Here is a 115,609-nt window from a genome sequence, read left to right on the forward strand (position 1 = left end):
GCTCTCCCAAGTCAAGGAAGCCGCAGGTCTACCTTCATGCAAATTGTCCTTTTGTGTTCATATGAACCAGGTCCACATTTCTACATAAAAATCCCTTACAAGGGTTCCTTGAAATGGGTCTGATGAAAGTCACAAAAGTTTTATTGGAAAAATCACTTAACTCCATGGGCAGTGGTGGCGCACTCCTTCAATCCCAGCACTCAGGGAGGCAGAGGCAGGTGGATCGCTATGAGTTCCAGGCCAGCCTGGTCTACAAGGGGAGTCCAGGACTGCCAAGGCTACACAGAGAAACTCTGTCTCGAAAAGAAAACAAACAAACAAACAACAACAACAACAACAACAAACCCGAAAACCCTCAAGCTTGGCAGTGGTATCACACACTTTCAATTCCAGCACTTGGGAGGCAGAGGCAGGCCTACCTCTGAGTTTGAGGGCAGCCTGGTCTACAGAGTTAGTTTCAGGACATCCAGGGCTACACAGTGCACAGGGAAACACTGTCTCAAGAAGAAGAAGAAGAAGAAGAAGAAGAAGAAGAAGAAGAAGAAGAAGAAGAAGAAGAAGAAGAAGAAGAAGAAGAAGAAGAAGAAGAAGAAGAAGAAGAAGAAGAAGAAGAAGAAGAAGACTTAACTCAAAGCAGGCATGGCAGCACACACCTGCGATCTCAGCATTCAGGTGCTGAGGCAGGGGAATCTCTACTTCATCCATCATGGATGACATAATGAGACTCTGTTTAAAGAAAGAGTAAAGCAGATTCACCAACCTCACATGCCAGAATGAGTCCTACTCAACCAACCAGTGTCCTATGAGCTCAGACTTCTGACAAAGGCTGGAGAACCTAGCCAGTCCTAAGCTTTCCTTTTCTGAATGACATGTGTCATCCTTACCCCATGCAATTGTGATATTTGCTTCCAATCAGAGCTCCACCCACCCCCATACACACATGGTTTCCCTCCCAGAGCCTAGCCACACTGCAGCTCTCCACCTCTCTCACCTGGCTGCATCAGTGCCTCAGTCTTCTTGAGGGCTGATCTTCGTTTTGAAGGACGAGTCTCCTCCTGTCTCCTCCTGTTTGGAGAATTAAAACCAGATCTGCTGTTATATAGAAATGAGAATTTTTGTCAAGGTACAGGGCACTTTGTTTAATACTGCATGGCTTTAAAGACTGGCATGGCGTGGACCTACCTGGAACAGCGTTCCATCAGTAGTAAGCAGTAGTAAAAGATATATCATGAATATTTCAGGGCAGTGGCGTATGCCTTTAATCCCAGCACTTGGCAGGCAGAGGCAGGTGGATCTCTGAATTCAAGGCCAGCCTGGTCTACACAGTGAGTTCCCGGACAGCCAGGGCCACACAGAGAATCCCTGTCTCAAAAAACAAAAATAAACAAACAGAAGATGCTGGAAGTTAAATAAATTTGAGAATACAACAGAAACCTTTTGTTTATGTACAGATATTTTCCTAGAAAATCACCAAGCCCCTTGGAAACTGCTCTAAGACTCTACCTGCATTAACTGGTAAGATGGCTCTGTGAATAAAGATGTTGGCCACCAAACCTGACAATCTGAGATCCATCCAGGGGACCCACCTAGTGGAAGGACAGGACCAGCTCTGAAAGTTGTCCTCTGACCTACACACATTGTGACACATGTGAGTGCACTCACATAGTACACCATTATGCACACACACACACGCATACACACACATACATACATACACACATACACATAAACACACATACACACATACACACACACACTAAATAAAGTTTAATTTGTCAAGTATTTGAAATGCTCACACACAGGACTGGGAAAGTAGTTCAGTCCACACAATGGCAGGGTTGAATGCGGGACTGAATCCCTGGATTGAATTCCCAACACCATGTAAGTCAGGCATGATAACACATACCTGTAATCCTACGGCGTGGCAGGTGGAGGATCACAAGTACAAGGTCATCCTTCAGTACACAGTGAGTTCGAGACCAGCCTGGAGTGCATTACCCTGTCTGAAAAACAAAAACAAAGACTACCTATAAGTGCACACCTCAGAAATGGCTTTCCAAATGTGACAAAGAAGCTCCCTTGGTGACCTAAAAAGCTTAATATAGTTTCAAAATACTCTCTGCTATATTTGCATCTCCTTTAATTAACGATTAACCATGTCAGAGTCTTTCTCATCTCGCTTCTGCTAAAAACCCTACTTAACTGATACTTAGCTGCTGGTTGGTTGGTTGGGGTTTTTTTTTTTCCCCCCCTCCAAATTTAAAAGAAGCAAGAAAGCCCTTCAGCTGATGGCACAACTTTAAAAGCATTTCGTTTTACACTGACCTGAAAAATGAAATTCTAATCACTGTCAAGCCTGAAGTGTGGGTTGAATTAATACAGCCTTTAGTGACGTTTCCTTCCCCCAACTCCACCCCACCACCATCTGCATTCACCCAGAAGTGCGTGGCTGAAATCAGACCGTCTGGGTGTCTTGGACACAAAAGACGCCTTTCTGAAAAGCCTGGTGTGAGCAGATGAGTGTCAGGAACCCCCAGAACAGGGCCAATCCAGACTGTGCCACAGTGTCTCCATTCAGAGGGTATCAATGTGGTTCTTCAATGCTTTTACAGAATCCCAGGAAATTGTGATTACATGGCATGAGCTTTTCATTTGTCAAAGAATGGACGAAAAGCCTGAAAGTCCGCTTCACAATGTGAAGAAAAGTATTTTTGGTTCTGGTCATCTTCTGCTGTTCTCTGGTTAAAAAAAAAAGAAAAAGAAAGAAAAAGAAAACTAGACGCTGCCCAATCATATATACAATCGTAGCTCAGTGGCTTGGCTGCTAGAGAGAGTACAGTCTCGGCCAGACCAAAAAGGACCCCCAAATGGCTTTTGTTCTCAGTCACTTAGTCGAGGGCGGAATTTGCAGCCGCGATATCTGGAATCTATTTTTCTTTCTTGGTGAGATGCTTCTCTGGAAGTTGAGTTAACTGATAGGAAAGCTATTTCTAAGTAAGTAAGTGTAGGTTTAGTTGAAAACACATTTCTGTTGCTTGCCTCTGTGCTTAAGAAGGAGAGCACTCAAAACTCACTGTGCCCTGACTGTGGGTATACCGTTAGCCTGATTATACTCTTTGTGTGTGGATATGAATAACGAGCATCTAGACCAAGATCAGCTTGCCAGTAGGTTGTAAGTGTGTTCACATGAACGCAAACACCCTTCATGATTTGCTGCTGCTGCTGCTGCTGCTGCTGTTGTTGTTGTTGTTGTTGTTGTTGTTGACAGGGTCTTATATATCCCAGGCTGGACTAGAACTCACTGAGTAGCTCAGGATGGCCTTGAACTTCTGATCTTCTTGTCTCTACCTCCTAAGTGCTGAGATGACAAGCATGCATGACCATATCAAATGTATGTAGTACTAAAGGTCAGACCCAGACTTTGTGCATGTCAGGCAAACATTCTACCAGCCAAGCTAGGTCCCTAGCCCTGCTCTACAAGATTTAAGTAAGAAAACAAAGTAGAAAGTATAGACCATTTTAGCCTAAGATCGGGTTTGGGACTATTGGCTCCTGACACCGTCATCAATGTGACGCACTGTGGCATCGGATGGTATGAAGTCTTTTGAGATGCCTCAAAATGCTCTGTCATGTGTCCCTTGTATTTAATGTGCATAAGAGTTGCTTGGGAGTTGCAGAGCTCCTGTCTGGCACGCTCAGGGCCCTGGATGATATTGCCAACACTGGACACAAGAGTTTCTTGGCTATAGAGGGCAGACATCTTCCTCTAAGGCTGTGAACATTGTCTGGTATTGTCCCAGGAAATGACACTGAGCACCTCCCCCCCCCCCACACACACATTTAATAATCCTCCTTCAGGAGTTGTGGTGGTTTGAATGAAAAGAGCCCCCTTGGGGTCATCAGAGAGCGGCACTGTTTGAAATGGATTAGGGGGTGTGGCCGTGGGAGGAAGTATGCCCCCAGAGGTGGGCTCTGAGAGCTCAAAAGCCCAAACCAATCCCAGAGTCTGTCTCTTTCTAATGCCCAGAGATTCAGATGTCGAACTCTCAGCTACTTCTGCCTGTGTGCCACCATGCTCCCTGGCATAGTCATGACGGACTAAACCTCCAAAACTTTAATGAGCCCCAATTAAATAGTTTCTTTTAGAAGAGTTGCCGTGACAATAGAAGAGTGACTAAGACAGGGTCTGTGGTCAATTTGTAGATGCACTGCTCTTTGTTTGGCTGTAATTCTCATGGTATCAGAACTCCCAGATTACCTTCACGCTAATGAATTGCGCTTCTCTCGTCCTGTTAAGCTTAATTCAGCTCAAGTTTGAATAAATCTCTCTCTCTCTCTCTCTCTCTCTCTCTCTCTCTCTCTCTCTCTCTCTCTCTCTCTCCTAAGCAGCCATTCCATCATCACCTGGATGGAAACGACAGGAGAGACTGCAGCAAAGTTGTAGTGCATGCAAACATGCTTTGACCCCAAGTATGGGGTGCGAAGCCGACTTGAGTGAGGATGCTTGATGTCTGTCAGCTAGAAGAGGAACTGCCTCATTGGGGGTGTGGTCTTTGCCAGTTGAGAAACATCCTGGTACTGACTCTCAGAGGAGGTAAGTGGGAGCCCCCAGAACAGAGGCTTGGCTTTGCTTCTCATGGCTTGACTTCTCATTGTTTCTGCTCTGAGAAGCTCCTGGGGAGGAACGCTCCAGAGATGCTTCGAGGTTTTGGCTGCTGCAGTTGCAGCCACTTTTGCTGAACTGCTGGTTTGCTGTCTGGACTCTCCCCCAAGGAACTGACCCTAAAGCGGTGTGCTTCCATCATCTCTCCTAACCTTCTTTATCTCCTGTCTAGGGTAGGTGGGTTGGAAGGAAGGTAGTGGGGGGGGGGTGGTTAGGGTGTGCCTTAAGTCCAATTGCTGTTTTTACTGTTTTTCTGCTCTAAAAACTGGGTGCATCTTATGGTCAGGTGCATCTTATAGTCCGAAAAGTACAGTAGGTTTTTAAAAGACCGTAGGCTCCACAAAGTTGCATTGCAGCCAGACACAGCGTAAGCAGATGTGGACGGCAGGCAGTACACTTCTCTGGCTATTCCTTTATATGTGTAAAACTAGCCTTTAAACTGTGCCTTGCCCTGAGTGACTCCATTTTGCAAGGAACACTTGGCCCCATTTTGACTGCAAATGTGGAGGCAGGATGACTGCATAGACTAAGGCAAAACCTGACAAGTAACTGACTCCTAAAACGAAGAGGGTGCTTTTAAAAAGGCATCATATACATGTCCATTAAAGTAGGTTGGTAACATACAAACCACAGCAAAAAGTCCATGCCCAAGAACTTAATGAAAACAACAGACCAAGGAGGAATATAACCTGGACCTCCCACACAGGACACACATACGATGTGGTGGCAACGCTCGTTCAATCCCATTACTGGGGAAGCAGAGGCAGGTGGGTCTCTGGGGATTCCAGGCTAGGCCAGTCTAGATAGGGCATTCCAGCCAGGACTAACTATGAAACCTTGCCTTAAAAAACAAGAAATGGAGGCCACTTGACTACTGTGTGTGTGTGTGTGTGTGTGTGTGTGTGTGTGTGTCTGTCTGTCTGTCTGTCTGTATGTATGTATGTATGTCTGTGTATTTGCCTGTTAGTATATCTGTGTGTGTGTGTGTGTGTCTATCTGTGTGTGTGTCTGTCTGTCTCTGTGTCTGTGTGTCTGCATACTGACAGGCACAGAGTTCCCAATACTCCCCAGGCCTTCAGCTCAGTGCCATTCCCAGAATTTGACATGACCTATTCAAACTGCTGTCCTTCCATCTGCCCATCCATTTGTCTGGTTCTGGTCTTTCCCCTCACCTCCGCAGCCTTGCCCTTTTAGTTTGACTGACTCCTGTGGCCTGCCTTTGAAACTCTAAGCCCAGCTTTTTGACTCCAGCACCTCTCTAACTGGGTTCATTAATGTCTTAGCCCAAGCACCACAGGGCTGTCTTTGCAATCTGTATCTTCCTCTGCTCCAGTAAAGAATCTTTTGATTTCATGGTTTCTTTAAGCCCGTTGTAACCATTCCCTAAGACACACACACACACACACACACACACACACACACACACACACACACTATGATGGTTAGTTTTGGGGGGTTGTTTTGTTTTGTTTGTCAACTAGACATAGTTAAGAGTCATCTGAGAAAAGGGAACCTCAACTAAGAAGATGCCTCCATAAGATTGGCACAGGAAAGTCTGTGGGGCATTTTCTTGATTAATGACTGAGGTGGGAGGGCCCAGCCCATTGTGGGTGGAGCCATCTTTGGGCAGTTAGGCCTGGAGTGTATAAGGAAGAAATCTGAGCAAACCATGAAAACCAAGCTAGCAAAGCAGCACTCCTCCACCACCTCTGCCTCAGTTCCTGCCTCCAGGTTCCTGTCCTCCAGGTTCCTGCCTCCAGGTTCCTGCCTCCAGGTTCCTGGCCTGACTTCATTCTGTCTGTGCTGTCCTCTAGCCTGTCTGTGCTCTCTCTCCCTTCATCTTCTGGGTCTTGCATCCTCACCCCCTTAAACTTGTGATCTTCCTGCCTTAGCCTCCGGAAATGCTGAGATAACAATTACGTGTCACTACATCTGGCTCAATAGTCTTTAAAAAAAAAATACTTTCTCAGCTTCTCTATCCAGAATCTTGGTGTTCTAGGTCAGATCAGACATCCTATCATTATGCCTGAAATAAATACCAGCCATCTTGATGAACAACAGGCTCAACTTCTAGCAGAGATGTGTGTTCTTATCGATGAGAATGACAGTAAAATTGGGGCTGACACCAAGAAACATCATCACCTGAATGAAAACATTGACAAAGGATTATGACATTGAGCTTTTAGTGTCTTCTTATTTAATACTGAGAATAAGCTCCTGTTACAGCAGAGATCAGATGCTAAAATTACCTTTCCAGATTGTTTCACCAATAGTTGCTATAGTCACCCATTAAGTAATCCAGGGAAACAATCCAAGAAAACATTGCCATTGGTGCAAAATGAGCAGCACAGAGGTGCTTACAAGCTGAACTGGGAAGACCTTTAGCAGAGGTTAACCCAAGCCGGTCTGTGGTGTCCCCACTATTTGCACCTCGTGCTGTAGACTGAGGAGCTAAGGCAAAGGTTCTGAACTCTCATCTTTTGGAAACCTGAGCCCAAACCAACTCTACTGCTTGCCATGATCATGGTATTCTATCACAGCAACAGGAAAGCCACCGATACACCTCCTCAGCCCTGTGTTGCTTTCGGTTTCTAGATGAATGAGGACTGACCTGTGAGCCTTGTCTCAGCAAGGCCATGCTGACTCTGTGCAGCCAGCCTGTGTCCCTCGAGGGCTTTCTGGTTACAGAAAGTTATTTATTGGCAAAGAAAAATGGGATGAGCATTCCTGAATTCCTGCGTATAAGTCAGTGGAGGGTATGACGGGATGTGGAGCAATATTTTAATCTTGAGAATGATTTCAGTAGTGTATAGGGCTTTTGAAATGTCTCAAGTACCATTCTCTGTATTTGAAGCAGTATTTCAAAGATACTGCTGAGGCCTTTCTGGGTAACTGGTTTCTATCTAAATTGTCAATTTATTTGTGAGTCTGCCATCTTGTACCTACTTTGCATAATTAATATTGTAAACAATATTAATGATGTTCTTTGATATTGGACTTGGGAAGGAAAATTTAATTTTAAATGTATTCTGCAAATAATTTGATAGTTGATTCTGTAAATGTCATTTTTAATGTACTTATAATTGTTTCCCAAACAACTCCTCTGGCAGTAAGCCACATTATATAGCAAATAATTTCTTTATCTTCTAGGATTAAATAAAACAGCATATTTATCTCTGTTTGGATTTTACTTGCTATAACATGCTTTGCCAGCAAAATGAATTTTAAAAATAAATAATGAATTCTGATGACCTCTTGTTTTCTCACCACATATGAAAGAGGAAGAAAAAGAATGAGTGCAAACTTAATATAAAATGCCTGAAAGTATCTTATTAAGTTCCAGAAGAAGATAGGCAACAGCGGTCATTTCTTAGGACTGCCGTCACAAGCACTGAAAACAGGTGGCTTAGCTCTGCAGACCTCTGCAAACTGTAAATATAAAATCAGGGTGCCGGTGCCTGCTGGCTACCCCGCTTATCCTTCTCCCTCTTCATCCCTCGCTCTCTATCTCTCTCTCTTCGCTCTCTCTCTCGCCCTTCTCTCTTGCTCCTCCTCTCTCCCCCCTCTCTCTCTTGCTCCCTCTTCTCGCTCCCCCCCCTCTCTCTCTCTCTCTCGCTCCCTCTCTCTCTCTCTCTCTCTCTCTCTCTCTCTCTCTCGCTCCCTCCCCCCCTCTCTCTCGCTCTCTCCCTCCCTCCTCTCTCTCTCTCTCTCTCTCTCCCTTTCTCCCTCCCTCTCTCTCTCTCTCTCTCTCTCTCCCTTTCTCCCTCCCCCCCTCTCTCTCTCCCCCCCCACCCCCTTTTTCCTCTCTCAGTCTCTGCATCCTATTTATACCCTCTCAGAGTTCACACAAGGATGTTTTTCAGCTGGTGAAGACCACAGCCCCCTTCATGAGTCAGCTTCCAGCTGTGCCCTCTCACCAGGCTGTTTCCAGCTGATGAAGATCATGAGTCCTCACCAGGCTGTTATCAGCTGTGGATAAACTAAAGATAGTTTCACATCACACACATGGGATCAAAACAAAAATATATTTACATAACGTAACCAAACTTCCACTAGGATGTAGTAACCAAAACTTCCACTACAATGCAGCAAATCTCTAGTGAGAGATTAATAACAAATTGCCCAACTGTATGATACATAAAATAAGTAATTTTTAAAAAGTCAGTTAAAAGAAGGTGAACTACAAACAAGTGTAGTAAGTTAGAAATGAAGTATTTATTTTGTTTTTTGGTTTTGTTTCTTTGCTTGCTTTCAAATACACAAATAGCATGCTTAGCTGGTAAAGTATCACACATCCAGTAAAGGTTTAACAATAACATAGGAATTTATTTATAAAAATAGAAAAAAGTGAATAGTTATTAAATTGTACGGAAAACAACAGAAACTTGGACATGTATAAAAGTAAACTGTTTTCTTTGGGTTGGATATACTATCAGTGACTGTTCATTTGTTTTAATGGTTTCTAAATTTTCTTTTTTCTTTTTTCTTTTTTCTTTTTTTTTTTTTTTTTTTTGTTTTTTGTTTTTTGTTGTTGTTGTTTTGTTTTTTGAGACTGGGTCTCTCTGTGTAGCCTTGACTGCCCTGGACTTGCTTTGTAGACCAGGCTGGCCTTGAACTCACAATGATCCGCCTGCCTCAGCCTCCCGAGGGCTGGGATTAAAGGCATGTGCCACCATATCTGGCCGGTTTCTAAAATTTCTACTGTATCATTTATTCTCACAATGAAAATAAGCGAAAACGTAATAAGCTATTTTAAAGTACTAATCATGTTCTTCACTATCCGAGAGAGTATTGTAGAGAAATACATATCAAAAACTTCCCTTGGATTTTTAGATCAAAATTATAACTATTTTTAAATACCATTTAATAAACTTAAAATGGACCTTTCAGGCTTCTAACAAGTATATAGATCCCATCTAGTTGTAACTTGTTATCTGCATTATTATTATTGTTTTTTGTTATTTGCATTATTATTATTGTTATTTTTAAAATTCATTTATTTCTGCTATATACCATGTTTTATTTTGCTTTCATTCATTGAGGCAGGATCAACATGTAGCTGACGCTGGTCTTGAACTCCTGATCCTCTCCCCTTCACCTCCTGAGTGCTGGTGCTGGGATCATGCCTGCCTGGGTTTGGGTTTGTTTGCTTGTTTCATGATCTTGGTCTGTAGAGTTGCTATCCAGTCCCCCATGATAAAATGACAAGAGTCTTTGGGAATAGTGATATGTGTTAAATAGCAATACGCTGGCTACATGCTTACTAGGGATTTTTATGTTTTAAGAGGTTGTATTTCAGTAGCTAGGGTAAAGTTCATGGCATTGTGTCAGGGTTGTTGAGGTGAAAGAGAACAGAACAGGGTAGCTGACACCCATCAGGAGAAGAATCTTTTTTTTTTTTTTTAAAGAAAGATTTATTTATTATTACATATACAGTGGTCTGCCTGCATGTACACCTGCATGCCAGAAGAGGACATCAGATCACATTACAGATGGTTGTGAGCTACCATGTGGTTGCTGGGAATTAAACTCAGGACCTTTGGAAGAGCAGCCAGTGCTCTTAACCTCTGAGCCATCTCTCCAGCCCCAGGGGGAAGAATCTTATAGATTAATTTTTTTTAATTTAATATTTGTGTGTCAGTGACTGGAAGTAGGGTGGTCGTCACTCACCAGCCTTCTGTATGGCTTTTATGGGTTCTAGGCAAAACAGTGGGCAGAAGGTTTGTTTTGTTTTGTTTTTTAATTCCCTTAAATTGTCTGTGCATTTATGCCAAGGATCAGGGAGCCGTAGCCCAACCTCTCACTTTCAGCCATCAGCCATTATGGTTTATTTTCTGCCAGGGCCACCCTCTCTACACAGGTTGACATTTACTCAAAGGTCGAAGAGATGAGGATGATTTTTAATTTTAGAAGCATTAGAATGTATCTATAGTGTGTGTGTGTGTGTGTGTGTGTGTGTGTGTGTGTGTGTGTGTGTGTGTGTGTTTGCGTGCGCACCCAGAGCAGGGATTTTATTTAGCTCAGTAATTAGTGAGAGAACTGGGGAAGCTACTAGAAAGAACTTATTGAAATGAGGTGTCTAAGGCTGAAAACTTGTGTGGAATAAAGTAATATTCCAGCAGGCGGTGGTGGGGCACACCTTTAATCCCAGCACTCAGGAGGCGGAGGGGCAGGTGTATCTCAGAGTTCGAGGCCAGCCTGGTCTAAAGAGCGGGTTCCAGGAGAGGCGGGGCTACACAGGGACACCCTGTCTTGAAAATCAGAAAAATGAATAAATAAATAAGTGTTCAAGTGAATTTACCAACTGTAACAAGCTGGATTTTTACACAAGAACAGGTAGGTAGAGAACGCAGTCGAGTCCTCAGTCAGGCAGCACTCAGTTGCACGCTTATCGCTGTAGTGAGCAGAGCGTGGTCATTCTCCCCCACCCGCATCCCGGCCCAGTGGGGCAGCTCAGTGTGAGCACAGGGGTGTCTAATGTGGAAGAGAGTCAGAGAGGGCTGTGACTGTGAAAGGCTTCAGAACAGGTAGGGCGGTGCTGGTTTTGAAGATGGAGAAACAGGTCTAAGAAGCAAGGGACAAAGTGGACAACAGTGACCACCAGAAAGGGGCAGGAAGTCAATTCTCTCCCCCTGGAGTACCCAGGAAGAGGCGGAGCTCTGCAGAAATCATGGCCTCAGGCCAGCAAGTGCTGTATAGGATTCGGACCTCCAACGTTGCATAGGTAATAGATACGTTGTTGGAAGCCACCGAGTTGGTGGCACATTTTTATAGCAGAAATGGAAGGCTAGCACAATAGAGAAGATTTAGTGACCTGCAGCAGCAGAAGAGGGCCCAGACGCGGAGGCGCATGCAGTCCCCAGAGCCTTAGCATCCCGCTGCCTTGTTTTAGTTTGGTTTTTTTCAAGACGGGGTTTCTCTGTGTAGCCCTGGCTGTTCTGGAACTCCCTCTGCAGACCAGGCTGGCCTTGAACTGAGAGATCCGCCTGCCTCTGCCTCCTGAGTGCTGGGATTAAAGGCGTGCGCCACCACCGCCGGCTGGTAGACGTCATTTATTAAGACCCCACTCCAAGCTGCCCCTGCAGACCCTGTGTAGCCTTCCTTTCTCCGGCTGCTAACAGGAAGGGGAGTGGGTTCCAGTGAGGTGAGTTACTCAGCGCTTAGCACGGATGCTCTGCCCAACACAGGATCAGTAATCACTGCTAGGAGTAAGAAAGAGAAGGAGCGAATTGATGGCTCGATGGTTCAGTAGCCACTACACACCCTGGAAAACCAGGGAGAGCCAAGTCATCAATAAGTCTGGAATCAATTCTTGCTCCCTCAGCCAGTTTCTAGGCAAATGGAGCAACGGCCTGTTGTGAAACAACTGTTTCAGTTGGTGAGGTGCGTTATCTCACTTTCGACTAGAGTAAGCTGGGTGACCCTTAGGAATTGACTCTGAGCCTGTGAAACTTAAAATGGGCAGACACTGAAAAATGAACAATAAAGAAGCATAAGTTAAAGTACAGAGAACGTATAGGCTCTGCCTCTTCTGGCACCAGCACCTCTTTTCCATGGGGACACCCTTGAGTTTTGCATGAGAATAACTCTACTCATTCCTCTTTGGTGGGCGAATGACCCAAACTTTGTTGACTATATTTTAGGACAAATGGCTGGTGTGAGGACCAAACATTGCCAAAAGGACATGGCTGGAGTCAAGCGGCCTCCACAGGCACGGGCCAATCCCAGTTAGCGTCACGTAGCTGCAGATGGATTCCTCTAGAAGCCTTTAAAGGAGCCTGTGAGCTCCTCCTTGGGGGTTGAGGCCATTTTGTATGAATGGTTGACAGCTACATGCAGACTGTTTGTGAAGAATAAACGCTCTTTATTTTTATGTACTATTTGAGTCTGGGGTCTTCCTTCAATGGTTTATGGACCCTTACAGCTGGCTTAGGAATTTTGTAGGAATATGTTGGATACCGTGAGAATGAAGCCTGGATGGTCATATAAAAGCACCGGGCAAGGGCACTTTGTGTGAGCCGGTGGAACACGGGCTAAACACCTGGGAGAAACCAGCTTGACAATGAAATCAATTTAGGGGAAAGCCGAGAGGAGAATGGGTTTCTTTGATGTTATTTGAACTCTTGAATCTAGCTGTGACTCAGGAAGGTCTCATCTGTCTCTGTTTTGTCTCACAGTTGCTCTGTTATGGAGCCTTTGATTTCTCATGTGTTGGTTTAGGCTTAATTTCTGTTACTGAAATCTTTGTTGCAGTAATTTTCCTCCTTACCCAAGGGGGGGGGGGCGCGACTCATTCCAAGATTCTCAGTAGGGGTGCAGGACTACAATTATTAGTAGTACTTTATTATGGAAGTTTCGGTTTCTTTGTAAACTCAGTTATGTTCTGTAAATATGTTTTTGCTTTAATCCCAAGTGTGGGATTTTACTTTGGGCTTTAGTTTGTCCACACCTGATAATTGCCTCCTGAGGGGGCGTGGTCTTTGCCAGCTGGTAACTTCCTGCCTCGCAGGGCATGGAAAGGGGCATGGCCTAGGGACTCTAAGGAAGATAAATATGAGAGCCAGGAGAGAGAAAGTGTGGCAAGTGGTGTTTTGGAGAGACCAGAGATGGACTGTGTGCTGGCTGGGAGATACACAAGAGAAATATTTCCACACAGCAGTTCAGAGCAGACTGCTGCTTTTACTGTTTACGGCGATTAGCATTGCCCCAAAAGAACCCGCTGACTCTAAACAGCCGGGAAAAATAAAGGGGTCTACACCCTCTCTCCCCTTCTTTCTCTTACCCAGGGTGAAGAGGTTGGTGGAAGGGAGGTACAGCACTCAATACACAAAATAAAATAGAGTTTTAAAACTAGCATCAACAGTACTTAATCCTACATAGGTTGTATTTCCTAACTTGTACATGCATACCTGTAATTGACTTTAATTTATAAAGCAGGCATAGCAAAATATTGAGAAAAATATCACAGTGATATACTTCATATGTTATATGTATGTATTCTCTCAAAATATCCTACTGTACCAATCTCTCATGTTGCATAGGATGATACAAAGCTAAGCCAGATGTGGTGGCCCACGCCTTTAATCCCAGCACTTGGGAAGCAAAGGTAGCTAGATGTTTTTGAGAGTTCCTGGTTAGCCAGGGCTACAGGGCTTGGGGAGAGAGGTTTGGGTTTTTTGCTTTGGTTTTTGTTTTTGGTGTGTGTGTGTGTGTGTGTGTGTGTGTGTGTGTGTGTGTGCTGACAATATGACAAGAGGACACTCTGCTTTGTTTGTTGTTGTTGTTGTTGTTTTTTATTTGCTTGTTCGTTTGGTTTTGTTTTTTGTGTTTTGGAAACAGGGGGTTTCTCTGTGTAGCCTTGGCTGTCCTGGACTCCCTTTGTAGACCAGGCTCTCCTAGAACTCACAGTGGTCGACCTACCTCTGCCTCCCTGTGTGCTGGGATTAAAAGCATATGCCACCACACCTGATTTCTGATTTATTTTAAAGTGAGGTGACATAAAGTTTGACTGTGACACTCAAAACAGCATACAATTTTTAATAATTTTACATTTTCCCCCTGTAGATTTTCTTTTCCTTTTTAAAAACAAAATCTCACATACCCAGGCTAATCTCCAACTCATTATGTAGCTGAAGGATGGCCTTATTAAATGCCTAATGCTCCTGCCCCATCTCTTGAGAACAAGGATTACAGATGTGCACTGCCACACCCAGATTCTTCTGGAGATTGTGCAAGAACAGCAAATTTTACCACATCAGTCGATTTAAGAATAATCTTCATCATCTGGGAAAAGGGGGATATGGGCTGGCAGGGTACAGCCTGCACAGGCTAAGGGTGTACATGACAGAGGCATTTTGGGGTGTGTGTGTATCAGGAGTTGGTGACCTCCTGCCATATGAATCCTGTATAATGTGACGTTTAACATCACATTTAAGGTTTTAATTACTATGCTTAAGATATTTGCAAGTTGTCCTCTGACCTCCATACATATACCATGGCATGCCTGCCCTAAGCCATGCCTGCCTAATCCATGCCTGCCCTAATCCATGAATAAAGTAATTTTTGAAGTTGGAGAGTGGTGAGGGAAAGAGTGGGAAAGAGACAGGGAAAGAGACACACAGAGAGACAGAGAGACAGAGAGAGAGAGAGACAGACAGACAGAGACAGACAGAGAGAGACAGACAGACAGAGAGACAGAGAGACAGACAGACAGAGAGAGACAGAGAGAGAGACAGAGAGAGAGACAGACAGACAGAGAGACAGACAGACAGACAGAGACAGAGAGAGAGATGGGGAAAAGATGAAAACACTGTTTTAGCGGAATCTCTGTTTCGGTGTCTTAGCAGAGCATCTCCAGCTGTGGATTTAGCGTATTTTCTACTGTCCCTAAGTGGCCTGCGACTATAGTGCAATAACATCAGCTGTTACAGTTTTGTTCAAAGCTTGAGAAAGGACTTAGAAATAGACACAATTTCCCTTTGGTTTCTATATATTCTAGAGACACAAGAACATAAATAGAGGCCGGGCGTGGCGGTGGCGCACCGGTAACCCCAGCCCTCAAGGAGGCAGACGCAGGAGGCCAGCCTGGTCTACAGAGTGAGTCCAGGACAGCCAAGGCTACACAGAGATACTGTCTGAAAAAGAGGGCTGGGGGTGGGGGTGGGGGAAATCAAGCTATTACTAAGAGTGGGGAGGCTGAAGGCATAACTTGAGTATAAATCAAATATATTGTTATACAGAAGAAGCAGAGGGAAACCAAATCAGCTACTAAGATTAATAAGATAATGGATTCAGTCAGCAACACTAAGTCCTAGAATGAAACCTATTTAGCTGATAAAATGATTTAGAATTTCCCGGCATTCAGAACTGTGAGGAAAAAGAAGTCATGTTGTCTAAAGTACAGTATTTGTTTTGACAGCCTGAGTGAACCAAAATACGTGTGTGTGTACGTGTATGTGTGTGTTTGTATAAAATATGCGACGAATGATACACAAGCAGTGCAGAGAAGGTAACATGTTAGCTGAGCTGGGAGGACGGGTGATCTCTGCTGGAGACCGTGGAGACCTGAATGTAAATGGTGGCCTTAGAAGAAAAGCTTACAACAGCTCAACAGGGCGCCCTTTGCCTCCTCACGGCAGCTGCCTGGCACAGGGGCCACGAGGAATCATCACGCGATAATCAGACTTCTGAGAGAGTAGGAGCAGAGCGACACACGGTTGCAAGGTCAGGGTGTGACCTGCTCTCTAGATCTTTAGTTAGCCCTCTCTCCACAGCCTTTCCCGGGCTTTATTTTCGATCTTTTGCTCTTCGATCTAACTTTTCTCTATGCCTCTTCCCTAGGTCTCATCTGATGTCCACCCTTCCCCTGCAGACCTTTATCCGGCCAGTCACAAAACCGTGGAAGCCACATTCAAGTCTTCTTTCCTTTTCTTCCACACCATCCCCACAACGCAGGATTTCATCTCCCTAGTTGTGTGCAATGGGTCTCCACCATTACCTTTCTAAACCTGATGATGTCACAGCTCTGCTTAAAGCTGTACTGTGGCTCTCTAGACTGCAGATACTTTGTTGTTTTAATTTTTTTTTTAATTAAAATATAATTTCATCATTTCTCCGCTTCCCTTTCCTTCCAAGTCAAACTCAGTCGGCTCACAGCGAACTGTCTTCTGACTGCTGTTACTTTATATGCTCTGTTCCCTTTTTCGGAACCTCCATCCCCTTTCATACAACTTCTCCCTTTCCTTCAAGATTCAGGGTCAGAGCTGCCTTTTCCAGGAAACCCTGACTAACTCAGCTGACGGCCATATTTTATTCAAGATTTTGCCGTGGTTTCCATTTACTCCACTGTCTCTCAGGAGGTGAGTGTTATGTTCCGCTTACTCTCCACGGCAGGCGTAATGTCTGTACGTCACGTAGCCTACATCATTAGTGCTTGAAATAAGAAACGAAGACAGTGGGTTTAGTGACTCCGTGTCTGGAGATATCACAGATATTTCTGTAGCTTCTGTATACGTAAGTAGACAGACTTTTGATGTTTGGGAGCCAGCAAGGAGAATTGCCTAGATAAAACGAAAATTGCTTCTCTGGTTTCACTTCTTACACGCCTTGGCCGGAACGGACCAGGGGTGGGGGGGGGAACCAAAACAAGAAGGAAAACTGCATTTCCCGTCATGCCTCTGGACAGACCCTCTCAACGTCCCCGCCTCACTCACACGGAAATGAAAGTACCACTTCCGGTTTTGCGTCCAGGGGAGCCGGAGGCGTTAATCGGCCCATTATAGCACCTTACTCGGGAACTCCGCCTTTCCCTGGGTCTTTCTGGAAAGGCAGTTTTGATCTGGACCGAGCGGGACAGGTATTACCCGGCCGCCTTGGCGGGGCGGGGGGATTTGTGTGGCCGTGTGCTGCACGGGGCCGGGAGAGCCCGTTCCTCTGGGGGTTTGGAGTTCCGCGGGAAGCAGGTCGGAGGGTCGTCGTCTTGCTCTGACGTTTTGCTTCTTCTTTTCTCTGCTGTCGCAGCGTCCCGGGCTCCTGCGTGTCTCCCCCGCGATGGCGGATACGACCCCGAACGGCCCCCAAGGGGCAGGTGCTGTGGTAAGTGAGCGGCCTGGGCTCCCGGCTCCATCAGCAAGAGTTGGCAAGGAGCAGGAAGTGTTTGCGAGGGCTGGAGCGTTATGGACGCCTGCCTGCCTGCCTGCCTGCCTCCCTGCCGGGGGTTAGAGTGCGGTGCGGGTGGAGAGGAGCTCCACGTTTGTTTCCGAAGCGGCCGCGGTCAGTCCTGGAGCAGGTGGCCGTCCCCTGCGTGCTGGGGATATCGGGCCTCCCCGCCCCTTCCCACTCCTCGGTCTCCAGCTGTCTTCAGCCCCAAGGTTGAAGATGCCATCGGAGGCAGAGGCTTCCACCCACGCGCCTCGTGGTGCTCGTAGTACTGCCCTTTGTACCCACTTTAAGCCTTTTAAGAAACTTCGCAAAGGAGAGAGCGGTGTTTTCTCAGTCGCTTACTAGGAGGAATACTACTCTTCTGTAAACTTTTAACGTGTTGGCGCCCGCCTTTAATCACAGCACTCGGGAGGCTGAAGCAGACGGGTCGCTGTGAGTTCGAGGCCAGCTGGTCTTGCAAAGCGCGTCCCTCCAGGACAGCCAGGGCTACACAGGGAAACCCTGTCTCGGGGGTGGGGGTGGGAGATGTTGTTCTACAACTCTGAGTCATTTTTGTTCTTTAGGCCTTTAGCTGAAATTTTCTTTCTTTCTTTCTTTTTTTTATTTTTAAAAACATTTTACAATAACTCTGTGCACACACTTACTCTGCTGGCCCTTCTGGAATTCTCTCTCATCCACAGTACTAAAAAGTATCATCCTCCACTACACTTGGGGAATTTAACATTGATATGTTAATAACCTAATGTGTAGTTCATGTTCAGATTCCCTTAGCTGTCCGTTGTCACTTCCCCTCCTTGGGAAGTCAGTGGAACGCCTCTGTTCTCTCTCTTTGGGCCCTGAAGACACGGCTAGCTTCAAAAGCCCAGGCCTGTTTTGCTGTCCCATCCCAAAACCGCAGTCACATGACCGATTGAGCCCTTCTCAAGACACCTTTTCTTTAACATGAACCGTTTCCTCATGATCCTCTCTTTGGGGGAATTCAGGTGTGATATCAACTGATTTACCACTGTAAAAATACGTTCCCCCTTTGTAATGAAGAAAGTTGTTTGGCCTAATACTCCAAAACTGTGTGAATAATTTGTCCTCAAGTGTTCAAACCAAAGATCCAATAAAATCCTTGGCGGGGAGGGTGTCTGGAACCGTGTATATCAGGCAGCTCATCCTTGACAACTTAAATGGACGTACACCTTTAAGCGACCCAGATGAGGGGCTGCATAGGTGGGCTCAGTGTTAGGGAGAAGTGAGTGCTGCTTTTGCCGAGGACCCTAGTTCAGCTCCCAGCCGCCGCTTTGGGGGGGCGGGGCTTACAGTCACCTCTATCTCCATGGCGATCCTCTGCTCTGTAGTCAACACTGTATTCAAAAAAAGATGTCTGAAATGGATAATTCAATTTGACTTACTGAATAATAAAAGCCCTACACAAATATTTATTTTATTAGGGGGTGTCATGTGTGGAGGTCAGAAAACAACCCATGAGAGCCAGGTCTCTGATTCCATGGTGGTCTCAGGGTTCAGAGCTCAGTCAGCCTTGACAGCTATTCCTGCTGGATTGCCTTGGCATCCAGGAAGTGGGTTTTAAAAAGAATGCTTTAACAAACTGAGCACAGTAACCGAGATTACCCTGCATTTGACTATTGCTAGAATCAATTAAATGCAGGGACGCACAGTGTAATAGCTGCATCTAGGTAGATAAGCTGGCAGCGTCTTTTATGTCGAATTTGCTAGCATGTAACTAAAAGGCATGTAATTTCCCTTTTTCATGAATGTGTTTTGATACATGAATGTGTCTGGGGGTTTCTTGGGGGGCGGTATTTTTGGTTTTTCAAGACCGGGTTTCTCTTTGTAGCCTTGGTTGTCCTGGCCTCACTCTGTAGACTAGTTTGGCCTCAAGCTCACAGAGATCCACCTGCCTCCGCCTCCCTGAATCCTGGCATTACAGACGTGCGCCACCATGCTGGCTTCGTTAATGTCTTAAAATCACTTATTGCAAGCACCAACTATAAACAAAATTCCATCACTTTTAATGAGGATATGTATTATAAGACTTCTATTTATGTACCCACTTTATATATACCCACATATGTTTACATCTTGGTATTAACATTTTTTAGCTTTAAAGTTAAAAATATGTAAGTCTCTTTAGAAATTAGCATGAGGCGCATGTTAGTGATAAGGCAGATTCAAGTTCTCGCTTTCAAGATAAGTTTGATCTGGGGCCACTGAAATCAGGGTAAAACTTGTCTGGAGCCTGCAGGGCAGTCAGAGTGTAACACAAGCTGAGAAGCAATCCCATTTCATACTTGACAGGCTTGTTCTGATGCCTCGGGGAGCTAGGCTCTTCTGCACGCACGTAGACACGTGGTCTACAGACTAGTGAGGCCAGCAGTATCCACTGCAGGGATGTTACTGTCCTCTTAATGGATTATTTAACCCAAGCCTAATATTTGATGCCTTACTGAGTTCTGAGGCCTATTTGGGTGTGAGATTTTTTTCCCTAAGAATAGACATTACAGTTGTCTTGAGAGCTGTTAGCTCTTACTTAACCTTTTAAGATAGATGGAGCCATTATTATAAATGTTGAAATAGCACAGAAAATTTTACTCTATAGTTTCTGAAAGTGTTTCTTATGCCTTCCATGGTGTATATGTGAAGACACAGGTAAGTACCATGAACTTCCACTTACAATCTGAAAACAAATGTTACAAGGTGTTGGTAAAATAGTATCCATACGAGCAAAAGTGCATAATTTATCCCTAACATAATTTTCAGGCTTAGTTTTCCATATTATCTTTTTTTTTTTTTTTTTTTTTAATCCAGCAATTCATGATGACCAATAAACTGGACACAGCAATGTGGCTCTCTCGTTTGTTCACAGTTTATTGCTCCGCTTTGTTTGTCCTGCCTCTTCTGGGGTATGTATTATATTTCTAATGCCGAGAATTCAGTCAGCATTTGCGAAATGCTTGTTAGCTTTAATAATTAAGACTAATTAACACAGCCCCATTTAAAATTAAGACTAATCTTTAATACCAATTTGGATGTCTTACTTCTTGTTGTCTGTGTGACTGCTCATTGTAGATCTGAGGAGTTCATGGTCTCCGCATTTCTCCTTAAACTGACAGAAGAGAGATGGAGTATGCTCAGCTGGGTGTGCTGATGCCTCCCAGAGCGCGGAGTACATTCGTGTGCTTTGTTTTCCATTGACAATTGAATGGTTCAGGGGTTGTGCAATGATGACGCAATTCACGGAGGAGGAAGAGGCGGTAGCTGTTGGTGTCTCGTGATAGCTTTTCCTCTGGTAATTTGCAGGTTGCATGAAGCAGCAAGCTTTTACCAGCGTGCTTTGCTGGCAAACGCTCTCACCAGTGCTCTGAGGCTGCACCAAAGACTGCCACACTTCCAGCTGAGCAGAGCGTTCCTGGCTCAGGCGTTGTTAGAGGACAGCTGCCACTACCTGCTGTATTCGCTCATTTTCGTCAACTCCTACCCTGTTACAAGTATCCTTTTTCTGTCTTTTGACAATGGAGTGCCCAGCTAAGCATGTGGCAGGTGTCTTTTCTGTCAGAAGGACACAGTAATGATATTTCATACAGCTCGTTGGTTTTGCTCTTATTTGTCATTTGTATGAAGATATATCAGTATAAACATTTCTGTCCCCAGAATTTGAAGACTCTATAGAGCTGTTTTGCGAATTTAAATATCATCTCTCGATGTTCTTGCCTCTTGTCAGCTTAGCGGATATTTAATAATTAACAGTTAAAGCACAGGTTAATATGTGAATTCAATATTTAACTTTGTATCTCATTGACTTTATATCTTGGTAGAAATATGTAAATTTTATTTACATGTATGAGTGTTTCCTCTGCATATATGTATGTGTATTGCATGTGTGCTTGGTGCCTGGGGGACCAGAAGAGGAAGTTAAAGCCTCTACAATTGAAGTGTCAGGCAGTTAGGAGCTACGGTGTGGGTGATGGAAAATTAACTCCGGTCCTTTGCAACAGCAGCCAGTATTCTTAACACCACTCCCCCAAGCTGTCTCTCCAGCCCTACCAATGTGTTACTTTAAAAAAAAAAAAACAGAACGCTTTGCTCCCCCAGTTTCCAGTGAGCTAGGAACAAAAGAAAATTAATCCTGAAATGACTCAGTCAAATAAAGTGAAAGTAATCTGCTATACGTAAAATTGAAAGTAAGGCTATGTGCCGAGTGCGGTGGTGAGTGCCTGTAACCCTACGCCGGAAAGCACAGGCAGTTGAAATCCAGCGTAATTTACATAGCTAGTTTTAGGCCAGCCAGGGTTTTACAATGAGACCTTGTCTCAAAACAACAACAACAAAACAAAACAAAATCAAGCTGGCAAGGTGGCTCAGTGGATTAATTCTTGGGAGTCGGGGAAGTGGTGGCAGGAACATAAACTAGTAAACGGTAAGCAATGCTGATCTAATGCACGAAGCCACCGGAGTCATGGTAGTATGCCAGGGTGGCCCAGAGCAGCACCACAGGTGTGCTCGGGCCTTGGGTCTTGAGGTAGCGTGTTGTCTGTGCTGTCGGTGCCTGGCACTTAGGAATAAAATGGTAGCCTTCTCACCCCTTATCTTTTCTAAATAATTTAAAAGTGGCATTGAACCAGGCGTGTAATCTCATGCCTGTAATCCCAGTGCTTGGAGAGTGAGCGTAGAACGTGAAGGTGAGCCTGGGCTTCCATGAGAGCCTGTCTCAAAACCAAAAGTTAGGGAAAAATGACATCAAAAGCTAAGATGAATCTCATAAAGATTTGTAAGCTGTAGACAGTTAGAGATAAAACCCTCATTACAGACCTCCTTGATCTCTGTGTGTGTGTTAGACAGTATGAGACTTGGCCTGAGAGCGTGAGGTTTGTGAAGGAGCCAGGCTGCAGCCCAATATCTTGACTCGCACTTGAAGGTTCTATTTTGGAATTGCCTCTATTACTGAAGTAGACTTCAAGGCTGGGCGTGTCGGAGTTTAAGCTGAATTATTTAAGCTTAAGTTTCACAGAGGCCTTAAACATGAGAAGTTTAGTTTTCAAGTATTAAAGAAGTCTGATTCATTGAAAGGTTCTAAACTGCAGCCAGACGTGGTGGTGTAAGTCTGCAGTCCCAGCCCCAGGAGGCTGAGGCAAGGAGGAAGGAGAGAGTGAGGCCGATGTAGGCTGCAGGGGCAGGCACACTGTGCACTGTCTATGAGGCTGGCGTAGGCTGCAGGGGCAGGCACTGTGCACTGTCTGTGAGGCTGGCGTAGGCTGCAGGGGCAGGCACGCCGTGCACTGTCTATGAGGCCGACGTAGGCTGCAGGGGCAGGCACGCCGTGCGCTGTCTAGATTCTCCTCATGTTTGGGCATCGGTGTCCACTGGTTGGAATGGGGTTTTGGGTGCTAATTGATATCAGCAACCTGGCAAAAATTGGAATGGATCCATTTCCATTTTTTCTTTTGAAAAATTGAATGAAAATTGTGTATTTACCCACAGTTTAAGGCCAAACTGATGGGCTTAATATAAAAATTCCTTGTTTATATTTGTAATTAAATTGATAGAGCATGTGGATTTTATACAAACTGAAGTGTACAGTCTTTTTTATAAATTCACATTTTAAAAAAAAGTATAGTTTTTCAAAGTAATGGGAGTTAAGCTTTGTCAGCAGTGTAAGCCGCCCACTGAACTCATTGTCAAGGGCTGCTTCAGCTCTGCCTTGCACGCACTGCACAGCTGTGCACGGTGCACGGTGACCTCAGGCTTTCCTTAACTGCTTTCTCCAGTGAGTATTTTCCCAGTCTTGTTATTTTCTTTGCTTCATGCTGCCACGTACACTAAAAAAGTCCTTGATGTAAGTAAAACTGTCATTTCTTTGGTTTGTGAATTGTAGTTGGTTGGCGTGACTTTGAGTTTCAGAAATTTTTCACCCAAATTTCCTGTATTCCACACAAGCTTGTTATGGTTTTTTAGTGATTTGAAATTTTTGAATTTGAAGTTTATATTGTTGAAATGTCATAAAAAAGTGTATTTTGTGGAGAAAGGATTGTTCTTAAAATTGCTTTCCAGTTCCTTGAAGTTTATGTTTCTTCATTTAGAAAGCGTGTTGAGTTTGATGCGTTGGCAGAGATGTTGCCTGCTGACACTGTCATTCTCACCTCTGCGCAGTAGACCCTTACTCAGGGCCCCATGGTAACTAAGAGAGGCCCCTGAGCGCCCCCTGAGCGCCCCCGAGCGGGAACATGAGGCAGATATGCTGCATGTACACTTAAATTCGAATGAAAATTCCAAATTGGGGTCTTTGGTTTGTTTGTATCTGGGTTGTGTTATTTTATTTTTTGATACAGTCTCTTTATAGCGCCCTGGCTGGCCTGAATCTCTCTATGTAAGCCAGGCTGCCCTTGAACTCACAGAGACTCGACTGCCTCTGCCTCCTGAGCGCTGGGATTAAAGGTGTCTGCACCGCCATGCCTGGCCCAAGTTTGCCGTTTTTGTTAGCATTTAATCTATTTCTTTATTTCTGTAGCCACATGAGCCCTTAGGGTTCTGTAATCTGTAGTGTTCGTTGTCTGAGGGGTCACAGGTATCTTAACTATTGCTAGATAGTCAGATTTTTGTTATTACTGAAGAAAAATAACCACTGGCTTTTTTTGTGGGGAGGATGGAATTTATCTTTTCTTATGGGAAATAAGGTAAGAATGAAAAATTTTAATAATGTGTTTTGGGTTCTCTTCAGAAACAGAATAAAGCAGGACAGTACACTGAGTAAGTCCTTAGTTTGTGCTCATAAAGTCTCTTTGAAATAATTTGGCCTTTGGTTATTACCTGTTAAGTTTGCTACCAATCCAATGGCAGTCAGCCCTTGGTGTGTCAGTCCTTCACTGTAGCCACTTTAGCCAAAAACTATCATGTCTGTCCTGGACATGGCTTTCTTGGCATTCCCTAAACAGTACAGCGAGACAGCCGCATGCCTTCTTACATCCTAGTGACACCCTAGAGTGTAAGCAGTGGAGAGAAGGGTTGAGGTATAGACGATGAGTGAGCTGTAATGTAATATGGTGCCTTGGCTTGTTTGTTTGCTTGTTTGTCTGTTTTGTATTTCGAGACAGGTTTCCCTATGTAGCCTTGGCTGTCCTGGACTCACTTTGTAGACCAGGCTGGCCTCAAACTCAGTGATCCACCTGCCTCTGCCTCCCGAGTGCTGGGATTAAAGGCGTGCACCACCACCCGGCTTATGGTGCCATTTTAAAGTCGTCCTGAGCGTCCACCCACACACTTTGGTATTAAGGTGACTGAGCGAGCTGTAACAGATGCCATATTGTTTCTAATGCTTGTTCTCTTTTCTTTCAGGCAAAGGGATCAAATAGTTTACCTCTGTTGAGATCAGTCTTGGATAAATTAAGTACTAACCAACAAAATATTCTGAAATTTATTGCTTGTAATGAAATATTCTTGATGCCTGCTACAGTTTTTATGCTTTTTAGGTAAGAATTCAAATATGCTTGCTTTGAGAGATTGATGAGATAAGTGCACATAAAGATTCCATCCTCTTGAATCAGAGCAGGCGTCAGCATGTGTCCTCAGCTAGAGGAGCATCCCCGTTGCTCTCGTAGAAGCACTAGGCCATGGGAGGACAGCGGTTTGTCGGTTGTCCACCACCACCCCTCACTCACGCGCCTCTCGGTGAAACCCCTCTTCCCAACAGGCCGCCCATAGATGCTTAGATGTCTTTGGCTATTAATTAAATGTATTCGTTGTAATGCATGTGGTCATTCTCCCCACCCAATCCTTACTCCTTCCTATAAGTCCCTTTCCTGTATTTTTGTTTTGTTACCCATCTGTGTGAGCCAGGCTGTGGAGCTGTCCTGTGGAGCCAGCTGGGCTGACCAGTGAGTGTACAACTGAAGACGCTGACTCCTCTTTCCCCAGGGACAGGGAATTTGTCTTATACACCTTGTGAAACATCATTCAAACCCTTGCAAATTAATTTTAATCTTTGAAGGTCAATTTTTAAAATACTAAGAAGGGGTTTTGTGTTTTGTGTAAGTTTGGGTTACTGTTGCCATCATGAAGCACCACTACCAAAGAAAGCAAGTTGGGAGGAGGAAGGGGATTATTTGGCTTAATGATTCCACGACACAGTTCATCAGCATCATAAGTCAGAGCAGGAACCTAGAAGCAGGCTGCAGAGGCTGGAGGGTGCTGCTTACTGGCCAGTTCCTGAGGGCTCAGCTTGCTCTCTTACAGAGCCCACCTGCTCAGGGATGGCTCCACCCACAGTGGGTGGGGCCTCCTCCATCAATCACTAAGAAAATGCTGACCATACAGGCTTGCCTACAGCCAGATCTTGTGGAGGAGGCATTTTCTCAGCTGAAGTTCTCTTCTCTCAGAAGATGACAGTGTGTCAAATTGACATAAAACTAGCCAGCACAGTCTTGAAGTGTAATTCACTTTATTCTTGCCATTACTGAGGTGATATTTTTTTTCAACTAAAAGGAAATGTTTTAAAAGTATAGTCTTAAAGTAACAATTGCTTGCAATTGTTAACATTTTATTTGTAATCTGGAAATAATAGGTAAATAAAGAAAGTTTTCCCTTTTTTTTTTTTTTTTTTTTTTTTTTTTTTTTTTTTTTTGGTTTTTCGAGACAGGGTTTCTCTATGTAGCCTTGGCTGTCCTGGACTCACACTGTACACCAGGCTGTCCTCGAACTCACAGAGATCCTCCTGCCTCTGCCTCTGCCTCCCGAGTGCTGGGATTAAAGGTGTGTGCCACCACGCCTGGCCCTTTCTTTCCAGAGCTAGAACATCACAGCAGTATTGGTCTCTTCATTGATAATTTTGCATTTAATTTTAACCATCTGCATCTAGCTAGATGCCTGCGTTTTTAATTTTAGTTTTGTAAGGAGTAGGGTATACAGATAACTAATAGGATCATCTAGGGTAATCTAACTCATTGGTGTCTGCGGGCTGCTGTGTCAGCTGCAAAGTTCATGATCAGAGCAAAGAAAAAACCCTATACAATATTTTAAATAAGGTTACTATTTTATGTTGGGCTGGAGTTTTAGCTGTGTGGTGTCGCAAATGGCATCTCAGGCTCCATACACTTCTCTGCTGAAATAGCGTTTTATGATGTTCTAGTCATGCTCTTCCAGAGTAAGCAGTGTAATATGCATGTGTGTGCAGTCCACTTAGAAAGCACCTGTGTGCATGTGCAGTCCACTTAGAAAGCACCTGTGTGTGTGTGCAATCCACTTAGAAAACACCTATGTGTGTGTGTGTGCAGTCCACTTAGAAAACACACCTGTGTGCATGTGCAGTCCATTTAGAAAACACGTGTGTGTGTGCAGTCCACTTAGAAAACACACCTGTGTGTGTGTGCAGTCCATTTAGAAAACACCTGTGTGTGTGTGTGCAGTCCACTTAGAAAACACACCTGTGTGTGTGTGCAGTCCATTTAGAAAACACCTGTGTGTGTGTGTGCAGTCCACTTAGAAAACACACCTGTGTACGTGTGCAGTCCACTTAGAAAACACCTGTGTGTGTGCAGTCCACTTAGAAAACACACCTGTGTGTGTGTGCAGTCCATTTAGAAAACACCTGTGTGTGTGTGCAGTCCACTTAGAAAACACACCTGTGTGCGTGTGCAGTCCATTTAGAAAACACCTGTGTGTGTGTGTGCAGTCCACTTAGAAAACACACCTGTGTGTGTGTGCAGTCCACTTAGAAAACACCTGTGTGCATGTGCAGCCCACTTAGAAAACACCTGTGTGTGTGTGCAGTCCATTTAGAAAACACCTGTGTGTGTGTGTGCAGTCCACTTAGAAAACACCTGTGTGTGTGTACAGTCCACTTAGCAAACACCTGTGTGCGTGTGTAGTCCACTTAGAAAACACCTATGTGTGTGTGTGCAGTCCACTTAGAAAATAGACCTGTGTGCGTGTGCAGTCCACTTAGAAAACACACCTGTGTGTATGCAGTCCATTTAGAAAATAGACCTGTGTGTGTGTGCAGTCCATTTAGAAAACACACTTGTGTGCATGTACAGTCCATTTAGAAAATACAGGTATGTAGAAAGCATACTTTGGTGGAGTAGCTTTGTTTGTTGCATGAATCATTTGCAGCTTGTTTTTCCAGTCGGTATATTTTGTTTTCTATATGTGTTGGCATTTAGAGTTAGTGTGTGTTTGTGTTTTTTTTTTTTTTTTTTAAGATTTATTTTTTTATTATTATGTATACAGTGCTCTGTCTACATGCACCCTTGCAGGCCAGAAGAGGGCATCAGATCACATTATGGATGGTTGTGAGCCACCATGTGGTTGCTGGGAATTGAACTCAGGACCTTGGGAGGAGCAGTCAGTGATCTTAACCTCTGAGCCGTCTCTCCAGCCCTGTGTTTGTTTCTTGTAATGGTTGCACGTTGTTCTTTTAAATTAGTGTGTTCTGATGATGGATGGTTGTTTGCATTTTTAGTTCTCCAAATACTGATGCAATAAACATCTTTCTTAGCTTGCATTTACTTGTGTGCCAACAGTGGTCTCTTCAACATAGATATCAGAACTAATTTTCTACCATTAAGCTAAATGCACTTTGTATTTGGTAGACTGAGTAAGCATGTGCTTGTCGACACAGGCCTGCACTCCCAGCACTGGGAGGGCTGAGGCGGGAGGTCTTCAGCTGAAGGCCAGCTTAGGGAGGGCTAAGGCGGGAGGTCTCCAGCTAAAGACCAGCTTAGGGAGGGCTGAGGCGGGAGGTCTCCAGCTTAGGCTGCACAATCAAGATTCTTGTCTTGAGAAAAAGGTCAATATTCTTGGTTTTCATGATTTTCCACATTTGTGCAAGTCATTGTTACTAACTATAAAACTTTATATTTCTAGTGTTTGTTGACTGGCTGATGAAGTTTTTATATGCCTGACACTTGGCTTGATTTTTCTCTTTTTCTTTCCTGTACTAAGGATTGAACCCAGGGCCTGATCCACTTAGTAAGCCGTTGGCTGTTGAGCTGTGATGTCCTCAGTCCAGCTTTACTTTTTCCCCTTATTCTGAAACAAGGTCTCACTCACCCTGAGTCACCCTGAGCAGCTGCCCTCAAGCCCGCACCAACAGGCTGCATTCTATAGTAATCTCTCTTTATACCTTGTACAGATTCTTCTAGAAATTCATCTTTTATTTTTCTAAGTTATACTTCTCGGGGTGAACTGTAGGGTTGCCATGTGCTAGCTACTCAAGTTACGGGCTCTCAATGGTACAAGGCTCTGCAGTGATGCACACAAGTACTTTTCCTTTGCTGGCCTGAGACAGGCGCTCTGTGTAATTGAGGCTGTGCCAGAGCTCACTGTATAGGCCGGGCGGGGCTGCATGTGCGGAGGCCCTGGCCCTGCCGCCCGAGTGCTGGGCCTACAGCCTGTGCCGCTACGCCTGGCTACCAAAGCAATCTTAATGGGTGTCTGGGCCTGGACTTTAGTGGGTAAGATTTGTTTGTTTGTTTGTTTGTTTTTAGTTTTTTTGAGACAGGGTTTCTCCCTTGAACTCACAGAGGTCCACCTGCCTCTGCCTCCCGAGTGCTGGGATTACAGGCGTGTGCCACTGTGCCCAGCTGGTTGGTAAGAATTTTAACATGTTTCTGAGCCTTAAATTTTTTTCATTTAAAAGGAAATGCTAATAAATAAATAAATAAATGAGTGGAAATGCTAACTAGCATATGTAAGCTTCTATGTTTAATCTCTAGCACTGAAAAAAAATAGTGATTGAGGAGATAAACAGCTAAAATGTATAGGATTTGATGCAGCTGCATTTATAAATTATTCAGCTCCAAAGCTTACACCCTAAAATACAGCACACTAACATGAAAACTTATTTTAGAATTATAGTGGGTTTTAACTTTATTGATACTTAACTCAATGGAGCTCATTAAGACATTTATTTAACACTATGGATGAAGTTGTCAGCATCTTAAATTTCAAGAGCAGAGTTTACCAGAAATATTTTTAGGTTAATTTTTTTCACTAGAGTTTAGTCCTTTAATCAACTAGTATGTGTGTGGGGTGTGTGTGTGTGATAATTGGGCAGAATGTATGTAACATTAAGTAATAGGCTTGTAATCATGTAAATTATTTTCACAATGAAATTATGATACAAATTAGAAGAAAAGGTTAGAAATACTGACTTAAGTGCTCATATCACTGTATATACCTTTATATTCTGCTCTTTTTAAAAAAATATTTTGTTGTTGCTTTGCTTTTTTTTTTTTTTTTTTTTTCTGATACACAGTCTCACTATGTAGCTGTGGCTGTCTTGGAACTCACCATGTAGACCAGGCTGGCACAAAGCTCGCAGAGATCCACCTGCCTCTGCCTCCTGAGGGCTGGGATTAAAAGTGTGAGTCACTAAACCTGGCTTTAAGAGGTTTTTTAAAATTACATTTATCTGTTTCTGTGTAAGTGTGTGGCACATGTGTAGAGGTCATAGGACAGCTTTCAGGAGTCAGCCTCTCCTTCCCCACACAGGTTCCAGAGTCTTCTCAGGTTATGGTGCTTGGCAGCAGCGCCTGCCTTGCTGAGCATCTCTCCGCTCACAGTCAGCTTTCTTCAAAGCTGCTCTCTGGGTTTTCCTTCCTTGCCCCCCTTCTTGGTTTCTCAGGACAGAGTCCCATGTAGGCAAGCTGGCCTCAGATTCACTGTATAGCTAAAAATAACCATCTGCCTCCATCTTTCAAGTCCTAGTATTACAGGTGTGCTCCACCATGTCTGACTGTCAGCTACTAAATACAGTATAATTTACTAACCCTGCTGCTTCCTGAACCTGCCATCTTCCCTCCCTCCCAACCTGCTAGCCAGCGCCTTGTGTGTGCTGAGCTGCGCCCACAGCTCCATTCTTGTGTTTGTTTTAGTTATTTCAGTGTCTTAATCCAGGTAGTTTTAAAAGAAAGAATTCCAGGTTTGAAGTTTCATAGAAGACACACATACATGCCTCTTGAACATTAGAATTATGAGTTGATCTTTTTAAAATCAAGAACACTAATTACTATAGGGTATGCCAGTCTATTAGTTAGTTGGTATAGTTTTGAGTTTTTATTTGCTCATATAAAATAAACTTCTCTTCATGTGAAAATTTGTTGTTGTTTTGTTTGGATTTGGTTTTTTTCTTTTTTCTTTTTTTAAGATATAAAACTTGGCCTGGAGGAGCCAGGCATGGTGGCACATGCCTTTAATCCCAGCACTTGGGAGGCAGAGGCAAATTGATGGCTGTGAGTTTGAGGCCAGCTTGATCTACAAAGGGAGTTCAGAATAGCCAGGGATATACAGAGAAACCTTGTCTTGGAGGAAAAAAATGTAAAATTTCATTTCAGGTGGGCATATGTGGTATGAGACCACATGTAGCCTCTGCTCTCTGAGGCTCGGGAGTTGTAAGCCAGCCTAAGTTATGTATTAGACCCTGTTTTGAAAAACAAAACATTGAGCCTGCAGGACGGTTGGGCAGGTAATGGCACTTACAGAAAGAGAAATCGCACTTTACAAAGTTGCCCTCTGATCTTCACACACAAATGCCCACATCATTCCACAGTGTCCTATGTGTGCCCGCACAAGCACACACACACTCAAATAATTTAAAGAGTGCCCCCAAGCCCCTTGGTTTTATTAATTCTTGGCTAATTATAAGATAATATCTAATACTTTCTGAGTTTTAATATTTAAATTTTTAAGTAATATATGGATATATTGATAAAAACTTAAGTCACAGCATTTTGCTCTTTTTCTAGTCATCTATATTCTTCTGTTTCCTTTCGAAGAATAATGTGTTGGGCTGGGCGTGGTGGTGCACGCCTTTAATCCCAGCACTTGGGAGGCAGAGGCAGGTGGATCGCTGTGAGTTCAAGGCCAGCCTGGTCTACAAATCGAGTCCAGGACAGCCAAGGCTACACAGAGAAACCCTGTGTCGAGAAATAAAAAAAGAAAAAGAAAAAAGAATAATTTGTGCCCAGATAAAGGAATTTTTGCTGACCATTTGATGACACATATTTTCTTTTAAATTACCTGTAATTTTTAAAATATATGTATGGTTTATTAACATATTTATTTATCACTCTTGATTTTATCTATTTCAGTGGCCAAGGAAGTTTGCTCCAGCCTTTTATATACTACAGATTCCTTACTCTTCGATATTCCTCCAGAAGAAACCCGTATTGTCGGTAAGCTGGTGACTGTCTTACGTCTGTCTTGTTTAGTAGTCTTTATAACTCTCAGAAATTTCTTAACTAACAGTTTAGAATGTAGCAGCAAGAAGTATCTTTGCAATTTCAGTTTAGGCTTTTTAAAACTAGCTGGGGTTGGTGAAAACATAGTTTTGCAGCTAATCCTTGACTTACAAGTTTCCATCCTGATAAGTTCATCCTAAAGTCAAAATGCATTTCCTCCACCTCCCCCAGGAGACAGGTTAGCCACACAGTGCTCCTTTGAATGCCCTTGTTACTGGAGCTGCTCTGACTGCTGTGACACAGCACCACAGTAGAGATTTGTGCAGCAGAGTGCTAGGTTTAACAGATATTGAAATCTTAAGTAGGCTGCTGCTGCTGCTGCTGCTGCTGCTGCTGCTGGCGGCTGTTGTAGCAGTACAAGGGGATACTGCAGGTTAAACTATTCGAGAGTGGGGGCCTCAGATTTATTCTCAGAAATTGAAGCTACTGTTACCTTGATTTTTTTTTTTTTTTTTTTTTTTTGAGACAGGGTCTCTCTGTGTAGCCTTGAGTGTACTGGACTCACTTTGTAGACCAGGCTGGCCTCGAACTCACAGAGAATTGCCTGCCTCTGCCTCTGCCTCCCAAGTGCTGGGATTAAAGGTGTGCGCCACCATGCCTGGCCCATTTTGATTATCTTTTAAGGTGCAACTAATGCTTAGGGAATATGGGAGATATAAATACCATTTGTAAGGACTTACTATGTACACTAGTTTCTCCTTATGTGCACTGCAGCTTCCTGCACTTTGTTACACAAGGTCTAAAGAGCTCCTAGCCAGGCAAATGCGCACATCTGTAACATCTGTGCTCTGGAGTCTAAGGCATTCTGCACCCAGGAGGCTCCTGCGTTAGACATAAGGTGAACAGTGTGAGTGGTGAGGATTATCTTTGACATCCACCAGATTGACTTCTGGGACAGTATACCTCATTCTGTATGCGACAGGATGTACATATGCAGGTCTAGTATATCGTGAAGGGTACTTTGTGGGCAGTATAGGCAAGGAAGGCCACTTAGCCACGTAAAGCAACACAGCACTGTCAGAAGTTGGAGCAGGAAATGGAGCAAGATCTTAGGTGCAGACTAGATTGTGTGAGCTCTTGGGTAGGTTTGAATCTGAAAAGAGCTCGTTTGATCAGTAGCCAGGTTGTAAGTCACATTCAGTGAACATGTCCAGGGTTATCTCCATTAACTTCACCACAGCACTGAAACTCCTAGTGTCCAGAAAAATTCTGAGAGAGAACATTTATTTAAAGAAACAGTGTGTGGTTGTCCATGTTATGTAATTTTTTGGGTCTTTTATAGAAGAAATTGAAGTTGTCTGTAAAAATGTGAAGACTGAGCCAGGCAGTGATGGCGCACGCCTTTAATCCCAGCACTCGGGAGGCAGAGGCAGGTGGATCTCTGTGAGTTGGAGGCCAGCCTGGTCTACAAAGTGAGTCCAGGACAGCCAAGGCTACACAGAGAGACCCTGTCTTGGAAAATAAAAGTGAAAACTGACTAGTAAAGAAAATAAAGTAAATAATTCTTTTTAGATCTAACCATACTTTAAAAAAAAATACTTTTCATTACCTCTCTGCTCAAAAAGACACTCATATGAGTTTTGTGGCTGTTGTCTGATGAGATGGGAGCCCTCATGCTACCCTGGCTGGTTTTGATTTGTTTTTTGTTTTTTGTTTTTTGTTTTTTTAAGACAGGGTTTCTCTGTGTAGCCTTGCCTGTCCTGGACTCGCTTTGTAGACCAGGCTGGCCTTGAACTCAGAGCGATCCGCCTGCCTCTGCTTCCCGAGTGCTGGGATTAAAGGCGTGCGCCACCACGCCCGGCTCCTGGCTAGTTTTGCAGCCCTAGGCTTCCCCGCCTCCTGCCCGAGCAGCGGAGGGCTAGGACTGCTAGGCGTGCGTGGCTCACCATCGGCATCTCCCTGCAGTACAGTCCAGGTTCATCTTCGACCTAATGGTTTGCGATTGGCTGCTTTGTTTCGAGACTGTCTCACTGCATAGCTCTGGCTGGCCTCCAGCTCAGAGACCCGCCTGCCTCTGCCTCCCAAGTGCTGGGATTAAAGGCCTGCACCACCACACCCAGCTACGTCTTTAAATTCTATTTAGTCAACTTTTTCTTCAGCATTGCTCAGCGTTGTTTGTATTCATTGCCTTTTTGTTGTGTTTCTGAAGGGAATGATTTTGTCTTTCAGGAACTTGTTCAATGAGCTGAGGATTGTTGTTGAGCACATTATAATGAAACCGTCCTGCCCACTGTTTGTGAGAAGACTGTGTCTGCAGAGCATTGCCTTCATTAGCAGACTGGCACCAACAGTTGCGTAGTTTAACATCTAGTTAAGCTGTGTGTAGAAGATAGCTCATAATTCGGATAGTGGTCTCAAATTACAGGTCTAACACTGACCTCAGTAATTTACATGATTTACATAAATGTATCTCAGTGCAAAGATAATAATTTTCCTGGCATGTTAAGTCAAGCCTTTAACACTTTCTGAGATTTTACTGTACATTATTATTTGTGGTTACGTAAGTTTGTATTGGTGATAAATGTTGCTAAATTGTTTTAGATGCTGCTGTGCCTACATCATGAAATACATTTATTTCTTTTAAAAAGAAATTTGTTTAACTCTGACTATTAAGTTGTATCTGGGATAAGTTCATTGTGGCAATAGATGAATTCAGTATATTTTGAGGCAGTATTTTTCCATTCCATAACTTTGGTTGAGATTGTAACAGACACACATCCCCTGCAGTTTCTTGTCACACTCTGCTGATCTCTGCTGCCTTATTAGGACAGGCGTGTTTAGCCTGTATCATCACAAGGGTGACTCTATGCGTTTTATGACCCGATAAGCTTCCGTTTCCATTAGCACATCTGTGGCTTTGAATAGTGTTTGAAAGCGGCTTGGCTGTAAACCTCTTTTGGATTAGATACTGGGGTCATACAACCATTTACTCTAGAAGGTAGTAGTGACACAGCAACTTATAAATGTGGACAGATAGATGATCAGTGCTGCTATCGTTTGTAGGTTCTTGACTCTAGTTTTCTTGGTTTCTTAGGCTTGAAATTTCCTAGCCATTTGCAGCAGCAGTTCAGATGCCTTTGAAAGGATGTGCTGAAGACTGAGCATGTGATCACACGTGTGTGTCCTGAGATAATGAAGACTGTTCTGTAGATTACATGCTTGTCCAGCAAATAGGACTCAAAAGGTTGAATGGAAAGGGTTATGGGTAAGGTAATTAATGGGGAGTGGGCCTGGGCGCAGCTGAGCAGAGTGATGGGTGTTGTAGCCTGCCGTGGGTACAGTGCTATGATGCATCTGTGATTGGGGCTGTGTAATCTGTTCAGTCTTTTAATTGAGTTGTCATCAATTCCTTTGTAAAAGTCATTCAATCTTTATTACTGTTGCATGATTGGAAATACTTAAAACTGCATAATTTTAGTGTAGAGAAATGTAATGTGGCTTTTTTTTGTACTTAGTTTTTTCTTCTATCTGCATGTAATTTGGACTTGTCAACTGCACTCATTAGTAACTTATCACATCAGTTTTCTTTTTGTTTAACTTGCTAATCTATAGAAAGGTGATAGTCTTAGGGTAGATTTTCAGGAAATACTACTTGATAGTTTAGCTATAACCAGCTACTTTTATATTTTTGTAATATTTATCCACCAAGTTGGAGAAGCAACCTCATAATATCCAGTTGATTTTTATGTGTGTCTAGCCTCCTTATCACTATGTATGGAATCTGATGGTTTTAAAAATACAACTTTGTAGAGCAATAAAGTGACTATAATGTTATGTAAACATAACTGATTTCTCATGATGTCTTAAAATACTGTCTTGAATTACATCAAGCTCTGGCAGCTAAAGGCATATTTACTTTGAAATGTTTTTTTCTCCTACAATTTTTTTGGGGGGAATATTTTAGATTTATACGTGGTTCAAAAATAGTGCTGAGAGTTCCTGTGTGCCTCTTACTTACCTGTTTTTATATTAGCATTTTCTTTTGGTAGAACATTGATGCAAAGTAAGATAGTAACTTTGGATTGCCTAAAGTACAAAATTTATTTGGATTTCAGCAGTTTTTACATTTGTGCTATAGTGTGTGCTACATTTGTACCTGGATTGCGTTTTATGTTTCAAGGTGTGTAAGTGACTTTTGTTCTTTATAATATCTTATAGTTTGAACAACAGTAGATGTTAGTTTGCATGAAGTTGTAGTTAGAAATATCACATTCTGTGTGAATAGGCACCATCAGCTGATCCTGAGTCTGGTATTAGTGCTTCCACCACATACAGCCACTGAAGTATAGGAAATGTAACAGTGCATGGACCGTGCGCGTCAGGGGAAACGCAGCACTTACAGCATTAGTCAATTATTACCCAGAATATCTTGTCCTTCAGGAACTGCAGTGGTGCTGTTGGTTTTGTTTATAGAAACCTGTTGGACAGATGGAAGCTTTATACAAACCTTGTTGACTCCAGCAAGCATTCTGCATTCCTTTTGTATACTTCATCTTTTGCTGGATTGCTGTATTTTAATATTAAGCCAAGAGCAATTTCTTAAGTACAATTTTTATTTAAATTTCCTTGAAATAACATTTCAGTAAGGTAGATGCTTTTGGGAGAAAAACAAGAAAGAAAGCTAATTTTAAAAACTAAATTTAGATACGTGTGTGTGTGTGTTTGTGTGTGTGTGTGTGTTTGTGTGTGTGTGTGTATCCCTTACAGAGAATGTCAAGGCAAGCTAGTAACAAACCAATAGATTCTGTTAAGAAAGAATTGCAAGGTTCTCAGTACATCTAAAGATCTAGGCAAAAAATCTGATTTAGTTTGCAAGTTTATTGAATATCCTGGAAAAGAAAGTGAAAGACAAATAAAGCTGAGGTTGAGCTCCCTAAAGCATTTCAGATGGGAAAGGCCAGGCTCACTGTTGTATTGGAATTTGTAGTGCTTAACCCACCCAAGGAGAAAACGGCTGTGGACAGTCATGTTTGCAGTCAGTAGGTGTCACTCTTCCTGTGGGTAGTCCCCACTGTCACATGCTGTGTTAGAAGGTTAAATGCTCTGCTACTGAAAGTGGTTAGCTGCCAGAACACTAAGTATCTTAATTCTGTGATCCCATTAACTCAATATTGACAAATATTTGGTAGGTATTTACTGTGAATGCTGGGGGCTGGGACTGGAGCATGAATGAGTACCGTTTTATAATAATCAAGGAAAAGAAGGTCACTGTTAATATGAGCCAGTGAAACAGGACAAAACTGTGAGTAGCCAGCATGTTATTGTCTCAGCTTATAATTTTCAGCCTAAGTCATGTGAGTACATAAATTGTAAGATTATTCTCTCCCTTTTTTAAATGTATTGAGAAATAATACTTAATTTATCTTTTCTTATATAGAGAGATGGCATTTTATTTTATTTTTTTCCTGATGATTATGTAGGTACACTTGATAGAATCAGCTTAACTACAATTGAGATTTCCCTGTAACATGAAGACACCTGACAGTTTAGAGACTATTCTCAGGAGTGCTCCCTGGGTTTGAAAATCAGTTGTAGTTTATAAAGACAAGTTTCTCTTCTCACCACTGGAATTCCTAGGATCAGGGGAATTCAACACTGACAGTGTTGCCGTAGGCACCACATACCCTTGGGAAGTCTGGAATTGTTTCTCAGCAGCTCTTCAGTGCACACAGGACCTTACAGTTTGACTGCAAAGCCATTCTTGGAGCTAGTGTCAAGGACATCTCTCAGTGGCGCTGCTGGGGATCTGGAAGGTCTCCTGCAGCTAGTGAACCAGTGAGACTTCTGTGGTTTGAGTTGGCCTTCAGTGGCTTATTGAGGATGGACACATTCTTGGTGAAGGATTCTCTGTGCTCTCTCTCTCCCTCTTCGTGCTGTACATGCCATGTAACTGGCCCGGGACAAGACAAAATGCAGTATTCTTTGTATCTGAAGTGGATTCTTTTCTTAGAAAACCATAGGAAAGAGATGACTGACAGCTGTGTTTGCCAGAGTCTTCTAGCAATTGGCTATTGTCAGGGAATGAAGGGCCCAAGAACCATTTCTCTTTCTCCCTTTTCCCCTTCCTTCTTTCCTTCCTCCCTCCCTTCTTTCCTTCCTCCATCCCTTCCTTTTCTTCCTCCCTCCCTCCCTCCCTCCCTTCCTTCCTTTTCTCTTCCCTCCCCCCACCCTTGAGACAGGGCTTCTCTGTGTAGACTAGGTTGTCCTTGAACTCAGGGATACTCCTGGTTCTACCTCCCATCTTCTAGCTTTCCAAAGCTACATTTTAAAAGTACAATCAGCCGTGGTGGCGCACGCCTTTAATCCCAGCACTCGGGAGGCAGAGGCAGGTGGATCTCTGTGAGTTCGAGGCCAGCCTGGTCTACAAAGTGAGTCCGGGACAGCCAAGGCTTCACAGAGAAACCCTGTCTTGAAAAAAACAAAAAACAAAAACAACAAAACAAAACAAAAAATATATGATCAGCATTTTGAAACTAATCTTGTTCATTAACTCCAAGCATTTACTGTTCTTTTTGTAACTTCAAGAACAATTCCTTTTGACATTAGTTTTTGTCTACATGTATCTGTAACTTAAGACTAAAAGAGCAAATCAAAATTTTGGCCAAGTAACATTTCTGATGTGTATATTGGAACAAGGGCACAAGGATTGCAGAGGTTAGAGTCCTAAGAGCTGCTTGATTTATAAATGCATCGCTTCCGGTGCTTGATAAAATGGGATATATTGAACTAAAAAATTTGTATAAATAATATGTCAGCATTTCTTACTAGTCTTGAATCCATTTTTAATATATTGTAAAGGTTGGGGAGTTACATATACTCTTAAAGCCAATATTATTCAGGCTATAAATTTATAAAATAAATTGAAAAATTTATCATTCTCCTGCATTCAAGACTAAAGCACATAATGCTAATGTAGGGCTCAGAGGGGAAGTTTAGTTCTCCTGCGTATTTGAGGAAATGCGAACTCCTTTCAAGAAAATGTAATAAACCTAACGACCATAGCCTGCTGACACCAAGGAAAAAGGGCCTCACTCGCTCTTTCTTTTATTCAGCGATTTACTGGTCCCTGCTGATTTTCAAATTGGATCACTGTAGTAAATTATCCATGCTGGTACCTGTGAAAGTAAGCCCTAGGATCCATATTTGTTTTGTGTTCTGCTTAAATCAGCAAGAATGATAAATTTGATGGTGTGAAATTAGAAGTATCAAGGGTTTTCTTTGTTGACTGAGCAAAGTCATGTCTCCACCTGTAATTTGTGGCCCCTTTTTCACTGTGTGTGCTTCCTATGTCTAATATTTATTTCAATGCAAATTAAATGGTTCTTCCTTCATCTATAATGTTATATCTAACATTTTATTGATGTAAAGTCAAATTGTACAATAAAAGTCTCCTTGGATTTAAGCAGGTTTAGAACTGTGTTGCACAAGCACGTTTACATTCAGAGCTCAGCTTCCCTTGGTGCCTACTCGCCTGTTGTTAGAAGAGGAGTCTGGTCGCTTCTGCTGCCCTCATCCCTTATAAACAGTAGAGATCCTGTGTTGTTGAAGGCTGATGGGAAATGGGAAAACTGCATTATAAGGTGGGGCTTAGTGAGGGGTGATATTGAGTATCTCAGTGGCTTGGTTCTATACGTTTTTGTGTTATGAAGTGGATAGCATGTGGATGAAGCATTATGTAACCTTAAAATGACTCACAATCTACAGTGCACCTAAAGTCATCAGTCAACACCAGATCACAGGAGTACATTTCCCTTCTGGGTATCTTTCTAGAAGTGGTGGTTATTTTCTGTGTTGGTTGAACAGCAGGTACTTACTAAGTAGAATACTCTATAAGCCAGTTTTATAAATCCTGTCCACTTTAATAATGCAATCTAAAAGACATTATAAAGATCAGTTTTATATAAAGGTAATTCTGATAGGTGGAAAATAAGTGTATTAATAGTTAACCTGTATACCAGTATATGGGGTTGGGGATTTAGCTCATGGTGCAATCTCAGGACCCTGAGTTTGATCCTCTGCTCTGGAAGGGCAGGAAGGGGTGGGCCAGGACAAAATTACAGAAAAGATCAAAGGCAGCTGGAGTTATGCTTGGTAATCCAGAAAATAAGAGTGTCTGGGGGCTCTGTCGAGAGCTCAGTGGTAACAACTTTCCTTCTCTATCATGCATGAGTGAGACCCTGGATTTGATCTCCAGCAGTACATAAAAGTTAAGAAAAATTGATTTTTCTAAAGATTTTTTTACTGTATTCTTTTATGTGTGTGTATGTTTTGCTTATGTGTATGTACATGGACCACATTGGTGCCGGTGCCGGTGGAGGTCAGAGGAAGGCGTCAGGTCTCCTGGAACAGGAGTTCCAGGTGGTTGTAAGTTGCCATTTGGGTGCTGGGAACTGAAACACTGTCCTCTGGAAGAGGAGCCAGCACTCTTGACCACCAAGGTAGCCCTCCAGACCCTTCCTAACGATGTGTTGTAGGTTATTTGAGACATACTCATTGCTGGCTCATAATATAGGTTTTCTTTCTAGTAACAAGAAGAAATACAGTTTTGTTTTCTGAGCATTTTAAGTTTGTTTAAACAAAGGTGAACTCTTCAGAGTTTCTTACAACATAACTCTGAACTTTTTTTTTTTTTTTTAAGCAGACTCTCTCTACATAGCCCTAGCTGTCCTGGAACTCTATGTAGACCAGGCTGGCTATTCAGACTCATAGAGATTTGCCTGCCCAGTGCTGGGATTAAAGACGTGTGCAACCACACCAAGCTCCATCATTCTGAACTTTGGGAAGGCAAGAGCAACTCATTCCTTGGTTGAATAGACTCCTGAGGTCCTAGAGAGCAGGAGATCTGTCAGTAAGAATCCTATTAAAGCTCTCCTCAGGGCTGAGCAGTTGGTTCCGCATGAGAGCACTTGCATGGGACCACCATTGAAATCTGAAGAGTCCATGTGACTCTGGGTACAGGGGCGCATTTGCTGGTAACGCTGGCATCATGAGGGGTGGGAGTAAGGAAACACCTCGGAGCTCGCCAGCCACCAGCTTGCATCATGCTCACCGGGCCACTCTGTCTTGAGGAAAAGTGGGAAAAGGAGAGTAGGGCCCTGACATCTACATCTGGCCTCCATGTGTGCAGAACTCAGAGCTCCACTCTGGCCTGTTCTCCCATTGGCTTCCTCTCTCCTGGATTAAGTAATTTCACATTATATTACTTTCCAGTTAAATTCCATTATGTATCTTTTAAAAAGCATCTTTTAAGAAAAATATAAAATATCTAAGGAATTCACATAGACATTTTAAGCTGGTTGACAGAAATAAGGCTCTGACTTTATTAACAGTGACATACTTGCTGTCTTTTATGTCAGCTTGACAAAACCTAGACTTAGCTAGGAAGAGGAAACTCAATTAAAATGCCTCTAGGCCACTTGTAAGGCAGTGTCTTGATTAATAATTAATGTGGAAGTGGCCCGGCTCACTGTGGGTAGTACACCCCTAGCTGCTGCTTCTGTCTGGCAGGTTCCTGCCTTGAGTGTCCTCAGCAGTGGAGTGTGGCCTGAGAGTTGAAAGCTGAGAAAATAAACCTTTTCTTTCTAAAGTTGATTTTGGTAATATTTTATTGCTGCAATAGAAACCCTAATTAAGACTGAAATTGGTACTAGGAGTGTGGTATTGCTTTAACAGGCCTGGCCATATTCTCTTTATGAGGATTGTTGGAGGAACTTTGCAGCTTTGGGCTGGAAAGGCCATTGAATGCTCAGAGTTCATGAGCTATTGTGAGAATGTAGATTGTGCAGACAGTAGAGCCCTGACGTGAAGTTTCAGAGGGAAGTTTTGATAATCCCTTCATGTCTTTATTGGAGCATTCAATATTTTGAATTGGGAATCTGTGGTTCTGATCAGCTGGGGCTGTAGAAGAGACTGATTAACAAGAAACCTGAACCACTAATGGCAAGTGTTTGCTTAGATCAACACACAGACGGGCCTGCAGGGACAAGGCTATACCATGTCCTGACATGAACTTGGCAGTATGTAAGTCTACCAGACGGTATTGAAGACATGAATGGCTCATGGAGAGCAATGGAGACTTGGCATCGTAAGAGCCATTGGTGAGGGTGCAGCCTCAGTTGCAGTAGTGCCCCAGGATTGTAAGGGTCGTACAAGTTAAGCCGTGGCACCTATGGTATGATCAGAGTCCCTGAAGAGAGCCGAGAAAAGACTGTTGGTGAAGGTGCAGCCGAGTTGCAGCAAGAAGCTCTAGCAGTTTGAAGATGCCAGTACTGTGGGACAGCCACCAAGGACAGCAGTAAGCAGGAGCTGTGCTGTGGAGCAGGACAGCAGGAGCTGTGCTGTGGAGCAGGCTTGCGCCCCGGAGACAAGCAGTGGCTGCTGAGGATTGCACAGGGTAGACCTGATCAATGCCTGTGGAGCCCAGAGGATCACAAGCCCCAGATGTGGAACGCTGAGCTATTAGCTGTTGGACTTTGGCTTTGCTTTTATTTGAATGTAACTGTGCCCTTGATTTTCCTTCTTTTTTTTTTTTTTTTGGTTTTTCTAGACAGGGTTTCTCTGTGTAGCCTTGGCCATCCTGGACTCACTTTGTAGACCAGGCTGGCCTCGAACTCACAGCGATCCGCCTGCCTCTGCCTCCCGAGTGCTGGGATTAAAGGCGTGTGCCACGACGCCAGGCGATTTTCCCTCTTGAAGTAAGGAAGTATGTAACTCATTCTTGATTTTATAGGCACTTAAAGAGACCGAGCTTTTTTATTTTTTAATTTTTATTTTATTTTATTTATTTATTTATTTATTTATTTTTGGTATTTTGAGACAGGGTTTCTCTGTGTAACCTTGGCCATCCTGGACTCACTTTGTAGACCAGGCTGGCCTCGAACTCACAGCGATCCGCCTGCCTCTGCCTCCCGAGTGCTTGGATTAAAGGCGTGCGCCACCACGCCCGGCTGAGACCAAGCTTTTTTAAAGACTGGGATTTTTTAATTCATGTTTTATATTGTGATACTAATGTGAACATGACAACTTGGAAACAAATAAGCAAAGATTATAGTTGAATGGTGATGTGCTTGTGTCAGGTTGACACGGGTCAATCATGCTGGCTGGTGTGTGTGTGTGTGTGTGTACACGCAAACCTAGAGGAAAGTCAATTAAAAAATGAAAAGCCTTCATCAGATTGACTGAAGGTGGGCCTGTGGAACACCTCCTTGATTAATATTGATGTTGGAGGGCCCAGCCCACTGTGGGTGGAACCACCCTGGACAGGTATCCTGCGTTAACACTGAAAGCAGGCTCAGCAAGCCATGAGGAGAGAGGCAGTACGCAGCACCTGCCCTTAGTTCCCTGAGAGATGGCGTGTGACGTGAGAGTTGTAAACTTAAATAAGCCCTTTCCCTCCCAAGTTGCTTTTGGTCATGGTGTTTTATCAAAGCAACGGAAACCTTAACTAAGACAGACAGATGAGCATTATGAAGGGAAAGAGGAATGCTGCTGTGTCTTCATTAAAGAAGGGCTGGGCTTTCCCTCTACTGCCCTCAGAGCAAGTCGGCCTTCTCGGGGAAGTGACTAGAATGGGAGATTTGCTTTTTTTTTAATTTAATTTTTTCCTACAGTAGTTTCATGTAATTAAAGCTTGGACTGCAGATTCTGCCTCTACTGCACAAGTATTAAGACATAATATTTATATATATTTATCATATACACAGTGTTTTGCTTGCATATACACAAGAAGATGGCGTCAGATCTCATTGTAGATGGTTGTGAGCCACCATGTGGTTGCTGGGAATTGAACCCAGGACCTTTGAAAGAGCAGCCAGTGCTCTTAACCTCTGAGCCATCTCTCCAGCCCTACAGTTCCTTTTTAAGGGAGGTAGTATACTATTTTTCCTTGAAAATGTGATGGGTTTAGAAAAGTGTTATTTTGTGTATGACGTGTCCATGCAAATGGGCACACGCTTGTGCTGTGGTGTGCCTGTGGAGGTTAAATGACTACTTGGAATTGGTTCTCTCTCCACCGTGTGGGGGATCAGACTTTGTCAGGATTAGCAGGTGGTGCCTTGATCCACCGCTCAGCCATCTTCCTGGACCAAGTATGGTACTCTTATTTCCATTTTCACCAGAAACAATAGGAGGAAGTCCTGTACATGAAGAGAATGCTGACATCCAAACAAGGAGTAACTTGGATATAAAATAGGGCTGGAGACATGGCTCAGAGGTTAAGAGCACGGTATGCTCTTCCAGAGGACCTGAGTTCAATTCCCCCTTCTGGCATGCAGGTGTACATGCAGGCAGAGCACTGTATATATAATAAAGCTTTAAAAAAAAGATTTAAAAACCATCGTCTTGCCAGGCTTGGTGATGCATGTTTGTAATCATCATTTGAGAGACAGGGGCAGGAGGCTCACTGCAAGTTTGAAGTCAGCTTCCTGTATTGAGTGAGACCTTGTGTCAAAGACAGCAAAACAAAAAAATTAGGTTAACAAACTAGCAAGTCAAGGCACAGAGCTACACAATCTTTTAATACTTTTGTTGCTATTGAATGGTGATTTGGGGTCCTAACAGTAATTAGCTAGCCGGGTTGCTTACTAGCAGTAGGTGGAAAGGGAGTTGAGTTAGAGAGATGGCTGTGGGTGAGCCCGCTTGTTAGAGATGCAGGAAGACCTGACTCCTGGCATCCACTTAAAAAGGCTACTAGCCCTGCTCTCAGAAAGTGGAGCCTGCTGGGCTGCTGAAGCCACGATGGTAGCTGAAAGATACTATGAACCAACGCAGGTTCCGTGAGAAAGCAGTCAGAGGAGGCTGCGCCTTCACTCATGGCCAGGCACGTGCACAGAGCTGGGGAAACAGCAGAAGCGCACACGCTCAACGCAAAGGGATGCAAATCTTACGGCTCAGCACAAATAAGGCACTGGGGTTGATTTCCAAGCACCGAGACCTCCAACCCCCAAATGTGAAAATGCTGCCACTTACATGGTAGACCTAGTTGAGCAGCCCAAAGTTAAAACATCAGGAAGCTATGCACGCACGACCAGGAATCCTGTCAGAAACTTGGTGTGGTAGCTCCGGTCAGTAATCCCAACACTTGAGAGATGGAGGCAGAAGGATCTGGAGGTCAAGATAAGCCGTAGCTACACAGCAAGTTTGTGCCTGTGCTGGGCTATGTGAAACCCTGTCTCAAAAATAAAAATGTCCATCAGAAATCATAATTCCAGTATTTGAACATTCTCATTGTTTCCCTGGACCTAGTTTCCTCATTTGTAAAATGTGGCTAGTGGGAAAAAATGAAGATTGCTTGATGTGGTACATGTGAGAAGTGCTTGCATATAGTATTTTTTCCAAAGGGACATATTTATGCTATGCCTTTGGCTAACCTTGAGAGGCTGAGGCTCCTGGGATTGGTAAGGAACTGTCCTGAGGAGACTGGATGAAGCAGTGTTGCTTAAGTTTGGTGACCCCTGTGTTTTCAGACAATAACGGAAGACAACACTCAGGGCTGGGCATGTGGCCCAGTGGCAGAGCTTGGGTTGAACATTTGCAAGGCTCTGGGTTTAATCTCCAACAAAAAATAAAACTAAACTTTGGACCTGCTCAAAAATTTCCCCATTCAAATACAAAGACTTCTGTCAACAGGAGGGTGTTTTAGTCTTCCAATTCCAGAGATTGATGCAGGAAGTAGAGACTGCAAGAATGGCTACTTAGCAAAACTTCACACCTGTCTAACTAGAAGAGCTCTTTGCAGGAATAACATCTTTTAAATCAAATTATTTTTAAGAAATCACTCTTTCAAATTATCCCTAGTGAACACATAAATAGGATACAGAAGTAGTCTATGGGATGCTCCAAGCACAGCGTACCTGTGACATGCAGAGAGTATATCTGAGTCGCATTTTTTTCTGCCTATCTTAGGAAGACATAAAATTTCAAAACTTGCAAACACACTATTGTGATATAATGATAAAAGTGTCATAGGAACCCATATCCAACACTAACAGTCTTATATAGATTGCAACCTTAGGGAACACATTTAATTGCTTGAAACATCTGTTTCTCTTGGAAACATCTTAAAGAAAAAGTAAAGAGGACCCAAATATTAAACTGTGTGTTATGGATATGGTTTTATTGTCAGTTCTGATTTCTATGATGTCGAATCTCTGAAGGTAAGTGTAGAAAGATGGTTTTAAAACACAAGGGTACCTAAGGTAATGGAGAAAAATTACTCAGTGAAGTGAGAAAGGCTTAATTGCAGTAGATACATTTCCTAGGCTCCGTTTGAAGCCTGCTCTCTGTTGATGTTAAGCTAGTTGGAGGGCAGGGGAGATGGTTCACCAGTTTAGGAGTACTTGCTGTGCAAACAGTAGACCTGAGTTCAAATCCCCAGAACTCAATGGCATGTGCACCTGTAACCCTAGCACTGTGGGAGGTGGGAAAATAAGTAGCATCAGGAACAGTGGGAGACCCTGTCTCAAGGGGACAGTATGGAGAGTGATGGAGCAGAGCAGGTGGGCATGCATGCATGCACATTACTACTGCCACCCCGTCACTACCACACACATACACAGAAAGCCAGGTGGGGCACACACAGGCTATCTTTATGCTTTATCTGAAGATGACTTAGAAGAAAACTAGCTGGCATTTGAAGGAAGGAGTACCTCAAGATGACCGAGACTTAGGGGCAGTGTGTGTGTTGAGTAGAAATGCAATACTGGCTCTGTAGGTAAGGTTAGGGGTTCGGCTAGCCACACTAATCGGTAGTATGTGCTTCACATTACTGTGTATAAAAAAAATAATTTTGGGGTCCATCCCAGCACCATAAATACAATAATAATAGCAAGTTGATTTTTAACTCAATTTAATCCAGTATAATCAGAACATCTCACTCAACAAATAATAGACAAGCTAATTGGTATATTTCATTTTTCTCCCATCTTGAGTCTTTCAAACCTGATGATGTGTATGATACTCTTAATGTCACGTTCTATATGGTAGGGCTCTTTGGAGAGTCTCTGCTGACTGCCATATCACATGTTGCTCCCCAGACCCCAGGGCCTCATGGCTCTGAATGGAACTTAAGGTAGCTGGACAGGCTGGGTGGCTTCAGCAAGTTCATACTTTCCTTCTTCTGGAGCCCTGGGAAATCCAAGAGCAAAGTTTCTTTCTGAGGTTTTTTTTTTTTTTTTTTTTTTCCGAGACAGGGTTTCTCTGTGTAGCCTTGGCTGTCCTGGACTCACTTTGTAGACCAGGCTGGCCTCGAACTCACAGCGATCGCCTGCCTCTGCCTCCCGAGTGCTGGGATTAAAGGTGTGCGCCACCACGCCCGGCTCTGAGGGTTTTTTTTTTTAAACAAATTTCAGGCAGCTTTGACTGCTTGCCCCTCTTGTAAGGCCACCAGGCCTTTGTGCCTAGGACATCATCACCTTTTAACACAAGTTGTCTTTGTAAACTCTAGTCTACCTAGTTGGGCATAGTTGGCAATAAAAATTTGTGTGTGAAACGTGTGGTGTGCGTGTGGAGGCCGAGGACAGCCTTTAGATGTGGGACCTTGCCTTGCACCTGTTGAAAACAAGGTGTCATGGGTTATAGGTCTGTAAGTTTCCAAGGACTCCTGCCTCTACTTCCTGTCTTAACACAGGGATGCTGGAATTATAGGTGTGTTCTACCACAACCAGCGTTTTAAGTGGGTTTGGGGAATCTGAACTCAGGTCTTCACACACTGATGTGGCAAGCACTTTACCCACCGAGCCACCCCGTCCCCCTGATATTAAACAGTTTCTGCATAGCAGTGATAATATAACTTGTTGTATACATCAGGTAGTGTGAACTGTAACTGTCAACACAGAAGGTTTTTATAGCACCAGTAATGCCACACCTCAAACATGTCATCAGAAGCAAAAAGTCGTTAGGATGTCTCAAAAGTACCTGGTCCCCAAATAGCCAGGTATACTTTCAGATAGCCCCAGAATCAGACTGTGTTCTCCCCAGCCTATTACCACATGAACAGAAGATGCATTCATTCTCTTACCTAGACTGTAACCGTAGCTTCCCTTCACTTCCTGCTTCTGCTTTTGCCTGTCCCTTCCTGCAGTTTGTTTTTGATGCAGCAACCATCGGTCTGCTGAGCCTTCTCCTTAGCACACAGTCTTAAGCTCAGTGGCTGCCACTCTTGGATCCTTTGCAGCGGCCTACAAGGCCCCCTCAGATTTCCATCTGTTGCTGGGTCTGTGGCACTGGCCTTAGTCTTCTAGGCTCAAGAACTCCTCTGTCTCCACCTTTCTCCTACCCTCTGAGTGAGTGAGGGGTGAAGGGCTGCAGGGCTTCTGTGTATCTAAGACTGTTCAATTTTCATTTGATCTGGTAAGTAATAGCCCAGCCCTGACCTGAAGTTCAACCTTCATTGTGGACTCGGTATTTCTTGGCTAGGGGTAGAGGTAAGTTAACTACTGAAAAAAACAAAAACAAAATGTAATTTCATGGGAAAAGAATAAAGGTGTAAATGCATTCTCAGAAAAAGCAAGGGTGCAAAAGTTGCTAAAGCAACGTGTGGTCCATGCTGCGGTTAAGTTAATAATTCTTTTTTGTACTCTGACCACTGACTGCATTCACTTGTCAAAGACAGGAACTTGGGCTTAGTAATAATTCTTTGATACTGTATATTTTGTAACTTTAAAAAAGAACAGTTAGCTCCTAATTTTAAACTTTCCTTTTGTTTGGTTCTGTTTCTTCACCTCTTACCTGTGCCTCAGTTCTCTGGGAAGTCCTTTGGCTTCTTAAAGTTTCCTTCAGTTGTGCAGAAGACGGTGCCATGCTTCGGTGCACTTGTTCCTTCTTGTAATGAGGTCAAACTCGTGGTCGGGCTTGTTTACAGTTTCTCAGGCTCAGCCTGGGCCTCAGCTTCCAAAGGCAAAGCCAGACCAGCTCTGGCCTCCTCTCTGCGGTATCTGCTGCTTCTTCACCAGAAAACAGGGCAGGGCAGGCTTTCTCCTCTTCTCAATTTCTCCATAGCTACTGATGCCCAAAAGTAGACAAGGCACGGCTAAGATTAATACTAACATTGGCATGATTTCAACTACTTACAAAACAGAACAAAACAAAACAACAGGTTAAAGACTGGTGTTCGGCAAGAATTTCGAAAAAGTTTCCTAAAGACAAGAGAAAGAATGTCTGTGGTGTTAGGAAAAAGTAAAACACTGCGGAACGTGTTTACGCTGTTGAAATACTCCCAGCAGTCAGAAAGCTGAGGTCAGGAGATCCTGCCAGTTCAAAGCCAGCCCCGATGAACAAAAGAAAGAGGGGAAAGGAGAGAAGCGTGGGGAGCGAGATGGATCCGAAGACATTTATTTATATTAAGAAGAAAGAGAAGCTGACCAGAAAATGACAAAGCGCACTGAAGATTCACTGTCTAGAGTAGAAGTTGGAGAGATTTCCTAGAAATTTCATCTTTATCTTTCTCAATGAAAGATTCGACATTAAAAGAAAATTAAAAGTGTGTAGTTTTTAACTTCCATTCCTTTATTCACAACATATGTCCTATGCCCCGTGCTGTCACATACTGTGAACACACAGGGTAGACAACAGGCTCAGTCTAAACAAGTTCACAGGGCATGAGCTGAGACAAGAGTCTAACTTGCTTCCCTGAAACTCGGGAGGCACAAGCGGGAAGCCTCCTGTTTTCTACGCCTGTCCTCTCTCTACTCAGCTCCTTTAGTTGTCAGCCCCTCGGCATTAAACATTTCATTACAAGTGTTTAATCTGAGTCCTTATTCAACACCTCAAATTTAGTTTAAAACCCTCTCTACCATCTGGTCAGACCTGATCAGTGTGCTGTGTCTTTACAAATGCTATATTGAGACCTTTTCTGTGAGACAACACCTGTGACCAAATCCTCTACAGGCACAGAAGTAATGTTGGAGTCAAAATGTCTAGGAAGAACCTGTTCTTGGCTCTGGAGATGGCTCAGCAGGCCTTGGTTGCGGTCTGATGGTCTCTTTATATAGCCATGTGTAAGTCTTTAAAAAATGTTCTGGTGGTTAAGGTCCTTCCCTGCAAGTCCTAAAGAGAGAGAGAGAACACAATCCCAGCAGATCTATGTGTACTCAGCATGAAATGTGTACTCCTGGAAAGCCCCACGGTAGAACCAGTCCCTTTATTTTGTAATGAATCATCTTAAGTCAATTTTTCAAATAGCTAGCTAGGGTTGTCGAATGACTAGAACCATCACTGTCCCAGAACTAGACAGGATGAAAGCAGGAAGAGCCAGCTGGATTTTAAAATGTCTGATGCATGCAGGAAATTGGATGGGAAAACCTTGCAGGGATTACGGTGTACAAGACTCATGAGCCGACTCCTCATCATTTTCCACTTCTGCTTTTGTCTGTCTGAGGTAATAGCTGTCCACATTCAAGCATCTGCTTATAAAGCCTCAACTTAGACAACCTAAAATCGTAATCACACATAAAATGTCATGAAGATAATTCCACGGGAAATGCTCACTTTCGACTTATATTACAGAAGATATAAACTACAATGTCAAAGTCTTCTGAAATACTTTACATTTTCTTCCAAAGAACAGTGATTTAGAAAGTGAAAGGTGGCTGAGGCAGGACTGTGTGAACTCAAGGGTTCACAGTGACTCCAGGTGCACAGTGAGTGCCAAGCTAGCTTGGGGTACAGTGTAGACCCTTTCTCAAAACAAAACCCCTAATCCAAACAACAAAAACCTTATGCTGATTCTCATTATTTAGCTTTTATAAGCATATAGTACATAAAGGATTTTAATATGACATTTTAAAAAAAGACAGATGTATTATGTAGTCAGTGCTCTGCCTGCATGTACACCTGCAGGCCAGAAGAGGGCACCAGATCACATCATAGATGGTTGTGGTTGCTGGGAATTGAACTCAGAACCTCTGGAAGAGCAGTCAGTGCTCTTAACTGCTGAGCCGTCTCTCCAGCCCCTTAATATGACATTTTATATAGTGCATTACAATCATATTCACACACCCATTACTCTTTTTGTCCTCTGCTTTTATGTGCATGTGTCTGTGTGTGTGACAACTGCTGTGTTTCATTAGGGTTGTTTTAGGTGTACGGGTGAAGTTTGGCTTTCAAATGTCTCTCCCTCCCCCATCAACCGTTGTGTATGAATTCTCAGGGAAGGGCAGGTCCCAGGAGCCCCTCTCTTTCCATGACAGGGTGTTGACGGACTCAGTCTTGTCTTGTTCGTGTAATCTCACACCAAGTGTGAGTCCAAGAGGGCAACAACACTGTTATACTGGAAGTCACTGTTTCCCACTGCTTCCCTCCACTTCCTCTGGCTTTTACCTTCAACCCACCCCTTCTTCCAGAATGTTCCCTGGGCCCTGGAAGGAGCGATACACATGTTCCAATTTATGGCTAGGCATTCAGTAGTCATTTGCTCTCAGTTCTTAAATCAGTCAAGGGTTTCTGCAGTCATCACTGACGTTTGGGAGGAAAGCTGCTCCGTCAAAGCTGACGGCAGCACTAGTGTATGTACTTAATTTAGAAGGGAATTTAACCAGAATATCCTAAAAACTTACCAAAACAGCTGCTTTCCAAAATAGCTCTTCACAGAGCCTATGACCTTGATAGCCACGGGCTTTTGGCCTGTTTAGCCTTACCAGAGGTGGATTCCCTCCTGTGAGGGATTCCTTCAAATCTGCTCAGGGTGGTTGGCTTCCCCCTTTACTGATTTGCCACTATTACAATGTAATTAAAATTATTAATGCGCTAACTTCCCATTTAAAATTTTATTTTGTAGTACTGGTAGTATTTGTATTAAGCGATTTAGACTAACCCCTAAAACAAATGGACATACAGCCCGTTCTATTTATTTGCTCAGGCAGATATTGTCTTAGGCCCCGGAACATAGAAGTATAAACTGCAAAGGATACAGTATCCATATACTTATTCTCTATTCGAGGTACAATAATTTCAGTCGTGGTGTTCTGAAGAAAAGTATACGGGGCAACGATTTAGAGTATACTATCCGTGTTAATTATAGCGAGGGCGGTCAAAGAAGGCTTAAGCTAAGACCCGACTGAACCTGACGTGAGAATAGTTAAAACAGGCGAATGCTGCTCAGGTTTCTTTCTCTCTGGGACCAGGCTGTTTCAAGTTTGCTCCATCTTCGCGTACATATGTAGCACCACGGCCTCTACTTTTACATACACCTCTAATTTTGTTAAACCACGGTCGGGGAGAAGCTGAGGTTGAAGGATCAGCAAGGCGACTGCAGTGTTGGACGACGCGGTGACCGGGGACAGAGGCTTGAACCCTGCCTTCTCCTCCCACTGCCCACGCCGCGGAGTCGGGTACCACTCACCGCGCTGTTCCTCCTTCAAACGCCGCGACGCGGACATCTAGACGCCCACCACAGGGGGATGAGCACGATTTAGAAACCCCGCCCTGCGTCCCCTCCGCTGGCCACGCCCCGACCAACAACTCGGCGTATTGCGTCACTTCCGCCGACGCGCCACGCCACCGCGACTTCCGGGTCGCCGAGGCCGCCGGCCGCGGCGCACAGTGCCGTGTTCGCCGGGGTCCGGTCTATGGAGTCAGTTGGCGCGGCCGGCGGCTCGGAGGCAGGAGGCGGTGTCCGAGTGGGGGCCTCTGCCCCGCCAGGATGTTTCCGGGCTTGGCCGCCGCCGTCGCGGCGCACAGGTGCAGCCGGGCGGCGCTGTGCAGGCTCGGTGGCGGCCGCAGCCAGGGTGAGTGTCCGACCCGCGGAGGCCGCTCCTGCCCGCGGCGGTTGGCCGGCTTGCCCTTCTCCATCCCAGAACCCGCGGGTCACGCAGGGTCCCCACAGGTGTCCGCGTCCCCCACCCGCGGGGGCCAACAGGTGTGGGGACACCCTGACCGCCTCGCGGTGACCACCCAGGGTGACCCAAACAAGGCCGTGGGGAACGGCGGAGTCCACCCGTGTGGAGGGTCGCTTGAGCCGGCTGCAGCAGTTCCACCGGCCGCTTCGGCTGAGTGGGATACTCCTGCGTTGTTCTTTATCTTAACGTGTTAACTCGGGTTTGTTTGTTTGTTTTTTAATCTTCCTAAGTCAAACTGGACGTCACATAAAGTGAGGGCTTCTCAACGGATGTCAAATAAGCCTAGTTTGGGGGCCGGGAAACCAAAGAACTTTGCAGTTTCAGTGAACGGGGTGAAAAAATAGTTTTCCTGAAACTGTATATAAACCGTGGGAGTGGAGAGGGTGTGTGTGTGAGTGACGCTAGTGATTGAGAGTTTTCATTTTCAACATTCCTTTCTCAGTCAAATTAAAGTTGTTGGAAAACATCTAAAGTAGCATTAAACCCATAAGTTGTGTTCCTGTTAACTACCTCCCTTGTTGCCATAGCTTGACGCGACACAGCTTGACCTAGAGGACGCGCAGACCCCGGGAGAGGACTGGACCAAATCCGCTGCTAACTAAACCCCCCAGTTTTCTTAGGAGTTGCGAAGAGTGTTTACAGAAATGTTTCTCAAACATGCAGGTTTCAAAAACTCGAAGTGGAAGTCGAAAGCTGCAGCCATTCAGGCTTTTGAATGATAAAAGCTGCCGCAGACTCCTGTGCTGTGCAGATAAGCTAGAACATGCTCACATCTTGCTTGTAATAAATATAAAAGCTGGCTCCTAAGATTGCCAATTAATTTACTGCAACAACACTGTTTAAGGGGTTTTTGGTTGGTTGGTTTTGGTTTTGGTTTTTCGAGACAGGGTGTATCCTTGGTTGGTCTGGACTCTGTGGACCAGGCTGGCCTCACAGAGATCCACCTGCCTCCGCCTCCCGTCGGCTGCGACCACGCCTGGCCTGGTTTTTGTTTTTTTGTTAATGACAGAAAACTAGCTATGGAGTTTTTCCATATTGGCAATATGCCTAACCATTTTATGAACAGAATGAATTGTCTGTTTATATACTTTATTCTAAAACCCCAAAGTAAACGTTGGCATATCGCACCGACATTCTCGTAGTGGCTGCTGAATGCTGTTGAAGCTGCCTTTCCAGGGTTGGTGAAGTGAGTTTAAATAGTGTAATTTGTAATTATTTTTTGTTTGTTTGTTTGTTTTTCGAGACAGGGTTTCTCTGTGTAGCCTTGGCTGTCCTAGACTCACCTTGTAGACCAGGCTGGCCTCGAACTCACAAAGATCTGCCTGCCTCTGCCTCCCTAGTGCTGGGATTAAAGGCGTGCGCCACCACCACCAGGCATAATTCTTATTCTGTGTACCTGTCGCTGGATCAAGAATGCTCTGTTGTTTGTCTTAGCTGCGTAGCTCAGATAATAATTCTCCATCGCTCTATCAGGGTGACTGCAGCGTTCTTTAGGGCGGCTATTACTGCGCATTTGAATGATTTTATACTTAAAAACCTTTCTATACTTAAAAAGTTACCTTGTAGAAGTGTTGTTACAGTATTTGAAAGCACCCAAAACTATGGCTAAACTTAAAAATCATTTGGAGGAAGAGTGCATTTAAGTTGCATGCATGCTACAGGAAAAGCTATTGGAAGCTCAGGGGTTTTTTGTTTGTTTTGTTTCTGTTTCTGTCTTGGAGGAGGGGGAGCAGGGATACATACCAGATGATTTTCTTTGAGAAGAAATAAAGTTTAGTTTCTGCTTCTAGGATGTTTACCTGTTTAGTTAAGGCTCCTAAAAGATAAACAGAGGAGGCAGTGGTGGTGGTATATGCCTTTAGTCCCAGGGGAGGCAGGAGAATCTCATAAGTTTGAAGCCAGCCTGCTCTGCAGAGTGAGTTCCAGGACAGCCAGGGCTACAGAGAGAAACCCTGTCTTAAGAAAAAAACATTCTGACATAGTTTTAAAAAAAAAAAAAAAAAAAAAAAAAAAAATATATATATATATATATATATATATATATATATATATATATATATATATATATATATATAAAACTGTTTCCCGTTTTGTGTTGTCGCTAGAATGCAGTGTGTATCTCACACAGACCATCACAGTTTGGATTACCCACACTCAACATGACTATTGAGTAGTATACATAGCTATGCAAGGATGGGCCACAGAGATGACTGAAGGGTTATGAATAATAGCATATAGAAGTACAGAAACGTTCTGCAAACATTGAAAAGTATAGTTACGTATGTTTTAAAGATTATTTATTATATATACAGTGCTCTGCCTGCAGGCCAGAAGAGGGCACCAGATCACATTGTAGATGGCTGTGAGCCACCATGTGGTTGCTGGGAATTGAACTCAGGACCTCTGGAAGAACAGTCAGTGTTCTTAACCTCTGAGCCGTCTCTCCAGCCATAGTTATGTATGTGTAAAGGATTTTACTGCTTACTGCCTATCTTGCGTTGACTAAGTTTTCTCTTTTTTTTTTTTTTTTTTTTTTTTGGTCTAAAGATTTCATTTATTTGTGTGTGTATGTGTATGTATAAGTATATGCACACGTGTGTGCACAGTAGCTGGGATTATTGGCATATGCAGTACCAGGCTGATGAGCCATATTTTCAGTCTCTTAAGATTTTCCTTCTGAAGGTACAGTGCTCTATGGGAGATGCGGGAACTTTCTTTCCTGTCTTGATCGGCAGCACAACTGAGCACTGTTTTAGGAGGTAGTTATTCTCTGTGTAAAAGGGAGTTAAGGAGATTGTGCCCTGTGACTAACAATTGTGCTTAAAATGATGTATGGTAAATAAATACATACTGAAATGTCCATCTCGGTTCATTACTGTACTAAGTTGGAAGCTTATTTGTAGTTAGTATTTATATTAGGGTAGATGCTTTTATTGATTTCACCCCGCACTCCGACTTTTTGAGACAGGGTCTCACACTGTCCCATCAAGGCTGGATGAGGCACCCCAGGAGGAGGAAGAGGGTCCCACAGTAGACAGAGGAGTCAGGGACAGCCCCACACCGCGGTTAGGACTCCCACAGTGAACACCAAGCCACTCAGCCATACAGGGGCAAGTCAGACCCCTACGGCTCCCTGATCTCCGTGAGTCCCAGTCAGGTGATTCTGTGGCGCAGCCAGTGTTGTTAATCATGGAGCCATCCCTCCAGCCATGCAATTATTTAGTTTTTGATATGTCAGTGCTTTAGAATTTGGAGGGAAGAAACTACTGAGATAGTCTTTTAGGTAAGGAGACTGACCTACAGTCAGCAGCCTACAACCTTGACTCAGCCCTGAAATGAACCAGAAATGAACCCAAACCACAAGATGTCCTTCTGTTTGCTTTTATTGCAGATGAAGCATACAGAATAGACTAAGTTGCTAGTTGGCAGGAAGAGAATGGCTGCGCTCTGTTAATCTTAATGAAAGCCATATTTTCTCTGAAAGCCAGGCTAAGTCTATTAGTAGATGACAAACTAGATTGGAGCGAGAGGGCACGCAGTGGACAGTAGCAGTGGCTGTAGGAGTCACAGAAGCAGTAACAGCGAAATAAAAACAGACTTGTGACCAGGCCCTAGTTGCTGTGACTAAACTGGTAACTTACCAGTACAACTTAGGTGAAAACAGCCCTTAGGTGTGTAGCAATGAGAGAACCCTATTCTGGCTGGTAGCAGTGAGTGCCAAACAAAAGACTAATGTTCCATTTGTAGCTAATTTTAGATATCACCTTGAGGAAAGGGTGTTCAGATTAGGAAATATGTTTTACTGTATTTCTGCCAGCTAGAATTAATGCATTCAGCAGTTCATCCCGCAAATGATTGATTATATTTTCTATTGCTGTTAGGTATTTATTGGTTTTATTGAGTCAGATGTGGACCTGCGTAGTTCTTAGCCTATAAGCAGTTTTCAGTTGTATATTAATGCTAAAGGTATACTGAAAGCTGTTAATATCTGACATACCATTGGAGTGAAAAATTACAGATGTTTCCAGAAAGCTAGCTAACAGTATAGTATTAGAAGGAATTGAAGAGCCCTCTACTGGCCAGAAATAAGGCTGTTTGAGCATCACTCAAGACTGAAATGGGTTGAAATACACAGCAAATCTTAATGAAATCTGTAATTGCAGTGATACATGCAAACTAAAACCGTGTTGCCTCTGCAGTATACCAGGCACTGCACTTACTGTTTGAGAGCTGGTGCGTAAAAGGGAAGACTTCAGCCCCGAGGCTGACTTAAACTGACTACTTAGTGACCACAGAGTGGGGTTTTCTCTGCATAAAGGTATTCTGACTGAGTGAAGAAGTAATAAAATTAGCATGCTACAATTTTAAAACTACCTAATGAATAAATCTATCTAGCATTGAATAACAGACATTGCCATAAATAAAGGAAAATTATAATTACTGGATTTTTTAAAAACTGTGCTGGTGACCAAATCCAAGACCCAGAGCTCTGACACTGAGGTGCAACCGTTGCCCAGAATAAGTAGCCCTCAAAGAGAACACTTCCAAGGTGTTCTCCTCATCAGCTGAGTTCAGAAAAAGCCTTTACACGTACTGCCTTATGGGACACATAGGATAGGTTAAACACTACTGTGGTAAAATCCCTCAGTCAATATAGTTCAGACTGGAAAACTACCAGGGCAGAAATTCAGACAAGCAGCTTAGTTTATTCAGTATTTAAAGAATGTAAATTGAAAAAAATAAAGGTATTGTATAGTTTTCTAAATGGCTAAAAAGAGACCTCAGGCACCTTGTTTTGAGCTTATTGAGGTCTGTTCACATAGAAATAAAAATATTGTGTTTATGACATCTGGTAAAAGATTTTTTCTTTCTTAGAAACGTATGTCTTATTCTTACCATGTGGCAGTGTCTGGTGTGCATGTAGGTCCAAGAGCTTGTGTACCGTGGCATGCTCCTGGAGGTTGGAAGGCAGCATGGAGTTGCTTCTTACTGCTTCTTACCTCAGTTTCTCCCTCGGTTTGCTGTTCAGATTTAGGGATGAGAGGAATGCTAAAACTTGAGGTTACAGACATTTGGCCCTAAATATGCTTAGGTGATTTGTTATTTTAACATTTGGGTTTTTGTTTTGTTTTTTAGGAAAACACAAATAACTATAGGCAGTTTGGTTTTATCAGTGTGCTGAAAGTTTTCTTTAGATTTTCAGTCAGCAGGAAAGGCAAACTAGGCCCCAGAGTACAGGGCTTTAGCTCCTCCCTGTGAGCCCTTCATGTTGTTGTTGTTGTTGTTATCACTGCTGTTGTTATTTGTAGGAGACAGGGCTTCACTATGCAGCCTTGGCTGGCCTGGGATTGGGTATTTAGGCAGGCTGTCTTCCAGCTCACACAGACCACCTGCCTCTGCCTCCCCACGTACTGGGATCAGGCTGTGCACTGCTGCTCTCATGTGCCTTAATTTCCCTCTGCATTTCCTTAGTCTTCCTGTTCTGCCTCAAGGATGCCAGTGGCCACAATGAAGAAAACAGGTTTGGTACATCACATGTTTCCATGTGCAGGAATCCTCTACTGTTATTTTCCTCACTTGGCTTTTAGAAACAGATGCACATAAGCAAAACCACGTTGGCTCCTGAGCAATTTGCTAAATGGACTAAAGAATACATTGCCATCAAGAAGTTTCCCCAAATGAATGAGCAGCCTGTGGTTTGGCCTGAGCGTGTTCCTGTGCCCTCGTGCTTTCAGTCAGCCACACGGCTCACAGCCACCCCTGAGCCACTAGAAAAGGCTTCTCCTTATGTCCCAAGCCCTCTTCATGCATATGGCAAGCATCCGTTAGTGTTTCGGAAGTACAGTTTTCCTCAGTTAGACACTGTCCTCCCCCACCACCACCCATGGTGCTGAGGATGAACAGAAAGGCCCCCTCACTGCACTGTGTCCCCGACCAAGTGTCAGCTCTTCAGCGGCCACTCAGTGCCACCTGTTCACTCTCTAATGACATGGTTGAGTTCACATAAAGCCTCCGAAAGTATAAGTTTTATCTAAATAGTTCTGGAGTTCTTTGAAAAGCTGGACTTCTGGGTACACACCGTGATACATAAAAGGTCAAGAGAGTAGACATCCAGTTTTCTGTCACTTTGGTGTAATAGAGCCTTTTTTCCTTCTGCGTCAGTCCAGTAAAGGCACTGTCAACCAAGATGCAACGTCTGAAGTAATTTGTGTCTCTTATTTTCTCAACTAAAAGTTCCATATGCTGAGGCATTCACCAAATGCTGACTAATTATCTGATTAAAAACTAGAGACAACAGAGTGACCACTAATAGGATTCATTTATTGATCGTCATATGAAAGGACTAAATCTCCAGCTCAGGAGAAGACATGGGGTAATTTTTAGTAGGAACCCTCCTGACCCTCCCACACCCAGAGCCAGCTGTTTTAAAAATATATAATGCCAGCTTTTTCTTATTTTCCTTTCTTCTTCTTTTTTTCTTTTTTTCTTTTTTCTTCTTTTAAAATGCAACCTGCATACAAAATAAGGGTATCTGTTATGTACTGTGTACTACCTTTTGGAATAATTGAGTACCAAGTGTTTTGTTTAGTTTCATATATATATATATTTTAAGTTTCCAAATCAGCATAAATTAGGGAAAAGCTGAAACATTTGATTCCTATATTACTAAGGAAATTCAAACATGTAATTTGTTAAATGTCTGAAATTAGAGTGACTTTTTTTTCTCTTAGGATGGAAGAATGTAATGACATTTGGAAGCTTTACGTATGTGGTCCCCAGCTGTCACCCTCATATTTCCACTCTAAGTTGGGTCAAGTTGTACTCTACGGACATCCAGAAAGGAGGGCGGGGCGCACAGACTCCAAGAGCTGAAAAAGTCCCACTTAAAGAAGCAGGTGTGTGGAAATGTGCTGAAAGCTTTTAAAATTCTCCTGTACGTTGGAAATTGTTTCTCCTTTAATAATAGAAGTTGCTTGTAAAACTGTCTGGGCTGATGTATATTTCAGGAGTTTATAGCAAACAAGAATGTTTCAAACAGGTGGAAGGTGAGGCCCAATACCTGAGGCTGTCCTGGCCTCCACACACTTGAGCACACACACATCTGCACTCGTATACAAACAAGTGCGTGCACATGTGCACACATATAGACCAGTTTATTTGCATAATGTTTGTAGCTGTCGCAAACTTTGATCTCTATGATTATGGCATGAAGTTTGTTGCCTGTGGTTTTGTTTTTGTTTTAAGATTTATTTATTTATTATTTACACAGTATTCTGCCTATATGTACACCTGAATGCTAGAAGACACCAGATTGCATTACAGATGGTTGTAAGCCACTGTATGGTTGCTAGGAACTGAACTCACCACCTTTGAAAGAACAGACAGTGCTCTTGACCTCTGAGCCATCTCTCCAGCCCCTGTTGCCTGAGCTTTGATTTACCATTTGAACAGTTTTCCTAAGTGGCCTCCATGTGTTTTAAAATATGTGTAGCTTTGATATCTTAGGACAGGAGATATATATCCTACTTTAAAAATCTTTTTAAAGCTGGGCGGGGGGGGGGGGGGGGGGGCGGCTATGCCTGTAATCCTCGCACCAGGAGGCAGAGGCAGGTGGATCTCTGTGAGCTGGAGCCCAGCCTGGTCTACAGAGTGAGTCCAGAACAGCCAAGGCTACACGGAGAAACCCTGTCTCCAAAAACATAAATAAGTAAGTAAAAAATAGTATCTACAATTTCCGTGTTTATATGGAAATTATATCTTCTATTGGTACTTCAAAGGCTAACAATAGTTAGTGTGAGTTCCTTTGGGAAATACAAAGCCCGTAGAAAGCCTTAACTCTGACAACTTGTTCCCAGCTGATGCGCTAGTTTAGCTAGTACTCTATATCCATCCAACTCTTTCAGTGCTGGGAAACACAGAGTGTTGATCTGTTGCTTTTTTCTTGTCTATTACTTTTTTGTTTGTTTGTTTGGGTTTTTTGGTATTTTGTTTTGTTTTGTTTTGTTTTGTTTTTGAGACAGGGTTTCTCTGTGTAGCCTTGGCTGTCTTAGACTCAGTTTATAGACCAGGCTGGCCTCGAACTCACATTAATACCCCTGCCTCTGCCTCCCATTTTTTGTTTTTGTTTTTTTATTTTTTTGACATGGTTTCTCAGTTTTAACCTTGGCTGTCCTGGATTGGCTTTGTAGACCAGGCTAGCCTCCAACTCACAGAGATCTACCTGCCTCTGCCTCCTGAGTGCTGGCATTAAAGACATGTGCCACCATGTCCAGTGTTACACCTAGCCTCTTTAAAGATATATATAGTATTATTATTATTATTATTACTATTACTATTAGTGTGTGTGTGTGTGTGTGTGTGTGTACACGTATGCACATCTGTAGCTCAGAGGACAACTTTGTGAAGTTGTGTTCTTCTTGAAGAAGTTGGTGCTCCTTCTACCTTTGTGTGGGTTTGGAGGATCAAATCTGCATCATCAGGTTTGTGTGAAAAGCACCTTTATTCACTGAGCCATCTTACTAGCACAAAAGCAACAACTGTTGCTGCTGCCTTCTTCCTCCTCTTCCTCCTCCTCCTCTTCTAGCTCCATCTTCATCTCCATCATCTCCATCTCCATCATCTCCATCACCTCCATCTCCATCATCTCCATCTCCATCATCTCCATCTCCTCCATCTCCATCATCTCCATTGCAGTGGATACATCTGGAATTAACTGAAACCCAAAATGGCTGGGCATACCTGTAAGGGATTTCTTTTTCTTTTTCTTCTTTTTAATTAAATCATTTGAAGTGGAAGGACCCACTTCTATTCCAGATCTTTGAGGTGGGAAGATTCACCTTTAATCTGGGCCACACCTTCTGCTGGCAGCATATATATAGGACATGGAAGAAGGAAGCTTGCTCTTTGCCTGTGTCCAAGCGCATTCCTGCACTGGCGTTAGAGCCTAGTTCTTCAGGATCCCAGCATAGACTGAAGAGCTGCTGAGACTTCTAGACCAACAACTGGACTCTTGGACCTTCCATTGGTAGACAGACAGCCGTTGTTGGACTAGCTGGACCACAGCCTGTAAGCCATTCTAATAAATCTTCTGACTTCCATACATAAATCATAGCACACACATGTGTGCACTCACACCTGTGCACATATAAACATGAAATTAATTGATTGATTAATTCTTTAGAATTGGATTTACTTGTTGAAGGAATAAAATGTGTAATGAGTCTCTAAGTTCCGGAATTCAACATGTGCTTATTATAAAGACACAATAAAGGCGGAAACAGCTGATGGTATAATATAATTAAGGGCAAAATATATTACATAATGGTTTTCTTAGATAAATATAAACTCAGGTAAAGATATTGAATGTTGGTTCCACTATAAGAATCTTTAAAGTTGACATACATGAGCTGGGCATGGTGGCACCTGCCTTTAATCCCAGCACTCTCGAGGCAGAGGCAGGTGGATCTCTGTGAGTTTGAGGCCAGCTTGGTCTACAAAGTGAGTACAGGACAGCCAGGTGTGTTACACAGAGAGACCTTCTATCTCAGAAAACAGAACAAAACAACAACAACAAAATGACATCCATGGAGTTGGTTTCCTTTTTCTCTGCTAAGTGTAATAAAAATTTTAGTTTAATTGTCTCATAGTAGAAACACATTGTTTATTGATAGTTTTATTTTGAGCTCTTTTTAAAGATTTGCCTAGTCCAAATTAGACCTTGTTAGCTATCAGATAGATACCAAGTAATTGCTTGATTGAAAGATAATTTATATACCTAAGAGTTTGAGATTGACTTTTGAATAATTCAGATCACATGGTGAAGTCAGGAGCAGCTCATTAAGGCGCAGGCTTGCTAAGACGTCCTTACATTTTTAAGGAGCATTCAGATGGTTTGAATTTTAGTAAAATTAGTTTTAATTTTACTAATGGCAGCAGATGTGTGGCAAACAGCCAGAATTTGAGCTTAAAACAAATGTCTAAAGATATTCATGGTTAGAATATCTGATTATTTGTGTAAATTATGGAGATTCTATACCAGCAATGTAGTGTGAGTTTATTAAGATGGTCGTGGTTTGTAAAGTAAGTATCCATGCACGTGTTTGAGCCATTACTAACCTCCTTGCTTGTGCTTCATAGCATTATATATATAGTAACATCTAGACAGCTGAGAATGAGCATGTTTACAAGTTCCATCTGAGAGCAACGTACTTTATGTGCTTTGGTTCAGTGATGACTGTGGGGGTAAAGTGGTGTTTCTGAAGCTTTTGACAGTAGATTTCAGTGTAGAAATCTGTACACTGTAGCCTGTACACTGTACATTTTGCTGTAGCCTGAGACAAGCTTGGACAATACTGAATCAGGTGCTGTCTCAAGAAAAACAAAACAAAACAGCAGGACGCTCTAGCTTGCATGTCATAGGCATTTAAGAGAGAGAAGACAGAAGAACAGTAAGTACTTTACAGAGCTAATGGAGAGCTGAGGAAACCGATCAGGGGCCGTGTGCTTCCCATCAAGTGTGAGCATGGGGTGTAGATCCCCAGAACCCATCTGTGACCCCAGCATGCCCACATGGGACGGAGAGATAGGAGACTCCCAGAAGCTCACGGGCCGGCTTGCCTGGCACACGCAGCAGCTAACAATAAGCAGGAAGAAGGAAGGATTAGCACCATAGGTTGTCCTCCACATGTCTATCACAGTAAGATGTGCACAGACACCGCACATAGGCATCCCACACATACATGAAGAAGTGGGGAGGGAGGGAGAGACAGAGACAGAGAGAATATGAATGAGAATGGTCTTTAGAATTTGAGAAAAACAAGATTCCTCAATTACAAGTATACTTTAAACCAGTTGGGAATGTGGGCACATGTGTTAATCCCAGCACTTGGGAGACAAAGACAGAATCTCTGAGTTCAAGGACAGCCTGGTCTACATAGTGAGTTCCAGGATGGCCAGAGCTACATAGTGAGACTGTCTGGGGAAAAAAAAGAAAAAGAAACAAACCCAAAAAATTCAATACATGTGGGCCATTGAGCAGGTTAGGAAAAAAGAATCCACCAAGATATCTAGAGAAACCAGAGTGGAAAGACACAAACAAGTCAATCTAAAAGCTACTAAACAGAAGCCAGAATGCCATGAGTTCAGTTGTTGCTCATTGGAAATAAACAGTTTATATCCACAGTATCCAGAAGACCAAGGGAACACTGCTTGGGAACTGAATGTTCTTCTGGAATTTCATGCTGATTTAAAGGTGGAAATAACTACATTTTTACACATAAAGGTTGATACTACAAACTCTCGTCCATCCAAAGTTAAAGAACACTGTTAGCCAGGTGCTGTGGGGCACGCGCCTTTAATCCCAGCGCTTGGGAGGCAGAGGCAGGTGGATCTCTGAGTTTGAGGTTAGCCTGGTGTACAATGTGAGTCCAGGAGAGCCACGGTTATGCAGAGAAACCCTGTCTTGAAGAAAACAAAACAAGAAAACAAACAAAGAACACTGTTAACTAAGCATTTCTCTATATTGCAAAATAAACTCAGGGAAATCAGGATATGATAGAAAAGGCAATGTAGAACAAGAAGTAGATAAATGATGTTGATAAAATTAAGTTTGTAATAGGAATAACAAATATTCCAGTATTTACTATTAAAACTTAATCCAGAGTGGTAAGACTTTTTTTTTTTTTTTTTTTTTTTTTGTTCTAGAGGAGAGTGGAGATACTGACTTTGCAGATGGCTGGAAGATTTACAGGAAATATTCTGTGTACATTATAATTTAAAGTATAGAAATATAATTTTTTCAAAAAAGAAATACAATTTTATAAATTGGAGAATGGGATGGGAAAAACATATGAAAAATTAACTGAGCCTAACAGATGGCAGGAAATGTGAAAGAAAAATTAAAAACAATAATGAGCATCAAAGAACCTCCTTATGGAGATGGTTCAAATGTGGCAAACCAGCCACTGGGCAAAATGTCCTCATTTCTACCACAGACAGAATTATGCCTAAAATAGGCAAGCTTGTATGCAGGCAGAGTCGACAGTCAATAGTTCCTCAATAGTTCCTGCCTCACAATTACTTTTGTCAGATATATTGGGCCAGAAGGCTGAAGAAGATGCTCCAACATTAGAGAGTTTTGGGTGACTGTTTAGGTAGCAAACTGTCTCTGTCCTCTTCTCATTTGGAAAGCTACTAACCTGCACTCCCAGCATATTCAAATAATCAAGTTTATTCCTTCTCTGATGGAGTTGAAGACCAGATAGTTAGTTTTACAATGAAGCTTAGTTGTTTAGGGGTTAAGATGCTTTTAGGTCTAGACAGATGTTTTAAGTTGATAATGACAAGACACGGTGGAGATTGATTTACATTCAGAATTTTAGACACACCAAGATGGGAAAGACGTTTTCTTTAGGCTGTCAAATACAAATAGCCAAAACAGTAAGAATGTAACATTTGTATAATTCCTGATTGCTTCATGGTTCTTCTTGCTATAGGTAATTTATTGTATATATGTGGAATAATATAAATGTATATGTAAAAAATATAAAAAAAATTAAAAGGAAAGAAAAAAGGACAGTAACCTGGGAACAAACAAAAAATGGTCCAAGTGAACCACAATCAATGGTCATGTTGCGTGCTGTAATGGTGTTCATTTAAATGCTGGATGCTGTGATGTATTTAAACTATCGCATTTGCGAGGAGGTGGAAACACAGGACTTCCTTTGTGTTTGGTCCTCTGTGTCTCATCTGCTCCAGGGCTCTTGTGATTCTCCTCCTAACTGCATCAGCCATTTCCCCTTCCTTGATTCTGTTCTCTCTCGGCTACTGCTGGGCCCCAGGTGGTACTCTGTCTCTGCTCGCCGCGTCCACGGCCCCATCCTTGTTCTTCCGCAGAAAATGCTTGTCAAGAGCTTCCCTTGACTTCCGTGTTGCTCCTTCTCAGGATCACTGGGAGCCTCTTCTGTTCTCTGCAGTGGGAAGCACACATGCCTGCTCGTGAGTCAGACAGCGTTGTAAACATGCAGGCAGTATGGGAAGTTAACAGCACGCCACACTAGTAACTGTCAGCTTTTGATCCTGACTGCCAAGATATCACCTGGGCAGGTTCAGGACCCTTTGCCTGTTTCCCATTTTTCCCCTGTTTCCCTTAGATTTATAGCCATAAGTTATAAATAAAGAAAATGTTTTAAGAGTGAATGAGGTTTTTCTTACAAAATAATTTTACACAAACATTGAAAAATTTTTGAGTTAGAAAATGAAAATACAATCCTGGAATTTACCAGTCCACCTAAGAACTATTTCTCCTTCTCTGATTTGCATTTGCTGTGCAACTCCATGCCACTATCCTGAAGTTTTCTGCTTCAGTACCTTGGGTTTTGTTGTTGTTGTTGTTTTTAAAAAAGAGGTGAGGGGGTAGGGTACTGGAGAGACATTGGTAGTGGACAGCACTTGCTGCTGCAGCAGAGGACTCAGGTTCAGTGCAGGACCAGTGTCAGGTGGCTGCAGCCTCCACTCCAGCTCCAGGGATCTGACGCCCTCTCTGGCTCCCACAGGACTGACTGCGTGTGCGTGTACGTGAACTCGGGCATGCACACATACACGTTATTGATAAATCTTTTAAAGGGGAGGTAAAAGGAGTAAGCGTACTAAATCAGTTAGTTTTGTCTGATTTTGAACTTTGTTGCAATAACTTCATGTGTATTTTTGGGGTTTGTTTTTTATTAAGGTTTATTGCTAGATTTATCCAGACTGCTGGTGTATTTGTCTGGTTTGGTCGATAATTTCAAAGAGATAATTATAGCACAAGTTGTTGATGCCTGTCGTGTGAGTTAAAGAAGTTGGCACAATGGTAGTGTTTGACACTCAGTGGGCGCTTAAGGATAGAGAGTGATGATGAGGTCTGTCACCCACTGCGTTTAAAATGGTGAATGAATGCAGCAGTTTGTTCTTTTGCTGGCAGGCATTTTGTTATTTGCAGTTTTAAAAAACAGAACGGAGTGCTACTGTGAATACCATGTGCCTCTCCTCAGTTGCCCTTGTGCTAGGATTTTTTGACTCTTTGACCTGGAAGACTTACTGGGTCATAGTTCCCACAGGCCTTTGTGTCTTCCCACCGACAGCCATATCCGCTCTCTGCGCCTTCTCTACAACCAGCTGTTGAGCCTTCTCATTTTCCTTGGCGTGATGTGGTAAAATGGAATTCCTTTACTTCATTGAATACACTTAATGAAATAATCATCTTTTCACACATCCAGTGGTAATGCATATTTGTTTCTCTATGCAAGTTTAGTCTAATGCTCATTTTATTGAACTTTTTCTAATTGATTTGGATGACATTTTAAAATATTCTTGGCTCTACTTATTGCAAATAATTTCTCCCAACTTGAGACTAGTCTTAAAAGATTTATTGGGGTGGGGGTGTGCGCGTGCGTGCAGGTGACTGTGGGGTCCAGAAGAGGGTGTCAGATCCTCTGGTGTTGAGCTACAAGTTGTTTGAGCCTCCATGTTCTGGGCAACAGACTCTAGAGATCAGCAAGTCCTCTTGACTGCTGAGCCATCTCTTCGACCCCCACATCACCCTCCTTTTTAAAGGATCTTTTGTTGAATAGGTTTTCTGAATTTTAACTTACTGAATTTTTTTCCCTTATGTTGTTTATGTCCTGCTTACACATTTTTTTGCTGGGCATGATGGTGTGCTGCTGCAGTTTCATCATTCAAGAGACTGAGGCAGGAACACTGTGCATTTGAACCCATTCTTGATAATCCTGCTTCATAAAAAGAAAGGAAATCTTTATTGTGACAGTAGCCTCAGGTCTACAGTGGGACATTTGAATGCATTGATATTTGAATTTGTATTTGTAAGCATTTCTTTGCACATCATGGGAGGTAGATTCCAGGTTTTTTGTTTGCTTTGTTTTTGTTTTTATTTTTTTATTTTTTTTAATCTTTTACCTTTATTTGTGGCTTTTGGGAGTGTGAATGTAAGTACATTTGTCTAATACCACATAATAGATTTTTTTCACTCTGTGTTGTCTCTAAAACAGTGGAAGAATTCTTTGTGCCTTTGTTTTTCTATTTTAAATTCACCAGCACTTTGTCCATTAGATGTAATGTCTCATGCTTTTGTTTTACTCTTTAAAACAAGTCTTTTTGTCAGTTTTCTGAAAGGCTTTGGCACGTGTGTGGATGCTGAGTTTTACTGAATGTCTTGTCTTTAGTTGTTGAAATGACGCCATGCCTTTTCTCCTGTAGTATATTGATGAAGTTTGACACTCTTATGTTTTATAGAATTAAAATAGGTTGTGGTAATATACTTACTGTTATACATTGCTTCATTAAATTAATAAGTTACAGTTGTATTTGAAAGCAACTCTTTAATGTAAACTTGTTTTGATAAAACTTTACAGCAGAAAATATAGGCGCAGAACTCAAAGCTCCACTTAAGCAAGATCCTCTTCAAGTAAGAGGTAAATACATTTTATTTGGTGTTTTCGTATGTAGTATATATAAATACACAGAATTTATGTGGAGATCTTTAACATTATTCTAAGCATGTAGTTACAATTTGCTTTTATTCTTAATAGATTGCCCATACATTTTTATTCTATTTATGTGCTACTTTACGCTGAAGTTTATTTTGTATTTTGATGACAAGTATTTTAAAAGCTTAAAAAACCAGAATCATCTATTTGCTCTATTATTTTTAGAAAAGCAATGGTATTAAGGAGCAAGAGGCTAATGCCTTCAGCTATAGTGTGTTTAAACTCAGGTGGAGCCAGCTGGTTCTGTCTGATTTTCTCCAAAGCAGCTAATCCATGGAGTCGGTAGCTCTGTGGGCTTTGGAGTGCTGTGGCATCAGACAAGACGGGGCTCAGCTTTGGCTCCCATATTTACTAGCTGTCTGGCCTAACGCAGCTGACTTATTTACCCCTCTGACATTTAGCTCACTTCCATATAAGATGGTGAAAGTAAGACTTGCTCATCAGGGTGGCCTTGAACATTGCTTACACAAACACATAAGTAATCCAGGGTCGTCAACGCTGGACTGTGTGTGCGATTTGCCTGTGAAGACAGCCTGTCAGAGGCTGGAGCAGGACCCCAGGGTGTAGAGCGAAGCCGTCTTTCTCTCAACAAACAAACAAACAAACAAACAGTGCTGAATAGCAGTGACTACTCTGTAATATTTATTGAAACTTCATTTGCACATAGACCCTAAGCAACTTAAGTGATTTCAGTGCTTTAGACAGAACAGCACTACTGATACAAGGCATCTATTAGATGACAGACTGCCGTTTTAGCGTCAATTAGAGATGGGCCAGGGAGACGAACACTAGATTTGTGACCTAGCCTGGTTTCTGTACTGAGAGAGATGTTTCTTTTTCTTTGCCACCATCTTATGCATTAGGAAAACAACAACAAATGTCTGTGGAATTGAAGAAGTGCTCGTCTCCCAGAGGGCTTTCAGTGTGCATGCTCACATGTTTCCTTATGTTTCTGGTTTAGTGAAAGCAGTCCTTAAGAAAAGAGAGTATGGACCAAAATACACTAAGAACAACTTCATCACTGGAGTAAGAGCAATAAATGAGTTCTGCCTTAAATCCAGGTACGGGGCTCCTCTCAGTGCAGCGCTCTGGGCAAATAGCGTGGCCTGTCACCGTTCCACTCATTTTCTAATTTGCGTGACAATAATTGTTCATTGCTGTCACAAAATTTCTTTACGACAACCAGTGATTAAACATACATAATGATCTGCTGGCGACTGTAATAGTGACTTGATGAACATATAAACCTTTCAGAATTTAAGAAAAAATAAGGTGATTACAACCGGGACTTGACATTTGTGACTTGTAAACATTTAGTTGTGTGAGGGGTTGGGGGATGCATCGTGGGGGTCAGAGGAAAACCTGTGGGAAGTGGCTGTCTCCTGCCCTGTGGGTCTGCCGGACACAACTCAAGCCATTAGGCTTGCCAGCTTCCTTTATCTTGCCAGCCCCTAAGTTAAATTCTTAAATAGAAGAATGATACTTGTGTGTATTCTGTTTTTTACACATCTTTAAAGTCCTGTGGTCATAGTATAAGCATCAGTGAGGGAGTTGCCACGCCCCCCCCCCCCCCCCCCAGTAGTGAGCAGGCCTGACCCTGCGAAGTTTCTGATGAGACCCTCACACTCAGGGCTCTATGTTGGAGAGTGGAATCTCTGTACTGTGGTGTTCTTCATCGGTGATCATCTTTTTTTACTGTCTCCAGACTATTTTTTGTATTAAAAATGCTATCTTTGAACTGATGTTTCGAAGTTGTATAGATCCCTTCTTCCAAGATAGGGGTCAGTATGCTTGTTTACTGTCCTTAACCTATAAGCTTAGAAGCAGTATCTAAATAACTTCAATGCCTTATGTTTCCAGCGACTTAGAACAACTTCGGAAAATCAGACGACGAAGTCCCCACAATGATACCGAGTCCTTTACCGTGTTCTTGAGATCAGATGTGGAAGCAAAGTAAGAACAGAACCCCTTCACAGGAGAGTGTGCTGGCTTTGGGCTACAGTAGCATTTTAAACAGACTTCCAATGGCGTGCTTCTCAGACAGCGCTGCTTTAATGCGGCTTGTTCTCCTGTACAAGTTATTTATAAACACGTCTGCTGATGGGTTGGTTTGAACTGCTTAGATTTGACTCAGAAGTTTGAAGTGCGTTTTCTTTCTGAAAAGACCTTATGCTTTATTATTATTATTGTTGTTGTTGTTGTTGTTGTTGTTGTTTTTCAAGACAAGGTCTCTCTGTGTAGCCTTGGCTGTCCTAGACTCACTTTGTAGACCAGGCTGGCCTCAAACTCACAGTGATCCACCTGACTCTGCCTCCCAAGTGCTGGGATTAAAGGCGTGTGCTACCACTGCCCAGCTACTTTATGCTTTTTAAAAATAAGCTTTATACATAGTTATAGTTCATTTATACTTAACGTATAATAAAGTAATTTAAGATGATCCTTGGTGGTGACTATGCATATGTTTGTACACACAGAGCTTTGGAAGTTTGGGGAAGCCTTGACGCTCTTGCCAGGGAGAAAAAAGTACGCAAAGAAGCAGAAATAGAATACAGAGAACGTAAGTACTTTTAGCGTAAGTCAGGGTTTGTTGGGAGCTAACATACAGATGAGCACATACCCTGAGAGCCGGTCGCACCAGGGCTTGCTGTTCCTGCTGCAGCTGCGGCAAACACCAGTGCTCAGCATGGGAGTCAGCTCAAAACATAGAATCAGTTTGCTTTATTTTTTGATAACTTTCTAGGATGGTAAGAGGACATGGGAAATACTTTGTAGTTCCTGTGGAACAATAAGAGTAGCACTGTGGATCCGATTTAAAGATTACTGCTATGAAAGTGGCAATGACTGCTTTCTTACAGGAAGTGCTGACTCAGCTGCCACATTCATTGATTCATTGATTCAGCAAATATTTATCAAAGTCCTAACACAAATAAATAACTGTCCGTTAACTACCGACACAAGATTCTCAGAGAAATGAGTGTAGTGATTTAGAGTTTAGATTTAGGCCAATGTAAAATATAATTTACATGATTTGAATTATACAAATATAGATGCAAAAGCATTGTGCATATTTATGATTCAAAAAGAATTCAGTTTGATTTCCCAATATCCCCAAAACAAAAAATGCAGAACTATAAAGAGTGATATGTTTTCTTTCTTTTTCTGTAATGCTTTTATTTTTCTTTCTAAAGATAACTGTTAGCAATGATTTGGTTATGCCTTTTCAGAATATTTCCAATACATTTTAAAGTTTATATGTATGCTTTTTTTGTTTTTTTGTTTGTTTGTTTTGTTTTGTTTTTTTCAAGACAGGGTTTCTCTCTATAGCCTTAACTGTCCTGGACTCTCTTTGTAGACCAGGCTGCCCTCGAACTCACAGAGATCCACCTGTCTTTGCCTCCCAAGTGCTGGGATTAAAGGCGTGCGCCACCACGCCCAGCTTATATGCACACTTTTTAAAAGATTCATTTCATTTACTTGTATGTATTTGTGTGTTTGTGAATGTGTGCAGACGTGTGCGGGTGCCCTCTGGGTCTTGAAGAGGGTGTCCAGGCCCTTGGGGTTGGAATTACAGGATGATGGGCTGGGGTCCACGCTCAGCTTCCCATGTTTGGGCAGCAAGCTCTTTCCAGCACCGCGTGCACACATTTAACTTGTCGTAAATAGGAGGGTGCCATGCGCGTGCTTGTGTGTGCTCATCTTGTTCTTCAGAGATACCAGTGTAGTCCTGTTTCTCCATCTCTGTGGAAAGAACCCTCCTGAGTGCATTCCTTTGGAGGAGGGGGATGTTCAGGGTCTCACATAACCCAGGCTAGCCTCAAATTTGCTATCCAGGCTAGCCAAGGATAACCTAGAACTTCTGATCCTCCTGCTTCCATTCCGTGAATGCTGGGTTACAGGTCTGTTCTACACTGGTACACATGGTTCTGGGAAGTGGACTCTGTATATGGTAAGCAAGCATGCTGCCTACTGAGCTACACCCTCAACCATTGAACTCAGTCTCAAGGAGGGAGCTGTATTGTTATAGTCTGATTAAAGAATATATATGCCCTAAACTCATTTTTTGATTCTTACAGGGCTGTTTAGAAACCAAAGAATACTAAGAGAATATGGTGATTTCCTGGGAAACACAAAGGTAAGGATATCTTTAATCATGTGTGTGTTATTTGACAAACCTAGTACATTGTGAAATGTCTATAGTCATAATCCAAGAAATTCCAGTAAGCCTTTGATCATAATCCAAGGTTTTTCTTGAGCACATTGTAATTAACTGAACTTCCATCTAATTCATTTCTGTTTGATTTTTTTTAAATTAAAATTGTAACATGAGTTTCTTAAGTTTTGTTTTGTTTTGTTTTCCTTCGAGACAGGGTTTCTCTGTGTGGCCTTAGCTGTTCTGGACTCTTTGTGGACCAGACTGTTGCTAAGATTCTTAAGCATATATAGATAAAGGAGACTGTTTGTTTAGGTTTTAGCAGGATTTTCTATCTCTTTCATATCTTTTATCTGTCATGAATATGCATCTACAAACACACACACACACACACACACATCTGGATAGACATCAAAATTTAATTGTTGTTGTCTTCACTCCTTCCACTCATAATTCTGACTCATCACTGAGACTGCCCGCTCTCTGCTTTCGCAGATGAAGGCATCCCTTGAAAGAGGAAATTACACAGGAAGTTTGATTGGTTTTTACTATTTGGCTTTATTATCATTATTTTATTTGTTAGACATTTATTATTTTTTATTTATTGTACCTAATTTTAAATTTTTATCTATTTTAATCTAATAAATATTTTACTATCTAAGCTTGTGTACATAGTCAGTGGACACTTTGTTTAACTTCATTAGTATACTCTTTCACTGTAAAATGGCTACTGTAGGCCTTCTCTCTTCCCAGACTTCCTGCGGCCTCACCTTTTGCTTCTCAGCTACCAGCACTGCTTCATACTTCATTGAAAAACAGTGGTTCCTGGTGTAAAGTGGGTTATCAACTTGATAATGTAGAATCATAATCATATGGCCATTCTGTTTTTAATTTCCATGTAGTATCAGTAAGTTGTAGTCAACATTTTCATTAAAAGAGGCTTTGTGCTAGATGATTCTGCTCAGTGCGTGGCAGTACATTTGAGCTGGGCTAGGTGTTCTATGAGGGGGTTAGATGGGTTTTCAGTCTACAGCATTTTAAATTTGTGATGGTTATAGAGACCTAACCCTATAAGTCAAAGACAATTTGTAATTTGATGAGAGTACCTCATTTTTCATCATCAAATATAGAGACTTTTAGCTACACATGCTCCTAAATACTATGCTTTCTACAAGAAAGAATTAATATTAGGAGAAATATAGAAAGTTTTTCATTTAGGACCTCACCTACTCTTGTCTCTTAAATTCAATCCAGTTGGATTTTCTTCCCATTGAAATGGCTCTTACCAAAGTCACAAACAACACCCAAGGTGGAAAGTCATGTGTGTCCAGAATAGGTTTTCCATTCAACTAGGCTGGGAAGGATCTTTGATCAAGAAGTTAATGGTAGATATGTGTGATGGTTCATGGCCATAATTCCAGTGTTCATGAGCCAGAGTAAGGAGGATCTCCTCATGTTCAAGGCTAGCCTGGTCTATACAGTGACTTCAGGCCAGCCGCGGCTACATAGTAGGGTCATATCTCAGTCAATCTCCCCCCCCCCCTTTGTTTCTCTTTCTCCCCCTCCCCTCTCGCTCTCAAAAGGAAAAAAGAAGGTAATGCCATAGCTGGGTGTTATAGCTATTGCTTGACATACCAATACCAGCACTTGGAAGGCTGAGACAGGAAGATTGCAACAAATCAGAGCTAGCAAGGGCTGGAGTGGTTGATGCAGATCTGGGCAAAGGCTGTTTGTGCAAATTGTCTTTTCTCTGGTAGCACTTGAGACCTTACTCCCTTTCACACAGTCTAGAACAGAGCACAATGGTTGGATCTTAACTCGAGCTGCCCCTCGCTCCATTCGTTTCGATTCTGGTTTCTCTCAGAGCCTTCTCTGAGTGCGGCACTCAGGAATGGGCTGAAGGCTGCAGTCTTCCCATGTCTTGGGAGCTAGGGTTTCTCCTGCACTACAAGCTGCCTGTCACTGCCGTACAGTGCGGAACAGTGTGGGCCAATGACATGTGCCTCTTGAATGTGTTCGTATGGGCAGTCTTGCTTGCTGGAATTGCATGCCTTCTTTGTCTTTTTTACGTTAGATGTACACTTTTCCTGTTACACTCTTTGTCTCACGGGAACTGTAACAGCAAGAAATAAAATCACAGCGCCCTGAGTTTACCAAAAACATCCTCTCCTCAGAGCAGTAGCTCACCCTCTCATACTCTGATTTTGCAGTGTCCTTTCAATTCCTTTCCCCTTTGACTTGTTGTACTTTCTTAGTGCCTTTCCTTCGGGTCCTGACTCTGTGAGTTTCTTAAGATAGCCCTTCCACCTTGGAACTGCCTTTGTCCTGCTGAGCAGGGCGAGCTGCAGCCTCAGCATTGGAACTGAGCCAATGGTGCGCTGCGTGCTTTATACAGTTTTCCTTGGGAATCCTCTCTGATATCAGTTTTAATTTTTAAAGACTTAATACTTATTTACTCAGTGTGCATGTGCCGTGGTGCTCCTGGGGAGGTCAGGGGACAATTTGCAGGAGTCTTTTCTTTCCTTTATCCATCTGCTGGAACTCAGGTCATCGGACTTGGTGGCAGTTCTTGTAACAATGTTAAATTTTGAAAATTAAAAAATAAAATAAGCATTTGAGGTTTTAGGAAAGTACCAAAATGTGTTTTCATGTATCTACATACTTTATTATTTTATTGTGCATATGGTGTGTCAGTGGGAGGGCTGGTATGTGCAAGGACACAGGCGTCCTTAGGGGACAGAAGATGTGTCAGATCACCTGGAGCTGGCGCTGTATAGGTTATTGTACTCCACCCAAGACGAGTGCTGGGACCAAACCACGGCTCTCAGCATGAAGACTGCACTCTCTTTAGCGACTGAGCCATCTCTAGGCCCTGACTGACTACATCGCTTCTAAAGAGAAAGTTTGCATGAAAGCAATTTAAAAGTCAGCTCCTTTGTTTAGAGGGTTTGAGACGGTAAATCTTGTGCTGTGTTGGAGCCGCCGCCCACTGTGCTTCTCTGAGAGACTTGGGAAGTCTTTGCTCTTGTCTTACAGCCACGCTCCAGGACGGTGTCCGTGTTCCTTAAGGGGCCAGGGAAGGTGGTGATGGTGGCCATCTGCATGTGAGTTATGGAAGACAAGGCTTTTAACCCAGAGATGTGTACCTCTTAATATGTGTGTCCGTGAATGTATACATGTATTACTCGGTGGCTAGCTGCATATTGCTGACATGTAGCTTTTATTATTTTAGGAGGAAGTTGAACCAGTGTCATGGCCAGTGAAGTAACAGGGGAAGGGTCTGTGTCCATGTGGACATTTGAACTTGGAGTTTGTGTAAAATTTAAGTGGGTAGAAGTTTCTCCCTGAAAATACTAATTGGAGTTTGTTAGAGTCAATTTTTTGAAGTTCCATTGGCCATTGCACAGCTACTAAGTGCTTGTGTTTTTCTCCTACTTTAATTTTGGAGGAAACTTCATGTTTTTATAGCTAACCCCTTTTTTCCTCTGCTTCTTGATTCCTATTTTGTTTACCTTTTTGTATAAAAACATTAATTTTGTAATTCAGTAGTTTTTATTTCTTAATTGTGCATGTCAGAAATTATGATAAGATTTGGAAATATATAATGTGTGATCCTTGGAGGGCTGGAGAGCATTAGCCTAGAGGAGAGCATTTCCAATAGGGACTAAAGATGACTATCCGCATTAGAATACTTAGAACTGCTGTCAAGAATGGTGTCCCGGTCCCTGCTTGGACAATGGGTAAATGTTACTCTGATAGGAGCACCAGAAACGGGTAGGGCAGGAGGAGAGAAAATGATGTTTGGTTTTTAGTTCCAGGTGTCTGTAAGGGTGTCCTTGAGGAGATGGTCAGGATTAGTTCTTTCTGCCTGCAGAGCAGAGATAGTAATTATAGCCTTCCTTGGGAGGAGTGTGTGTAATATATAAACTAATTGGCATAGTACTTAGTGCATAATATGAACTCAGTAGGTATTATTGTTAATATATAGTGGTCTCAAGCTCACCGGGGAGATATAGGCTAGAGATTTATTAGTCTACAGATGATCATTAAAACCGTGGCAGTAGTACAGATCACTTAGGGGGTGATATGTATAGTATTAGGAAGGCAAAGCCTTCAACAGACAGCATTGCCTCTTCCTTGTGTACTTAGTGGTATCATAATCCACACTTCTGTATTTATACCTGAACTGTAGGAAGTTCTTTGTTATTTACTTCCAATAGACTCTAGTATAAAGTCATTTAACATTTGATGGAAACATTTAACTTAAACATATGCTGAATTGTTTTCTTTCTCTCTAGTAATGGCTTGAACTGCTTCTTTAAATTCCTTGCCTGGATTTACACGGGCTCAGCAAGTATGTTCTCAGAAGCTATACACTCATTATCTGATACTTGTAACCAGGTGAGAGAAAGTGCTCCATTAACTTTAAACTAATTCTTACAAGCTTTAGGCAGAAAGCGATCTGTTCAAAAATACTCTGCAATTGGCTTTGGGAAAAATGCAGCTTTCTTAATTTGAGCATTTAAGAACAGCCGGGCATCGTGGCTCACACCTTTAATCCCAGCACTCAGGGAGGCAGAGGCAGGCAGATCGCTACCAGTTCGAGGCCAGCCTGGTTTACAAAGCGAATCCAGGACAGCCAGGGCTACGCAGAGAAAACAAAAACAAAAAAGAACAGTGGCTTTTGTATACGTGGGTTCTGCATCTGTGCTTCCATATCCTCACAGTCAACTGTGGACTAAAGATAAGAGAAAGAGACGGCATGGTAGCACACGCCCACACTCAGGAGGGAGAAGCAGGTGATCGCTGTGAGTTTGAATCCAGCCAGACCTATTTATATAGTGAATCCCAGGACAGCCAGAGCTACACAGAGAGGCCCTGCCTCAACACACGCACACGCACACACAGAGAGAGAGAGAGAGATCACGCTGTCTATACCGTACAGACTTTTGCCCTTATCATTATTCTTTCTTTTTCTTCCTTGTTTTTAAGGTGTATTTTATGTATATGAATGTTATGCCTGTCTGTACCATATGAATGCCTGATGGCACAAGAGGGCATCAGGTCCCCTCGGACTACAGTTTCTGAGCCTCCATCCGGGTGCTGGGAATCAAACCCAGGTCCTCAGGAACAGTAGCCAGTGCTCTTAATCGGTGAAGCGTCTCTCTAGTCCCACCCCGCCCCTGTTACTGTCCTTAGCAGTAGAGTTTAACATCAATGTATGTACTGTTCTTACTGTATGACACATGAGAAGCAATACAGACACGGTTTAAATACGAGAGGGTATTCGTAGGTTATTTGAGGTTATTTTATATAAGAAACTAAAGCATTGAAAATTTAAGTTTAAAAAAAACAAATTTCACTGGGCTTGGTAGTCTACACCTTTAATCCCAGCACTCAGGAAACAGAAGGAGGTGGATCTCTGAGTTTGAGGACAGCCTGGTCTACACAGTGTGTTCCTAGACAGCTAGAGCTACACCGTAAGACTGTCTCAAAAACGAAAGAAAGCAGAAAGAAAGTTGAGTCACCACAAGTGGTTCTGAAACTAATCTTTGAATGAATAATGGCCACAGGCTGGCTGTGGATGGGGAACCAGGGTATACACGGCCAGCCTGGACTACATGATAACCTAGCTCCAAAAAGAAGTGTGGTCACAGTATTACTAAGTAAGTTTTTATGCTTTAAGAACTTCCAACATGGGGCTGGAGAGATGGCTCGGCGGTTAAGAGCACTGGCTGCTCGTCCAGGGGTCCTCTGAGTTCAATTCCCAGCACCCACATGGTGGCTCACAGCCATCTATAATGAGATCTGGTGCCCTCTGCTGGTCTGCAGGTGTACATGCAGGGAGAGCACTGTATATTTAACAAATAAATAAATACTTTAAAAAAAAAAAAACTTCCAGCAGTGGGGTAGGAAGTATAGATGTATCATTTACTATGTGTTTGGTCACAATCTTTATAGAAGAGATTATTTTCATTTTTTAGATTTATGTGTATGAGTCTTTTGCTTCCATGTACATCTGTGTACCACGTGTATGTCTGGTGCCTGAGGTGGTTGTGAGCCTCATGTGGTGGTGGGAATCGAACCTGGGTCCTTTGCAAGAACAAGTGAGTGCTCTTAACTACTGAGCAAACACTCTAGCTTGTAGAAGAGATTTTTTTCCCTATGTGCATTGTTTTGCCTGCATGTATGTCTGAGGGAATCAGAATTCCCTGGAACTGCAGTTACAGACAGTTTGAAGGTGCCATGTGGGTGCTGGGAATTGAACCCAGGTCCTTTGGAAGAGCAGACAGTGCTCTTAACCTCTGAGCCATCTCTCCCAACATCCAGCCCCAGGAGAGAATTTTAAAATGGGTTTCTAAATATATAGTGAATGATAGCTATCTTGGAACTTTCTATGTAGACCAGGCTGGCTTCAAACTCTAGAGATCTGCCTATATAAGGACAAAGAATTACGAAACAAATTAACAGTTTTAGTATGAGTGCTTGAAACATGGGAGATAAGTCTTGAGCGTCTGTTCTCTGAAATGTTGTCCTGCTTAGGGTTATTACTGCTGTGATGAAGCTCCAGGACCAAAAACAAGCTAGGCAGGAAAGCGCTGGCTTGGCTTACAGGTCCATCGCTGAGGGGAGTCAGGGCGCTACCTGCTGCCTGCGGGTGGGCGCGCTCGCTCTCCCTGGCTGAGCCAGCCTTCCCTGTACAGCCCGAGGACCCCCAGGCTGGCATGGCTGCAGCAGCTGCACTCTCCCCATCACCGCTAATAAGAACGTGCTCTCCAGGCTCGAGCTCGAGGAGGCGTTTTCTCCACAGTGGTTCCATCTGCCCAGGTGCATGTAGCTTGTGTCAAGTCGAAATAAAAGTAGACAGTGCAAATATTATGTATGGGTTCTAAAGACTGTGGTAGCTTTTAGCTGTGGTAAACTGAGCAAAAAGATCAAGTTGCAGAATACTGTTTAGAACTTCTGCTTTGACTAAGAAGGACGCACAGAGCTTGAATTTAGTCTTTTGATGTATCAACAGTGAAAACCTAGACAAAAATATAACTGCCTCCAAACATTCCATCATAGCAGCACAAGATTGTACCTCTGGGATGGGGTTTGATCTCTCTTGTACGTTCTCTGGCTTTTTACTTAGAATTACCTTTGGAGTAGTGGGCCAGGATGAGAACTCTCAAAGCTCCAGGAATCTGAAGTGGTTGGAACCTAGAAAGCAGAGTCTACGTAGGGATCTTCTTGAGTCCTTGCTGAATGTTAAATCCTGCGTGCATGCTGTGGGCAGAAATACAAACAGGCAATAAGCCGAGCAATTCCTAGTGCTTCACAGGGCTACAGTGCTTCAGAGTCTGCCCTGTGCGGTAAGAGACTGTACTGGGACCCAGGGAGCCCAGTCTCATGCCTTAGCAGTAGAGGTAAAGTATCCCTAGTGTAAAAGGCTATTGTAGAACCCCTCTTAACAGACTTCCCCAGAAATGGAAATAATAAGGTTTAACTATAAATACTGTATTTGTTTGTCAGAACAAAGGTCCATGCTCTTTAGATAAGATAACAGACCCACACACACACACTTAGTGTGACATTCACTGTGTTTGGCTAATTTTCTCAGTTAGGAGCACAATACTACTAGATAGTACAAGGAGCAAGGAAATGGGGCTCAACTAGAAAGAAAATCAGTTGATAAAATAAACTCAATTGGCAGATAGTAAAAGAACTTAATAGGGCTTTTAGAGCTAAAAGAACAAAACAAAACAAAAACTATACCTGATAGACAATCTCACTGCGTAGCATTAACAGAAGAGTAAAGGCTAGGAAAGAGCCAGCCCTTCTTTATAACCACAGGAAGGGCCCATCCTAGAGCCAGAGGTAAAGAGGGCTGAGGAGGAGAAAGGAATCCTTAGTCACCTTTGCAGACAGTACCCAGAGAACTCACCCAGCTTTGAAGAAAATAGTACCCAGAGTGCATAGACTTTGAGAGGTAGAGACGTATATGTGGCTTTTCAACTCTGCGGACGTAACAGCTCTGATACCAAAACCTACAGTGTCATCACATGTGAAAAACATACGTGCCGATCAGTATCCTTCAGGGCCATACATAGGAATTCTTTAAAATATAAACGAATGAGATCAATATATAAAAATCGTAGTAGTATCACGTAAATATTTCTCTGAGAATGTAAGGTTGATTTAATAGTCAAAATGAATAGACACAAATCAGTACATTTCACCTGCCAGCAAATGATGTTTACATTTTTCCATTTATAATAGTGTCACAAAACATTAAGGATAAATCTAGCAAAAGGTGTACACAACTTTTACAATGAACACTGCAAACTTTGGGTGAGAATCTAAGATCTAAGGAAGGACTGGGCTGCAGCTCCTGGTGAGTGCTTGCTTAGATTGTGCAGAGCCCAAGGTGTGGTCCCCAGGCCCACAGAGGAGAGAGGTCGAGAGGGAGGTGACGCAGTGCAGATGACAGAGGAATTTGTAGATTGAGTGCAGTCCCAGTCACGGCGCCACAGAGCTGTAGCTTGTCTTGTTGTGACAGCCGTTGAAATGCTTGCTCAGACTGACTGGCTTTCATTCAAGACCTTGTCACTGAGTTAGTACCTGTAGGCGCTTTCCCATGTCAGCACAGGAAACTGCCATTTTAAACTGCTAGAGAATCATGTATTGTGCTTGGTCATTTGCACTGCGTTTCCCTACTGATGGATTGTTAGATTCCTTCGTGGTTATTGTCTTGGATTAGTTTGGTATTCTCTCCCTTTCTTCCTTCCTTCCTTCCTTCCTTTCTCTCTCTCTCTCTCTCTCTCTCTCTCTCTCTCTCTCTCTCTCTCTCTCTCTCTCTTTCTTTCTTTCGAGGTCAATCTCATCACCCAAGATAGGCTCAATCGTGATTCTCCTTCCTCACACCTCCTCAAGTGCTAGGAATTTAAGCCTGTGCCTCCATGTCCAGCTGTCTTTCAAGTTTTTCATCCTCATCAACAATGTTGTTTTGAGTGTCCTTGGGTTTGTCTTGGTGTGTAATCGGTTTCTTTGTTGTCCTCCCAAGCTGGCTTGCTGTGCTCTCTGCCATGGTACTGAGTGCTGCTGTTTGTTCTCCACAGGCTTTGCTAGCACTGGGCATCAGCAAGTCTGTTCAGACACCAGACCCTTCTCACCCGTAAGGACGCTGCCTCTCACTTGAATTTGCTATAATTTATCATTGAAATAAAAGCAATGAATTTCAGAAGTCTTAAATTTATATAGCATCAGATTGTTTGAGATTTGGTCATTTCCTTTGTAGCATCTAAAGTGTAATGGTCAAAGTAAATTGAAGGCATAGTTTGAAAATGAAGTTGAAATTATTTTTATACTTTATAATACAGCCTGCAGATCTCTGTATTTGATAATAACAAAGCACTTATCTTTGAGTCTATTGTATTTTATTTCAAGGAAGTATATTTTAGTCGAAACTTAATTGGCTACCTAATCATCTAAGGTTTTGATGTTAGCCTTTTTTTTTTTAAGAGTTATGTATTATTTGTACAGTATTCTGCTCCTATGTGTACCTGCATGCAAGAAGAGGGCACCAGATCTCATTATAGATGGTCGTGAGCCACCATGTGGTTGCTGGGAATTGAACTCAGGACCTTTGGGAGAGTAGGCAGTGCTCTTAACCTCTGAGCCATCTCTCCAGCCTGACGTTAACCTTTTAAAAATTCATATTTACTCTTTCTTTAATGCTTTTATTATGATTGAGAAATGTTTTGATAACATTTCAAAATTACATACTTGTGAGTTAAGGGCTGTTTGTTTCAGAATGTATCACCCTGAGTGTGTCGGTTTGTTGCTGTGGCTGTTTATTTTTGTGCTTCCGTTACAGCCACCCAAACCCTTGAGCTCCACACTCACTGTTACTGTAGCTTCATCAGTACAGCTTGACGAGCGTTAGGGCAGCAGAGTGCACCTTCATCCCTGGGAAGATGCCCGTTTCAGTGCCTACTTGAAACCACGACAGTAGTGTTTTAATAAGAATAATGCGTTAGAGTTATCTAGTATAGGGAACAAATGCTAATTAACTACACATCTACTGTGTTTTACTATGTCTTGGAAAAAATATTTTCCTTACTGATTTTCTATACCAAAAATTTAAACAAGAAGGTAAAATTTTTAAATTTCATATTTTGAAGATTGCTTCTTAAGTTATTTTCAACAGCCAATTCTAGTACTACTTAGTACAGTAATTAAATTTTGGACACTAGTTAAAGGAAATTTAGATATGAATAGCTACATGGGGCTAATGATTTAATGTAATAGCCTGTACAGATGTATATAATACATCTTTTCAGCAAGAACCTACAAGTGCAAGCTGGGCGTGGTGGCGCAGCCTTTAATCCCAGCACTCGGCAGTCAGAGGCAGGTGGATCACTGTGAGTTCGAGGCCAGCCTGGTCTACAAAGCGAGTCCAGGACAGCCAAGGCTACATACAGAGAAACCCTGTCTCAAAACAAGCAAGCAAACAAAAGAGGAAGGAAGCTGTAATCCTTCAAGGAAACTGAAGTGTTACCATGTTAAACATTTTAATGTAACTCTTAAAAGATTAATTTTCCTGGCATCTACAGAATGTAAATATAAAGTAATTCTAATAAATCAAAATAGACTATATGAAATAGAGATTAGAAAATACCTGAGTTAAGTGCTATTTATTATTATATATTTTCAAAAATCTTACCTTTTTCCCACTTTGTATATTTTTAAATTCAAATTTGAACTTTGCTCCTACAGTATTTAATATATAAAACTATACCATTTTAATAGTTTAAGAATTCTTTCATTGATGTATTAAAAACATTTTAAAAGTTAAGTCTTCATTTTTGAAAACGATATTATCTTTTTATCTTTCAGGTATGGCTTTTCAAATATGCGCTATATTTCTTCATTGATTAGTGGTGTTGGTATTTTCATGATGGGCGCAGGACTCTCTTGGTACCATGGAATCATGGGATTGCTTCATCCTCAGCCTATGGAATCCCTTCTATGGGTGATCCTCTTTATCCTTTCTCTCCCTTTGGAGTACTGTGACTTAGTGAAATACCTTTGTGAAATTGTATTGGAATGTAAAAGGATTATTAATATATTATAAATATAAAATTAGTGTGGTGGCAATTTATGTTTAGCCAGCTATTTACCCAAATAAGGACACAGGAAGACTTTGATTTATTTAATTAGCCTTGAGAACAATACAGAGCAATTATTACTCCAGCCTAACCCTCTGAACTAGTCTAGCTTTCTCCCAGCCAAAATTCCCATACTGCTTTCATTCTAGGCATGTGGCAAAAATGCCTTTTCGATGTTTCAGAAGACTCCAACTGTGGGCCCCATGGCTAACGCCTATGAATGGGACATTTTACTTTTAGTGGGGCTCTGTGTGTTTCCTTTCTTCTGACAGCCGCCATCAGCAGCCTTGCCTACGGATTGATGTTCACGTGTGCACCAGACAGTTGACCATGACCCTCAGACTCCTGGGGCAAGCCCACCGAGCAGTCTCACAGTAGAGATGTTCACGTGTGCACCAGACAGTTGACCATGACCCTCAGACTCCTGGGGCAAGCCCACCGAGCAGTCTCACGGTAGAGATGTTCACGTGTGCACCAGACAGTTGACCATAGTCCTCAGACTCCTGGGGCAAGCCCGCCGAGCAGTCTCACGGTAGAGATGTTCACGTGTGCACCAGACAGTTTACCATAGTCCTCAGACTCCTGGGGCAAGCCCGCCGAGCAGTCTCACGGTAGAGATGTTCACGTGTGCACCAGACAGTTTACCATAGTCCTCAGACTCCTGGGGCAAGCTCACCGAGCAGTCTCACGGTAGAGATGTTCGCCTTTGGCCATCCTCCTCTGCAACTTGTCTGCAGTCATGCTAGGCGCACCACCAGGGTGTGGAGGCTCCCACCTCCTTTCGAAAACCCCTGCAGGCTAAGTGCTTCATTCTGGTGGTAGAACATTCTGGAATGAGACTGAACCTAGAACTTTTTTTTTTTTTTATTTGGGTCATAGAATAATAGTATATAACTAGTCTTATTTTAACATCCTGTTATTCCATATGTATCTATGGTAACAAGCCAGGTGAACTAGGCATACTTTTATTTTGGTTTTTGTTGGTTAGTTATTAAGACAGTGTTTTGCTTCGACACCCAGACTGGGCTTGAACTCTTGAGTCCTCCTGCCTTATGCTTTTTCTGCATTCCCTGTGCTGCAGTTACAGTAGAACGCCACGGTGTCTAGTCCTTCGTTTTTGAGGATAGTTTCCTACTCTGTTTTTTGTTTTGTTTTGTTTTGCTTCCTGAGACAGGGTTTCTCTATGTAACAATTCTTGCTGTCCTGGACTCTCTTTTTAGAGCAGGCTGGCCTCAAACTTACAGAGATCCAGCCGGGCGGTGGTGGCACACGCCTTTAATCCCAGCACTCGGAGGCAGAGGTAGGTGGATCGCTGTGAGTTCGAGGCCAGCCTGGTCTACAAAGTGACTCCAGGACAGTCAGGGCTCCACAGAAGAGACCCTGTCTCAAAAAACAAAACAAAAAACTTAAAGAGATCCACCTGCCTCTGCCTCCCAAGTGCTGGGATTAAAGGCCTGCCCCACCACGCCCAGCTCCTACTTTGTTTTTAACCATAGTTCACTTAGTACAATTAAATGAACCAAACTTGCGTCCCCTGAACATGTTGAGCCACTTTGCAGGCTCAACGCCTTGTTGTCCTAGCTTCATCTGATTGGAACAGCGTCACTTGACTGAGGCAAAGTAGCTTCTGAAGTTAGGCAGTGATGAGGTAAATTTTAATTTATTTTTAATTTATATATTACTCACTTTGCAACCCCATCGTGCCCCTCTTCCTCTCCTCCTGGACCCTCCATCCCACCATCTGCCCCCTACCTCCCCTCCCCTTGTGATGAGGTAAATTTTTAATTGTGATTGAGTTTGAAAGTTCCTAGCATACCCTGTCCCTGAGTAACAGCATTCTACTAGTGTGAGGCACTTTGCTAAACACTGGGTCCAGTAGACTCTTACTAGGCGTTACTTCACAGTCCTCGATTTGGGGCACTTTTGTTTTTAATAGGAAAATTTTTCTTTTATGTCTTTTAAAACTTTTTGTTTAAAAAAAAAAAAATTGGGAGTGTGTTTGGAAACAAGCCTTCTCTATGTAGCCGTGGCTGTCCTGGAACTTGCTCTATAGACCAGGCTGGCCTCAGACTCTTGAGATCTGCCTGCCTCTGCCTCCTCGAGTGCTAGGATTAAAGGCCAGCACTATGGATAGTACTATATCTGGCCTGTGTCCATATGTTATCATCCTTTGGGTTGTTTCCCAACAAGATCCTTAGGGTCTAGCTTGACTTAGAGCTTATATTTTAATCTTATAAAATATTAGAAATTTTATATATGAGTATCTGTAATTCTTTAGTGAAATATTTGGTTCATTGTTTGTTTTAATACTTGTTTTCCAGGCATACTGTATTTTAGCAGGATCTTTGGTGTCTGAAGGAGGTATGTAGTGTTACCAAGTCTAGTGTACATTTAACGACACACTCATTAAGGTGCCAAGCTCTGTTAGTTCATCCTGTGAAGTTAGGAACCTCAGCTCTGTGTGCTTCTCAAGGTAGAAAGTCTGTGGAGGACTCTGTGGCTGTGCTGTGTGGGCGATGGTGCTGTAGAGTGCTCTGTGGCTATGCTGTAGTGGGTGAGGGCACGGGGAGTGGGCGATGGTGCTGAGGGGTCTATTGGCTGCTCAGTCGACAAAGGCTGTTGCTGTGGTAATGATAATTTTGAAGTAGGAGGTCCATTTTGTTCCAATGGCTAGAATCCTGATGGTTCATGGAGAGCCTGTCTTACTGCAGCTGTGGTGTTAAGTGCTGTGTTTATTTGTTTATCTTTTGAAATGCCTCTTTTTAAAGTTTGGACACATGAAGTTTTTTCTTTGCTGATAGGATGCTTTTCTTTCAGCAACACTTCTTGTTGCCATAAATGAACTCCGCAGGAGCGCTCAGGCCAAAGGAACATCATTTTATAAGTATGGTATGTAGTTTAGAACCAGGTATTTGTTTATTTATTTATTTTTATGTGCTTAAAGCATTTAGCGCTGTTGCTTTGTCACCAATAGCTGGTATAAAACAAGTCCCACTGTCTTGTCTGTGTGACTGTCATAAGACAAGTTAGCTCTTTAAAAAGAGAGTTTTTGAGCATAGGGATGCTTTATGTCTGAACTTGACTTGGCTGAGCTGTTATATTTCTGAATGTGCCTGTATAATTGGAAAGGTAATTTGACTGTACAAGTTATTATCAATACTTAAGATTAAAAAAATAGTTTTAAAACTATAGTCTCCCATCCATTCTTTTGTTAATTTAGCAGATTGATTTAAGTTGGTACTTGTTAGAATGATTTCTGATTGTCAGATTAAGATTTCAGAAGTTTTCTTTTCTTGTCTTTTGCCCCAATGATTAAGTCATGGAAAGTCGTGATCCAAGTACAAATGTTATCCTGCTGGAGGACACTGCAGCTGTTTTAGGGGTGGTGATAGCAGCTACGTGCATGGGCCTCACCTCTATAACAGGTAAGTAGTTCTTAAACGACACATGATTTTTCTTCTACTACTTAATTCTCTAAAATATGAGGAGTTGGTCAGATCATTGATTAATTTTAAGCCAGTGGATTATTATATAATCCATACTAATTTTTTATTTGCATATTTGTGTGAAACTGGCTATCATCATGTTTAGTGAAATAATCTGGTTCAGGCAAATACTGCCTGTTTTCTGTCATCTGTAGAATCTAGGGTGTGTGTGTGTGTGTGTGTGCGTGTGTGTGTGTGCGTGTGTGTGTGTTGTTGTTGTTGTTGAAAGTAGGAAGAGCACCATTAGCAGAGAGGAAGAGCTATTAAGGAAGCAAGAGGCAGGGAAAAGCAGGTAATAGAGCTCACATGACGTAAGGCAGCAGGAGAGCTGCTCAGAGCGAAGAGGAGACCAGCGGGCTGGGAGGCTGGGTAAGGGGTGGTGCACAGCATGTGTATGAACAACCTATCGCTTCGTAACCTAACTTTAGAGCTTAATGGTAAAACATTTGGGCCAGTGAACGTGTGCAGATGTTTCTGCGTTAGATTTTTATCTCCAGATGAGAAATAAAGAAGGCATTGGTAGATCCTTGTAAGCCTTGGTAGCAGTGTGCCAAAATTGTGGCCTTTCTGATCCACGTCACTTTACCTGTGACAGTGTGGCTGATGCTAACTGGGTAATGTCACAGGCCCTCAGGGGTCACGGCAAGGGTCGTGGTTATTGAAGTCTCTGCCGCCTTCACAGCCTGGATTCTTCAGGCTTTTCCCTGCTCGGTTTGGCAGCTGGTTAAGTCGTCTGAGGGCCGGAAGGCTAATTGGGACAGAAGACTCATTTTGTTTTCTAAAGTGAGAGCCATTTGGGTGTTGACTCAGTCTGTGAGGTCGGGCTCTTCTAGGGCTCACCTTCACTGACGTGTTCAGCAAGTATCAGCTGATGGCCTGGTTGACCTTTACCCTGCCCAATTCTCTCTTTCAAGATGGGGTTACACTATGTATCCCTGGTAAGCCTGGCTCTGTAGACCAGGCTGGCCTTGAACCCAGAAGAGATCTGTCTGCCTCTGCCTCCCAAGATGAAAGGCTACAGTGCTGCTTCTGTTTAAAGTTAAATAAGCGCCATTGAGTTAACTCAGCAGTTAAGGACACTCGGGGCCAAGGCTGATGACTTGACTTTGTTGTCTGGGACCTACATAGTGGAAGAGAAGGTCCCCCAGTAGTCCCCTGAGTGCCATACACATGCTGAGGTGTGCATGCATGGGCACACGTGCCAGCACTAACATGGTTTTGTTTTAAGGAAGGATTTTCCTTGAGACAGAGTCTTACTGTGTAGCCCTAGCTGGCCTGGAACTTCCCCAGCTTGCCTCAGCCTCACAGCGCTCTCCCACCTCTTCTCCTTGGTGCTAAGGGTAAAGGCACACACCACCATGCCCAGCTGCTCTTGTAGAGTAGTAAAACTATTAGCACTCATTAAAGAAGTGACTAAAGGAGCCAGGAGGGGGTTTCCAGTAGCCGGGTTGTTGGCTCTTAAGGCTCATGAAGTAATGGGAAATGCGGCGTGTCTGCTTGACTCCTGTAGGCAATCCACTGTACGACAGCCTGGGCTCCTTGGGGGTGGGCACCTTACTAGGTGTGGTCTCCGCCTTCCTCATCTACACGAACACAGAAGCACTCCTGGGGCGGTCCATACAGCCAGAGCAGGTGCAGCGGCTTACTGAACTCCTGGAGAGCGACCCGTCAGTAAGGTGAGCCGGGGCTGGTGCTGTGCTTTGGGTGGTTCCTACAGACACAGTGAACTGTTACTCAGGGGAAGAAACGTGTCTCTTGAAACCCCTTGTAAGATTCATACACACAAGTCTTCAACCTGTGTACCCCGTGGGTAAGTCATAGATGCTGTAATGAGATAAATGTAGTTGACTTGCCTTTTAAAGCTTCCAAAACCGTGGGCCAGAAATAAATCTTTCCTCCTCAAAATTGTTATCTTTGATATTTGGCTATAGTCATGAAAAACTAATAAATACAATTATTCTGTTCAAATTTTAAAATAGGAAGCTCTTGAGTCTGTTGTCCGGTTTGATTTCAGTCTGTTTCTGTTGCTGTGACAGGATAGCAGAGAGCAGGACTTTGTAAAGAGGCTTGTGTAGCCCCCCCCCCCCCAAAAGCGGAAGTTCACATTCCAGCAGGAGTCCATGCAGCTGGAACTCAGGGTGGAAGCAGGACGTGTATAGAGCAGAGTGGTGCAGGCAGGAGGCCCTGCTACCAAACAGTGGGTCCTGGAGCTGAAGTCCTAAGGACAAGAGCTCACTGTCCTCCAGAGGCGGCCCCAGGCTTCTCGTAGGCTCCACTCGGAGCAGTTACACAGCAGCACGACTGTACAGGAGGTGTTACAGCTGAAACCATGCAAGTGTTTACATGTCCTGTATGCTGTTAAGTCTGAAATTGCCACTTGGAGGCCACCACTCACACATGCAATCGACAGGACTGTTTTATTTCATGAAAGAAAGGATCCTGTGTGCAGGGGTCAGCCACTTTACAAAATGGCGACCCTGGGTGTCGGCTTGCAGTCCTTTTTATGGGTAAAGAGGGAGTTTCAGCAAGAGTTAGGTGATCTAAGACCTGACTGGTGGGCAACAAGGCAGCGACATGGGTCGGGTTTTGATCAGCCCGGACCCAGGAGGCCAGGCTTGGGGTAAGATTTCTCCACGCTTTTCTTGTTATCTCTTAGCTGCCCTTTTCTCTGACTGGCTGCCCTCGAATGAGGGATTTTTCCTGGAACTGATAGTGACTCCTCAGGTCAGGCCTAGGTCAAAATGGAGTAAAAAACTCTCCTTTCATATGCTTGAATTAGTAAAACATTAGTAATTATTTGACTTATACTCTAAAATCTCTACTTAAATTTACAAGGTAGTTACATTATAATTTTAAGTTAAATATTAAAATCAGTGCCAATCTTAGTTATTTCATGTGAAATAAGCCCTACTAATACTCTGTCTTTGTAATACTAACTTTATAGAGTGAGGTGGGAAGTTTTTTTTGTGGAGAGCATATGAAGATATTAACTTCTTTTTTAAATTTCATTTTATTTTTATACGTGTGTGTTGGGTGTACGCGTATACCAGTGTTTTCCATGAATGACTCATGCCCATGGAGGTAAGAAGGTATCAGTCCCCTGACACTGGAGTTACAGATGATTGTGAGTTGGCATGTGGGTGCTGGGAACTGAACCCAGATCCTCTGGAAGAGTAGCCGTCTCTCCAGCCCAACAGTAATTTCTTTTAAAAGTCTTTGATGACATTTATCAATGAAGCCATCTGGACATGGGCTTTTCTATATTAAATCGGTTTGGGGCTTTTTTTTTTTTTTTTTTTTTTTTTTTTTTTTTTTTTTTTTGGAGACAGGGTTTCTCTGTGTAGCCTTGGCTATCCTGAACTCACTTTGTAGACCAGGCTGGCCTGAAACTCAACAGTGATCCACCTGCCTCTGCCTCCCGAGTGCTGGGATTAAAAGCATGTGCCACCACGGCCCCGCTTTTTGTTTGTTTGGGGGTTTTGCTGTTGTTGTGGTTTTTTTATACATACCCTTAGGTGTTATCTTCTCTTACAGATTTTTCCCCATGTTCCAAACCTTGAGCCTTGCACCTGCTGGTCAAGTCTGTCAGATGGTGTTTCTTACTGGGCTGTGTTAGAAGTTTGTGTAGTTCTGAAAATCTTCCTATTACATATATAATATGTGGGGGGTTTGCACACAATTTCTTTGAAATGTTTTTCTTTAAGGTTGGCAGCAATGTCACATCCTTTGTTTCTGATTGTATTAGCTTAAATCTCCACCTTTACACACACACACACACACACACACACACACACACACAATAAAAGCAATAAAGACTTGTCAATTTTGTTTTCAAACAATTGCATTTTGGCTTAATTGGCCTTTTCTGTTCTCTCATCTCCCTCTTCATTAATTTCTTCTTGAATCATTATTGTTACCTTCCTTCCGGTTGCTTTGGGTTTAGTTTGCGCTATTTCCGGTGTCTTTAGGCAGGCTTAGGGTAAGTTTTTGAACTGGTTTGTTACCTTTTTAATGCAGACACTTCACAGATAGAAGCTGTCCCAGCCTCTGCTTTCTCTGCACCAGGCATTGTTCTCCTGCAGCATCTTGTCTCCTCTGAAAGCACTTTCTCATCTTGCTTGTTTAAAATTTTTTGTCCTTAATTAACATACAATGATTGTACGGACTATGGACCATAGAATAGCATCTCACTAAATATTTGTAGTATGTAATGGTCAGATCCAGTAGTAGAAACACTCATGGCCTTAAACGTTGAACTCTTCATTGGAAACATTTGAAATCCCAAAGTAGCATTTTTGAAATATATAAGTACTTATTGCCACTTCTGAGTGAATGCTGGAAGCCGCTGAGCAGTGGTGGCGCACGCCTTTAATCCCAGCACTCGGGAGGCAGAGGCAGATGGATCACTGTGAGTCCGAGGCCAGCCTGGTCTACGAAGCGAGTCCAGGATAGCCAAGGCTACACAGAGAAACTCTGTCTCAACCAAAAACAAACAAACAAACAAAAAAGTAAGAATGCTGGGAGCTAATTTCCCACCCCACCCCTTCCCCTAGTGGTTTATCGTAGCCTCTCTCCATCCATCCCCCTCAGCCTGTGGTAGTTCCTCTTCTTCCCCCACTGCCATGAAATTAGTATTTTTAGCTCCACACACAGGTGAGAACATGGAGTGTTTGTCTTTCCATGTCCAGCTTATTTTACTTAACATGATCTCCTCCAGTTCACTCATGATTTCAGTGAGGACTTTGTTCTTTTCACTGCATAATAATATACATTTGTTTATATATACTACTATTTCTGTATTCCTTTACTTAGAAATTTCTAGATTACTTTTCATTTCTTCATATTGTAATCATCATGAGAGTACAATTGTCCGTACAACATACAAATTTCCCTTTTGGGGTGTGTGCGCGCTGCTCGTGTGTACAGGCGTACGTACGTGCGTGCGTGCGTGTATGTTTAGAGGTATGTCAGTTTCTAAATATTTGCAACTTTCTTTCTGTTGCTAATCAATCAGTTTCCTGCCTTGCAGTAGTCAGAGCATACACTTCCTGTTGCCCTATCCTCTAAGCTGCTGAGGCTGCCACCTCGCCACGCACAGATCTGTCTGGGTTGGAACTCCATGTGCACCTGAGAGAGCTGCTGAGCAGGAGTGTTGTACAGATGTTCGTGCAGCTTGCTGGTTTATAGCCTTAAGGGCGTTCAGTCTTCTCTGCATCATTTCGCTTTCTTCTGGGAGGAGGCTTTTTGACGTCTTCAGCCGTTATTGACTTACTTGTTTCTACTTTATTTCTGTCCATTTTTTATTTTGGTGCAATTTTGCAGCATTCTAATTAAAATCTAGTAAAAGAGCTTTTTAAAAAAATGATTTTATGTGCATTGGTGTTCTGCCTCCATGTATGTTTGTGTGAGGGTTTCAGATCCTTTGGCGCTGGAGCCACAGGCAGTGGTTAGCTGCCACGTGGGTGCTGGGAATTGATCCAGGGTCCTCTGGAAGAGCAGCCAGTGCTCTTAACCTCTACGCCATGGCTCCAGCCCGTAAAAGAACTCTTAAGATAAAAGAGTAGTAAGTGTGGATTGTCTGCAGGAATGAAGATATGTGGGTTATATCCTCGGAAACCATCAGTGTTAGGAATCAAAGTTCATTAGGGTTTTTTTCTTTTTCTTTTTTTTTTTTTACTTTTTAAAAATTAATTTATTCATATTACATCTCAAGTGTTATCCCATCCCTTGTTTTCTCCCGTTCACCTCCCCCCCCCCACTTTCACCCTATTTCCCTCCCCTATGACTGTGACTGAGGGGGACATCCACCCCCTCTATATGATCATAAGGTATCAATTCTTTTCTTGGTAGCCTGCTATCCTTCCTCTGAGTGCCACCAGGCCTCCCCTTCAAGGTGACGTGGTCAAATATGGGGCACCAGAGTTCGTGTGAACGTCAGTCCCCACTCTCCACTCAACTGTGGAGAATGTCCTGTCCATTGGCTAGATCTGGGTAGGGGTTCGAAGTTTACTGTGCGTATTGTCCTTGGCTGGTGCCATAGTTTGAGCAGAACCCGTTGGCCCAGATCCGCCGATCATAATGTTCTTCTTGTAGGTTTCTAGGACCCTCTGGATCCTTCTATTTCCCCATTGTCCCATACTTCTCTCACCTAGAGTCCCAATAGGATGTCCTCACATCTATCCCACTTTCCTGGTAAGTGAAGACTTCATGGGACATGACCCTTGGGCTAGTGTCCAATTATAAATGAGTATATGCTATTTGAGTCTTTCTGCTTCTGACTTAACTCACTCATTATGATCCTTTCTAGTTCTGGGTTTGTTTGTTTGTTTGTTTGTTTGTTTGTTTGTTTGTTTTTCCTTAACAGTAAAATAATACCTCTTGCAGTATTACATCTGTCTCAAAGCTTAGTGGTGTAGGCGACATTTATTGTCTGACAGTAGCTGTGGTCAGGGATTCGGGCCCTGCTTGTGCAGCTCTCCGCTTTAGTCTTTCTCACAGACTGTAGTCAAGGTGCTGATTGACTTGTGCCTGGGAAAGGAGCCACTGGCTAAGACGTCTGATGTTGGCGGGATTAGATCCTTCGTCACATGAGCCTCTCCAACATGGCAGCGTACTTAGTCAAAGAGTGCAGGCTGATGGGGGTACCCAGGATTGAATGTGAACAATAAGAAAAGTAACAGGCAGCTGCCTGATGAGGGAAGTGATGTTTCATCTCCTGCCCACATCTATTCTCTTGGCTAGAAGTGGGCCACATTTGAGGAGAGGTGATCACACAGGATACAGGAGGCATTGATCAGCAAGACGGCTCACACGCTGCATTACAAGAGCATTCTCTCTGCAGTCAGTTACAGGGACGTAAGGTTCAGCTACCTGAGAATAGATTTAGCCACCACCTAAGTATTAAACAAAGAAAGACATGTCACAGCGCTTTGTGAGGACAGACAGCAATCAAATGAGTAAATGATAGGCTTTGTGTTTAGCTTGCATATCTCTAACTTTATAGCCACTGAGTCGTTTATTCTCTATCACCTCAGAGAGCTGATAACACCTCTTTCTGTGGATTAGAAGTCATGGACTCTCCGGGCAGTGGTGGCGCACGCCTCTAATCCCAGCACTCAGGAGGCAGAGGCAGGTGGATCTCTGTGAGTTCAGGTCCAGCCTGGTCTACAAAGTAAGTCCAGGACAGTCAAGGCTACACAGAGAGACCCTGTCTCAAAAAAACCAAAAAAAGAAGAAGGAGGAGGAGGAGAAGTAGCCATGGACTCAGTTGCTCAAGATCATTCAGAAATTAGGATTCAGTGTTCTGATAGCACAGAGTCTGTCTTACGGTGGCATTCTAAGACTACTCTGTTTTTGGACACAGGCTTTATTTCTTACATATTCTATAAAGAAAATAGATTGAACTGATGGCAGGTAGGCACCTTCTCCAGTTCCACAGGGAAGGTTTGCTCCTTCTGTTAGAGCTGGAGGAAAGCCCAGCAGTTGGTGCATCTTCCGCCTTCCTTTTGGGAGGCAGAGGGGCAGTGTGGGGCTGTGGTCTGCCTGAGCACTGGCTGAGCGACCTTGAGAAGAACGTCTCTAAGTGCAGATGCTTCCTGTGTTTTGTCCCGATTGGAGCCATTACAGTCTGTGCTGCGTTGAGCGTGTGCTAGGTTGCCTTTGCCCTCATCAGTCTGTACATTATTCACCCTTTCTAACAGTCGCTCCAGGACTGCGTGAAGACCCTGCCTGCTAGCCAGCACACAAGCCACTAGTGCACTTGTGGTGTGGCTTCCTTGCACTGCTGTGCACTGGACCTGTTTTGAACCTCATCATCACAGAAGAGAAAGGAAGGCAGGGGGGAAAGTGTGATTTACACACTCAAATATTGTTATCAACAAAAATTTTGGTTTTTTAAATGTTGGGAAATTGGTAACTGTATAGATTATGGGAAAGTTTATAAGATTAACTTGATAATAGTTTAGAGAAGCACTTTAGAATTAATAATTTTTAATATATAATCTTTATAATTCACTTATATAATTTATTACAAAAACAGTATTATGCTTATCGTTCTGTGTGACATTATGCACAGAAGCCAGGACATAGGGTTGGCCTTACACAGTGATGAGCTTGGCAGTAGGTGCTCTGCAGTGTTGCTGGGGAGGCTGGGACTCTCTGCCGTGAGCATATGGGTGCCGTTCACTCAGACTTACATGCGTTGTTATTCACTGCAGGGCAATTCATGATGTGAAAGCCACAGATCTGGGATTAGGAAAAGTCAGATTTAAGGCTGAGGTGGATTTTGATGGACGAGTTGTTACACGGTCATATTTGGAAAAGCAAGATTTTGACCACATGCTGCAAGTAAGTTTATGTATTTGTAATTTTCTTCTGTGGCCCCAGTTTAACGTCACTTTTTTCTTTACGGTCTTAGAGTTACTTGACCTATGAACTTTTTAGTTCCCAAGTCTGATAGACTTTGTGTTTACAGTGGGTCAGAGGAGACAGCTAAAAGTACAGACTGAGTCATTAAGTTGTTAGTACTTGTTACATGAATTAACTCTCAGCATCCCTGTATGGCAACAAAATAACACTTAGATTCTACCATACAAGCAACCTTAAACAGCAGACCAGCCAGCTTGTCTGAGATTTCAGAACCATATGTATGATGTCACATGAATGTCATCTTTGACTCCAGATCCATGCTTTCTTACTGAGAACACAACAGCACACTCACCCGCTTCTCTGTTTTATTTTCTGTGGGTTAAGTTACCAGAATCCAAAAATGGTAAGTAGAAAATTCTAGAAATAAGGACAAACTTTAAACTGCCTTCTGAACAGTTGTTAGTTGCCAGGACATGAATTATGCTTCCCCAACGCCTCCAGCCTGCATGTGCTGCCTGAGCTGAGCTGGGGTGGGGCGGGAGAGGCATGCTCACAAAACTTGCAGTGCAGGTACAGGATCTCAGTTGTGTCTTATTGTTGGATATGTGCTTGGTTAATTGATTCAACTTTATCCTTGGTATGTATTTTTGTATATAAAAAAAATAGGAGGATTAGAGAGATGGCTCAGAAGTTAAGAGCTCTGTCTGCTCTTCCAGAGGTTCTGAGTTCAATTCCCAGCAACTACATGGTGGCTCACAACCATCTATAAGGAAATCTGATGCCTTCCTCTGGCCTGCGGGCATACACACAAGCAAACACTGTATATGTAATAAATAAATCTTTTTTTTTTTTTTTTTTTTTTTTTTTTAATGAGGCTGGAGAGATGGCTTAGCAGTTAAGAGCACTGTCTGCTCTTTTAGAGGATCCAGGTTCAATTCCCAGCACCCACATGGCAGCTCACACTGTCTACCTTCAGTTCCAGGGGACCTGACACCCTCACACAGACACACCTACAAGCAAAACCCCAATACATATAAAATTAAATTAATTAAAAATAAAAGAGAGATTTAGGGTCTGCACTATGTGGTTTTAGTAACCTCTAGATTCTAGGACAAAAACCTCAAAAATAAAAAGGTAATGTGGTAATCTAAAGACATTTTATAGAAGCCAGCAGTAAACAGAATGAATGTTACTACTTGGTTTTGTCAGACCTTAACATTTGCTATGCAGGTTGAGTATCCTCATAGAAAATAGAAATGTTTCTGATTTCACTTAAAATATATATATTTGCATACATTGAGTGTTCTTAATCCAAAAGTCAAAAGGCCTGGTGCTTAGCCTTGCTGTTATCATTGTTTCTTAGCTGTAGACATGGTCTGGTGTGGCTGGACTCCTGAACCTTCCGTTCCTTCCCTGTGGTGCTGCGTTGCACAGGTGCCACCATGCCTGGCATGTGTGCTGGCGACTGAGCACAGGGCATCATGCAGACACCCCGCCACTGAGCTGCAATGTCGTTTTGAATGTCGTGTCAGTGCTCACAGGGTTGTAGACTTCAGAACATTTGGGTTTTCAGATTAGGGGTACCTAACATGTACTATGTTTAGGATCTTAAAAGAAATCATGACAAAGACGGTTTTATTTTTTGCTAAATCTCATTTTTGTCCCCAGAGTTACCTAATGTGCTGAATTTGATACCTGTCATTTCCATTCTGAGTTCTAGACTGCATGTTTTTAGCATAATATATTTTGAATGTTCCACAGTGTATGATATAAATGTATAATATATAAATGTAAATGGTTTTATATCGTGTGACTGTACGGCTGCATAACGGTATGTCTGAGATTCCTTGTTAGTCTATATGGTTTGGGATCATTTACTGTCACTGCTGTCACATTCTATGAATATGATATGATACAATTTGCATATCCTGTTTCTAGATGAAGATTTATATTGTTTCAGCGTTAAACTGTTAGAAACAATGCCAGGTGTCGTAGCTCCTGAAAGCCTGAGGCAGAAGGATCACGATTTTGGGGCATCCTGAGCTGCATAGTAAGATCCTATCTCAGAGAGAAAGAAAAAGAGCTGATGCCTGGTTGCGTTTCATACGTGTGACCTAGGTCACGTGTGGGAGTCTCCTCGGGGTAGACATGGATAGCTAAGCTGAAGTAGATGAAAACTGCCCAGTGTACACTCTTCTGCTTCCATAGATGGAGCTGAACTAACCTCCAAAGTATGCCCAGTTTTCTCTCACATTCAAGGTAGAAGTTTTTATTGCGTCTTTTTGTTTGTTTGTTTTTTGTTTTCTAAGACAGAGTTTCTCTGTGTAGCCTTGTCTGTTCTGAACTCGCTTTGTAGACCAGGCTGGCTTTGAACTCATAGAGATCCATCTGCCTCTGCCTCCCTGAGTGCTGGGTGAATTAATTAATTTATTTATTTATTTATTTATTTATTTTTAGGTTTTTAGGTTTTTTTGTTTTTGTTTGTTTGTTTTTTTTTTTTTTTAGCTTTTTCAAGACAGGGTTTCTCTGGGTATTCTTGGCTGTCCTGGAGTCAGTTTGTAGATCAGGCTGGCCTTGAACTCATAGCGATCAGCCTGCCTTCCAAGTGCTAGGATTAAAGGCATGTGCCACTACGCCCGGCCTTTTTTTTTTTTTTTTTTTTTTCTCCTTAAAGACAAAAGTCTCACTCTGTAGGACTGGCTGGTCTGGTACTAGCTATGTGGACCAGGATGGCCTCCAACTCAGAGAGGTCCTAGGCATGCCCTCTACACCCAGAGACCTTGAGTCCTCTAACGTCCTGTCATTCCCTCCAGAGCTGGGACCCCTGGACTGTGTCCAGCTCTTGTATGCTGTTTATCTTGTGGTTAAAAGAAAAAAACCTTTCATCACTTTATCGTGAAAACATTTTTTTTCTAAAACTTTTGTGACTTAGTCTACTTTGAATTGCTTACTTACTAGACTGAAGGAGAAGTGAGCTGTTTTTATTGTCATGGGAGGTCGTCATAGTCCTGGCAGGACTTGGTGAGCGATCTCTGTCTTTACCGTCACTCTGCAGGCTCACTGGGCGTGGCGTTCTTCTGGATTTGTTAAGAAGCAGGTGATTCACTGCCTTGCCGTAAAGATTGCACTTCTCATTAAACTTAGTGGTGCTACAAATTATGCAGATACCACTATAATTTTACAATTCTGTTTTTCTGCTTTCATTTTCTTTATAGGAAATTCAAGAAGTGAAGACTCCTGAACAGTTAGAAGCCTTTATGCTTAAACATGGAGAAAACATTATCGATACTCTCGGAGCGGAAGTGGACAGGCTTGAGAAGGAGCTGAAAGTAAGAGCTATTTGCCAAAAAAATTGTCCTCTGATACCAACAGCTGTTTTTGGGGTCTTTATTCTGTGTAGACCCCATGCTAAGTGTGTATGTGTGTACTCTCTTTTACCCCATAAACACTTTGTAGGCAAAGATTTCATGGATTCATGAACTTAAGTAACTCAGCCAGTGAAATGATTTAAATCTCTTGTTCATCTCCAAATTCAGTTTTTTATCACTGTTTTTCCTACTTGTCATCTAAGGTAGTAAAAAGTATTTTGCCTTTAAATAGAGAGTATTTTGACACAAGGTGGTAGTAGTGTACACTTTTAATCCCAGCACTCAGGAGGGCGGGGTGGGCAGGTCTCTGTGAGTTCGAGGCCAGCCTGGTCTACAGACTGAGTTCACAGACATCCAGGGCTACACAGAGAAACCCTGTCTCAAAATAAGTAAATAATAAATAAAAGAAAAAGTCTTGAAGAAAATAAAAAGAAACCATATTTTAGTCAAAAAAATTTTAAAAGCCAATGTGATGGAGTGTTTATAGTACTAAGCATGCCTTCACATTAGTCTGCGCTTTTCCCTGTTGAGTTGGAAGTAGCTGTCCCTTACTGTCTATGCTTACTAGTAGTATTGCTTCATATATTTTTTTAAAGACTTATTTTCACTGTACATGTATGGATGTTTTGCCTATAATTATGTACCACATGTGGAAAGTATCTGCAGAGGCCAGAAAAAAGGGCCCCGGATTCTTTGGATCCATTGGATCCTTGTAAGTTACCATGTGGCTTCTTGGAACTGATCCTGGGTCCCCTGTAAGAGCAGCAAGTGTTCTTAACTACTGAGCCATCTCTCCAGTCACCTACCTCACATATTTTTTTCAAAAACCTTTTAGTGTGAAGGATTAGAAGCCAGTAGCTAGCTTAACGATAGCTAGATTCAGCCACCGTATAAGTCCTCTGAGAAACTCCACCTAGCAGGGGTTCAGGACAGATACTGGACTTGCAGCTGGACCCTGGGCAGAGAGCTGAGAGTTGTATGAAGAGTGCGGCCAGGGCAGGGAGGGGGTGGGGTACCCAGAGGGATCAGGAGCTGCACAGGGAGACCACCAAGGCCAGTGCATCTGGACCCAGGGGCTCCACAGTCTGATGCACCAACCGAGGGCAATGCATGCAGAGAACCTAGACCCTGTGCAGACGTAGCGGATGGACAGCTCCTGCTCCATGGGTGAGAAGGGGGAGAGAGGGGACCGCCTCTGACATGAACTCTGGTGCCTGCGGTTTGATCACTGCCCCTTGGTGGGGCGGCCTTGCGAGGATGCAGGCTACCCTGGTGAGACCTGATAGATAGTGAGGAAGGAGGCCCCTCCCCCATCAGAGGTCTAGAGGAGGGGAATAGGGCAGAAGAGGGAGGGCGGGTGGGAACTAGAAGGTAAGGGCGAGGGGATAACAATCAGAATGTAATGTGAATAAATTATAACACATAAATATTATTTTCTTATGCATAAATCCTACTTGTTAGTATAACAAATATTTTTAGTTGCTGCAGTCTAGAGATGAGGAAGAATTGACAAGACCAAAAAGAAAAGAAAAAAAGGGTTTTATTTAGCTGTGAATAATGAAGAAATATTTTCCTTTCCAGAAACGCAATCCTGAAGTTCGGCACGTAGATCTGGAGATACTATAGTGGTGATGGAGGAGTCACGTGGGCGTGGAGACGTGGTCTTCCCCACTGAAGGGGACTCAGTGCCGTCCAGAGCCGCGCTTCCCAGCATGGATGGGCTGTTGCGGGCTGAGCAGTTGAACAGGCCACAGAACTAAAACTCCTTTCTTCTAATCATGTCTTCGTGCTTCTGTAGGGACACTGGCTGCTTAGATCACCCCCAGTTTCTCATTTCAGCCAGTCTGTATTGAGCCGTGAAATCATGTTTCCTTCCTTAACACGGTAACACAGTGTGTCCCCATGGTGTAACTTAGGCTACACTGAAGATTGGAGTCCACAGAGTTCGAGTTGTGAGTGTTCTGGCTAAACCTTGTTGTGTGGTTTTGAAATGGTCACTGTTTTGAGGTCTGCCTTTCCTGCCCAGTTGGGGAAGTGTTCTGTAGACTGTGACTGCGGCCTGAACACTCAGAGGCATGCTCCCTGACGCTCATTCCGGAGATGGCGCAGTTACTGAGTGGACTGAAGACACTTCAGACCTTCTAGACCATAGTAATTGCCATTTTGTAAAATTTCTTCTTTCTCCATTTTTCCTTATTTGGTTTAATTTTTGTAATGTTAAAGACATAATCCTAGGTGTGTGACTTTTTGTAAACTGGCTTCTGTGCCATAGTGTTTATTTACTGGGAAATAATACATCTGTAAATGTTTTAACATTCTGTAAAATGGACTAGAAATATTTATAATTTTATAGGCCCAATAGCATTTTGTTTTTAATTTATTTAAAAGCAGGCACTACTTATGTAAATATGAACTGTGGGATACTTTTTGCTTTGATAGAGAAGTAAATCTCTTACACTGAAACTTGTGTTGTGGTTTTGTGTGTGATCAGAGCCAACAGTGTGTCTGATCAAGTACAGTTCAAGTAAGCATTTAGCATAGCATATTGGCTGTACATATTATGTAAGCAAATAGCTCTGATGGCTGTAAGGTCTCAAGGGAAAACCATTCAGTTTAGTAACTGCAGACTCAGAGCAGAGCTGCAGCCGTCTCTGCCCAAACAGCTCGTGAGGTGTGTGGGAGCAGTGAGCGTCCTCGCCCACCCTTGTGAGCTCGGGGTTTCCAGGCTGAGATGGCAGTTTATGAATTACAGAAAACTGTAATGTGGAAACAGAAAATAAATCTCTGATTAAAGGATTTGTTGTGGTAGTTTTTGATTTGGAAATGACACCTGGTGGAAAGTTGTGAGAACTGATAATGTGCTTGTGTGGCCATGCAGGGTTGTGCTTGTTGTCCTTTTGTTTTGTATTTGAGAAACGGGTTTTGGAGGTCAAGCTGGCCTGGAACTCACTACATAGAGCCTGGGCTCTCTGGAAATACAGAATTGGGCCGAGTGGGATAGCTCACTGGGTGCTTGGCACCAAGCCTGCCGACTGCGTGTGACCTTGAAGAGTCACATGTGGATACAGAAAACTGACTACTCCACTTGTGTCCCCCCAATATATGTAATAAATTTTATTTACTTAATTTAAGTTGTTGCACTGTGGTCAAGCCCACTAGTAGAGTATTTGCCTGGCATGCGCAAAGCCTGGGCTTGGTTCCCTAGCCAGTTACAGTTTCACAGCATGCACAAGCAAGCATACAACTCGCTCCTTTGTTCTTGCAGTGTCTTAATAATTATGTTTACTTGTCATGACTCATGTTTTGGCTTTAGTTTTCTCTCCACCTTTCACACTCGCCGTTCATCATTTTATGCCATTGCCACACAGAAAAGAGCTAAGTCATGTCCAGTTTCCTCTTCGTAAAATTCTTTTGATATTTTCACATAATTGGGCAACAGTAATTAATCATTTTTCAAGATCCTCAAACAGATGTCTGGAAGTTATTCTAAATAGCACATTCCTTAGGGCTTGAAGAAGTGCTTGTTGTAAAGCACAAAAGGCTTGAGCTGAATTCTTCAGAGCTTGTGTAGTGTAAGGCTGACACCACAGGTCTGCAGGCCCAGGACTTCTGTGAGTGGGAGGCAGACACAGGAGGTGTCCTCAAAGCTTGAGGGTCAGCTAGCCTGAGATGCACAGAGGTCAGAGGTGATCAGCAAAGAGACTGTCTCCAGCTAGGGGGGCTGCCAGGACCGGGGGTATCCTTTGAGCCCCTCGTACTCATTTCTTTACTGTACGCATATGGATCAGTGCATGTGCACTTACAGATACAAATAGACCAGTCAGTCCTCACAGTTCTTGGAATTTTAAAATCTGACTTCGGTTAAGGATATAACCCTAAATAATAATTTGCAAATATGTCTTTCCAGTTCTGTTATTTTAAGGATTGTTTATGTAGATTTGGTCTAAAAACATGCAACATACCTGGAAGTGTGCATGAGACCAGGAGCTGTGTTATCCCATTTTTTTTTTTTCTTTGAACTAAAGCCAAATTACAGTTTTAAAACCAGTGCCAGTGGGCCGAGCGTGGTGGCGCACGCCTTTAATCCCAGCACTCGGGAGGCAGAGGCAGGCGGATCTCTGCAAGTTCGAGGCCAGCCTGGTCTACAGAGTGAGTTCCAGAACAGTTAGGGCTACACAGAGAAACCCTGTCTTGGGGGGGCGGGGAGGAAGGAAGCTGCAGAAAACGGCACAGGCTTTGGGAGTTTACACTATCCTCTCAGATCACACCCTCTCAGCCTCAGTGGCACCTGTCTGAAGTGTGATGACCCCCAATTGGCCAAACTGTCAGGAGTCAATGAAGCGAAGAACAAGGTAAGCCATTCATTCGGGGATTGTTTTCCTGAATCTCTCTTCCTGCCTCCGAGATGGAACTTCGGAAAGCATATAGATTGAAGATTGGCCTGACTCTTAATGTTTGCAATTTTTAAGTTGCATCCCTAGAGTTGGTTTTGTGGAAAAGGAACTTTTCATTTCTTTTACACTGTGTTCTGTCTGACTGAGCTGGCAGATTGGATGGTCCTGGCCCTCGGGGTCTAGTTTTCTTGCATGTGAGATGTAAGTAAAAGCAACTCACCTCTTAGTTTGGGATATTTTTCCCTAATCAATGTTTTTTGAGCGTGTATGCTCGTTATCTTGTATGCCAAAGAGGTAAGATGTGTAATGTCACATTTTACCCTAAAGATCATGTTCACACCCAACAGATTTTGTCATTCATTATCCTTGCTCTGTATGTTTTCTTGGTTTTACAAAATTCAGTAGTAATTAATTGCATATATTTAGGATATCTTGTGTTTGCTAGAACACAAATCCAAAGAGTTCTGTGTCTTAGTTATATGCTATTGTACCCTGTGGCAAAACCAGATTACAGACCGGTTTACTCAGGCTGCTGTGGGTAGTGGTGACTGGACCCGGAGCTCGTGCTTGCTAACCCAAGCTTGAGCAGAGCTAAAGCCTCAGTGCTCAGAGCTAGCCTCTGCACAGTTCAGGATGAGGTTTATACTTCCTGGAGGGATGCCAGCTATACATGTATGTATGTATGTATGTATGTATGTATGTATGTATGTATGTATGTATTTTCCTCCTGAACAACTAAGCTGCTTAATCAGTGTCCTTGGTATTTTGAAAGGGTGGAGTTCTCTCTCCAAATTCAAAATACAGTTTAGAAACCTGGAGAAAATAGAGACTGTGTCCATGTGATGGTTGACATGGGGTCCTAAACAGACCTACAGGTCACCTGCACTGTGACAGATGTCCCCTGCAGAGCTTGAGTTCCCCATGCCAGCTAAAGCAGACAATGAAGCAGTCATCGTTTGTGGCCGCTCAGCTGGGAAAGTGTAGAGTTGGCATTTGAACCCAGAATGTGTGGCTGCCAAGGCATCTAATTAAAAATTAAGCTGTTTCTGGGAATTTTGTGATGGGTGTGACACTGGCTAGGGCAGAACACAGTGTACACTGTCATTCTGAGATTGTGTGTGTGTGTGTGTGTGTGTGTGTGTGTGTGTGTGTGTGTGTGTGTGTAAGGACACAAACAGCTTTATAGAACCAGATCTATCTATCAAACTCAGGTCATCAGGCGAAGCCAGGCAAACCGAACAAGTTTTTTGCCCTTGAGTCATCCCAGTGACCACTTCTGACATTTTTAAGCCTTATTTAGGGACCATCCTAGAAACCTTGAACAGAAAATAGTATTATAATTAATTCTAGTGTGGAAGTAAACATCAATTTAAGGGTTTCCTTTAAAAATGTTTTCTTTGGGCTGAGCTGTATTTATACCCCCTTCCCCAATTTTCAGCTTACTATACAGTTCTATTTGAATAGGTAAAACATTCATGATCCAAAATTAAGAATGTTGTGGTACTTATAGGAACATTCTCTCAGCCAAATACTTCTTCACCGAGGAATAACTGATGTTAAAAGCTTTGGTGTGGGCTGTGAGTATTCACACCAATACTGTCTTTCCTGTGTTCTGCAGGGTTGTGAAAGTACTGTGTACCAGTGACGCTCTTGTACTTATGTACTCAGCAAGGCTACAGACATGGCTCGGTTTCTTTCTTTTTGGGGGCGTGGGTGGGGTTTTGTTTTTGAGACAGGGTTTCCCTGTGTAGTCCTGAAAGTCACTCTGTAGACCAGGCTGGCCTCGAACTCAGAGATCCTCCTGCCTCTGCCTCCCAAGTGCTGGGACTAAAAGTGTGTGCTGCCACTGCCTGGCTGAAGACTTGCTGCTCACAGCCATCTGTAACTCCATTTCCAGGGGATCTGGCGCCCCTTTCTGGCCTCTCAGAGCACCGTGCACACACATTTCATATACACATATCCAAGCACCCGTACACATGAAACAAAACTCCTGTAAAAAGAAAAGCCAGAATTTAAAAAATAAGAAGCGCTCAACCAGAGTCCTCCATTTTCTGTTCACGGAGTCACTGCATTTCCAAGAGGACGTGTGTTCTGTTCATCATAACGTAGCTCCTAGCAGCTAAACGTTCATCCTCGGTTGCATCGGTCACAGTGCTATGGGCTCTGCAGCCAGTGTGATGACTGGCCACTGTGTTGCATAGCGCAGATACAGAACACGTCTCGGCGCAGGCGCTTCCTTTGGACAACTCCAATGTGGTGACATCACCCTAATCTCTTTACCTATAGCACACAAGAGAGCAGAACCTACGCTGTTGGGGGCAGAGGAGGGAACCGGAGAGTTCTGTTTTAGTTGGGGTTTGAATAGACACTATGACCAAGGCAACTCATAAAAGAAAGTGATTGTGGGCGTGCCTACAGTCATGACCATGGTGGCAGAGTGCGGTGGCAAGCCGTGCTGCTAGAGTGAGCCCCAGCTGAGAACTCTGCATCCTGCAGCATAGGAAGAGTAGACAGCTACAGGGCCTGGTGTGGGTGATAAAACCCTCAAAGCCCACTCCTCGGTGGCACTTCCTCCAACAAGGCCACACCTTCCAGTGGTTTTTCTTGGTGAGCAGGGCACCAGCTGGGGCCTAAGCATGCACATATATGAGCCCATGGGAGCCATTCTCACTCAGACCACCACACTTTCCTGTGTGTGTGTGTGTGTGTGTGGCGTGCATGTGCAAGTGTGTGTGTGGAGGCCTGAAAATGACATTGGGTGTCTTTAGTTGCTCTCTGTTTACTGACACAGTTTCTTACTGAAGCCAGAGCTTAGCAGCAGTGAGTCGTCTAGCTCGCCCGCTGACCCAGGGCTCTCTGACTGCTCGCATCACAGGTGTCCTTTGTGCTGCCCCAGCTTTCACGTGGACACTGGGAGTTTGAACTCTGATTCTCATACTTGGCAAGGCAAGCAAATGCTTTATCCACAGAGCCATCCTCACAGTCCATCTTAGCTCTGACAAAATTGTATTACTATAAATAATTAGCTTGTGGGCATTTAAGGATACCAACTAGTGTTATTTTGTACAAGTAAATTTGTCATTCTGAAAATGAAGCATTTGACCTCCCACCTCTGCTTCATAAGCATTCTAAGCATCCAGGGACAAATGGGCCCTAACGACTGTTCTGAGCCTCAAGACTCCCTGCCCACACTGGGATGTCTGGAGGCCTGTGAGCGCACTCAGTGTCCACCCAAGCACTCACTGGAAGCTGATGTGCCCAAGGGAACGCAAAAGGAGGTTTGGATTTACAGGAAAGGAACTCTTGAATCTTGTGTAAGCTAGAGGGATGGCTCAGCGGTTAACTGCACCAGCTGTGCTTCCAGAGGACCCAGGTTTAACTCCAGCAACCACATGGCAGCTTGAAGCCATCTACATAACCCCAGGGGCTCCAGTGCCCTCCTCTGGCGTCTTAAGCACTTCATGATATGGTGTGCAGACATACATGCAGGCAAAGCACCCATGCACATAAAAAACTCAATTTGTAGTGGAAGTTTTGGTGTCTTTAAAAACTCAGTTATGTTATATGAACATGTTTTTGTTTTAATCCCAGGTGTGGGCTGATTCAGATTGTCCACAGCAGCAAACTGTTTGACTCGTATGGGCTCTGAGGGGGGCTCTGCCAGCTGGAGATAGTTTAGTTATGAGGACTCAGAGAAGGGAATAAATGCCAGAGCCCAAAGAGTGTTGGGGGGCTCCAAGAAAGAAGAATGCTGGTGCTCCCCACTGCTGCTCCCGGTTGCTGTTGGTGCAGTTTGATGAGAAGTCAGTCAGATATCCCAAAAGAAAGATTGGACTTGCCCCAAGGAACTATGTCCCTAGCCAGCAGGAAGTAGCAAAGAGAGCTACACCCACCTCTTCCCACCAACTTTTTTTTTTTTTTATCATGTATACAATGTTGTGTCTGCATGTACGCCTGCAGGTCAGAAGAGGGCACCAGATCTCATTATAGATGGCTGTGAGCCACCATGTGGGTGCTTGGTATTGAACACAGGACCTCTAGAAGAGCAGCCACTGCTCTTAACTTCTGAGCCATCTCCCCAACACCCCACCAACCCTCTTTCCCTCCTGCTTGGTGGTGGAGTGTTAGAAGGGATTGGAGTGAAGAAGGGAGAAAGAGTCATAAGAAACCAAAATAAAATAGAGTTAAAAAAATAGCACCTACAGAATTTTGTCATTTATTTTGCGAGGGTGGCAGCACATGCCGTGTCACACACGTGCAGGGTGGAGGACAACTTCAAACAAGAGTCTGTCTTGTTTCTGTTGCTGTTATGTATTTCTGGCTTACTGACCTTTGCGCTTCTGGGCAATTCTCCTATCTCCACCTCCAATCTTGCTGTAGAAATACTGGGATTACAGATGCATGCCACCATGTGTGCTTTTTATGTGCCTTCTAGGGATTGGATTTGTGTTGTCTGGTTTGCATGACTAGTTCTACCTGCTAAGATATCTCACTGACCTAATTTCCGTGTTCAATAAGAACCTATGTGAAAATTTACTCAGTAGCTGTGTTGTACATGGTGCCAGTTGGAACCTTCTAGAAGGGAGGTGATAGTAGTGTTAGCTCCATGAACTGACTGTTTCCTGATAGTCTATGGCAGTCATCCCCTCACCTAAGAACCAGGGCAGCGTGTGACTGTGGCCTTTGGCTTTTAGGGGGCCTCTAAGGCCATGCAATTGATGCTAGCTCCAGTAATAGAAGATGCTAGAATCCTAGTCAGAGCCCACTTAAAGGTAAACGTCTTGAGCAACCCCTAAGAAGAATGAGCACGGGCTGGCTTTTCTCCATTCACGTTCACGTCCTCAGCAGCTGTAATGAGGTGTAAGATCTTGACCAAATTCCTGTATTTTTATAAGCATAATAGTTACCACTCATTTTAAGAAATACTAGAACAGTGACCCCCACCCCCCACCCCCAATCCACAGCAAAATAAAATCCACACAAAACAAAAATATCTCTTTCAAAGACTGGCCTCCTTTTTTTGCTTTTCACTGCTTCTTGCATTTTCTAAGTGTGCCCTTAGCTCGCTTGCACTTCCTGAAATGGTCTACACACATCTACACTGCCTGCCTGTTGCTGAGATTGTTTGTTCCACTGCAGCGTCCTCAATAGGCCTTTCCTCGCACCGAACTGCCCCTCCCCATCTCCCCCCTCCTACGTCTTTTTCCTGATTGCTTTTTGACTATGGCACTTTTGTTGCCCCCCACCAGAATGTGAGGTTCTCAAAAGCTGGCTCTCTGGGGATGAGAGCTACTCAGTAACTCTGGCCAGGGTGTAATAATATCTCATGCTTGATGGTTGGTTTTAGAGTGCAGAAGAGGGCGGGGGAAGGCACAGCAATGAAGAACTACACAGGAAGCGGACCCTGTAGATGCTTACCAGGAAGCGGACCCTGTAGATGCTTACCAGGAAGCGGACCCTGTAGATGCTTACCAGGAAGCGGACCCTGTAGATGCTTACCAGGAAGTGTAAAAATGTGCCTATCAAATCCTTTAAATAAATTCATACTAATTTTCACAAGGCAAAACTGTATGAAGACACTGGCTGATAAGGGTTGAGGCAATTCACCTTCCAGAGGAGAGTTTTGCAGTAGATTTTTTAAAGCCACGCCCTTTGATCTAGTCTTTTCACTTCTAGAAGCATGGCTGTTAGGGTCTGCATATAAAATGTCCCCCAATCACTGCCTCCTGCTGGCTTCTGTATTGAAGGCATGCTCATCCCCAGTTGGTGCTGTTGAGAGCTGAGTAGATCAACGGGTGGGGGGAGGCTAAATGGCTGTTTTAGGAGGTGGGGTCCAGTTGGAGGGAGCAGGCCACCTGGGCCACGCCCTTAAAGAGCTGGTCTTGTCCAGCCCCTCTCTGACACAGCCTCTCATCTGCCATGAGGTCAGCTACCTCGCTCCTCCATGACAGACCTGAAAGCAATGGACCGAGCCAACCTCAGGCTGAAACCTTTGACACCATCATCCAGAGTAGACCCTAGCCCCATTTAAATTGTCACAACTACCAAACAGCAAGATCTAATGGGAGAGTTTTCAACATGAAGAGAGCAGTTTAGTAGGTCAGCATAGCTGTAAGTGAGTACGCTTGACCTCTCTTACTTATGGTTTGTTTTCAATGCAGTCTGTTACCTAAAATTACCAAAAGTATTAAATGCAAAATTTCAGAAGTAGATTGTTCATGATTGTAAATTATCTGTAATTCTGAGTTCATGGTGATGTTTCATGACGTCACTGCCCTGCCTCACCCCACTCAGGATTCGAATCTTCCCTTTGACCCCCGTGTCTAAACTCTACTCTTTAGTTGCTGAGTAGCGTCTCCGTTATCACATAGCTGTGGCACTACCACAGTTCTGTTTACTTAACAGTGGTCCAATGCGCAAGAGTGAGTGACAGCTGCAGGCTCACTAAGCTAGAGTGTTGAGTTGGGCCAGTAGCTCACATCTATGATCCTAATGGTGAGGACACTGAGGCAGGAGGATTGCTTACCTTTGCTCCAGTGAGAGTCTCATTTTTAAAAAATTATACTGTAATTCTCTTATTAATTATTGTTGTGAGGCTGGGCATCAAACCCAGAGCTTTGCTTATGCCAGTCATGTGCTCTACCAATGAACTTTATCTCTGTCTAGTTATTATTTTTGGCCTCTTTTTTCTTTTTGCATTTGTCCTTTTTATAAGTTTTTTTTATTACAATTACATCATTTCCCTTGTCCCTTTCCCCTATCCAATCCCTTCCACGAATTCTCCCTTGCTCTCTCTCAACCTCATGACCTTTTTTTCTTAATACATACATACATACACACATACATACACACATACATACATACACACACATACATACATACACACACACACATACATACATACATACACACACATACATACATACACACATGCATACCACACACACACACACATACATACATGCATACACACATACATACATACACACACATACATACATACATACACACATACATACACACACATACATACATACACACACATACATACACACACATACACACATACATACATACCACACACACATATACACACACACATACATACATACATACATACACACACATACATACATACACACACATACACACATACATACACACACATACACACATACATACATACCACACACACATATACATATTCCTCAATACATCAATGTAACCTGCTCAGTCTGTACAATGTGACCTGTGTATATAATCTCAGAGCTGGTCACTTGGTATTGGATAACCAATTGGCAGCCTGTTCCCTGAGGAAAAGCACTTTTCCCAATCTCAGCATCCCCAGGTTGTCTGTGGTCTTTTGTCTAGGGTTGAGGCCCCGTGAGCTTTCCTCCTCCATGTTAGCATGTCTCCTGGCATCATCTTTGTTCAGGTCTTGGGTAGGCATCCATGTTGAAGAGACTTCATGTGCGTAGCTTCTCTCACATTCCTGAGAGAAACAGTCTCAGCAAATTCCCTGTTCCTCTGGCTCTTACAATGTTCCCTTCTCCCTCAGTGAAGGTGCAGGATTGTGTTGTAGTTTGTCTGCGGGGACTGGTGAGTTTTGATCAGTTGTGGTTTCCTGTAATCGTCTCTGTTGCAATAAGGAATTTCTTCGATGAGGGTTGAGAACTACATTTATCTGTGAGTATTAAGGATGCGTTTGCTCAGCCGTGTCCACTGCCACTTTATTCACAATAGATAAGAGATGAAAACTACCTAAATTTCCTTCAGCGGATGATGAAAATGTGGTGCATCTACACTATGAAATACTATTCACTTATTTAAAAAAAAATCATAGCATTTGCAAGTAGGTGGATGGTACTAGGAAAGATCATATTGAGTGAGGGGACCTAGACTCAGAAAGATAGATTTCACACGTTCCTTTTCACCTGTGGTTCTCAGCGCCAAGTCTTCAGATGCAATAGAGGGGAATAGATACAGGTGATTTGAAGGGAGAAATGGGGAAAATAGGAGGGGCTTTAATTGGGGGGAGGTGGGTAAAATAACTGGAAGGATGTCTAAACAAGTCATAAGGGATCATATTATCCATCTATCTGAAATTACATATAATGCATTCAAAACTGTGTGTACATATGCAGTTTAAATGACATCTTCCTATCTTGAGTGACAATTCTTCCCCTATCTAATAACACCCCTAACACCAGGCATGAGAAGGCCCCTTTTGAGGTGTTGATAAGGGTTGTCCAGGCGACTCCCAGGACATAGACTATTGCTCTTGGTTGCTTCCCAGAGGCGGAAGGTAAGTCTCTGTTGCTGAAAAATATCATGTGCTTCAGTCGCAAGGACCCAGAGGCCCCTGAGCTGGATCTGACCTGAAAGTCACTCCTTGAGGATTAGCTTTCATGGCACCAGAAGGCACCATGCAACGTTCCGTAGGAGGGAAGCAGTCAGTGGTCCTTCTCAGCTATATGATGCCTAGAATCAGGAGGATAACCCGCGGAGGATGGCAACCTAGTGGCACAACAGTGGCACACAATTGGCAGTAACCAGCAGCTTTTTAATTATTCTTAAGAGCAATTAAACAAGACAGAAACTTTGCCCAATAAGACGGAAACCATTCGTGGTACTGGAAACCTAGGCAACTCCTCAGGGCTGTTGACATCCTGGATCTTGGAGGAGAGCCTAACCCTGCACAATTCCTGACTGCATTCTAATTATTTTTTTATTTTCTTTTGTTAGACAGGTGCCACGCTCCAGCTCAGGCTGGTCTGAAACTTGCTGTACAAGCTTTTATCAGCATGCCCCACCAAGAGTTGGGATTGCAGGCATAAAACCCCATGCTCAGCTAGTTTCAGCCTCTTCCAGTGGGAAACATGATGTGCACAGAGGTGGGAATTATTCGAGATGCCATGAGGGCCTTAGGAAATAACTCCCACTGTTGTTGGAAGTTTTTGTTTGTTTTTCCTGTAATGCAGTATGTATGCAGAGTGTAACATGGCAGAATTGTTGTGACAGAGAAAGTGCAAGTGTGTATTGTACAATGTAGGTTATTGCTGTTAAGTTTTGGAATTGAGACAGGACTCCAAGAAATACGTTGATGAACATGTTTTAGTTTTTCCAGTTTTAAAAAGTGCTTAAGATTTTGGACTAGAGAGGTGGCTAAACAGTGCAGAGCACTTGATGCTCTTGCAGAGGACCTGAGTTGGGATCATAGCACCCATGTTGGGTAGATCGCAATACCAATAACTCTGTCTCTGGGGATCAAATGTGGTCTTCTGGCCTACACAAGCCTTCACACACACGTGCGCATATCTGTGCACACACACACACACACACACACACACACACACACACACACTAACACATAAACTCTTCTTCAAAGATGCCTAGGATCCCTTTTTAAACAAAAGTACAAATCTAAGATGCGTTATTCAAAATTATTCCAATTCATGTATACAGAAGAAAGATTGAAAAGAAATATATTAAATATTAAGTTCTTTTTTAAAAATATTAACTTCTTACATAGATAATTTCTACTTCTCTTTCAAATCTATAGATTTAATAAATTAAATTTTAATAAAAAAAGGACAGGTTGTTTTCTTCATCTTGAGATAATTGAAACCATTTGAGTGTCAATAAACAAGGAGGTTGAAAAGCCAGCTTGGTCTACACAGTGAAATTCCAGACAGCCAGGGCTACACAGAGGAAACTTGTCACAAAAACAAAAACAAAAGAAAAGAAGAAAGAAAGAAAGAAAGAAAGGTCCCACCCAGGGATCTCTAATTCTGGTAAACATAAAACATGTTTGCTCTTCACTTGCTGGTCATGGCTACCTAGGAAGATGCAACTTTAACCTAGAGCATTGGCTTTCAACAAGACCTCTTCGGCAAACCTTTATCTTCAAAAATATTTACATTATGACTCATAGCAAAATGACAGTTATAAAGTAGCAATGAAAACAATTGCATAGGTGGAGGTCACAACAAACATGAGGACCCTGTATTGAAAGGTTACAGCAGTAGGAAGATTGAGAACCACTGTTGTAGAGGGAAGTGCAGAGTGCATTTTCACTCCCCAGGACACCGCTCCCTTGGAAATTGTAACAAGTTGTCCCTGGACTAAACAGATGAACACTGCTGGCTACACATCTGTTGCATCTGGAGAGCTGCAGCAGGCGGGCGGGAGTCTCGGCCCCGTTTTGAAACAACACAGCCAAGTGTCTACGCAGACAAGTGTCTACTGTAGCTCTGTGCGTTTAACATGTTTCCTTCTGAACGTGCCTTCAAGATACTGTCTCTTGCGGCGTTCCGAATGGTGATTCAGCCACTCTCAGTAGAGACACTAAATAAATGGAGAAACCCTAAACCTGTTTTTATTGTCATTTTTCTTACTTAATTTTAGATGTGGCTTTTAGGTGATTTGGTGAGAGAAGAAAGGAAGGAGGCTGCTGAGCTCAGGCGGCAGCGATTGGAATCTATGCAGGTGGCTTACACGTGATGCACAGTTTCCCGGCTTATTCTCACGTGGGAAAAGTTTAGGTTTCCGGAAGGAAATGGATTCATGGATACTTTCCACCTTATTTGTTCAATGGAAAACTTCCACACTGCCCAAGCCTGGCCTGGGTGCTCCAGGGGGTCTCCCGTCCCCCAATCCTCTCTGAGGCCCTCGAGACATGTATGTGTGCCCTGAAGCCTGGCCTGGTGTCGCAGCAGGACCACCCTGAATGTTCGGTAGTTCTCCAGATCACACGGTGATTTACCCAACTGACGTCTGCAGTGGTCCTATTCTGAGTTTTCTTCTTCTTCATAAGGACAGTCATTACTACCAGAAAAGAAAGCCCTATCCTCATTAGCTGTTTCATTGGTATTGTAAATTATGTCATTTGAAGGCCCAAAAAGAGCTTTGCTTCTCAAACTTTACCGTATTTAGAAATCACTTGGGAACCCTGTTAAAGGGACACCAGGCTCTTGGCTCATGCGCTGTGCCTTCAGTACCAAGGACTAAGTCTCACACGTCTACACATCCAGCCTGCAGCGCAGAGCACCTCTCCTCCAATAAATCCGGAGTCCTACAGAGGTCGTGCTTGTGGTTATAAAACTGAAGCATTGTTCTCAAGAAAAGCCCCTGGGACTTCTCTTCTGTAGGAAGAGAGTGTGCCAGGAGTGTGTCAGTGACAGGACGCGTGGTGTGGACAACCTGAAACGAGCATTGCTTGGCTTCACACTCTACAACGAGGTGTGAGTCTGTGGCCAGCTGGTTCCCTTGCTTTTGGGCCTGGATAGAGGCGGACCGTGGTGGTGGTGAGGCCTCAGGGGAGCAAAACTGCCCATTTCTCTGCTACTTTTATGACAAAGTTCTTCCCTGCAAGTCCATTAAGCCGTGAACTATAATTGGCTTAACCCCTTAAACACACGTGACCCAGTCACATCCCTGAGGGCCCACCTCTGAATACTGATATACCTGGAACCAAGCCTTCAACACATGAGAGGGTTTTTGCTTTGCCAAGACCAGCAGTTAAGATCCAAACATAATAGGAAGACACTCTTTCCTCCTTGTTTTTTGGTGATAGTTTCCAAAGTATGAGCTTAAGAAATGTCAACAAAGGCAGGCAGTTGTGGCACACGTCTTTAACCTCAGCAGTTAGGAGGCAGAGGCAGGCAGATCTTTTCAAGTTCGAGGCCAGCCTGGTCTACAGAGTAAGTGCCAGGCCAGCCAAGGTTACACAGAGAAACCCTTTCTCTAACAGCAAAACAAAACAAATGCCAATGGTATCTTTAATAAGTATTAAAGAATTGTCTATTTGAGACAAGGTCTTGCTACACACCCCAAGTTGTTTTAGAATTCACTATGACTGTATCCCAAGCCGGGCATGGTGGCACACGCCTTTAATGCCAGCACTTGGGAGGCAGAGGCAGGCGGATCACTGTGAGTTCGAGGCCAGCCTGGTCTACAAAGCGAGTCCAGGACAGCCAAGGCTACACAGAGAAACCCTATCTTGAAAAACAAAAACAAAACAAGACAACAAAATGAATGTACCCCAGGTTGGCCTCATGGTTGTGACTCTCTTTGACTAATCCTCCCAAGCAGGAGGGTTGCAAGAGCTCACCATGCCAGCGGGCTTAAGACTTGTTCTAACAATGCTGCCATTTTCACGGGCTGCTTGGAGCACCTGCACGACAGTCGATGGCAGTGCTTGGGATCATTACTTTCTTCAAAAGAGGCTTGATGAAATGATGGGTGGCTTCATCTTTTGAAGACAAATTTGATTTTTTTTTTTTTTTTTTTTTTGGAAGCAGTCAGAACCAGTGAATCCAGGGCTGATGAATATGGTGGATGAGTAAGCAGGTTATTTCTTGGGGTTAAAAAGAAGGAAAACTGTGATAAAATGTGTGCTCTGTGTGTGGCTCAGCAGCTCCTCCCATAGCTGAGTCCCCAATCAGTCCATGAAGGTTATAAAAAGTGGATTCATGGCCTGATGGCTCAGTGGGTAAAGGAACTTGCCACCAAGACTGACAACCTGAGCTCGATCCCCTGATGCCACATGGTGGGAAGAGAGAAGTCCCCTGACTCCCACTCCCAAATGAACGTAAAGATGAAATCTAAATAAGTTCATGTTCTTCCAAGGTAATTATTATTTTTAAAAATAATTCACATCTGCTGGTAGGAGTTCCAGTGTGTTGGTTAAAGAGTCAACCTCTTTTATCATCTTGGCTCGTTTTAAGTATTCCTAAGTCAATATAAACAAACAGC

At 43.1% G+C, this 115,609-nt stretch overlaps 2 protein-coding genes across 3 annotated transcripts; both read left to right on the top strand.

Moving 5' to 3' along the window:
* The first annotated feature begins 16,851 nt into the window (after positions 1-16,851).
* Tmem33 (transmembrane protein 33) lies at positions 16,852-34,812 on the top strand. 2 transcript variants are annotated; one of them, XM_051164792.1, is made up of 9 exons: positions 16,852-17,018; positions 17,183-17,257; positions 20,141-20,235; positions 20,633-20,820; positions 23,098-23,165; positions 24,662-24,795; positions 31,414-31,497; positions 33,733-33,853; positions 34,598-34,812. In XM_051164792.1, the coding sequence occupies exons 2-9, from the start codon at positions 17,213-17,215 to the stop codon at positions 34,601-34,603; spliced, it is 741 nt and encodes a 246-aa protein (XP_051020749.1). In that variant the 5' UTR covers positions 16,852-17,018; positions 17,183-17,212; the 3' UTR covers positions 34,604-34,812. The 2 variants fall into 2 exon arrangements, with proteins under 2 accessions (XP_051020749.1, XP_051020748.1); XM_051164791.1 differs by lacking the exon at positions 34,598-34,812 and having other exon boundaries at positions 33,733-34,034.
* Positions 34,813-52,054: 17,242 nt separating this feature from the next.
* On the top strand, positions 52,055-101,080 carry Slc30a9 (solute carrier family 30 member 9). The gene is made up of 18 exons (XM_051164682.1): positions 52,055-52,283; positions 59,126-59,290; positions 67,802-67,861; positions 68,898-68,997; positions 69,797-69,889; positions 70,411-70,493; positions 72,010-72,068; positions 75,123-75,190; positions 76,385-76,487; positions 81,188-81,243; positions 82,968-83,103; positions 85,561-85,600; positions 86,057-86,128; positions 86,557-86,664; positions 88,235-88,400; positions 94,941-95,070; positions 98,307-98,420; positions 100,041-101,080. Exons 1-18 carry the CDS (start codon positions 52,199-52,201, stop codon positions 100,083-100,085), a joined length of 1,683 nt encoding a protein of 560 aa, XP_051020639.1. The 5' UTR covers positions 52,055-52,198; the 3' UTR covers positions 100,086-101,080.
* Positions 101,081-115,609: the final 14,529 nt, after the last annotated feature.

The sequence above is a fragment of the Acomys russatus genome, chromosome 22 (genome assembly GCF_903995435.1).
Source record: "Acomys russatus chromosome 22, mAcoRus1.1, whole genome shotgun sequence".
In the NCBI taxonomy this organism is placed as follows: domain Eukaryota; kingdom Metazoa; phylum Chordata; class Mammalia; order Rodentia; family Muridae; genus Acomys; species Acomys russatus.

Bases quoted from the DNA above. Each gene is read 5' to 3' on its own strand.
- Tmem33 (XM_051164791.1), top strand. From the start codon at position 17,213: ATGGCGGATACGACCCCGAACGGCCCCCAAGGGGCAGGTGCTGTG. The intron at 20,821-23,097 runs GTATCCTTTTTC...TGCTTTCTCCAG, and splicing joins CAACTCCTACCCTGTTACAA to TGAGTATTTTCCCAGTCTTG. The intron at 31,498-33,732 runs GTAAGCTGGTGA...TTTGTCTTTCAG, and splicing joins AGAAGAAACCCGTATTGTCG to GAACTTGTTCAATGAGCTGA.
- Slc30a9 (XM_051164682.1), top strand. From the start codon at position 52,199: ATGTTTCCGGGCTTGGCCGCCGCCGTCGCGGCGCACAGGTGCAGCCGG. The intron at 86,129-86,556 runs GTATGTAGTTTA...CCAATGATTAAG, and splicing joins AACATCATTTTATAAGTATG to TCATGGAAAGTCGTGATCCA. The intron at 86,665-88,234 runs GTAAGTAGTTCT...TGACTCCTGTAG, and splicing joins GGGCCTCACCTCTATAACAG to GCAATCCACTGTACGACAGC.